The 116,089-nt window shown below is 41.1% G+C and overlaps 5 protein-coding genes across 13 annotated transcripts; 2 read left to right on the forward strand and 3 right to left on the reverse strand.

Annotated features, from left to right (window-relative positions):
- The first annotated feature begins 31,653 nt into the window (after positions 1 to 31,653).
- On the forward strand, positions 31,654 to 33,599 carry irak1bp1 (interleukin-1 receptor-associated kinase 1 binding protein 1). The gene is made up of 4 exons (XM_038727451.1): positions 31,654 to 31,974; positions 32,656 to 32,737; positions 32,839 to 32,969; positions 33,068 to 33,599. The coding sequence occupies exons 1-4, from the start codon at positions 31,700 to 31,702 to the stop codon at positions 33,327 to 33,329; spliced, it is 750 nt and encodes a 249-aa protein (XP_038583379.1). The 5' UTR covers positions 31,654 to 31,699; the 3' UTR covers positions 33,330 to 33,599.
- An 892-nt stretch (positions 33,600 to 34,491) lies between these two features.
- si:dkey-261l7.2 lies at positions 34,492 to 36,806 on the reverse strand. Of its 4 annotated transcripts, none has more exons than XM_038727456.1 (7): positions 36,566 to 36,806; positions 36,113 to 36,325; positions 35,791 to 35,880; positions 35,614 to 35,702; positions 35,307 to 35,467; positions 35,033 to 35,149; positions 34,492 to 34,937 (listed from the first exon to the last, which is right to left on the reverse strand). In XM_038727456.1, exons 2-7 carry the CDS (start codon positions 36,235 to 36,237, stop codon positions 34,848 to 34,850), a joined length of 672 nt encoding a protein of 223 aa, XP_038583384.1. In that variant the 5' UTR covers positions 36,238 to 36,325; positions 36,566 to 36,806; the 3' UTR covers positions 34,492 to 34,847. The 4 variants fall into 4 exon arrangements, with proteins under 4 accessions (XP_038583384.1, XP_038583382.1, XP_038583381.1 ...); XM_038727454.1 differs by having other exon boundaries at positions 34,492 to 34,958; positions 36,113 to 36,260; positions 36,566 to 36,798; XM_038727453.1 differs by having other exon boundaries at positions 34,492 to 34,958; positions 36,113 to 36,291; positions 36,566 to 36,797.
- A 330-nt stretch (positions 36,807 to 37,136) lies between these two features.
- Positions 37,137 to 71,104, reverse strand: LOC119909296 (pleckstrin homology domain interacting protein). Its single transcript, XM_038727457.1, has 40 exons — positions 70,944 to 71,104; positions 70,772 to 70,830; positions 70,657 to 70,686; positions 70,446 to 70,505; positions 67,154 to 67,304; positions 66,814 to 66,912; positions 66,335 to 66,495; positions 62,944 to 63,165; positions 62,247 to 62,347; positions 61,667 to 61,737; positions 61,165 to 61,265; positions 60,604 to 60,644; positions 59,970 to 60,068; positions 58,682 to 58,838; positions 58,064 to 58,198; positions 56,084 to 56,212; positions 55,653 to 55,878; positions 53,717 to 53,863; positions 52,127 to 52,310; positions 51,922 to 52,024; positions 51,570 to 51,707; positions 50,481 to 50,578; positions 50,145 to 50,352; positions 49,932 to 50,042; positions 49,482 to 49,589; positions 48,266 to 48,390; positions 47,628 to 47,710; positions 47,373 to 47,484; positions 46,048 to 46,109; positions 45,764 to 45,919; positions 44,876 to 44,996; positions 44,620 to 44,745; positions 44,414 to 44,489; positions 43,957 to 44,016; positions 43,653 to 43,805; positions 42,998 to 43,150; positions 42,527 to 42,738; positions 42,196 to 42,434; positions 41,533 to 41,679; positions 37,137 to 41,414 (listed from the first exon to the last, which is right to left on the reverse strand). The coding sequence occupies exons 1-40, from the start codon at positions 70,981 to 70,983 to the stop codon at positions 40,705 to 40,707; spliced, it is 5,514 nt and encodes a 1,837-aa protein (XP_038583385.1). The 5' UTR covers positions 70,984 to 71,104; the 3' UTR covers positions 37,137 to 40,704.
- A 3,463-nt stretch (positions 71,105 to 74,567) lies between these two features.
- hmgn3 (high mobility group nucleosomal binding domain 3) lies at positions 74,568 to 83,089 on the reverse strand. Of its 6 annotated transcripts, none has more exons than XM_038727464.1 (6): positions 82,893 to 83,066; positions 80,658 to 80,708; positions 80,340 to 80,369; positions 78,498 to 78,548; positions 77,676 to 77,771; positions 74,568 to 75,410 (listed from the first exon to the last, which is right to left on the reverse strand). In XM_038727464.1, exons 1-6 carry the CDS (start codon positions 82,905 to 82,907, stop codon positions 75,369 to 75,371), a joined length of 285 nt encoding a protein of 94 aa, XP_038583392.1. In that variant the 5' UTR covers positions 82,908 to 83,066; the 3' UTR covers positions 74,568 to 75,368. The 6 variants fall into 6 exon arrangements, with proteins under 6 accessions (XP_038583392.1, XP_038583391.1, XP_038583387.1 ...); XM_038727463.1 differs by having other exon boundaries at positions 77,676 to 77,774; positions 82,893 to 83,059; XM_038727459.1 differs by lacking the exon at positions 74,568 to 75,410 and adding an exon at positions 75,417 to 77,461 and having other exon boundaries at positions 82,893 to 83,082.
- Positions 83,090 to 88,893: 5,804 nt separating this feature from the next.
- enpp5 (ectonucleotide pyrophosphatase/phosphodiesterase 5) lies at positions 88,894 to 98,975 on the forward strand. Its single transcript, XM_038726711.1, has 4 exons — positions 88,894 to 89,153; positions 91,975 to 92,877; positions 93,751 to 93,927; positions 96,502 to 98,975. The coding sequence occupies exons 2-4, from the start codon at positions 91,998 to 92,000 to the stop codon at positions 96,903 to 96,905; spliced, it is 1,461 nt and encodes a 486-aa protein (XP_038582639.1). The 5' UTR covers positions 88,894 to 89,153; positions 91,975 to 91,997; the 3' UTR covers positions 96,906 to 98,975.
- Positions 98,976 to 116,089: the final 17,114 nt, after the last annotated feature.

Genomic DNA, 116,089 nt, shown 5'->3' on the forward strand with positions numbered 1-116,089 from the left:
TTACATTTAAAGAAAACAGGAAAAGAGAGCAGAATATAAATGAGAAAATGATAAGACACAAAAAGATGAGTAAGGAGCAAGAAAGGGAAGTATCCAAATTAGAAAAAAGACATCAGGGAAAGGCTTCATGTTCAAAGACTGAATTATAAGGAGCGCTGGGCAACAGTTCTGGATGTTGAATGTTCTGTTACATGTGCCAGACAAAACAGAGCTTTAACATGTTTAAGCCATCCGTCCTGCTGCTTATATTAAAATACTACAGCTATGACACAATAGTGGTTCAGCCTAGCTCTTCAAAGCTTTAACACATCCTATGTTTATTGGTTACCAAAGAAAGATTCAGTGCACAGAAGTTGTATTCAGAGAGTATTCAGATTGGATTAAATTTTTTAAAATTATTTTAATGTTGTTAATAGACTGTGACAGCAAGGCATTAGATAGGTAAGCAGTAGCCAAGCTAGTGGCTGTATGGCTATGTCTGTCAGTCATTCAGTCAGTCAGCCGGTCTACCAAACTGAAATATCGCAACAGCTATTAAATGGATTGCCATGAATGGTTCATGGTTACCAGAGGATACATCCTACTGACTTCTGTTTTCCTGGCCTTTCTTAGCCCCATGAGGTTGATATTTGTTGTTTTAATTTTAATGTATCAACAACTATTTCATAGCTACTGTAATTAGGTCAAAATTTGGTGCTAATTAGCAAGTGTTAGCATGCTAACACACTAAAATAAGATGGTGAACATGGAAAACATTATATCTGCTTAGCATCAACTTGGCATTGTCATTTTGAGAATGTTAGCATCCTGAGGTTAGCATTTAGCTCAAGCACCGCTGTGTATAGAGCCTCTGGCATGGATGTATACTGTTGTTGTTTCTTTGTAAATGAAACATTTTGCAAGTAGTTATCAATATTTGAAGGATTGGAATTCACTAAGTTGATGATAGTGAATGTGTGCTATTTCATTGAAGTTGAACTCATTACAGCTGTGCATAAGATTTTTTGGCATTTCTTTCAAATCCCATATCTTTATTTCTATCTTTTTTCCTTTTACATATAAACCAAATGGCTTCACCGATCCAAAACAGAACAATGGGATAGTTAGCAGGAGGAGAAACAGCAATAAATTAGTAAACCAAATAAATAAGAGGACTCATTCAAGCTAACATTGATAACTTATTGTATGTAATTTTTTGTTTGAAAAAAAACACATTTTGTCTGGATAAAGGGAGTACTGTATTTTATAAATTTTATATTTTCAAGTTTTTCATCTTTCGTAAATCTAGTGATGAAGCCACAAGACAATCATCTGTCTGGGTAGTTAAGCAAAAACTTGCTTTGGTATGTGGTCTTTCTGAAATAATATTCACATTTTGAGTCCCACCACAGTTACTCCCTCAGTTTAATATATCTTGTACTGTTGTAGCAGATTTGTGTTGCAGTCAGGCATTTCACCAAACAGTCAACTGTCTGTCACACTTTACCCTTTACCCTTCACCCCAGGACCTCCACGTCATCCACAAAGATTGCCCATAAACATTTTGACAGGCAGCATGTGAGCCCTCAGATGATGATACCATAAGATCCCATATTCTTACCTTTTTCCATTAATAGACACAAAGACACACTCCTGTACAACTACACACAATATGTGCGCACAGGTTTTTCTAACTTTAAGATGTCTCGTAATCATTTTTATTGGAAGTGAGAGAGGGGTGGAGAAAGAGAGTCAGATAGAGCCAGAGGGAGACAGACAGATGGAGACACAGAAGTGGGGATCTCGCTCCATCGCCACCACGTCTGAAGGAGCTGGTATCTCCAGATAAAATAATCTGGTTATTCTCAGCAACACCGGGAGGAGGCATGCCTTTTACATGGCTTGGTCCTGCCAGTATGTGATTGCGTGTGTGTGTGTGCGCGTGTGTGCGTGTGTGTGTGTGTGCGTGTGCGTGTGCGTGTGTGCGTGTGTGTGTGTGTGAATTACATCCACAGGGAAAAGATACAGTACATTATGACACGTTACTACTCTTATTGGAAACCTGGATGGAAGAAAACACAAGACTGAGCATGAGAGGTGCTGCCATTAAGTGCCAGTGTGCCCTGGAATTCTCACATACATATGGCCATCAACTCAAACTTATGAATGTTGTCATGCCCTGTACCTACATTGTCTCATGTTAATCTTACATGTCATTCAGGACTGTACAGTCTTACATGTCAGTCAGGACTGTACAGTTCTTTACTGTAGACCAGACCAGTATCATGTGGTGAACTGATACTAGCACTTTCTTGGATTGTTGGTTTAAAAAGGGTTTTGTGTAAAAGCATCACATGATTTATGATATTATCAAATACAATATGCTTAATGCCTTCTAATTTGTATGGCATAATCTAGAGAAAAAAACCTCTCTGATTCATATTGTTTTTCTTTTTTGGTTAACCTCCTGTGGGCCTGGGCAACTATCACTGCAACTCAAATGTTTGTGAAAAAAACTGTGTATCTGACTCACATCTACTTTATTTAATAAAGAAAAGTCTTGAATGTGTAGTATATTTGTGGGATATGAAAAGTGTTTTTTGGCTTTTACCTATCTTTCTACTGTACTTTCTTTTGCCCTCAGTAGCATAACCTTTAACTCTATTGATGTAGGACTAATAGCTGCTTCTGTCTACTGTGTACACTTGGGGTTAAACACAAAGCTGCTATTTCACAAAAAAGATTTGTAATCATATTTATAACACAGTTGGGTGGAAGTGGAGGAATTAATTTTCTGTGTTAAATTGTTTTTTACTACTATTTATACTTTTCAACATTATGTTCTAACAACATACCTCCATCCATCCATCATCAACTGCTTATCCTGCGTACAGGGTCGCGGGGGGGCTGGAGCCAATCCCAGCTGATATCGGGTGCAAGGTGGGGTACACCCTGGACAGGTCGCCAGTCCATCGTAGGGCCACACATAGACGAACAACCACTCACACTCACATTCACACCTAAGGGCAATTTTAGGGTAACCAATCAACCTAGCCTGCATGTTTTTGGACGGTGGGAGGAAGCCGGAGCACCCGGAGAGAACCAACGCTGACACGGGGAGAACATGCAAACTCCATACAGGGGCAACCGGGGTTTGAACCCACGACCTTCTTGCTGTGAGGCGACAGTGCTAACCACCGCAACATACCTAAATTAGTTAAACAAAGAAGCATGAAAGCTAGACAAAAAATAAGCGGTGTACATTTTAATGGTCTGGGTGGAAATGAATAGTGGAAATAGAATGTGAGGTTCGACAGTGGAAGAATACCGAAAAATGAATGGAAGGTTCATCCAGGTATTTTTTAATGGAGGTTGTCTATGCAGTCTAGATGAAAATAACATTACTTTGTTGCATCAGAAAACAAATCATCTGTTCAGAGCGCATTACCTGTTCATATCTGACTATTGTATTCATACTTGTTTACATCCCTAGTGTATACAACATGTACTCCATATTTGTTTGTACTGAAAGAAGGAACCCTTCTCTGTTTGTCTTCCAGAGGTTTTCCCCTTTTTTCCAACATGGTTTCTGTGTGTGTATGTGTGTGTGTGTAGATTTTCCTTACATGAATCAAAGGTCAAAAGACGTGTTGTATATGTATGAACTGTAAAGCCCTCTAAGGGAGATTTGTGATTTTGAGCAATGTAAATATAACTGACTTTTCCGGACAAAATTTTCAAGTCTCAGATAGAATGCATAGAAGATTGAGAATGTCTTGGAACTCCACTGACTGTCAGCTTTGCAAGTATTGTCCAGAAAGAATTAATAGCCAGAAATCACAGCACCAGATGGAAAAATCACAAAATCGCTGGTATTGAACACGTATCAGCTTGTGATGTATATAAAGGGTTATTTGTTGCTTTGGAGTATTAAAAATCACCCTTACTGCCTCTTTTAAAGTCTAAGAATTGTTTTTTCAAGGTTGATTAAGAATGTCCAGGGTTACAATGATCATAATGGTAAAAAAGGCATCCCAGTAATAGCCTAGATAATACTGCATATATCAATTCTCACTGAAAAATGTTAATACTAGCTTACTCCAACACACAAACACAGAGAGGACCTGTGGTGTGTCACCGCTGGCTGATACTTTTACCAACAGTGAAAATGGTGTTCATCTGGCCTCCACGACACTCATGATGTGACATTCCTTTCACGTCTGCTCAAATATCCTACCACTCACACATTTGCAGGGCTCCCTGACTGTATTTAATGACATTCAGATGATATAAAGACTCCATTTCAAGGTTTCTCTCTGCACGGGACCCAAATGAGACTTTGGCTGTGATTATTTCATGAAGACCAACTGGCAAAAAAAAACGGGCCTGTGACCTATTTTGGGTGCGGAGCCATAGCTTAAGTAACCACTGTCACTGACAGCATTCAATAGGTCTATATCCAACTGTTTTAGTGGCTCAATTTTCACTGCCCCATTGCAAACAGACTGTGGGGTTAAGGCCAGGAAAATAGTCATAGGTTGAAGTTGCATCCAACTGTTTTAGAGTGCAGAAAGTTTGATGACGAGGGTCAAACTCTTTAATATTCTACTTCTGTTGACATAATTTATAAATTCGTTACTGTTACTGTAAAACGTGGATGTACCAAAAAAGCGAAAAATGTTCTATACTATTATTCAGGCTACTCATATTTGTCTGTCTCTCACCTGACACCTTTGCATTTCAGTGCAAAAATAGATACAAACAACATCACTAATGGGACTGTTGTCAGTACTTTTACAGTATTTCCAAATTGCTGCTTAAAATGTTCTCTTGTAACCCTAACTGAGAGATGAGGCAATGCTGAGAAAATGACAAAAAAAGAAGGAAAATACTGTATGAGTGACAAAGAGATACATATTCGGGGGATTTGTGCTACTTTCATCTGGGAGCCAATCAGATTAGCCCCTAAAGGCCAGGACCCTTCGAGACTGTGGGAGGTGTGTGGTTTTTGCTCTCTCTTACTCTCTCTCTCTCTCTCTCTCTCTCTCTCTCTCTCTCTCTCTCTCTCTCCATTTGTCTGTGTATACGAGAAAGTGTGTATTCGTCTGCACATGTCTGTGGGTGAATGCGTGACTGGTTTTATCATCAGATTTCTCATAATGCTTCACTCTGAATGTGATGATGTCATAGCCATAACGCTCACCAACCAATCTACATCTGGCCAATCACAACTCACCACTAGCTATCACCATGATTGTCACAATCAAAATCCTTTCATGCGATCAGTATCGTCGCCGAGGTGGGGGAAGGATGAATTATGGAGCTGTAGCTTTACAAAAAGCAAAGCAAAAAGCAAAGCAAACTGCCGCCTCTGGTGCTGACACATGATCAATCACACCTATGGGAGTAAAAGTACTTTTAAACCCCAGTTTTGCAGAGGTCAGGATGGCGGTCAGTCAGTTAAAATACAGCAGAGGCATATTTTCAAGAAGGAGGGCGGTTTAGTAGCTAGATAACTGAGCATTATCATTAAATACCTTCCAAAGCCACGTCACGACTTGATAGTGTATGATTATGAAACTGATAGGTAGCACTGACCACCACAGCAGGCAGACTGCATCCATCAGGGGTCCTCTGCCATGAGCTTAAAACCACACTCCCTATAAGGCACTGTTGATTAAACAATTATGCCAGACATCAGTAATTAAACATAAATGGTCAGTAAATTTCAGAAGGATGGAAGAAATGAGGGAATGAAGAACAGGAATCTTCCAACATCCTGTTCACTGTTCTTTTAAGCTTTTGGCAATATTGTTCTTTGACAATCATGCCAATAAAGCAAAACTGAATTGAATTGAATTATATCTGCTGAGATGTATCAGTATGTAATAATATATGGAGAAGATTTTTACATTCTTTCCATTAGAGACTGTTTAGATATGTCATGAACCTTTAAACTATGTAAGTCTTATGGGTTAAGTGCTCTTGCATGGCTATTAAATAGTAACAAGTACATCTGCCAGATGTGTTGGTGTGTGTGTGTGTGTGTGTGTGTGTGTGTGTGTGTGTGTGTGTGTGTGTGAAACATACAGGTATCTTATTAGTACTTGACCAGAATCATGGCACATCAAATGCATATAAAACTGAAGGTGAATATTCGTTTTTTCCGACCTCCCGAGTTTGTCCTGGTTTTTCCATTATGAAGCTGATCAGAAGTGGCACACGCAAATATCACACACACTGTCTCTCGTTCCCCCTCTCTCTCATACACACACACACACACACAAACCACAAGCCCTCACAGACCTATAAGTGTCTGTCCTTGAACATTAAAACATACAGAGGCCCATGGGATGGGCAGAGGGAGAAACCGAAACATCGGCCAGCTCACATCCAAAAGACGACATGAGACTGGACATGAGGCCAAAAGGCTTCCATTAGCATTTTCCTCCATACATACATTATTGCACTCACATTGAGGCATAATAACCACTAACATGACATCCCGCAACCTCCACCTCCCAGGGGCATTCCTGCAGCAGTCATCACTTCCTCTTTGATTCATAGCTGAAAAGATTTTTCAGGTTTAACGGGGAACTCAGCCCATTCAAAAGCCAAAGTAGGTTACTGGTGACACAGTTTTTGCTAGTTCCTATTAAATGTCTCTAAAACAATTGGAATATTGTTTTATATACACTACACTGTGTGTGTAGGTTAAGCTATCGTACGTGCACACGTCACAAACGGGGCAGGTGCTGAGGTACTTTCCAGTATATGAGTGCTGGTTGGTGTGCTATCAGTCTCTCCATCTCAAGCAAAAAGCCTATTTCTACTCTATTTCTATACTTGTATTGCTTTAACTCACTTCAATGAGTGACAGAATAATATGCCCGTCTGTGCTCAAGGTGATGATGCATGCAGAGGAATGCGTTCAGAGATTATGTTTAATTCTTGGGAAACAGAGTACACAAAATAAACAGATCTGAAGTCGACACAACTACAAAGTGGAAATCATCACATTGGCTGAACCACATGAAACAATAACTATTAAGTCATTCTCCTGCCCTCTTAAAATCCATAATATGTTGAGTCTGTTAATTGTTTCCTCACTGGGTAGGGACATGCTGAAATGTGCTGACAATCAAAATAGCATTTGGTTTATTTTCTCTCCTCATGGTTACCCTGTATACATGAACATTAAACATGAAATGCAACTCATGGCACTGGCCTCGGTACCCTGCCAAGCGATGACTGTGTTTGTACATGTGCCTTTACCCTGTTGGGTTTCAGATTTATCTTGATTGTTTCCTTCCACGTCCTCTCTTCAAAATGTTTTCATGTTTCTCGAGGGTGAAACTTTATGTCGACTGTGGTCTCGGGGTTTGGTTATTTTAGAAAGCAAATGTGGAGGAAATATCCCAAACATTTTAACGGCCTTTCTTCAAAGGAAGTCAACTCTCGGTTGAATTTAATTAACAGACAGAATTGAGATTGGCCTTAAATAGCGTGGCTTTTTACTGTGCTTTTCAGAACTAAAACATAAAACCACATTTAGCAGTCATCAAGTCTACGAATCACCACCCCGGTTTATTTAAGTACAAAATTAGGCTAAAATGGGAGAAATCTTTATAAACATAGCGGGACATTTCTGGGACAAGCTTGACTTGACTGCAGGCATTCACACCCAAGATGCTGCCTGCAGTTATTAACAGTTTACATTACAAAGATAAATAAGGAAATTGGACAATTACATGTATGCTTGCTCTCATGTTGTGTTCTCTTAAATGCAATTAAAGTATAGTAAGTATTTGGGGTATTTGTGGCAGACAGTACAGAGGTGACAAAGGCCTCTGGCCGGTCTCCATGTGGAGATGGTCAGCGACATACAAGCAAACTAAAAAGACAGTAGATCCAGGTGATGAGTGTTGAAGTAAAAACAAACTAATTTAACTTATTCTGAAAAAAACTATACATCATTTGTTAAAAAAAAAACTGAAATTAAAATAAAAAGGTTGATAAAAGTATTTGATATGCCTGTCATCACTGTCATATGAAAATCTTGCATCTCCAGAACATTAACTTTTGTGAGCTGAAAAAGCAGCCCAATTTTAAGCTTTGTGACGATGCATTTTTCCGATAATCCAATGGGGTTAATGAAGGTTTATTTAGCTTTAGAATAATTTTCTCAACCAATATAGAAATCCTATTTGAAAAAATTTGAAATCCCCAAATTTGAAGACACATGGTTTCCACTGGCGTGGAAATCAAAGGGACTCTTTTTGTTTACAAATCTTACCATAATTACATTTGATCCATTATAATACACCAAATACTATATACAAGGCCAAGCTTTTACATCTCCCCTCTGCGCATCATGAGAATGAACGCCCCATCTCCCCAAACGCCCTACACAGGCCAGTCTGAGTACTGCACAGCTTTTCCCCAAGATACAACCTCTGCTGTAAGGAAGGAAGGAAGGAGGGGAAGGAAGGAGGAAGGAAAAAGGAAGTAAGGTGTGGTCCAGATGTGGAAGAATTGGGTGCCTAAGGGCAGGTAAAGTGACAGCACTTGTACGTGTGTGATATCTTCATGCTGGTCCCAGTGGGCTGCAGATTTTAACAGAGCATGGATCACAATTACTGTTCCTCAGAGGGAGAACAGCAGCAAGGGAACTGAAAGCTTTCTCTCTCTCATACACTCTGACACACACACACACACACACACACACACACACACACACACACACACCTACATCTGCTTTGTTCCTTTAGTCCAGCAGCTGAAATTCCCATCAGAACTTTACATCGTAAAGCCCCATCATCATCATCACTGCCTCTCTTTGGTTTTCTCCTTTGTTCTTCTGTCTTGCTCTCCATTCTTTCATCCAAAGTTCACACACTATTCTCTTACAATATTTATAAAACAGAATAGAATTGTGTTTACTTTCATTTTAAAAGAAAAAGAAATTCCCCCGCTACAAATATTAGTTCGTGACACTAACACAATGTTTTCAGCAGATTTAGACATTGTGTATGTGTGTGTGTGTGTGTGTGTGTGTGTGTATGTCAGCAGGCCTCAGTAGTGAAACCATCGGCTTGTTTGAAGTTTGTCCCCTCGGGCCGCCATCCAAGAACAAAGATGGTAAAAGTTTAATTCTTCAGCGCACATAGCTCACTAAAAAGACTTTAATCTACACAACAGTATACATGTGTGTCAGTGTACGTTATGGAAATATACACTTTACGACACTCACAATCTTTTCAGAGTGTCAAAGCCTCAGTAGACATGTTGCACATGGATGTTTAGGGTAATAGAGTGTCACAGAGGTGACAGCAGTGATGACCAAAGCAGGAGTTGGTGAAATGAGGACACACACGCGCATGAAATGAGCCACCTCGGAGGCAACGTCTTGCCAACTCATTACATTCACTTGGACAGTGGCCTTTAACACACAATACCAACTAGAGAGCAACACAGCCCCCCCACACTGCAACAACCCTCAAATAACCAGCAGAAGAGCCTTGTTTAAATTTCCAAATGCAACAAACACAAAGGCTGAAGTGAGAAAAGAATTGTGTTTACTTTCATTTTAAAAGAAAAAGAAATTCCCCCGCTACAAATATTAGTTCGTGACACTAACACAATGTTTTCAGCAGATTTAGACATTGTGTGTGTGTGTGTGTGTGTGTCTGCACATTCCAAATCCTGAAGTGGCGTGAGGGTCAGAGGTGAGTCGGATGCAGCCCCTCATCAGCTCTCCTGGGGGGGCTGGTCGACACACACAACTAGACACACACTTGTTGACCACTTACTCTATTTAAGAGACACGACTGAGTGCAAGGACAGAGCGGCGGTAGCAAAATTCCAAGGAGCAACACATAACTTAAATCTCATCCCCCGCAGTTTGACAGAGCGGCCTGTGTCAGCACCAGTCAGCAGTGTGTTCAGCAGTAAAAGATGGAGCAGTTTTACATTCAGATGCAGCACTGGTCTCGGTCTAGGCCGCACTGACCAGATCTCGGAAGAGCCGACTTGGTTCAAAGTACAATGTCATCTTGATTAAGACTTTTCAAATAAAAATTACTTCTTTTATATTTCTTGCCAGGAATTTCCTTAATATATAACTGCTCACCAAGTCACTGGCAAAAATCTGGGGTTGTGGTGACAAATCTTTTGCAGAACAAAAAAATAAGAAAAGGGTAAATATCAATTAATAACCACAAATGGAATAATGTGAAAATAACTTCTTTTAAACAAAAGCATTCATTACTTCCCAAATATTTACTGATAGGACAATAAAATGTTTGAATTAAGAAAAATACATGTATTAATGGAAATATAAATAAATATTTACAAATACATATTGAAACTGTAATGCCTTTTAATGTGTTTTAATGTTGCCTTTTAATGATTATAGCTATATGTTTTGTGAATGGTAGTTTTCTAATATTCCATATATACGGTTTACCCTATATGTCACAATATAAAAAAATCCAGATAACAAACTACAATTATTTACTTCACTAATAATAATAGCAATATTAATCTGTACATATACAGAATATTTAATAGAAAACAACGCAATACATTGTGCTTCATAAAAGATGAAAAAACGATAAAAAAGACGCAAGAAAAAAGGAAAATTGAAATGAAAGCATGCCGGATTTTATTTAGGAGACGAATCAAAAGCATTTGGTAGCAAACCTGCCTTTTCAAAACATATAGTGCAGTATATGTACTCTGAAAACAGGCTCAGGTAAAATAAATAACACAGAACCATGCTTCTTCACATCTCTGTGCTTGGTCATTGTATAAACATTTTACTTTAAATGCTGAGAGTGCAACGGAAGTGCATCTAACTCTCTCCATATCGTTTCATTTTCAGTCACAAAAAAAGATTATTAATTAAGTTTATTAAAAGATGTTTATCGCGTGTGTGTGTTTGACTGTGTTAGTGTGCCCTTTCACCTTAAAACAGCAGTTCCATATAGAAGCTGTGAAGTAACAGTCCCACCTGCGCATTTTTCACTTTAATTTATTCATCTAGTTTTTGCTCGCTTTCCCTCCTTTCATCCTGTACTTGGCTGAATACACACACACTGTGGTTCTCTCTGCCTCACACACTCATGCACACACACACACACATACATATAGCTGGCTCCCCTCTGCTCTGCTTTAAAGCTCTGCCTATCCAAACAGGAAAGTGGCCTCTGCCCCAGCAGCAGTTGAGGGCACAGCAGTGGAGATTTCATTAGTCACAGCTAACAGGCTAATTATCCGCTTCAGCACACCTGTAAAACTTAACTGTGTGTCAATCTCACACAATCACAGCCACTGCATAGGTGTGCGTGTGGGTGGGTGTGAACTGGTGGGTGTGTCACAAACCCGTCTGTTTCTGTGTTAATATGTGAACTGTGGGTCAGTCAGGCCTCTGCATGTGATCATTAAACGTCCAACAGTAGAATTAGCAATCAAAGTTGCATGTTATTTACTTATTTATTTTAAAGGTACAGGAAACTGTGCGCTTCATCAGCCTATAAATGCCATCAATTACTGTCAAATGATCCTATGTTTTTTTGTCACCTAACTTCTGATCATCTTTCTTTTGTGGCATGAAACTTGGAGCAGTGTTATGTCACACCAAGAGGTCCAATGATGGAACACCACTCTAAACTAGGCATCTCCTTTGATGTGTGAATGACAGTCAACAGTTTAATTAGCGTGAAGAGGAGAAGATGATAGAAAAGTGTTGAACATTGTAAGGAGACACTGTCCTCCCAATATCAACAACCGCATCAGTCATTTCAGCAAGTACCCCAAAACGACATATGTTTACGCTGAAGAGACAAAGCTGCCGAAAGTAATTATGGTGAGATGAAAGAGGAAGTCAGGTGGCATAGAGCGTTGGTGGCGGATGGATGGGTTAACACTGGACTTTAACCTGGGAGACAGCTGCTCCTTTCCTGTTTCCAACGAAAACCCAACTATTCTTAACTACATGTTTATTATTGTCACGTTAGCAAAGTAGCAACCCTATCTATGTGGGACTACATGTGGAAATGCAGGCCAACTGAATTAGGGATGATCAAGATGAATTTGACTTGACTTCTAGAGGGCAAGGACAAACAATGTATTTTCTTGTTTTGTAAGGACTGTTATGTGAGAAACATATAAAATTAGCTGGATTTTTCACCGTAAAAATTCTAAATAAATTATTCCAAGTGGCAAAGATAAAGGATACTAGTGTGTGGTACATATTTCAGCCAGATCAGGAGGTGAAGCAACAGCTCTACTGTAGGAATTTTGCAAAGTTCTGCAGTTTTTGGTTTTCAAATTTTAATTGTGAATTGGCAGTGAAACCGTGGGCTACCTACTTATCTATATATATTTTAATTTCTTGAGGGCTTAAGGGCATTTCTGTGGCTCATGAGGTGGAGCTGGTTGTGTAATCAGAGGGTTTCAAGCTTCCGTAAGGAAATAGGAAATAAAGTCTTGCTAGCAGCTCCTGTATGTACTCAACCAACTCCTCTCCACTGGTGTTTCCTGCAACAACAACAAAATATGCGATGCCCTGCAATGAATTGACGACCTGTCCAGGGTGTACCCCGCTTTTCACCCAATGTCAGCTGGGATTGGCACCCGGCCCCCCGTGACCCTGTACGCAGGATAAGCGGTTAACGATGAATGGATGGATGGAGGGTTTAAAAATGATGTTAAAGACAATTCTAAAATAAGTTTATTTTATGTACCAGGAAAGGTACTCTTCTCTGGATAAATGCCCCTTGCCCCTTGCGCCTGTTTCAGGGTTTAGGGTTTCTGTGTTTAAAAATAGCCTAAAATAGAGAGATGAAGGAGAGCTGGAGCTACTGATGTGTACAAGAGTCTTTGAGGTTGGGGGAATTTCTCACCATTTTACAGCAAGCGCCAAAAACCCGCATCCTGCCCCATGAATAGAGCTGGAGACACACACACACACACTCAGACACCGGTGCCCCCTGCCTGGCAGCCTCTTTGTAGCCGTGTTGTGATTGTATCAGATGTGGCGCGATAGAGGTTAGGAGTATGAGGGTGTTGGTAGGGGGATGTGTGAATTTGTAATGTGCTTATGCTGGGACCGCAAAGACAGGAGATAGGGGCACCAAAGCTGTGTTATACTCCCACACACTCACTCAAACATGCACACACTCACACACTGTAGGGAGTGGAACTCTAGCTCCCTGAACTCCTTTCATCCTACTGAAGGTGGAAGTCAGTGCAGGGTTTCCTGGAGTCCCAGCGAGATTCAGCACTCTCTATATCCTCTGCAAAACTACTGCCTGCTGACAGCGTCTGTGTGTGTGTGTGTGTGTGTCTTCACATGGTTCAAAGGCTCAGAGTGCACAATGTTGAGGTGAGTTATCAGTGTGCGATCTCTGAGACTATATGTAGAACACATCACAGTTTGAATTACTGCATTAGCCCATATAGCGCCTTTATTTAGGCAACTCTGCGGAAGCAAGGGTTTAACTTTTTCTGGATATTTTCGTTCCTCTGGAGTACAAAAGTGCTACTGCGGGGCCTTTTAAATTCACGTCGTTGAGTCTCCATGTGTGGCTGAGGTCCTAGAAGGTCACCAGAAGCTAAAGAAGGAGCAGCAAATGGTGTCATTTCCCTTAACGCCACGTTAGAGGTCAAAAGGGGAACCACACTGGACTGTTGGACTGGACAAAGACTACAAACCTACAGCACACTGAGCTGGCACATTAAAACCATGGTAGTTTGTCACACTAATTGTCCCTCATATTCATTTACAAAAGTTCTTATTTTTTCTCACCAGCATTTGTATTGATTGTGAAACATGTGTTGACATCTTGCTAATCTTTATGTAATAATCTAATTTAAAACACCAGGCAGAGCAAGTAACATTAAGGCTGAGTCATTACTGCTTGATTCCAACCCAGGCCGTTTGCTGCGTGTCATCCCGTCTCTCTCTCTCCTGTCTTCCCTGTCTCTGCAGCTGTCACTATCCAATAAAATATAATATTTTTAAAAATAACAAAAAAAATCTTTTAAAAATCGGTGACCTACAAGCAAAAAAAATGTGCAGATGTCATTGATTTCAGCAAGGAAAACAGCTCCCCGAAGCCTCCGAAATCATTCACCTTTATTCTGTGTTTCAAATTCATCCCTTACATTAAGATTTCCCTCTCTAGGCTGGTTAGGGAAGTGAATGAGCAAAAACTTTTAAAAAGAAAGCTTGTGACACTTTCTTTGTCTCCATCCTACAAAAAGTTGTCTTTTATCCCTTAAACCCACTCTGTCTCGTAAGCTTGACAGGCAGACTTGCTGACTGTGGTGATTTTGTGTGTGCAGTGGACCATGACACACCCATACCCACATATACTATACACACTTAACATATGGGTGTGCCTCTAAAGCCGGGAGCACGCTACAGGACTGATCTCCTGACTGCTCAAATTTCTGAACGTTCATTGCTGTTGTTTCCTGGAGATTATTCACTGATGATGTGGCACAGACAGAGGTGCTCACTTGCATTTGGTCAAGAGGCACCTCCATGCCAAACTGTCTCATTAAAGAAAACATGACATTGTTTTTCACCTAACTGCGCTCTAAGAAGCACACAAACAAAAAAAATCTAATTTCTCACTACCTCATAATTTGATTCAAGTTTGATTTAGGGCGTTAAGATGTGGTTACAGTACAATTCTTGCCAAGTATGGTCAGCATACTCTGCAAAGGAGAAAGCTATAAACTTTTTAAAGCCATATTTCAAGTCCACACTGGGTTTCCTTAAGGCATTTGCACACTGGCTTCAACATTCAGCCATGGCGGCACATCATATTTCAGTGTTTGTTCTCCATGCTGCTGCTGCTGGGCTACAATAGGATTTGTATAATCAGTACATACAGCTTTCTATTAGTTTTTTATTTTTAAGTCCTGAAATCACTTCCTGTCTTAGTGCCTTCCCACTAGCTTCAATTATTCAATGCAATCTTTCATTGAGGGTCATTTTCCTGTCATGAAAAAGTGAAACATCTTCTTGTTTTTTTTTACCTTCTACATTCTAAGACAAATGAGTATCTACTGTACTACAGCACTAGCTATTAAACCCTGTGATTTTAACAGTTTGACAATGAATAATTTGTTCAAGACACCAGAGCCCATAACTTTGTAAATGTTAGTTTCTCTCTTCTACTTTTTAGCTTTAAAATCTACTGTCCGAAAAACATCTGTCTATTCCCACAGCTTGCCCTTCGACTAACCTTATTAGTTGAGTAACTAACCAACAAAATTACCAACAATATTACATACTTTTTAAAAACCATTTACCATAGCTGCAGTCTAATGGAATGAACAGTTTGAAACACTGTTGAGTGAGGTTCATTTTTGTGATTACAGTTCTCGATGTGATTTTGAACAGGCGTCGTGATTATCTTTTTTACTGATGCCACCAACTCCTGGAGTGGGGCACACACAATGGCCACATGGGATGCTGACAGGCACACACACACACACACACACACCAAGATCAGATCGGATTTCCTGCTGCTCAGTGTGGTCATGGCGGTGTGAGGGTACCTCCTGGCACAACGCTTTAGCTGGACAGCATGGTGGGGAAGAGGTTTACACACTTGCACCACCACACACACACACACACACACACACACACACACACACACACACACACACACACACACAGCCAGGTCTGGCTCCTGTCCCCCTCTGCTTCTCCATATAATATATCAAAGAATCTCTGGGTGTCTATGGAACTCAGAAAATCCGCCCTCACTTCCTCAACCAACATACTCTCTTTATCACTCTCTGGTGCTCTCTCTCTTTCTCTCTCTCACTCTCTCACACACACACATACACGTGCACACACCATGCATGGTGATGAAGGATGGTACCTCTCCTCTCTCCGGTCTCCAGCTGATGTACACACACCACTCCTGACAAAACACCTGGAATAACACCACAAACACATATATACGCTGGGACACACACACACACAGGCACACACGGTGGTCAGAGCGACTGCACCAATGCTGGGCCAAGATAACCAAAAAGCAAAACTCACTCAACTGAACTATTGTGTCAGAACCTGACTGTGGTACCACTATGCTAATAAATGAAAAAGATACCTGCACTCCGGTGTGTCTGTTACATCTTTGTCTCTTTCAAATTTCCATCAGGGTCCTTCTCATCGGACTATCACCAAATAACATACCACGTCAGCAACATTACTGTCACGGAAAATTCTATCTTAATTGTTTTTATGAGCTTACATTATTCATTTGACCTCATTTTCACTTCTTCCTCAACTTCACTGCTCTCTCTGCCAAATGGCAGACGTGAGGCTTCAGAGGGTAAGACCGAGCTGGAGGACACAGTGGAACAAATGGCCTGAACCGGGCCAGTGAGAAAGAGAGAAGGCGAGAGGCGTTGAGAAATAATACAGTTTATCTCTGTTCACTTCCTGGTTAGGAGGAGGAGGATGACGAGGAGCTGGAGGAATAAAAAGATAAGAGAACAAACAGTAGAGCCATTCATGGAGCATGTTCCTCAGGGGAATGTGGTGCTTTGTACAGAAAGGAACAGTGCGTGTGTGCATGTGTTTGAGAAAGAGAGCGAAGGAGAGGGACTTCAGGATAAACCAAAAATCAAAGAACAGGTACAGGAATTTTTAAAAAGCCTGTTTGATCTATATGTAGATACAAATACAGTATACAGTGTGCCGTGCGTGTGGTCCTCTCATCCTGTTTAGGAAGGAGAGAGAGACCCCTGTTTCCTTTGGCTCTGAACCCTCTGTTGTGACTACATTATAGACCCCTCCATCACCACCCCCAGCTCCATATGTCTCCCATAGTAAACCCTCTCTGCAGGCCCAACACCATATGAACAGAGTTCTAACCATAGGCTTTCAACAGTCGCCTCTCAAGCTTTTAATTAAACTCTTTAAGGTTTTAGACAACACATGACAAATATCTTGTTGCTTTGCTATCATTTTCAGGACGGATCATGTATGTAAACTTTAATGTTAGGGAAACTTTCTACACTGGCTATTGTGTTTTTCTTTCCTTATTTCACTTGCACCCAGATTTAGTTAAAACGTATTAATTACTCTAGGGAATTGCTTGTATTTAAAGATTTTTTTTAATGTTTTGGAAACTCTTTCTTGGTGAACAACAGGCACCAGACAACCAGGCGCAGTGACCTCCTGGAGTCTTGTCATCACAGTGAAGTTACAACCAGCACTTTAACTGGAGACTCTGCACAGAAGCACTGGGCGGATGGATACGTCGTTGATCTCTAGAAATAGTTACTGTAGACTACTAATTGTCATTTTTATGCTAAGCTAAGTGACTCTAGCTCCTTTCTTTAAGCACAGACATGAGTGAAATCTTCTGATCTAACTCTTAGAAAGTGAAAAATGTTATTTCCCAACATATTTAATTATTTTCTTAAAGGGAATAAAGTGCTTTTTAAATGCACAATAACATCTTTGTCTTACGTGATCATGTCAATCTAATAGGGTTTCCACACAGGCAGTAAGAGAAAGAGAGGAAACCTGGAGTGAATTTCTTCATGTTTACCCAAAATATACAGAGCCCAGTTCCCTCCATCCCAGCTGACTGCTGACAAATCCGCCAACCTCTTATCAAATTAAACCTCCATTAGCAGCATAAACACACAGGCTAACACACTCGCACAAACAACCCATTACCAGCACAAACAAGTGTCACAGGCTCATCAAATAATCCTCCGCACCAAACCAGACATGTCTCCAGGCCCAAGTAATTGGGTCTGTATGTCACGAACTGCCCCAGACAGCTTGTGCTCCTGACCTGTGCCGTCAACTGTCAGCGCCTGTCACGCTGCGTGTCCGGAAGCATGCGCAGATTTAGTCCCACAACGCCGCACCTGATGAGATGCGGCACCCTGCATGGAGTCCAGAGTCTAATTCTTTCCATGCGCGCTTGTTAACATGTAGGATTTTCTTTGCAGCCACCATAAAGCAGAGTTGTGCAGGTAACACAATCTCATGAAACTTCACTCTGTCTGGCAGCTGCTAGAGGGATTTACCTCATAATGTGGTAATGTAAACCCCAAAAGTAAGACATTGCCATAAAAAGGACAATTTCATCTGTCTTCCTTCCTCTTCCTGTGTGGCCCCCCGGGGGACGCCAGGTCGGTAGTGGAGGGTGAGAGATTGGGGAAAGCAGAGAGTAAATGGAACACTTAATATGCACTCCATCAGCATAAACCAATCATCAGACGAGTTTCAGGTAGACAGCAATGTTTGGATGAACATGACGAGATGCGTTTATGGGCCGTGTCTTAGGAACGGATGAAGGAGGAGTTTAGGGAAACCCAGCAGAGACGTCCAAGTAATAAAGGGCAGCCGAGACCCAAACTCAGGACATATTAACACATAAAAGAGGAAGGGGCAAAACTAATCCAGCGTTGGTTCCAGTACAGTCTATGCATCATTAAACAATGCGACTAATGCTCCCTCAACACATTTCACACAACCTGCATGCGTCTCTCAGCTGTATACAGTAGTTTGGCTCAATTACACAGACATGAAATGATACACTCAATCAAACTTAATAGGAATCAGGAATATCTGTTTCCCACACTTCCCTCTTATTAAACTGATACAAGCAAGGAGGGCCATGTCTTAGAGTCTTTGTATGTAATAACACTTTGGCAGAACTTCTTCTGACACATCATCAGGAGCATGAGTTACTTTGGAGCCCTGGAGAGACAGAGGTAACTCATGCAACTCCCTCACTCTTTTACTCAGCACTTGGTCTTGTTTGTAAAAAGTTTACAGTGGTTCGCTGAAACATGTTGGAGAGCCATATTGCTGCTGACGAAATAAATTCTGAAAGCAGACCCGCGTTTGGATTACATTCAGGATTTAAAGTGAAATTACATTACTTAACATTGCTTCTATAGCCAGGAGACTTTCCATGCTTACCACTGTAAAACGCATCCAATCACATCCATTATGAGTATGCTCCCTCGTAAAAAGTGGATCAAGAAGCTATTTTCATTGTTTATTTGTGTGCTCTGTAGTGAGGCAGTCTGTGGCTCTTAAACTGCCCTGAAAAGAGTCCAGACAGCAAATCTATAGTTCTGCCTCCTTTCTTCCTCCTACTTCTTCTTCTTCTTCTTCTTCCGCCTCCTCTCTGGAATTCTACTCTCTCTCTATTCTAATAAATCTGAAGGGGCCTTTTCCACTTTTACAGGAACAGCAACTCATTAAATGGTTGATTTCAGATGGCAGAGTGTGAATGTTTTGAGTTAACTTTATTGATCTGTGAGAGAAACTGACGTCCCCTCCGGCACATGGGCAGTAGATTTACACCTCCGCCATTTAAAGACACCTCTAAGCCCAGATGGCCACTGGCCCGCTCTCTCCTGCGCTGCCCTGGCAGAGACCCCATGGCTGTCTCTCCTGCACTCATATTCACATAAACACAGCAAAAATTGTCCCGGAAAAGGGTGTTTTATTCACTTACCTGCATGAATACACCTCTCTCCTCCAAGGACTGTAGTGATGCGTAACAGCCTGTGAGTTCATGACTGGTTTACTTCAGCCTCCTTGGAGCTTCAACTCTGGCTGTCTGTTGCCCATAAAGAGGTTGTGTGGCGGTCATACAGAAGAAATTCAAATAAATAAATGATTCAATTTTTAAATTATTATTTGAGGGTGAGACCAGGGTGGCTGGAAAGACAGCGAGTGTTGATCAACTTCACAGGACAAATTTTAACCCCTAAATACAAAACGAATTACATGCAACCTAGCTCACTGGACCAGCAGCATAAAGCCAAAGCATTTTATTCTTCTATGAAATGTTTTTGAAATATGGCAGCACCTGCCCTGAGCTCTCTGAGCATGAACAAACACTGAGAACTCAGGGGACTATGAAGGGCCTGAAAGACGTCACAGCTCAGCTTAATTAAGGAGTCTTTGGTGTTTCAGATCCTGCAACTTACATTTGGTCCTCCCTTTGCCCTATCAGCCAGGGAGAGCTTGGTCTGTCTCCTATGTATGACATCACTTCCAGAGTATGAGCCATTTCCCATAAACCTCCATGGTCCCCAGGGTTTCCAACCCATGAGATCAGGGAATAAGCAGGGTGATTATGAGGAAGCAAGTCCGCTTTTTTTTATCAGGTTCAATTTTTATCTTGTCCATTTGCTGTTTAACCGTGAGAGCTAAACATTCATTCATTTTGCATCCCTTCAAGGTTCATGTATTCATTCAAACCTCGTCTCTGTATGTCTATTAACGTGTTTAGATTCTCTCTTCCGTCTCTCTCTGTATTTGTCTCTCTCTCCCCCTCAGGGCAGAAAGCTGTGAGGCTGTAAGGTCCCTCTCTTCCCACAACTGCTCTCAATCGCCCTTGTGACTGCTCGACTGTCAATCACTTAAACATCAGGCCCACACTGAGCAGATCGAGCCTGCTGGCACACACACACACACACACACACACACACACACACACACACAAATAGGGTTTGTAGGGGGGGTGGAGAGATGAAGGGGGTCCTGTCAGCACCTGCTGGGCCTCACCAGAGAATCTGGGAAGACACAGATACACCCACACATACATACACACCGCAGGGCACTAGTAGTAAAGGTACCACTTTAATTTTAGTCGTATTTACTCAGCCTCCCCCCAAGTTGCCTCCAACCATGCCGTCCCACTGTGTCAGTATGAGCCGCTCTGGCCTTTAACCGAGGGAAGTACTGGGCAGCCAAGGACCACGAAGCAAAACACATGGATAGAAATTTAAAAAAGAGACACACAGGAGCATGCATGTACGACAAGTAAAGGGGAAGTCGGAGGTCATCCAGTTTGTCATACACACATGTACCGACACGCTGACATATCAACACACACCTAAGGTCAGGTATTTTCTATGAGCGAGGAAATCATGCAGAAATATACAGACTCAAGTCTCAGGGTCCCCTTCTTATGAACGCAAAACCTCTCAATTAATTTCATCTGTTTCTGTCCAAAACCACAGACACACAAATATAGCGCATGCACACAAACATACACACACAGTCCATTAGGCTCATGTGTTGGGCCCAAACCACGGCCCAGAGTGCTCTTTCATGGCTCCATCATTACATCAATAAGTCTTCACATTAATCTTAGCACAGCAGAGCACACAGGCTATTACCAGAGCAGCCCTGTACCACAGAGGCTCACTCCGAAGCAGACACGGGCAAAATAGTAGTCAACTATATTCTGGATACTTGATAAATACACAACGCGTGCTCGGTTTGTCTCGTTTTGCGAGGGATGTGTCCAGTTTTGAGGCTGGTTATACGGCGCGGGATAAATTACATATGCCTCAAGTCGTTCAAATGCTTGTAACCATATCTAGATCCATTTGGCCACATGTGCTCTGAAAAGCCCTCAAAAAGACTTCTTTTAGAGTGTTTTTTTTCTATTTAGACTTTTTTTTCCTTTTAGACTGCTGATTTAATACAGAGCCCAAAATAATTTTGGAGGAGCTGGTTTCAATAGTGACTAACGAGAATCTTTCGCCAAAACCTTTTCAAATCTGCGTAACATAAGATCATGCCCTTTTAATGAAGCTCTTGGGAGTAGTCTGGAAAAGAAAAAACTTTCAGAGATTAGCTTACTCCATCGCTTATTATGAAATCAGCCTTTGGTCTGCAGTTAAGAGCTCCTGTGAGAAAAGGGCTGTATGGTTAATAATCACTAAGATGAGCTAAGGCAACTATGCCGAGCCTGCCACCACAAACACAGCATCAATCACTTTAAAAGGACAAAAAAACAAGATTTTTATGCAGCCCGATGAATATCAAGCTCAGATAGAGAGAAAGGAAAGAAATTCAGTGGAAGGGAGAGAAGGGGTGTTTGCGTCTCGTCTGGACAGGAAATGGGGTACTTTAACCCTTGACTCAGGTCCACTATGCGGCTGTGAGAGTCTATGTGTGTTCATCCTCCTGGATATGCCTTAGAACAGATCCTTTAAGACACTGGTTTGATGGACAGATGGTCCTCGTTGTCATGGCAGCCCGTGCAGGTGCGTATGTGTGGAGTTTCCTGCCCTAAGGTTGCACGGGGGTGGTGTGGTGGGGGTGTTTATTATCCACTGTGCCAACGGGCAGCAGAGTAGGCTACCGCTGCTCCCAAGAGGTATGAGGAATGACGGAGGAGAAGGAAAAGAGGGGGAGAACCAGGGAAGGTAGGATGAATGGAGAAAGAGAAGGAGAGAGAGAGAGAGAGAGAGCACTGTAAAACTGGGGGAGCGTCCACTTTTATCACCCTGGATCTGTTCTTGGATGAAAAAAGCTGTGAAGTATGTTTTTCACTCGTCTCTCGTTCTCTGCCATAATAAGAGAATAAAAGAATATTGCTTCAGAAACCTCCGCTGTTCCCGGAACAGCCGCCTCAGCTCAGATGACCTCAGATATTGTTCCGTTGTATTCTTTTATTCTCCTTTCAACATTTCGGACCGCAAATGTGAGGCAGGAGAAGGAAAGAGGGGGTGCAGCGAGGAGGGAGTTGAGCGTTAGGGCCAAGGGTCACTGCTGGAGATTCTCCCCTGAAGGCAAGTCCGCTGCAAACGGGGCAATAATAAACGTTTGGCGTTTTGAGTTTCTGAACCCCACCACCCCGCCCCTTTGTCCCAAGTCCACCGGCTACAACTCCTGTACCAAACACATGCTTAAGCCCATAAAAGTAAGTATCAGATACTTAAAATTGCTGTGGACTTGCACACAAAGAATGTAAAATGTTGTCTGTATTTAAAATAAAGGCAATCAAATATTCTTGAAGGATTTATCTAGTATTTATCTTTTGGTTTAGCAGTGCCGTACAAACTAAGTACGAATAACTGCAATTTATTTTGGTTACCTGACTGGGGCACTATACTCTCTACTACTCTCTACTGAGAAAATGTCTTATTTGGGATCGTTTGAAGCTAAATGGTAAAATTTTGTGGAAAGTACTTTCTTTATTTGAGCAGCTTTTATCCTGCAAACAAAATTGATGTCAATAGATTTTATATCAATTGATTTGCAAAGTGACGTAAAAAAGTGTTTTGAATGTCGTACTTTCAAAAAACATCACATAAACACTACAACTAGAAATTAAATGAAATCAAAAGTCAAGCATAAAATAAAAAATTTGGAAAGAACAAAACATCCCAACTTTTCTGAAAACTAATGACAGAAGAAATCAAATTACCCTAAAACACAGACGCACACACACAGATATGTCCCTGCACACACACACACACACAGGGTTTGGCATAGTGGAAATATGTCTATACCACCCGTCTAATCCCAGGCCTCACAGTCTGGGTTGTTTGTTTTTGTGTTTACTCTGGAATGTCAGACATCCGAGGACACAGCGGAGAGGAAGGTCAAAACCACAGAGCCCCAAAGACTCAACAAACATTATTAAATTCTAATTTGTTATAAAAGGTTTGTGGAGAGCAGTGTAGTGAAACCATTAACGATTTCTCTGGTTATTTTCGTGTCCTTAAAGGTCTTTATGCACTTTAAATCTAAAGTACACATACACTCGACAACTACAACACGCACACAAAAACAGAGGGTCTGCGTATCACATTGGATCTCAAACATACAGTATGTCAGTAAAGACATTTAATAACAGGAAGTGATACAGTGCCATGTAGAGCTGAACATGAAACTAAGAAGTAACTGAGGAAGTGAAGCTTAAAAGGTAAATCACAGTTTTAGTAACACAGGGTTAGGGTGACAATGTGTGAATGAACCCTACAAAAGAAAAACGACAAATTCATTACATTTAATGACCTCAAACAGGATGACTTTATGGAGATGAATTGTAGCCTTTCAATAAAAATGTAATTAAGTTATTTTTAAAATGTATTTATACATGCTGGCTGATCTCTACAAACAAAAAGAAGATTGTGAAAACAGGCTCTCAAGAAAAAGAGCTCTGCTTTTTTGAAAGATTTGATGCAGAAACACATCATAGACATAGAGAGAGGAGAAAAGAGGGAACAAACAGGGACGGGGTGCTGAAAGGGTCGTTAAGCCTGTGATCTTGGCTCTCAAAAAGACAGGATTCCTGTAGTAACAACGCACTTTGTGGAGAATATGGCTGCGGCCTCCATGAGGGTAGCATGTGTTGCTGTGGTGTATATGTTTTTTCCTGCGAGTGAGTGTGTGTGTGTGTGTGTGTGTGTGTGTGTGTGTGTATGCTGTGCACTCATTAGTGAAAAGCCTCAGCGCAGACTAGCTCCAGTTACAGTAGTAAACGCTGCCTTTGAACTTTTAATAGAGCCCTGAAACCCAACCAGGCCTTAAAAAACACAGATCTGCAGGAAAAAGGAAAAAAAAAATGGGGAGAAAGAGGTGGAAATGGTCAAGAGTAAACCATGCAAAATGTGTGTAAATGCATAAACAGTAATGGTGAGATGAAGAGCTGCATTAAAGACGAGATCATTTAGGTAAATGAAATCACGAGACGCCACACTGCTACTGTAATACTCTGCGGTCACAAAATGTATGGATTGACCCGTGTCAACAAAGAGGCCATTAATACTAATGAAGCACAACATATATACAGGCACACCTGTTGACCCGGCTGACAGACACATATTATAGCTCTCTGAAGTGGGCAGAAACATACCAAAGCATTACTGGCATATCAAGTATCTCAAAATGCTCTCTCTTTAGTGCATATACACGTTACACGTTATCATCATTAGGGACAGCGCTTAGCCTAGGCACCTGTGTGTATGCCTGGACAAAGTAATTAAAGCATGCAGACCTTTCTGCGTGTGTTTAAGTGGGTGGGTATTTGTCTTGGTGGGTGTCTGTGTTGCAGAATCTTCTGGCTCACATTGTAATAAACAGATGTTGAGTCTTTATGAGGTCTTTACAACAGGTTCAGCAGTGCCCCAAGTGTTTGTATGTGCCATGGTGTGTGTGTGTGTGTGTGTGTGTGTGTGTGTTTGGGGCATACATGGAAACCTCTCATCAGCGAACCATAAAAGACACCACAAATGGAAATGAACAGGAAAGGTGCGGCATTTTTCCTAAATGCTGACCAAATTTGAATGATTTCAATAATTCTGTGTATAATGTTGCGAGTTGCCATAGTTGCAGCAAACAAGCTATACACATACACATACACAGAAACAATTTTTAAACCAATGGCAGGCAATTCTCTGGCAGCCGTGTTAAGCGTTTCATCTACACCACCATTCACCAAAGCCCATCCGTAAATCTTTTTCACTGCAAACATGTTGACTCTTTAGAGCAGGAAAAGCACAGGTGCTGCTAATAACATTAACTATAAGCTCTGTTTCTCTCCTAGTAAGTCATGCCAGTGAGCCAGCACGCACAATACCACAACCATGGAACTAGCACTCATAAACAGAATGCATGATCGCAATTAATGTAATTAATTACACCTGCGCTTACCATGTCAAAATATATGCTAATCTGTTCAGAAATGGGAATGGAGACTGGCTGTGGACAGGACAGTTTATTTGACTACGAGCTGTTTACAGAGATGGCCGCTGTGGAGCTGAGCGACAGCATGAGAAAATACCTCTGATAATATACTGACATGAAGAGAACTCAACAGTGAACTCGCCCCTCTGCTCGCCTCTCAGGCCCTATGCTCATCACTCCCTAAAAAACAAGAAAGATTATGTTTCCAATCCCATTTCCTAGTGCACACTTTCATGAACTATTTTTTAATATCCCATCCAAGAATGCCTCATCTTTGCTTTCATTTGAAGTAATTTTGCTCATATGGCCCTGAGTATCACCATGTAATAACTTGAGGGAGACATGCCATGCCATCTACATTTAGATAACTATCAAATCACCTACTCCTTTTTAGAGGATGCTCAGAAATGACACTCTCCCACTGTTATGTTACAAGACAGACATGCTCTCAGGTCTGACCGAGAGATTGAGAGAATTTGCATAATTTTAGAGAATGCTAAATAACACTGTGCTTCATTTTTGTTTTGTTTTTTAATGGAGCATTAAGCATGCTGGCATTTTCATTTTGACATCCAACTTGATTAACAATTAGGCCGGTACATTCACACACAACTGAACAGTACAACTGCTGTCTTCAACTGGTGACCTCTGAGTGGCTCCACAACAGCAAGGGTCGAAGCTGTAACATCAATTTAAAACATTGATACGGTTTATATATTATAAGCTGATTCCAATATTGTAAGTCTGAGTATTTTACATTTGACTAAGCCAACAAAATAATTAAAAGCTATGAAACACCATTTAGACCTCCTGTTAGAACTGTTGGATCATAATTTGGGTGTTGAGAGGATGCTCTTCAGAATTTCTAAACTTCTGGCTACAGCCATGACAACAGGTGAAACAACAGCCATGCTCCACAGCACCTGGGAAGGTTATCTCATTCACAACACCCTCCTGCATGTATGAGGACAAGCAAAAACAGCTAGGGGACGATCATCTTTGCACAACATGTCTTTTTATTCATACACACCCTATCTCGATGCAGGTCACATTGTGGAAATATTACGACCCTGTTTACACTCCTGCTATAATTACACAGCTGTTAAACTACAAAAGTCAATTAAGTAAAAAATAAACATTGCATAATGACAAACACAGGAATTGTCCATCTTGTTCATCTAACTAATGACCAAGAATTGGCAGCTCCAGTTGTGAGTCGACTATTAGCCCACAAGTTCAGGGCACCTCCTGCTGATGAAACAATGATCACCAGCTGAACCTATTGTTACACAGAGCTGAATACTGATGGCTTTATAACCAATAAAACTGTTCATCGGAAGAGTCTGGAGACGTAAACAATGAAATTCTCCATTTATTGTGTTTTCTCATTCTATCAGCATCTGTTTTTAACAGGGGGAGAGATTTGTGCGGGGAAATAAAAAATGAAATTTCACTTTTTTCTCTCTGACAATAAAGTCCTAGACAGATGACAGCTGTGGACACACAGAGTGCACACTGCATGTTTTATCGCCTTCACCCATAAATAAAAAACGCAGAGTGGGAGAAATACAGTCAAAATGTACAATTTATGGCAACGGGCACAGGAGGGAGTCTGGAGATTTCTTGGACAATATGAAAATAAAACTGCAATAAAACTGCACGGGCCTTGATTGTGGTCTATGGTGAGACGTGGAGGGCCTCCAGCACAGCTAACTTTATTACTTCATCTGAAAGAGCAAGAGAGAGTGAGAGAGACATCAACAGATTCAGAGACCATTACAGTCAAATCTTTTTCCCTAAGCGGCCACAGTCTCCATCAGACCCTTTTCACCTAACATCCAGGGACACAGCGGAGGGCAAAACCTCCTCAATTCAGTTTACCCAGCTTTTTATTTATGCAACCAACCTTTTTTCGGTTAACATAAATCTTTACAACATAATTTCATGGCAGCCATCATAAGTACCATTAAACTGATGGTAGTTACATAAACATTGGGTGGAAAAGAAGAATTAATGCTTTCAAAAGTAAAATGGATTCTTGTTTATGCAAGTGGTTGGTGTCCTTATGATGAACGCCAACTGAACAAATAATTTACCGCCATTTTCATTTACCACAACAGCACAGCACCCAACTATGTTGCTCTAAGTATTTCAGAAAGTGAGAGAGCCATCTTTCTGGTCAGAAGAGGGGGAGCAAGGACAGCAGAGCGAGAAGAGACACATTTTTTGAAGTGATTAGAGCAAAGCTAGGAGAGGAGAGAAAACGGGGGCCACTCAAGCAAAATGCCCCGGGACTCCCGTGAAGATTAAACAGTCAAGGGTCTCGTCTCTTCCTCATGCTCTCTCAAATGAAAATAGCCTATTGTAGGGTGCTGCATCTTTCTTGGCTGGAGCTGTGCATCAGATCTAGGGTTTCACAGAGCATACAGGGGGACCGGCGAAACCGGAGACAATAACAACAAATATGGCCTTGTATTTTTAGGTTGTGATTATAAAGCCCGTTTCACAGTTTAATACTCCAGGGAAACCAAACAAACTTGGTTGTTTAAAGAAACCAGCGTCCAGAATTGGATCAAATCTCGGCTTCTCCCAAATGTCCTTGAAAAATGAAAGAAGAGGGCACATAAGGGGACTAAAGTACATGGAGAGACTGCAGATTACATGGCCTCCAAACTGACAGATTAATGAGATAGACTATGCACAATGTCGTCTCTTTATACTAAGTAATATTTTATTCCAAAATTAAAGAAAACACTAAAAATAAAGTTTAAATTGAGTTTATTTTTATACACTTTATCTCTTTTGTATTATGATTCTCACTTTTTTCTTTCTGCTTTTTACTATCACCTCATTTCTTAGACCCTTAAAAAGTCTGGTCACTAATCATTAAACAGTGCTTTAAAACATTTAAACTAACGTGAGGACATTTTAGTAATGAAATATGACATTTACCTATTTATATTTGTGAGTTTTTACGTTCAAAATATGGTGCAGTGTAAGCCAAATTATTTAATAATTATTATTATTATTAGTCTCATTATTATTACCTCTTCCAACTACCAGAAGTACCAGTACAAAACAGGGCTGAGAGATATGGTAAAACAAATCATAATTTTCTATTATTTTAAAAGATATTACGATTGTGATATGATTCACGGTTAGTTGGAATGATCATTCTTGCATCACAGTTTTCATTTTCACTGAAAAAAAATATTAAAACCATGTGTCATTTGCTGGGGTCTGTACAAAACAAATGTGTTTTCTTACAATTGGAGAACAAGATTTGTAGGCCATGGCATCTCTGCAGCACTACAGTACTTCATTACAACACTGTTTTGACACACATTTTACCTTTATCAAAACAATATTGCAGCTTGTGCAACATTACACTTGGCCATGACGCAATTTCATTAATATTTTTGATTAATTGTGCAGCCTTAATACTAAATAATAAATATTTGACAGTTAGAATTATTCCAAAAAAAGTAACTTCAAATGTATCTATACCTTTGGACTGAATACTCTACACTGCATGTAAAGGCCTCTACATATCCTATGACTTCATGTGCAGACATATTTTTCCTATGTTGTTATTTTATACTTTGTTGCCATCTGCTGACCAAACAGAGATACTGACTAACCCAAGTACTACAGTACTTGTATTGAGGTGTGTACCATATTTTCTGTTGAAATGGCAGGAGGATGTTTATAACAAGTGCTGCTATACAAGAAACAATATTCTGCTAGCAGATAATACACCTAGAGGTAAAATCTTGATATATTCATTTTATAAGAAAGATATGCCTGTACAGTGCATTATGGGATGTGCATTTTGAATGGCCTCCTTTCTATCTTCTTTTAGGGCTTCTTGTGTACATGTGCAGAAAGGTATTAAGGCCTACTTGCTTTCAAGTGTACTTCTGTTATTAACAGAAATTAAGAGGTTTGTGCAGAGTCCAATACAGACATTTATTGGCTTAATTATGCAAAAGTAAACTATTTCCACCTTGCATCCTCTGAATACCCGCCAGAAAACTGCTATTTACGATGAAATCCAATCACACATCTATAATGTATATCCAACTGTTTGATATCACAGTTTATCTCCAAATGTATCACAAGCCGTGCTAATATGCTTAACATATAAACTTGACTCAAAACTATACAAACCAGATATTTTTACTAGCCAGAGCAGGTGTAATTTATAACATGGTTCCGTCCAAATTAAGAGCCCCCAGTAAGCCATACCCCAGGGTAAACATTTGAAACTGGTAACGTTAATGCAGGCAGCTGTTATTTATTAGTTATACTTGATGATTGGTTGGTTGACATCTGCTATAACCTTTACATTGTTGGTAGCTATATTGTTACCTTTGGCCAATAATAATGAAATTACATTATGAACAATGGAATCATATTTAAGAAGGTTCTTATAATAAATATGATCCACATTTTGTAGTAAAATTTAGCATACCTCCACTTAATTAAACTACTGGCACTGCTGTAGTCTTAGTGAGGGGATTACTTACTTAGCTGACTGAAAGAAAGGGGACATCTCTCCAGCTGGTCCTGTAGTAGTCATTCCTTCTCATCTGTTCTGGAGTAAACACATCTTCTCTGTCTTCATGGAAATCCTGGATGTAGAGTCTCAGTTTTCCGCATCTTGTGGGGAGGCTGATGCAATATTTATAATCCTGAACTGAAGAATTGCAGGAGACTTTTATCAGCCCACCGCCGGAGGCATGAAGTTGAGGATGCTGACTCCATGTGTCTTCCCTCATCCTGTATGTAAAGAAGCTAAAGCCTGAAGTTGAGGTAGCTGACTCTTCATGGCTGTCCTCACAGTTCCACCTGTGCCTGTTTGCACTTACCTGCTCTCTGTAGCTCTCGTCCCTGCTCCTCTTTGCGGAGGAGCAGAGGCCTGAGGTCGGGGGAGCGGACTCTTCCGACCTTTGAGAAATTGAGGGTAGACCTTTTTCAGGTTCTTCCACTTGCTGACCCAGGAAGCTCCTGATGCTTAATAGGTACCTGTGGGTGCCTGACCATCAGCTGCTGAGGAACAGCATCACAGGGAGACACCAGCGGGACCGGCAACAGGAGCACCAGCAGTAACAGGAGGATACACTTGTTGCTGTCCCTGCACAATGTTTTCTGGTGAGAACTGCTGGATGAGAGGGGAGCGAGGTCTGATGTTATCATCATCATCTTCAAAATCCTCCTCCTCCTCAAACATGGAGTCATATCCAGAATCTATGCTGTCAGACCAGTCCTCATCATCATCATCATCATCATCATCATCAGCGTCTTCATACCCCACCTCATTGATCACCATTGGTTCCTCAAATTTATCCTCACTGTCAGAGGGAAGTGGGGTAATGCTGTCACTTTCACCCACAATACCAATCTCAACCTCACCTTCCTCTTCCTCAGTCCTGTCCTGTAGAATGCCACATCAACGTATCTTGAACCTTGACCTACCTCTGACTTCTCGGCTATAGTTTTACTGTTATGCTTTATGAAGTCCTCTTACTACAAAAACTTGGGGATCTTAAGGTTAGGACACGCACCAATATGTTTTTAGGAGTTTCACCTATCTCAGACGGTTAGGAACTACTTTACTCATTGCTTAGCATCTGGCTTTGGCAAAATCAGCATTTTTTTTACCCTGATAGATCACTCACAACAAGTCGAAAGCCATGACTACATTGGCCCTGAGAGTTATAAAACGGAGCGAAATAGGAAATGAGGACACGAGAGGATTTGAAAATACAAAGAAAAGGAAGCGAAGCAAAGTGTCAAGTGATTCCAGTCAGACAATGAGGAAAGAGGAGAAGTATCTTGTTGGTATGGTAGCAGTGACACAAACGGATATTCAAGGATCCACATGAGGTTGGAAAGTTTGTAGGAGGAAAACTGGGAGATGTGCGATAGATCAGGATAACAAGGAGTGGGATGGTTATCATTGAATGTGTGTCAAAGCGAGAGAGAGATAAAGCCCTGGAGATTCATGAATTTGAAGTGGAAAAGTGTTCACTCCAGCAGGTGGCGTTAATGCAACGTGTCTGGACCGCCATCAAACTGTGAAGAAGGTGAAGAAGAAGAAGAAAGTGAAGAAGAAGAAGACTACAAATCCCGACGAGCAATACATTCATTGCCATAGTAGCGGGAAGTTGGTTTGTGTTTACCAATTAGGCTAGACTGTGTAAAACAATGGACGGCCAGAGTCGAGTCTTCGCTGCGATACTACCGGCTGCTGGTCGGGAATTAGCCGGTAATGAAAATGAGCAGGGACTCGAAGTGCGAGCAGTTACTCGTCCAGGACCCAGTAACCGGGTTAGGGAGGTCCAGGTGACGGGAACAGCGGAGGTTTGCTGCCCGGCGGACCGAGTGTCGGTGCGGGTCAGTGTGGGCAACAGCAAAGAGTCAGTCAACGAGGTCACCAACAGCGTGTCACGGCGACTTGAATACATTTTACAAACCGTCAGGTGAAAATATAACCTAGTTTAACACTATAACTGTATAGCTAACAATAACGCTAGGTTAGTATTCGCTGCGGTAACGTTAACTTCAACGTTAAATAGAAATGTTACAACTAAACTAGTGCTGTTAACTGAGGCATTGAAGTATTCTGGTAACAGCTAACGTTAGCTATCAACAAAATGACACTGAGTAGCTTGCAACTGTAGCTGTCAATAAAATACAGTAGTGTAGAAAGTAGGCTACGACATGTCCCTCAGAAATGTGGTGGAATGTAACTGGAAGTGTGAAGTAGCATACAATGGAAACTGCGCAGTTCTTATGGAAAGGTTCCTTGATACTTAACCAGCACTGGTCGTAGGACTATTGAGTAACTAGCCTACTCTATACAGTCATGGGTAACGTTAGCACTGAAGGGCCATAATTTATTCTAAGTAGGAGTTGTAGTTGCACTAGTAAAAGTGGTAATTGATGCACCAATAATTACAAATTGAAACCATATGGAAGGCAAATGGGCTGGCAGCCCTGTTAGCTTTCTAATTGGATGCTCACTACTTATTTTGTGTGAAATATATTTTAATTTAGATTTTAAAAAGGTCAATTTGCTAATTTCGCCTTGTTCTAAGTCTCTTGAAGTACACCATGATTGCAATGAATGAAATACTCTTTAATTTATTCATTCTGCTTAGACAACATGGTGTTAGTGACAACGACACCACAGTGAGGAGGTTTCTCCATAGAGAGGCAGACCAGTATCACATGGATGCAGAGGTGGAGTATTTGGAAAAACATGATGCTGTTACCCTTCACTAACTCTACAGCACATGTGTGTGTTGAGTTATACATGACAGTGTAACAAAATGTGCCCACAGGTCGTGGTCACTTTCTCAGACTTTGAGAAGATGGAGCGTGTATGTAGTGTCCTGCTGGAGAAGCTGGACAAGAGTGTTAATGTGGGAACACCGCAGTACTACCACAGTGCTGAATGCCTGAGTCAAGTGAGGTATACAAACATCTCAGCATCACTGTACCTGTCTAGACGTCTCCTTACTTTGATGAAATGCAGCAATTTTAACTTGTGTGTGCTCATCTGTGCTCTAGGCGGCGTGCATGTGTGTCAGCAGTTGAAAACGCTCAGCAGAAGGCCTGCGAAGTCAGTCAGCTCCTGGGGCAAACTCTGGGACACCCTCTATTGGTCAGAGAGGAGGAGACAAGGGAGTGGAAGAATGAAGATGAGGAGGATGGGGGCAGAGGCCAGGGCGCTGCACCCCTACCTCACCTTCCCTGTGCACCCACAGTCACCGCCTCCTCACGGGTGTCTGTGTCCTTCAGCCTCAGAGACAGAAGCAGGAAAAAACTCTGAAGACATTTGTCATTGACTAATGAAACCACAGACCGTTATGTCACATTTAAAATTATTTTATTGCTCAGTTGTAGTGGCTGAATGAATGTCCAGTTTTTTTCCTACCTCAGACAATACAGTATTATAAATGGGAAAACTACATAGATTTCAAAAGCAATTTTGCCAGATAAAATGTCTTTTATCTGTTTTACTGGCACATTAAATTAAAATACTGTATATTTGTACATCTCAAAGAAATAAAAGTTAGGACAACTACGAGCTATACTACAACATTCATAAGCGAGTCCCGTTGTTACTTCAAATCCACATAAGACACGCTCACATTGAGATCCAGCAATGAGGGAAAATGATCTTTGATCTACTCAAATTTTGGGCTATACAACTACCAGTGGTGGAATGTAACAACTGTATGTAACTAAGTACAATTTCTCAATTATTGTGCTTAAGTCAAATTGTGAGGTACATTTTGGAAGTAAATATTGTACTTCTTACTCCACTATATTTAGTTGATAACTTAAGTTACTAGTTACTTCGCAGATTCAGACTATCAATGGAAAATATAATTTATGATGTATTATAGGTGAAACCTGGCAGGATATAAAGTAGTTCAAATTAGCCCCACCTTTACCAGCTGTAAAATAATATACAATATTCTGTAATGCCATTCTGCAAAGAATACTATTGATCATTAAGTTTATTATTAAGTAATAAGTATATTATTTGATAGTAGTACTTGCATACTTTTGGGTCCCACACCTGACGCGCCTTCCAGTCTGCAGGTGCAGCTGCGCAGTCATGCCTCAGCTCTCGGCCACCGCTGAGGCAGACTGGAAGGCGCGTCAGGTGTGGGACCCAAATCTAAAATCAGTCCAAAGTTGACTTGTAAGCCATTTCTATAGAAGAAGTCACACACACATAAGTTCCGGTACAGAGCCCTTTCTACGGTGAACGGACACTTTAGGACAATAGCCTGTGTTTTGTATTAGTGTGATTCACCGCAGAATGTTAACATAGTTCAGACTAAAAACTTGATAAACAACATGGCGCTACAGTAGCTTCAAGGAAACTAAAGTCAAACGATGTACTTGTCACATCGTATTGGGCTACATTAGAAGCCTAATTATATCCCTTACCTCGTATTAAAATCCAAAGTCTTTTCTGCTACTATCTAAGTATGATTTCAAGAGCAGGACTTTTATTTGTTAGAGTATTTCACACTGTGGTACTGCTACTTTTACTTAAGCAAAGTATCTGAGTACTTTTTCCACCACTGATGACTAACAGGTCAACATGTCTGAAGAAAATATTGGCATTTTGTATCTACTCATTACAACTCGTGATTGACAGATTTCAGTAGATTTCTTTGACAAATGTAGAAACTTGAGACCAGATTTGTCTCTCAGACACATTTTGAAAAGTCAGAAACACCCACAGAGAAGCAATAGCCAAACTTCCTCCTGTGGTTTTAACATCGCATATCCCGTGTCGCCTATATGTTCACGCACAGCCAAGCGTCAGTCAGGCGTCCACTTTGTCGTCCTCGGGATAGATCTCTCTGAGCCAGGGCTGCATGACGAACCGCTCCCCATCAAAATGTGTGAAGTAATTCTCCAAGGTGGGAATGTCCGGCTAGAAGCATCCAACAGTGAGTCCCAACATGTACTGAATGTGTGTGTTGATGTGCTGTGATTCTCAGTACATACCCTCATCCCAGTGATGCGCTCAAGTTGCGTCTGAGGCAAGTATCCAACAAACAGAGAGGAGGGTCCAGGCCCGCTGAACAGTACTTTATAATGAGGGGTCTTCTCTGCTTTGGTGCCCTGCATGCATATACAGTCACAGAACTGGCTCATTTTTTTACATTCCCACACTGCCAACACTTGAGTTTGAGAAAGGGAACTTAAAGAGAGGGACAAACAAGTAGGCTTGAAGGACTTTCAAGAAGCAGTATAGGTGTGTAGAGCCATGGCTGCTAACCTCAAAATTGGAATACATTTTGTCGACCCACTCTGCAGGGGCTCGCATCTCAGGGTCCCAGCTCACCACCACCCCAACCATATGACCCTTCCTCTCCATCACCACCTCTCCAACCCGCAGAAACACATACGGAGGACGAGGGCTCCGCGCTGTCTTTGAGGCTGCAGGGACGAAGAAAGACGAGAAATTTCAGTTTATCCTAAGAACGTGGCAGTGTATATTGTGGGTTACTAAAATAAGCAAGCTCCAGATGATTGATCTCACACAAAAAAAAAACTTTCCATAGATATAGTAGATAGAAACAAACCTCCAAAGTATCCCTCGTCATTATCATAAAGCATGGACTCTACGGCAAGCGACTCTTGTGGCACTTCCTGTCCCAAGCCAACCAAAGACCTTGGGAAAGCAAAAAAGCAAAAACATTGGCAGTCTGTTGTTATAAGAAGTCATCACTCTTGGGATCGGGGAAACATCCCATACTCACTGGACTTTGGACATCTGCTGGCTTGCCCAGTCAATCCATGCAGTGCCATTGATGAAAGATTTCTTCCACTCTTTCCAAATTCGAAGCAACCTGAAACACCATGTCTGTTGATTAATTATAAACCAAAACACTAGGTTATTCCTATAATGATGTGCTAGTTTCACTATAATATTTCTATAGGGACTAGGATGCATATTACTTCATTTATTAAATTACAAATATTTTCCCCAACTCTTGGATTGTATCGCCTTCACACAAAGTGGAGATGCCCTACACTTATGCGTCTCTGAGAAAGAATAGCCCCTTTACGCACGGATCCTACCGTGTGGTCGCGTGGTAGCGCTGCACCGGCGTGGAGCCGCTCCACCGGGTGATGATATACTGCGCGGGCAGAGCGGAGAGCAGCAGCGCGAGCTGCAGCACCGCGGTGGCCGAGAGCTGAGGCATGACTGCGCAGCTGCACCTGCAGACTGGAAGGCGCGTCAGGTGTGGGACCCAAATCTAAATCAGTCCAAAGTTGACTTGTAAGCCATTTCTATAGAAGAAGTCACACACACATAAGTTCCGGCACAGAGCCCTTTCTACGGTGAACGGACACTTTAGGACAATAGCCTGTGTTTTGTATTAGTGTGATTCGCCGCAGAATGTTAATATAGTTCAGACTAAAAACTTGATAAACAACATGGTGCTACAGTAGCTTCAAGGAAACTAAAGTCAAACGATGTACTTGTCACATCGAATTGGGCTACATTAGAAGCCTAATTATATCCCTTACCTCGTATTAAAATCCAAAGTCTTTTCTGCTACTATCTGCCAAACATTGCGTCTGAGAATCTGTATGCGCCTGGAAACCAGAACAGAGTGCCACGGTTTCACTTCTGTTTTATTTACATATCCTTAACCACACGCGCGCACATGCCGCTACCACCTGTGTATTTAAATTTCTCATAGAAAATAATAAAAAAAAAAAAAAAAGACCAAACAGGTAGTCTGCCCAATCGCTGCAGCCCACGGAGAAACCGGCGAACCTTTAACTGCTCGCCACGTCAGAAAGAGCCGAGCCTGTTTGCCCCGGGCGGGGAAGTGGTTTTTCAACCAGTGACGCTTAGGCAATGCAAGTTGAGAGAGTTGTTAATTCATTCAGCATTACAGTAGGAAATGCTACAGCCTTAACTGATCTGTATCTGTCGTCTTATTTTTGTATTACTAGGTTACTGTATTTTAGGGATACTACTGACACTACTGCAACTTAAACTCTTTATGTGGTGAATAATATGAATTTAGGTTTCAAACAAAAAAACTAAAACAGTGAGGATGTTTACACAATCAACACCAGGAAGGAAAAGTGGATATGGAAACACAACTGTTTATTTACTTAAAATATTGGTATGAACTAACAGGACAGCAGTACTCCCCTACACATACATTCTAGCCATATGTTTCTTTTTTGCATTAATTCCTTTATATATAAAAAGTATCCAAACTAACAAAGACATCCTCTTCAAATCAGTTTACATGAAACACCCCTTTCCCCTTCCCGTTCAGTTTCTTTCTCATCCCACGCCCCCCCCTTAAAACGTCCCAACAAGGCTTCCTGGTGGCTCACATGCAGCCACTTCACACAAACACAGATACACACACTGTGACCTTTAACCTCTGATCAAACACCTTGTCAGAGGCCACAGACAGCACAACTCTGCCACACATTAGCACAGGCCTGTGGCAAATGTGTGTGTACATGAGTTCCAAAATGCAGTGCGGGCCATGTTAAGTAAGAGAGCTGATCTGAACTGCTGAGTCAGCATTTTGAACTTTTCCCCAATAAAAGAACGTGAACTTAAATCCTAAAACATAGTGAAATCCACACTGTAAAGAACTGTGGAAATTAATGAACACACCAATTCTTGCTTATGAAGTGGCGGCTTGATTTTAAGGCCCCTTTGAAATCATTAGAGGTTTTAAGGTAACCTGACCAGCAATACGATATCAGTTCTTTTACTTTGACAGGTTTGATAAATACAGGTAGTGTGGGTGATCTGATGGGGGGTGGGGGGTAGAATAAACAAGTTTGATGTCTCCTTTGATATAACATCTGCATTCCCACTTTGACTACTTTTCATTGGGAAATCAAACGGAAAGTAACGCACATCCCTGCCGATCCCCAGGCCAAGGGCAAGGTTAGCCAGTCCTGATTCCATGCTAAAATCCGGCAAACATTTGGGATTCCTAAGTATTGTGTTTTTAAGTTGGCTCAAGTAAACATTGTGTTTAAGAGTGAGCTCATATCTTAGGTTTGAAAAGCCTGGGTCTAAAATACTCTGATGATAACCTGTGCGTATACGTAAATACGACTATTTGTGATTGAGATAGAAAACAAATCCCTTACCTTTATGTGCCTATGAAGAGTTTCTTTGCCCATAAAATATATTGTTTTGTGGGCAAAAATCTTTATCTTCCTATCTTTAACAGGACCCCAACAATAACATTTATTTTCATGCCAACAGTCATTTATGAATGGAAGGTGTCAGTGTTTCAGGCTGTCTCAATCTGTGATAAAACTCTCCATATACACAATATAAACAAATATTTTGTGAAGTAAAATATAAGACAGACTGACTGAAAAAGAAGTTGTTGTATCCTCAAGTGCGGGGAGTAATATGACACCGTTCTAACGCCACAGATCTAGCCACTGAAATACTGTTCTGTATGGCAGGGACACAGACAGAAAACTCACTGTGGAGACAATAAAACTGCTTCGGAAAATAAACACATTCAAAAGCCATGTTCTAAAACTTCAGTGCCGATAGACAGAATTTGGCATTGACAAATCCATAACAAAAAAACAATGATAAACAGATGAAATATATGTTCGATAATATGTGACAGACCGATGAAATGAACCAGGTGTATATAGATGCTACCGTCCAGTTCTGCCCAGTCGAACCCACAACACAAAGTGGCTGATTTTGGCTTTCACCTGCTCTGTGCTGGGGCGAAAACAGATATATCAAAAGTGGAGGCCGGCATCTTTATAAAAACAGTCCATTTAGTTGTGTTTACAGAGAGAGAGAGTGACATAATGTGTTTGTCTCCAGTCAGATTATTCATTTTTCAGTATTTTCTCTCTCTCTTGTATGAGAGGTCCAGTCCAGTCCCCAAAGTCCAGTTCTCTGAACCCAGCGGCGAGCAGAACCAGGAAGTCCAAAAAAATATATTAGAAAGAGGAAAAAAGGCCCCAAAAGCAGAAACCAAGGATTCAATATGCCAGAGTAGCGAAGGCACACGATCAGAAAGATGAATACAAGACTTGTCTCTCTCGGCTTTCTGTCCAAATTGAGTCCGATCCAGTTTGATCTGGCTCGATCCTGTTTGCTCCAGGCATGAGAAAGTGCTAGAACATGCGAGACAGAATTGAGTGTGTGTGTTTGTGTGTGGTCACCATAGAAACATATCAACATTTAAAAAGTTCATTTTTATATGTTACCAATTTTAAAATACACAGGGTTACTCCCTACGACTGCATTGATAACTGGTCTGTGGTAAGTGCATCTCAAAGCTAGTCACCCAAAGCTCCACTGGCTGTACCTTAGGTATAAACTGACGATAGGTTGGTTATAGGATAATATATTGACATGAATAATGGTTTTACAACAACAGTAAAGTCTTTTTTCAACTGCTATAAATACATTTCTTTGAGAGGTTTCACAACGATCAAACTGTATGCCACTGTTTGTACGCTGAAAGTGAATGACGCACTCAGTTGTGTTATAAAAACACACACACTCCTTCAATTACACACGCTCGCAGAGTCAAAACTTAGTTCGTACACATACAGGCACATGTACTTTGCAGGGCAGAGGCCAAGCACACTTACATACATACACATGCACACACGCACACATACACACCATAGACATAAAGGCACAAGGTATTGCTAATGTTGAGTACGCATTGAAACATGATCTGTCTAGACACAGTAATGACCCCTTTCACCCAAACGTCCTTTTTCTCCTCCTCACAGTAAAAACAGCTTCTAGGGAAAAAAGATGCTTTTTCGTTCTTATTAACATGCAAAAACAAAAACACCCACACACACCAACAGTAAACAAAACCTACAGATCTACAGTACCAACAAAAGGTACACCATTTGGTATATTAGCGCAGACAGACACGCTCAGGTCAGCCAATATGTAAGACTTCCAAAACAGAGAGCCGATCATCATGTACAAATCTTAGAAAAAGCACAGAGGGGGTCGTATAAAAAAAGATCAGGAACAATGAAGGGGGGGGGGGGGGGGGGCAGGCCAGTGGTCTCTAATCTGTCGTAGGCCATCAAGTCAGAGACACTTGAGAAGTCCTCAAAAATAGTAAGAGTGAGTAAAGATACATCCAGCTCTCCTCATGATTTTTTCAAGTACTAAAACTACTGTTTTGCCCGGTCTGACGCCAACAGTGTTTAAGGTGGTGAAGAGTAGGTTCACCAGAAAAAAGGAGCGAGTCACAAGACCACCAGCATCGGAGTCCACGAGCTCCTGTGGGATCCAACATGGACCAATAACGTGAGAGGAGTTGGGACAAATGAACATGCGTTGTCAGAAAGCCATCGGTTGGCGTGGCGATGTGCTTACTGGGCCAAGAAGAAGGAGGAGTGGACAGGTAACTGCGCTGTTGTGTCTCTCCGTAGCCACAGCTTTGAATAGCAGCAGCTGGACTAGCAGCTCCCCAGACACACACACACACACACACACACACACACAAACACACGCACACAAATGCATACAACACCAAGCATGACTTTCCCAGCTCGGCCCCCCTACTCCTCCAACGCATTAGCTAAGAAATCTCAGCCAGATTTCTTCTCCGTCAAGGCAGTCAGCCTCCTCCTCACACCCTGTGTCTGCTCTGTTGTCACCGTTACCAGCCTATCAGGTTGGCTTTGGCCTTTTCTGTGAGCTTGCGGACACGTCCCTTAGAGGAGGTGCCAAAGGTGATTGATGAGTCCTCAAACAGCAGCTGCCTCTGCTCCTCCTCAGAGTCCTCCTCGACGTACCAGGCAGATCGCCGTCCCTGGTTACGTGTGCGCATCGACCCACCTGCCTCCTCCCCTGCCTCCTCCTTTGGAGATTCCTTCCGATTGGATCGCTGAGGAGTAGTCTGGGGAGGAGGCGTGAGCTCCTCATTGGCTCTCCTGCTGCTCCTCCTCAGTGGCGAGGGCTCAGGTGACTCCGCGGGAGGAGTGGCGTCATCGGTTCTCACCACCCGGGGCCGGCCTCGCCGTCTAGGCGTCGATGTCATGCCCGAATCCGACAGCACAGATGTTTCCTGCGTGGAAGACATCCCGCCTTCGTCCCCTGTCGATTGGTCAAGCTCATCGTTAGGGGTGGAGCTCCTGCGGTTGCCGCTCCTTCTCATGTCCTCCAGCTCCTGTTTGCTCTTCCTGCCTCTCTTCTTGCCAGGAGGGCGGCCTCGGGGTCTGGAAGGGCTCCCTGGAGTCGCAACTTCTGGAGGACTCACTGGTGGGTCCACTCTGGATTTCCGTCCCCTCTTCCCCACACCCAGGGTCACATGACTGCTGTGGCCATTCAGGTGGACTGTGCTCTGAGATGAAGGGCTGGCAGGAGAGCCTGGCAGGGAAGGACATTGATTTATAGGACAAAAGGAAGAAAGTACATATCAACTGCAGGCAGGTGACGTATTTTATGACTTGAATCATAAACCTATGCATTCTTTGTGATCTCTTACCAGGTGTGTGTCGTACAGGAGTCCTGAGTTTCCTCCGGGTGCTTCCTCCACTGCTACTTTCTGGGGCTGGAGAGGGTGCCACCTTTTCAGGAGCTGGTGGCGCTGATGCTGACACAGAGTTATGAGCCCTCAGTGAGCGAGTAGACTCTGTCGATGGCAAAGAGATATGTAATACAGGAAAGAAATTATGGAACATGTTACATGTGGTAATTTTTGATACTAGACTTTTGCTTGTCAAGAGTTAAATGAGAAAAATATCGATACCATGTATGTACGGTAAATATGAAGCCAGCAGCTGGTTAGCTTAGCATAAAGACTGGAAACAGAGGGTAACGGCTAGCCTGGCTCAGTCTGAAGGTAAAACAATCTGTCTACCAGCACCTCTGAAGATCACTAATTAACACATCTCATTTAATTCATACAAAAACTGAAGTGTAAATACACTTCTGGGTTTACAGGGAATTAGGTGCAGGACAATTTCTTGGCTGGGCACAATAACTCCCTGGAGTCTTGTTGTTACCACGTTGTTGCCAGGCAACTCAACTAACCAGCTCCTGGCGGAAGTTTTATATTTGGCATACAAACATAAGAGTGTCATCAATCGACTAATCCAGCTCCCAGCAAGAAAGGAAATACGCACATTTCCCACACAAGAGCGCTCACCTGCTGTGCTCTGTGTGTTGCTTGCGGTTTGTGAGGAGGACAAGGAGGGCGGCGTGTACGTGGAATGGCGTGCTGCACTTCGCGTACGCCCTGCTGCCGGTGTGTCTGCTTTCCCGTTCACCAGCTGAGGGGGCTGTTTGAGGGGGACGCTCTGTCTCAGGGAGGAGGGTCGCGAAGGAGGTGGTGACGGCTCCCTTTTTCCGGTCACCCTGGACGATACCCGTCTCTTCCTCTCTGGACTGGAGGCACGACAGGAAGAAAAAACGCAAAAGATCACACTCGATGCGAATTAAGAGACTCAAAACCCCCAATAACATGTCCTTCTTTCTACCTGGATGCAGTGCTGCTGGCTAGAGATTCGCTCCTCCTCCTCCTCCTCTTCATGGCGTGTCGTGTCTGTCTGTCCGTAGTGTGTCGCGTCTGTCTGTCCGTGCCCTGTCTGGTCAGTTTATCAGTCAGGCCGTGGATGGCCTTGTAGTCGGCCAGGATGGAGCTGACATGCTCCTCAAACAGTGCTGAGAGCCTCAGACTCATACTGTAGATCTGGAGACACAATAAAGGATACACTAATTCAACTGTCACACTAAGACATCAAGGGATACATGACTGGACAGCCCTAATTGATATGAGAATTTTAATTTACATACCTATCAAAGCATGAAAATCAAAGATCACTACAGGGTACATTAAGCTTAATGCCCCCTGATTTTACAGGCCCTGTGTGTGTGTGTGTGTGTGTGTGTGTGTGTGTGTGTGTGTGTGTGTGTGTGTGTGTGTGTGTGTGTGTGTGTGTGTGTCTTACCCGAGACTTCTTGCTGGGCGTGTAGGCTTTGGAATTGCTGAAAATGAGTCGGATATCTTTGCAGAGCTCAATGGGGGACTGGTACTTTCCTTCTGTTAGCGTGTTGAGGACGGTGCCAAAGTCCATCGGTGAGTCGACTATTTGCAGGTAGTCCTGGCAGAAGCAGAGGGAAATTGGGGCATTTAATTTACAGGGTTCAAAAGATGGGTACACGATTAGGAGTAGAGGAGAGATAGAGAGGGTAAAGAAGAAAGAGATTCGGAGGGATTTGGGGTTTCTCTTAGAGTGGATGAGGAAAAAAATGAACCTAAAGCAAAATAATTCCACTCTCCCTCTGTTAACAAGAGAACTGTAGCCCCCTGAAACTGTGAGTCTATTCACATTGTTTCTCGCTCACAGCTTACACATCCATTAGATTTGGCCTTGCTGAATGGCGAGGCCTGTTCTTCCGGCCAAATAATCCCTTCGCTTCAAATACCACTCCTTATGTAACTGCGGCCACAGACTGATTTTGTATCAAAAACATTTAAATGAAAATGCAAATGAATGTGCGCCTAATGGCAATTCACGATGACCTAAACTCAGATCACATCCAATTGAGTTCAGTTTGCACACAATAGTGAAGAAAGAAAGCAACGACTTATTGCATAGGTACCGGGTATTCCTGCAGGTCCACAGGTTCTCTGAAGGGCTCCGAGTCTTCACACTGAAAGATGAGATCCAGCAGCTCCTTACAGCGCCCCCTCCATGCATGGGGGTCGTATGAAGGAGGTCGCGTTCGAAGTTGCCGCCGCATGGGTCGACGGCTCTACACATAAAAATGAGATGAGCGAGTAAATAAAAATATCTGTACGGGCAACTTCTAATGTCAAAAGTGAGACCTTAGAGATTAGTATGCTTTGTTTTCACTTGTGTGGACAGCAGTCTTGTCCACACCATGCTGCAATCAGATATGTTACCTTGTGATTTCGTGTGGATGTACCAGGAGTATTAGTATCTTCGTCCTCCTCCTCATCATCCTAAATAGGAAAAGGGGAATTAAATAAAGGCAGCGTATATTTCCCTCCACCAAGCTCATCTACTATATGTAATAGTATATTTCATTGTTCAAACTGCGTTTCAAATGTAACTTAATAATGGCAGCATTTCTTTTAAATAGAATTACTACTCGTTAACCCAAATTTTGTTTGCTGTGATTTATGCAATACATTATCCAGTCCACAGCAAATTTTGGAATTATTAATATTAATAATAGTGAAAACAAGCCTTTTTGATAGAAATGAAAAACAATATCTTGGCTGGGTGAGAAATTATGTTATCAATGTCAGCCACTAATTTAGAGTGAAAAGCGAGCATGGTCAGGACTATTTTAAGACACACTGCAGTGTAAAAACATGTAGATGTGCACACACACACCTCATCTTCCGAGTCAGAGAAGGTGGCCTTCTTCATAGTTTTGTAGAGGGGCATGAGGTCTGTCATACTTTGGTCCCTGAAGACAAAAGAAGATTTTTTTTTATGGACTGATTTAAGACAAAAACTCAACTGGTTGACGCTGAGCAGTTGACGCTGAGCAGTTGACATTGTTTTCTTGAATAAGTTATGCTTTACAACATACTCACTTAATGAATTGCAGCATGAGGTCAGAGACAAACTTGGCGGTAGTGACAATGAACGACCCAGGCTCATTGAATGTTTGGGCATTGTGTTCAATATAACGTACCTCCCACATCAGAGAGGACAGTCGCCTGAAAAAGGAAATAGAAATGTGTTGAGTGGGCGTTTAATTCTCTCTCCCTCTCTCTCACACAACCACACACACACGCTCTGTATCTTCTGCCATCCCTTTTACTCAACCACAACCTTGATGTGAGGTACCTGTAGAAGCGGTTCACAAGCCTTTCGCGTATGGTGCTGAGGTCCGTGACGTAGGCCACTACTGTGCAGTATGTGGGGTAAGCTTGTAGGTCCACTGGAAAGGCAAATGGCGCTGCTACATCTGAGGGTGGCACGTTCGGTTGGCAGATGAATGATGGAAAGGTGAACACACAAGAAGACGGGATTATTAATAGAACACATCTGCTGTAACAGACGGGCAATGCTACACAACAAAATGGCAGGATGGTGTAAGGGTGTATGCTTAATCAAGAAATAAGTTTACATGATCAAGTGCAGTTAGTTGCTGGTAAGTTAAGGCAGGTGAGGATAACAAAAGTGGATATCTTGTCTGTCTGTTAGATGTCCTTCCAAATGAAATAACCTGCATGCGCTACTTGTCCCTTTTGTTTTTCCTACTTTGAATAGTCTTACCTAAATATAGTTGCATCTAAAAGACTTTATATAAATCCTGTCCTGCTATAACTGCAGCATGGAGCGTAGGAGTAACAGGGAGACATCTAGAAGGATTGCTCGTGCATGTTAAATCCCCAAACTGTCACTAGAGGGAGCGCTCAACTAGCTTTCATCCTACGGGAGAACTGCAGTTGTACAAAGCCAGTGCCTAATATGACATTACATCACTTAAGGGGAATTCAAGCAAGCTCCTCAGTATGTGGCCCAACGTTTTAGCAGCTTATTCTTTTTAACATATGATCCGTGGCCCTGCTGGGCTCACGCTGATGAGCTCAGAGTAGGTGACTCATGTTGTGTGGACTCATGCTGCTGCCGCCGCTTTACGGACCATGTGCCCTCTTGGCTCAGCCTTACATCCCTGCTTACAAGACATACGTGGACTGCTATTTTCACAGTGGCTTGGTGATGTCATACCGAGCGTGCAGAGCTGGTCGATGGCTTTGATGATGCGTTCGCACTCGTCGGCGCGTTTGCGGCAGCCCCATTCCCCGTCCAGTGGGACGTACAGCAGCTCCTTCTGTTCTTCTTCTGTCAGCGGGACGCTTGTGCCCAACTCGTCGGGGAACGTGGCTGCACAAAGCAAAAAGTCATCAAGATTGTAAAATGTTGAAATTGTTAGGTGTTATATTTGAATTTGTAAAGAAAGAAAGAGTTTGAATGTGTGCGCACTGTACTGTGGGCGTATTCGAGGGACTTACCATCTTCAGGGATGGGTTCCATATCCCAAGGACTCATCTTCTCCGTATCTCCATTATCCCAGCTGGATGGGAAACAGTGTTGATATGAATCATCCACATCATCACATGGTGGTCTTTGTGTTTGTAATTTTTTTGTATTTTGCAGATATGACATATATATGTCATATCTGTATGGCAGGCTGCAAGTTCCTCTCTCTCGCAGCCTAAAGTGGATGTCGTTCTCTAACAGGGTTTTTCAAATAACGTGTGTCCATGAGCACTCGGTGCTGGCAAGAAAAATGAACTCAAACAGACAATATGCTTATTAATGTTTCAATTACAATGTCACTGACAATGAAAGTCGAGCAATACACAAACACAAAGGGCAGTCTTAGTTGGCGTCATTGTAAATATCAAATTCAAACTGTCATCCAGGACTGTTTCATCAGCTCTCTTGAATGATCCCATCCACGAGGTATTTGTGCAGTTAATGAGTCCTGGGAGAGGAGGTGTCAGCGGCATAATCACAAGGTCTTTGTGGAATTGTTGTTACATTTAGAACATTTGAATCAAACTGCTTCACATTTCTTACTCTGTCAGTTTAGAAAGTCAGACCTCAAACTCATTCAGTCTCGGGACTCACAAAGACGCCAAGATCTCAAAAGAGTCACGTGAAATTTCTCAAAATCATAGGACTTTAATAATTACATTTTAGTTTTTTCCCTTTAGTGTAACAAATGAATCCTGCACCATTGTGCATAAAACAAGAATCACAATTTCCTCACTAAAATACTACAATTTCTGTCACATTTCTTTTGTAACCTCTCTGTACCTATGAGTGCTTGTTGAGTATGCTCCATATATAGTGTCATACTGTATAAGCCTCATGTTATGCTGGTTGTCTGGTAGGGTAGTAGAAAAGTTCTGGTAGTTATCATAACATTCATAGTTTCGTCATGTTGCATTTTGTTGTGCCGTTTCAAGGGGCTGAACACATTTCTGGCAGTGACCTGCGGTGCTGCAACTATGACAAGATGTCATTTGCAAGATAAGTAATTTTGTCACCTTGGAACCTGAAAATAGACAATATGACACTTCACTCTACTTCATTTGAGGTTTCCTTGATTATGTTTAAAGTTGATCTCATCTGTGTTATTTCTGTTCGCCTGTGCACAGTTCAAGTTGAGTCATGGAGTCTTGTCATTTGTTGATGCAATTTAGGGAAAAATTTAGGAACCATTGGTTTGATGCGATGGATCTTGCAAATCCAAATACAACCAATTAAATAAAAATGCCTATTTTAATTGTGCAGCCCTAAATAGAGTAAATCCCAGCAGTGACCGTACCAGACATTGTAGCACTGAAACAGGCTGTCAGGATACTGAGGCTGGTAGGGCTCCTGGCTCTCAATGGTCCCAAACCACCAGGCATCGTCAATCACTGACCGAAACCTGTCACCTAAACACACACATGGCAGTTAGTTTAGATCTTTCCAAGAAAAGAACAGCTGGTTTCATAAACTGAACTCGAAAAATATATGTGACACATATTTGGTATTTGTTTCAAATTTGAGTCAGATTACAAAGGCAACATTGGCTGACCTATACTCCACTGTCTCTTCCTGGCATTGTCAAACTGCTGCCGCAATATCAGGAAGTCGATTACATCAGGCATGTCGTGGTATCTGCAACATGACAAATATGTACACAAAGTCAAAGACTGCATCAAAGCAAATATAGGAAAATATAAAACAGCCTTATTAACAGAGTAAAATACATCATACACATAAAATGTGTAGTAGCAGTTTACCATTCCCATAACAGTCTTTACTGACTATAATGTCAGTCAAGATTACTGGGTTAAATGTTTTATGAGAACTGTCTTGTCTTGTGTCAAGATGACAATTCATTTAAGAAAACAAATGCTGTATTTAAACTTAGAAGAAGAGGGAGGCACATAGACTACTTAGGAGAGTAGTTTCACACTGTCAGCACTGAAGATCTACATATTGTTGGAAAATTAGGGTGAATGATGGAAAGCCCAATTAAGTATAGGGTATGACACATTGTAAAGTAGCATGTATACCATATACAAATAGCAGGAGTGCCGTGATGCATCAGGAAAAAGTAATAGCATTTCTTCTTTAAAATTGATTGTCAAACACCTGAGCTTGACAATTTGTTATCAAAAAGCTGCAGACCCTCTGAGGATCTTCTGAAGACAAAAGGGGGGTGCTTACTTCATGGAGAAGGACCCTCCGGTCAGTTTCCCGGTGTCAGGGTCCAGGAAGGAAAGCTTCAGACAGCACAGTGTGGGCAGGCCGACTTCATACTTGATGCCAACTATCTTCATCAATTCCTGCTCCTGAACACCACAAATAAAATAAAAAAAGACCAAATAATGTAATTTAATACAACTTGTTTATTTTTAGGAAAGGTCATTCTCACACCCCGGAGCCATGTTAGGTTAAACATAGTATAATTTTCCATTGATATATTTTCTTTTAAGTTCTGTGTATTATGCAGGCAGAAAGAGTGCGAGCAATGCCACAGTAAGTTCCAAACTGGAAAGAGTAATGCTTTAGTGTTACCAGGCCTGTTTGTTCAAATTACCAAAAAATAAAAGGTATAGAAGAGAACCCTGCATTTCACATGCTACAGGCAAAACATTCAGAAAGAAGCACACTGTGCCTGCAATACATTATGGGCTTCTGTCTGGACAGAAATAGCTATTTCTGCCAGCACGCACGGAAAAGAAATGAAAAATATACCAAGTAAAAATGCTATCCAATGGGCTGTTACTTGTAAGTTTTGACAACTTTTTCTTTCAGTCTTGTTGAGATAGTTTTATATACAGGGATGGAACTTTGTTCTCTGCAGACATTTTTCTTTTTAGGACAGAAAATGCATTAAAGTAAAGATGAAAGTGAAACCAGACAAGTGTCTGTGATAAACAAGAAATACCAGTAGGAGGTTTGCTAGCTAAAGACTGTGTGTGTGTCACACAGTGTGCTGAATTACATCGTGACTTGCAAACTACACTGTAATTCATAGGACTTGGTGTGTATTCCCTGGAAGATTGTGTGTCATTTTTTATCTCTGCTACTCTAGCCTTTTTAAGCCATTGCTTTGGAAACTTCCTAAAAGAGAAATCAGTGAAATTATAATAATAATAACAACAACACTACCATGTCAGTCAAGATGTTAGATCGCAAAACAGTATCTGGCATTGGAACTTCACTACATATCTATCAGAGAAGTTATTAATGAAGTGTTATTAACTGTACAAATATAATTCCTCTATGTGAAGACTGTATAGATTTTTTTTGTTAAGAGGCTTCTACTCCGTAGACACACAAATAATGACACAATATAAATCGCTAGATACATGGGATCTAAAGAGCACTGTCTCTCTTCAGAGAGTCTTAAATCCATCTTTGTCAAACTGTTCCTTACCCGTAGCTCCATCTTGTGCCAGGGTTGCTTCTTAGGATTGATGCTGAAAATCTTTTTTTGCTTGGCCATCTCCACATAGGCTTCATGGCCCTGTCTGAAATAGTATAGCTGCGTGCACACACATACATCAATTAAAATATACCTCAGAATGCACAGAAGTGAGTCTTGAATATTATTCTGGCACATCATGTATATTTTTCTGGTATATAATGTACTTAAAAATATAAAACTTGTGGCAACACACTTAAAAAACTCTTTTAGCTTATAGAGTTGGCAATGTCAGTCACGGTACCCCTTATATTCTTGTGTGTAATAGGCATCACAGCCTCATGGGGCCGCTAAATTTAGTGCAAGACTTTTAGTCTTGTTGCTATGTAAAACATGAGCCAGTGTTTTGATATGAGCAGACATGTGGTGCACATGTGGTGAGGACACTGTAACAGCGTGTACCTCGTCTCCCATCTGGGGTATGTAAGGACATCTGCGGGGGACCGTGTCTGTGATCCAGGCAGAGGGAAGCCACTCCTCCAGAGTTAGCCCTTCCTCTTGTAACTCTGTCCTCTGATTACACACAACAAAATAAACACGCAATATGAGGTCGTTACTTCACATTTAAGGTTTTGGAAAATAGGATTTTGTCAAAGGCAGCTACTGATGACAAACCTTCCTCTTCTCCTTTGGCTTCTTCTTCTTTGGTAATGCGCCATCTTTGTCTGCTTTCTCTTTCTTCCTTTCTTTCTTGCCTTCTCTCTTCTTCTCTCCGTCTTCCTCAGAGCCGCTGCTTTTCTTTTTCACTTTCACGCTCTTCTTTGGCGGTTCAAGGTTGATCCCTGCGTCTGCTGTCCAGTCAGAGTAATCGCTGGAGTAGTCACTGCAAGAGAAAAGATTAAATACAAAGATGTATCTTGCTTGTGTTTTGACTTGCATATAGCATGTGCTCGTATCTGTAGGAGATAGTTGATATGATAAATGTTTGTCATATATTTTTATATATCTTACCTTGAACTACTGTGGTCATCTGGCCATGGCTCCTTTTCCTCCTCATCCTTCTCCTCCTCTGAGGAATGTCCGTTGATTTGCCGTACCTCCACCTCTCCCTGGAAACACACATACATACATTTTATGTCAGCACTCTAATGGACACAATGACGAATGACAGAATCAGTGAAAAGAAAAGACATCAGATATCTACTATGGTTCTCAAAGTGGGTTCAGGGTTCCCCCAGGGGTCCTTGAGTGGGTTCAAGGGGGTCCCCAGCAAAAAATGAAATCATTTATTTTCACTATAATTCCATCCAGAAGAAACAAAGTGACAGAATGTCTGACTATTATGGTCACTGGTTTCATACACTTTCTGTAATAAAACATCAAAAAGTCCTGTCAAATGGAGGTCTGTGATCTAATTTGTGTCAGTTTAGGGGTCCTTGATGTGAAAAAGTTTGAGAACCACTGGTCTATCGTTGTCACATTTGTGAGCTAAGCAGTGGTGTGCTTGTATCAGCTAGCTTGATTTACTTCTGCTGTGGTCGTAAACAAGAGATATGGGGTACTGAGCAGAGCTACATCCCCTTTAAGCCTTCAATGCTCAACAAACAGACTATTTGTAATTGTTATACTTTTGTTCTGAGAGTGGACATTAGACTGCTACACTGATTTAAGCAGTGCATTGTGCCTGGATTATGTTTATGACAGGGTGTTCTTTTGGAAAATGAACACAGAGTGAAAATACATAGAGTCCAGTCTATGAACACATGTATTAGTCAGACCAGAATTGTTCTACACAAGTTTCTGGGGCAAAATAGCTAAATATTGGGCAGTTAAAGGTTAACATGCTAGTAAAGTCTTCTGGTGAAAATCAGCTGATCTAATATCAGGTCAAGAAGACAAACCAGTACAAAAGCAGTAATAACAAATTACATGAGCCAACAAAATAGGAAAAATAAGAAAAGAAGTTAAGAAAAAGAAACTGTGAAATTGTAAGATTATACTGCCTGGCTGAAAATCATTAGATCGTTGGGTTTAGCACTTAGCTCCCCCACAAAGTTTAAAACTAAACTGAAAACAAACTAGTAACAGTGTTGTCTCTACCTCTGAGGTGCTTTCATCGTCATCAGCAGCCTCTGCGCTCTGGCGGCTCGTCTCCTCCATGGCAGCACGAGTCTGATAGCCGTGGTTGCCCTGGCTCCTCCTCCCCTCGTCAACTACACACTCTGATGTCGGATGAACCTGCAGCAGCAGAGGACGAAGGACAGAAACGAGACAAAGTCACTCGATATGAGTACCGATAAATTTAATAATAATTAAACAAGAAATCTCTAATTAAAACTAAACTGTAATCCTGCGCCTAAGAGATGTTAAGTCAAAAATAACAAGGTTATGGGAGAAAAATAATTATACTCCTGTAGAACAATAATATGTGTGTGTGTGTTAACTCACTTACCCTGCTCTCCTTAGGGAGAGAGTGGATGGTACGTCTCCTCCTTTCTGACTGATAAATATTGATCTCCTCCTCCCCTTTAGCCTCACGCCAGTTTACCTGTCTCCTACACAATAAACACAGAGTGACGACGAGGTGTTAATACCATCACATCCAAAAGCGGGATCCTCTATTTGTTATCACTTTTCTGTGTGTGTTTGTGTGTTACCTGACAGACGCGTCCTCCAGCTCAGGGACCAGCACCCTGCGGCTCCAGGCCACCAGGTCTCCCTCTGTGGCCATCTGGCTGCGTGGGGCGTTGCTGTGCATCTGGCGGACACCCTCGATCTGCCCGCTGCGACGCAGACCCACATTGGGCGGGGAGTGCACCTCTGTGGGAGAACCCACCGATCCTGAGGGACCGAGACGTCAAAGAGAGAAAAAAATTGTGCTTTCAATTTGTCAATAGCATTTAAGTGATACGCGTGTTTTGGTGGGGAAATTGTCCTACTGCTTCTGACACCAAACTCATTCATGCGTTTCTAGTAGATCGTTCACTCAGGTGCTGCATTTACTAATGTTTCAGTGGATCTTAAGAGTGATAGCAGATGACTCAAATCATCTCCAAAGTGTGTCAATAAAAATCTATAGCTCTAAAATAAATGCGAAAAGGCTGCAACCCCCTCCCCCATCACTCCTGTGCACGAGCACTAACGCCACCTGTTGCTGATTGGCTGGAACAATGTTGTGTGGCAAAGTCCACACACTTTCTTTGTATTTCATTTACAGAGCCAGGGCTACGTAAGAAAACCGTACTGTTTTCAGAACACACTAGGGCTTGGCAATAAAACAATAATGATAATTATCGCAATATAATTTTTCTCAATAACAATATAACAACTGTTCAATAAATCTTCAATAAATATTTGATTTAATTGAATCACATACAAATTAGCGCTTAACATTTCTATTAAGATATTTATTTTGTTGAGGAAAATAGACTGAAGAAAGATTTTATCATAATTGTTTTAAATGTTCTGCCTCAGATTTGTTAAGTGATCGACTGTTTGGCAAGTGTTTGTCATGTTCTGACCATTAAGAATAGTTTAAAACCACAATTTACTATCTTCAGCTTTCATTCAGGGGTAAAAATCTGCCTTTAAAGTTAAAAGGAATAATGATTTGACATTTCGTGACAATTATCGATATCAAATTATATGAATTTTTTTATCCTGATTAACATTTTTGATCGTATCGCCCCCTGCCCTAGAATATACATAAAACAGAGAGCTCGCAAACCGTGAGGAATTATTAGCTTAATTTAACAAAACATGTACTGGATTACAATCACTTACTATCCCTTTAATCTTCCTTGATTAAGAAGTCAATTGTTTATCTATAAAATGGCAGATAGCAGCTTTTTCCAAATCCCCAAGTCTTCAAATTGCTTTGCTTGAAACAACTGAAACAGTTATTTTGTTGACAAGCGAATAGTTGATGTTAGTTGAAGGAGAAAAAAAAGACTTAAACCATTAAATCGGTTAACAAAGCGGTATCTACTAATTGCTTCAAAAGTAGTAGATTGAGGAACAGATACAAAGAGAGACTAGAGAAAAAACAATGATTGCAACTTGCAGGGAGTCAGTTACTGAAGTATTTCATTAGTTAAACTTAGCAGAATTTACAAAGAATACTTCAGAATTTTTCTTTTACTTTTTAGGTGAGTGAAAACAAAACCTAATTGGCATGGCATGTGAACCACAATGAAAAGCCGCCCAAACTATAATAGTATGACCCTCCTGTCATGACGTGGTCTTACCTCTGCTGGCCCTGGTGCTTGCAGCAGTAGAAGCAGAGGCGTCATTCGCTCCCAGTCTTTGGTCCTGTTCCTGCTGCAGCCTCTGAATCATTGTATCCAGCGGACTGGAGCCGTCCACCGCCTGCTCACTCACCACTTGGTTCAGGCCTGACACAGACAGGAATGGAGTAAGTGATAGAGAAACAGAACGTTTCGGGGGGGAAAAAAACACATCAAATTTAACAACAATTACGGTCATGAATAAGGCCACTACTGTCTTTATGGCATTTGTTTCTATTTCTATTAGACGAAGGTCAGCTAACAATTCCTATACTCTGCGTGTCACAATGCTCTACCAAAAAGCCAATGACCTTTAAAAGCTGAGAGCAGAGCAAGGTTTGGTTAACACTTTTACTGTGAGAGCATGTAGAGTCATATTGTCTCACAAGGAACTCCTCTCCTCCCCCTTGCCTCTATGGAGGGAAATTAGGTTGCATTCAGACTGCAGGCCAAAGTGACCCAAATCTTTTTGCTCATATGTGACTCAGATCTGATTTTTTTCTAACAGTGTGAACAGCCCAGGTCACATGGAATCTGGTCTTTTCCACTTTGGATTTGGGCCACTTTCATGTGGTCCAAATCAGATACAGGTCAAATTGTCCGGGCAGAAACAATAGAATGAGAGAGAGTTGTAGAGCTTATAACTGTAATGCAATGAAAAGGAAAGTTGTTAACATCTGTCATAAATCGGTATATGCTAATCTCTGTACTTTCATGTTTACTTCTGTACGATAGTGAGCATGCTGCATGTGACGTATAATTATTTTGTGCATCTAGTCACTTTCAGGCCATGGCCAGTTCACACTGGAGTGTGATATGGGCCACTCAAAAAAAAAAATCAGCTCTGGGCATGAATCAGAATTAAGCATTAAGGTCTGCAGTGTGAACATAGCCTTAATTTCACAAACGTGTATTACAAAATTAAAATAACGTGCAGAATTTTGGGTACTCATTCATGCAAGTTCCAATCCACACAGCAATGCCAAGCGATTTGAACACAAGTAAAACAGTTTTACAAATGCACACATCACAACCTGAATAGTAATATTTTACATGACTTTCAACTCCACAGATCTGATCATTTTCACTTTTGAAAAGCTTCCTGTTTATACAGATGTCTAAGAATGGTTTGTGACATTCTTTTGTATTTATTTACAGATTGTTAAATGTGTGAGCATGGATCGCCTGATACGCACGGATCAGGTTATATTTGCATGTGGAGTTTTGAGACTCTTAACAGTATCCAGCTCCAGGCATCCCACAAATGCATGCTGCGTTTAAGTGCTGGTGGAAAACTGGGACATCTGGGCTTTCAGCGAATTCAGGTGTCATTTCAAAGTGGGAATAACATTTTCCTAAACAGACAGAATAGCTCGTCATCCCTCGATTATAACACATACATTTAACAACTACAGACTCTAAACTGTACGTGTGTTCAAACTGCTTGCCATTGGTGGAACACTAATTTGTCAGATAATATAACACACATTTGTGAACATTTCGAGTCTAATTTCTCACCATATGCCTCTTTCACCTATTTCTACAGGGCACTACTGATGCATTTCATAAACTACTGATTGTTTATAACCCGGCCAAGATTTTAAACTGCATTATTAATTCTGCTTTTGATTGCCGATGCAGGTGTAGTTTCAGTAAAAGTCTCTCATTAAGCACATTTGAGGACATACGCAATTCTTGTCAGGCTATGAGAGCGGCATGCTCGACAAATGTGTCTTTGATCAGCAGACAGATGGGTTACAAGTTAGACAGAGGACCTCGGGTAAAGCTCTGATCTGACCTGGACAAGACAACAAGAGCAGAGCAGAACTTCAACTGAGTTCATGCTCTCAGACCATGCGGAGGAGAGATACTTCTGGACTGATTTCAGCCTCTGTACCTGAGGAAGTGACCCCCATCTGCGGGATAAGCTGCTCATCCCTGCAGCCCTCCCTGCCAGGCACCAGCCGCTGGTATCTAGGAGGGTGGGGGTTCCCGTCCACATCCACAAGAAAAGGAGGGGGCATCAGATGTGGCGCCTGCTGAGTCTGCTCGTCCAGCACATAATTGTTGGCATCTCGGATCAGTGGCCGGTAGTCGGTGTGAAAAAACATCTGGTCCGCTATCTGAAACGTAATGAGGTCCATACACAGACGCATTAGATTTAAAATGTTTGCACATAAGTGTGTTTTCAATGAGGATTGAGGATGCAAGAATGATCAGAACCACTGATCAGGGAAGGTGACATTTGTTATTACTGATAACATCAATTACATGAGTTGTTATTGTCAGGTTTATGTATGCGTATAAATATTAAAGGGGTTGCTTTACCTTGTCATACTTGCTGCTGGAGCCAAAGCCAAAGATGAGCAGGTGTCCATGGGAGTCGGTGGCTGCAAAATGCTGCCCATCTGGACTACATTTGCAGTCAAACAACGCCCCGTGCCCTTGGCCTTCGATCTATCCACACAGAGAGAAAGCGACGGGGAGGTTGGGAAAAAGCTGTACACTGTAAATCATAGTACTACACTGCCAGGGGGGATTCCAGGCAACGGTAACAGTTGTATGGCATGGACACAGTCAACTCAAAATGTTTAGTACACAAGATCAACTGCAGTATACACCACATGAATGTGTTGATCTAGGGCTGAACGATTAATCGTTTCCAAATCAAAATCGGCATCATCTTACACTGAAGTGTTTCAGCAGCGGAGCGTTTAGCCTACACGTTGTTAACGTGTTGTTAATTTGTCATTTTGTCTGCTTCAACTATAGATAACAGCTCTATGAGCCTGTTCTGTTCCACTCTGTGCAGGCTAACATTACATTTCCACATGGAGCATTTCAGAATAAGATCGTTTTGCCTGTTTGATTTTGCTGGCTTGTTCAGTTGTCCTAGATTTTTGTGGTTCTGCTATGATTAAGTAGGCTATGTAGAAGTCAAATTGTTACTTTTTTTGTCTGTTTTAACTGTTTATTGTTGTTGTACGATCGGGAGTCTGCAAAGGGTGTTAATGAAAATCGACCAGATTCTCAATGCCGTTGTGTGTCTGACTTCCTGCCTGGTTCACCTTCCACCGGCTTCCGTTACAAGATTTTACATAAATAGCACATGAAAATCACACATTTATGATTCAGCAAATAGCCACATTCTAAAAATTGTCCTGTTTGTTTTTCCAGGTAAACCATCAGGCAGGCAGCGATTCTTATTTCCAGCAGCAATAGTAGAATAACTAGAGTTTGATAGACAGCAACAGCAGAGATATCTACTATCTGCAAAAACAGAGCACCACTTGCAGAAACTGAAACTTTATCAACAGAAAACTGTTCTGTTAGCTGACTGTTGCCTTTAGTTCATTCTGTGGGGGTTTCCTTCACTCTCACAAGAGCTCCATTCAATCACAAGATGAAAACATTTTGCCTTTGAGTTTTTGCCTCCTTGTCCCTCATTCAGTAAAAAAGCCTTGTCGTCTGCCAAAGCACTAAACTCACATAGCACAGAGCCTAACCCCAGACGAACCTGAAGCTCTGAATGTGTAGTTAAGTGGTTTAGAAAACAGCCTAGTCAGAGATCAATTCTACTACTGGTCACGGTGTGCTAACTTTAGCAACTGTAAGGCAGATACTGATCTGTAACGGACATTTTGGAGTTCTTTGTAGGGGTGTGCTACTCTTCTAACATTTTTTATTTACCATTATCCCGTCATCGTTAGTTGTGTCCACAGGGGCCACTATTTAGCAACAGTTACATAGTCTCGCTTTCAGTTTCAAACTAAAATCTGGGCCGTTTCACGATAACAGACTTGAAACTATTCACTGTCTATGACCAACACCAAGATCTGGCCGACTGACGACACCACTGAGTGACTCACTTGTTCTGGGACTGTGATTAATGCTGTCCTTGGTTACCATAGAGATGCACACAGGAAATGCAACAGTGGCTTTAATGATTAACACAGTAGGTGAATATGAAAAGTGGCAAATGCACATCAGTGTGGTGTCATGATTTCATGCTACCACTGACTCGTGGCCACAGCCACACATACTGCAGGGGGAGAGCAATGGCGAGTGAGGGGGAAGAAATGGGAGACAAAGAGTGACACTGAAGAAAGGAAAGAGAAATCATGCATAGTGGGATACAAGCAAAGACTAAAGGAATAAGAAGAACAATTTAAAATGTGAATTTTTGCTGATTCACTGCGTGAAAAAACTGTGTCACACGTGAGGGGGGACAAATATGAGCGTCTGGTCAGTGAGCAAGAGGCAATGAGACAAAGGGACAGAGAAACACACGGTGCTCCGAAGTCTCACCATGTTGAAATAGGAGCGGATCTTGACTCCTCTGGCCAGGTCCCACACAACGCAATTCCCATCATGCCCCGCCGAGAAAAGGATTCTTGGATCAAAGGGGTGTGGCTCCAGAACAAACACCTCATCCTCGTGACCCTGTCATTAAACACCATGAACATGTAGATTAAGACACTCCAAAAAATGAACAAAAAGACAGAAGAAAAAAGAAATCATCAGTGTCTGTTTCTTTCTTCTTCCATGTGTATTTGCATGTTTTAACAAATTAGCAATACTTTGTGTCACTTAGGGTACATTACTCTTCCTGTGAGTGTGTTGAAGGGCAACACTGCCTACTATCAAATGTAGTAGGCATGTCCTTGAATGCATCACTAGAGGGAGTCTCTGCAAATCCCAGCTAACAATTGTATTACCATGCGAGAATTAAGATAACTTTGATTTTTGTTTTTTAAAAAGGTGGACATATCAATGATGCTGATGATGCTGCTGCTGCTGAAATGTTCAGGATGACAGATTTTGTGTTTCAAAGTAAGAAAACAATCTTAAAATCTATAAAGGTCTACAAAACACAAAGTACTCTAAATGGCATTTGTAGTATGAATGTGTTTCATCACTACACACCATCAGGACGTGGACGAGGTTGCCGGTGGTGGAGTTCCACACCTTCAGTGTCAGATTGTTGGCCGCTGTGATCACCGTGCCGTCATGGCGATCCCATGCTACCATTGTAACCTTCAGCTTGGTCACCTTGTCTTCCAGCGGAGGAGGGTTGTACTTCCTGAAAAGGAAGATGTTGGATGTCATGTTTGGTTTACTTTACAGTAATCAGTGACAAAAACACATCAAACAACAGACGTATTATGAAATGGTCAGAATGTCATGAAAAATAAATGCACCCTCTTTCTGAATAATTGATCAAAGAATGATCAGTGTATCACCTGGGCATTCCTGCTCGATTTCCATTCCTAGATTAATTGAATCTATTATCCTCAGTCCTTATGCACCATTAATGTGGAGCTAGATGATCTTGACAGCTTGACCTTATCCCTTTACAGTTTAAGATTGTTATTCACATCTGCTGTTACTGTTTACATATTTTAACTGTGAAAAACAGCAAATTAAAATATGTCAGCAATTTATATTTATATATATATATATATATACACACACACACACACACACACACACACACACACACACACATATACACACACACACACACACACACAGTATGTATCAGTCTAGTTATATTGTGAAGTGTTAAGTTGTGTTTTTTTCAGTTTTTATTATAATATCTAATCTTCAGTTATCACAATTAAAATTACATTTTGTTTTGATAACCAGGTTATCTTAATATCTGTATTTATTCTCATTGCTGTCTCATGTTTGTTGTGTTCATTCAGGCAATAAAGACTCTAATAGCCTGTCATTGTCATCTCCATTCATTCACTGTCTGTGACGCCTGCAATAAATCTATATTCTGACTGGGAGCAGTCCGGCGATCAATCACTTTGTCACACTTCATGCCACAGGTGTGAACGTGTTTTTTCCCCTGTAACTTAATTATGTATGTGCTGTACATTATGCAGTAGGTCACCATACTCTAAATAAATAAATGCAAAATGTAAATTTTGTGGGTAAAGCATTTTGCTGCCGGTACAAAGGGCATTAAATCTCTTTTGACTATTCCTAAATAAATCCTTTTACTTCAACACAGTGCGCATTTTCAATAGGGAATGTTGACACGCTATCAGGTCTGGGACTTTTGTACACAACATGATTGATTCTTGTAAAATTTAGACTGCCGTTATAACCGTAAGATCATCCCAACCCACGGCTCTGAGCTCTAAGCATAGCAGCGCTGGTGGAGAAGTCAGACTTTGACAGCAACACAAACACACACACATACCCTGGTAATTTGGTCTGCATGTCCAGCAGAATGCTCCTCCAGCCCTGAGGCTGCAGCTGCCAGATTCGTGCTGTACCATCCCTGCTACCGCTTACAAACCTGCAACACACAAACACACACAGACCTTTGAACACAGATTCATGCCGCAGCTACACTGTAAATGTAGCGCTCGATTTCTATTTCAGCTTTTTGCAATACACTGAATGCTTTTATCAGGATACACTAATTGTATGCACTCCCCCTCCGCCCCTTCCCTATCTCCTCTACCCCTCCTTTTTGCATAGACACTCTACCTCCCTCACTGCTGAGATTACAGCAACCCAAGGGAATTACAGCTGAACTTGTTTTTCTGCAAACTCCACGTAGACACACACAATTTAAAACTCAGAGAGTGCATGATATGTGCAAGTGTATGCGTGTGGCTATGCGTGTGTGCTAGAGGAAGTGTATTAGAGTATGTATCGGATAGCAAGTAAAGTTGGTGTTTCTGCTGACACCATCAAATCATATTATAACACCCAGAGGTTCCACAAAAACAAACAGCGGTGCACACACAAAAATTAAATACACCTATTATGTAGCTCACACACACACACACAGACACACAGACACACACCAACTGTGCAAAACCTACCTGTCACTGCAATGTGAAAATTGGATGCTGTCAACTTTGTCCTAGGTGAGAAAAACACAGGAGAAAAGTCAAAACAACGCAAGGAGTAGCAAGCTTTCCCTCTGCTAGCCTTCCAAATCATCAATTTATTGCGATAATTGTGAAAACCAAAAATCTCCATGACAACTGAAAAAATCTGCTGAGGATGTCCATGAGATGCAAAGCTTTGGAAAAATCAAGTAAAGTGGACCTTGATTTAAGGTTAAAAATTTTTAGTTTTTGGTCAAACTACTGTTCCAAAAGTCAAGAATGACCTTTTACGCTCAACATATTTCAGAAACAACCTGCTGACTGGTGCAAATCATTAAATATTTTATGTATATATTTTTATTGTATGTAATCGCTTTTTTTTTTTTTTTCTAAAAATAGAAAACAGATCATGAACAAGCCAAACAGATAAATCAAGTCTTAAATTCAACTTGTTGATCCATAAGTCGAAACAATATAACAATATAACGGTACCATTTTAAGCATCTTACTGTGTCATACAGAGAGTTACTTTAAAGCACCATGTTGACTCACTGTATGGGACTCAAGCTCGGAGATCTTCTCTGGTTGGCCTGACCCGAAGTAGTACACCCTGATGATGTGATCCGTGCTTCCTGTGGCCAGGAACATACCACCTGGATACACACACAGACACATACAGCGTCAGAGTAACACAATTCATACATTCCAGTACTTAAAAAAAACATAAATAATGTAAAATAACATACTTAAAATACAGACTTTAAAGATCAAACTGTGGTGAACCCAAATGGTCAAAAGTGTACAAACTCTGCAAAAGAAACTTTAAAGTAAATGATCAAATGTTCGAGGTCAATAACATCTCAAAATAGAAATAAACCCTCAACGACTGTGAAGCACACTTATTCCACATTTCCTGAGAAGCAGCAGGCCCACTTGAGTGCGGCTGTCAGTTGTGCTAGATTTTCAGTTAATCTGAGGCTGATTGTGCACATTGTTTCAGCTCTGTTGCTGTTTCTCCCGTGGTCTCGAACCATGTGTGAAAATCAAAGCCCACCTGCGCTAAAGGAGGAGCAGATCATCTGGACGCCAGGCCTGGAACGCTCTGTGAATTTACTGGGCCTCTGACTGGACAGACAAACACAGACAGACATTTCAAATGAAACACGCTGAACTAGTTTGCATGTTTTCAATGGAACAGCTTTGACAGGTGGGAGTGGTAGCTGAATTCAGCTTCCTTTACACACTGTGTTACTTGTACATACCTATTTTTTAAATAGGTTCAGCACACGCAGTATAAAACAGTAAAAATCAACTTCTGAAGCACTGAAGAAAATGTCAATCCTATCCACCGACCAAATGAAAGTTAAAACTGACAGTGGCCATAAAAAAAAGTGATAACTCATCCCAAATCTGTGTGTAGTTTACATCAGTACCATCTTAAAGGATGTTCTGCATGAGGCAAGACAATTTAAGAACAGCAAGCACAATAAAAACTCGGTAAACTATGATTTTCACCATGTAACAAACACAAATATGCATAATAAGTATAATGTCAATATGTCAAGGTAAAAGGTATGAACGGCACTCGCAGGTGAGACCGCGCCTACTGTGTGAACGCCGTCTGTGTTTCTCACCCAAACTTTAGAGTGCGTGCATCCCACTGCCAGAAGCAGATGGTGCCGTCAGCTCCGGTGGAGGACAGGTAGCGCTTTGAGCCGCAACAGAGAGGAGAAAACTGCAACGCAACCAATTAGAGGTCAATTAGAGCAATCAAAAGACGTTGCTATAGCAAAAAACACAAGGACAATTAACATAAGCTTGCATAAGTTTAAAAAGCATCCATAACATTATAGGGAGAGGTGAGAGATTTGCATACAAGCTTAAAATACAGATACACAGATAAATATGTAAACAAAATAAATAAGTAAGAGCTCAAAAACAAATTTGAGACAGGTAACAGAGGCCTTCTCAAACACTGTGTATGCTCAAACACTGCACGCTATAAATCCTGAAACTTTCCAGGATAAGGCTGGCAATGTTCTGTATTCTTATTGTCGACAAATTCCATGAAAAGACCAAAACCTGCAGTGAACTGATCCTTCCAAGAAAGTATTGCCTGTGTAGCCAAAGCATGATATATCTTACTCCTCTGTGAAACAGACCTCCATTTCTGTCTTTAAACTATTCAAAACCCATGAATGAGACATACCGTTGATCTGGAATTACGTTCCAATGAACATATGCACTGTAGTTTATTTTGAGTAAATCCCACTTTACCCATAGTGCCACAAATACTTACAAACTGGCCAAACACCCTGACCATGCCTGTACCTGCAATGAGGTGATAGAGGCTGCATGTCCTTCCAGGACGGCCAAAGGGGCACAGGTCTGTAAGCACCACACTCTGATAGTCTTGTCACAGGACCCGGCAGCGATCATGGTGTTCTCATAGCTGACGGCCATGTCGGAAATCTCAGCGGCGTGGCCGCGCAGCGTCGCCAGCAGACGCCCGTCATCTGTTCCCCAAATCTTCACAAGGCAGTCGTCTGAGCCCTGGAAAAGAAAGGCAGTGCCGCCAATATGGCTATCAAACGTGAGTGAAGACTCGTGTTTTGTATAGTTTGAGATGTGGCGTGTGCACTTCTACTAAGACAAATGAAACTTGTCAAGTTCAAAAAGATTTTAAAATATATCTGGCCACGCTGCTGCCTTAGACTGTCAGCACAAACAGAAGAGGGAACGTGGCTCTTCGATGCAAAAAATAGAAGTGACTAAAAGTGTGTCAAAAAGTGCCAATGAACATTTCAAGACACTAGATCATTACAAGTGCTGTCAGTACATTTACGTGCATGCTACTAACTTGATTATTACCAGTAAAGGAAATACACGAGTACTGCAGCTGTCATGGGAACACATTCACAGAATTATCTTAGGCCATCTAAGTCACAGTATGGACAAAATTAGACTGGTCAGTGGTGGAAAATTAAATACACTTACTTTCATGAATGCAAAAACATTAGGTACATTTACTACTGACAATTGCTTGCCTAATCTTCAGTACATCTGTACATTAAACAAATTGTGTACATTTAAGTTATTGGAGAAATCTGGTTCCTGCAACCATGTTAATGTTTGCTCTAATTATTACCTTCATATGGTTATTGACAATAATGGGCTAAAAATGTGCAAGTTAGCATACTGAACATCCTTCGGCATGACTTTTAACCACAAGGAACAGGACAAAACAGACACACTGACTGACTCACTACCTAGACAGTTCAGAACTAAGATTTTTCACACCACTGTGAGATAGACCGGCCTGCTCTGTGAGTACTCCTCACTGCAGCAGAAATAAAGTACAACTGCACCAAAGAAGATTAGAGTAATCTCAAACTGTAGAGAAACTGCACTGAGTATTGGCTGAGCCTTCACTAAGACGTCACAAGACATCTCATTTTGACAAAAAGGGTTTTTTAGCAAAGAGGGGAAACCCTCTTTGAAGCATATCTACTGTGCTTGTGTTAAATTAAGTAAAAAAAACAACGCAAGCCGATAAAGGAACACAAAATGTGATGCAAAATGGGGTAGCCTAGAGGCAGCTTCCTACACAGTCTTCAATCTGGACTGAAAATACACGATCCTCAATCAAGACATAGAAACAGCCTACAGGGACACGAAAGAGACTTCCTGGCTGCGATCCAGCTTGTAAGGAGTTAAAGTGTTTGTGATGCAACATGGTGCCAGACCCATCTGTGCTTTGATTACGATCTCAAAATAAATTTAAAAAACAACAGGTAACAAGTTTCAAGATGCAGAAAACGCAGTGTGACATGATCTAATATCTTTATTTAAAAAGAATGAGCTGGTTTCTGTGATTTGCACACTCTGGAAATAAAGAAGTGACTCGTGGAAAAGGAATAAATACACCAGAGCCACATCAGTAAATGAGGAGGGTTAAGGATAAAAACAAGGTACTATAAGTACATTTACAAAATGGGATTGCACAATTTTCTTAACCTGATCATTACATTTGCATATCAGACAGACTGAGTGGATTCCAGTCGGTTAGTTACAGAACATGCAGTAACATCCATCCTGTTATATCTGCTAAGTAGTTTATAAGACAGACCACACTATCAGTATCAGCATAGATTTTAGAGGAAATGTGAGATGGAAACACCAACCCCCTCTTTTGAATAAATCATAATCACTCGCTCTATCACCAGCAGAACAGTGTCTGACTGGAGCTGCTATTTTATGTGGACTGATCAAAACAGCAAGCGCTCCCATGGCGATTTAGAAAAAAGCTCAAGGACAAATCACGGCTGTGGCAAGATGGACAAAAAACTGATATGCCCGAATGAGAGCCGGGCCTGAACAGTGCGCCGTTTGGAAAAGCCAGAGACTTGACACAAACTTTCCTTGTTGCTATAGATGTGAAGTTATGTTAGCTGCCGTCACAGGGACAAACAATGCGTGCTAGCGAGTCTAATTTGTCCTTCCCAATGGACATGGTAATGAGCCTGCAGCCATTTCTAAAGCTATATTACGCAAATCAATATGGCTGTTTGCCAATCACTTGTTTAACCAACATACATGCGCTTGCTCATTGATCACAAATGATCACAGTGAATGTTTAGGCTAAATAAAATAATCCATAATCAATCCATCTGCCTGCCACTGCAGTGAAGTCTGAGTAAAAGACGAAGAGATCCAAAAATAAGAAAATATATAAATAAAAATGATCTTGTGATGAAAGGAGACCAAAAGAGAGAGACAAGGAGAAAAAACAAGCGGAGAGGGAAAAAAGGGAGAAGGAGAGAGTGAGGGAGACTAAGAACGAATTTTAATTCTGGCACTTAGCCAGCGCCTCAGAGGAAACATTTTCTCCAGTTATGATGAGAAATGGCAAGAAGAGGGGGAGAGAGAAAGGAACAAAGGAGGGGCAGCTCTGGATGAGGGACAGGGGAGAGGAAAAGGAAGAGGGAGTGTGAGAGAGAAAGAGAGAGCAAGTGCTCTGGTTGTAAGAACGGTGGAAAGAGAGATAACAGGAAAAGAGAGACGGAGAGTCAATCTAGCCCTCCCCCCTCCCTCTCAGCAGCCAGCCATTTTTAGAGATTTAAGAAGTGAAAGCTGAAAATGGTGTATAGCAGCAGGCAGTGTTTGACTCAAGGATTCAAACAGAAGGACGGCAACATTAAATCAACATTATTGTTCGTTCAATATTTAACACTTTACCCGTGCTGTATCTCTAACCCAACCACATGGAAAAGGAAGTTTGAAAAACACATGTACCGTATACAAGTGGCATTCAGAGGTCAAAGGTCAACTTCCTCCTTATGAGAGACCATGGGAATCCCTTGTTTCCCTTCTTTAAAAAATATAATTATTTTCCTAAAGTCATGTGAATTTGCTCCCCTGCAGAATTCAGCTCTAGTTGTGATTCATTCAGTAAAAGCGTCGCACCGCATTAAGGTAAACAGTAATTACCTCCTAGCAGAGCTGTTCCAACAGGGAATACAGACGCTTGGTCATCTTGGTAAGCAAAAAGACAACTTGTAACAATCAGGCACATACACAGCACACAAGAGGTGGCCCTAAACAAATACACAGTGACACACAACAGTGTCACTGAAATCACTTTGAGTAGGCTCCTTAAACACCAGCACACACTCACACACACACACACACACACACAAGCACGCAAAGACTGCAGCCTTACCGTGAAGATGCGTCGTCCCGTCCTGTCGAAGGTGACGCAGTACACGGACGACAGGTGTCCCAGGATCCTCTTGTGCATCTTCATGTGCTGGTACACAGCTGTGGGCACCAGCTGCCGGAGACGGTAGGAGCCGTTGAGTCGACGGCCGAAGCTCGTCTCGACTGGATAGCAAGAAAAAGGTAAACCGGTGAGGACATTGTTACATGGGAAGAAATCAGCAACAAATCAGTGAAAAGCCACACATTTAATAAATTATATACATATATATTTTATAAATTATTTTTATGAACATGAAAATGGGCCACTACTTCGATTCTGAAGCAAATTAATAAAGTAATGTAAATACTTTGGCAAGCAAAGATACAGTGTAGTATGTGAGAATCATCTGACTCCCAAAGTGAATATCAACAGCACGAACAGAGACCAAAAAATGGTTGAATGTTAATTTTTATTTAGCAAAATTAAAGTGTTTTCTTTACCAATATTTGGTGGGCTCCCGTAGATAATAGGTGGCTCCGGTGGTCGACCACAGTGTAGCGCAGCCAGTGCTGAGCCCTTCCACACAACATGCTTGCAACCTGGAGGAAGATGCATAAAGAAATATAATACAGTTTGTCATATGTATCGTCTGTGTGAGCTGTTCCGCATTCATGTGGTTATATTTGCATAAGCGCATGAAATAATGTATTTACATGAGGTCTGTTAGTCTAAACACACCTGCAGGGATGAAATAAAGTAGTTGCGTGATTGGATGTGTTTGCACATGTGTACATTAAAGTAGCTCATTTTGCACACTGACCACCACCATTGTCCACTCACTCTTGCTGGTGCGGAGGAGATTCTGCCTGCCGGCCCCCAATAGGCTGGTAAGTCCAGGCACGCTGGCAGGGACCTCCCTCTCCAGCAGCGGACAAACTCTGGAGCAGACCTGCAGCAGGTGGTCTGCACTTATGTGCCGGTATAGCTTCACCTGATCACAAACACACACGCACTTAGCTCAGCTTGCATTCAGACTTGTAAATGACAAAATACCAGTCAGAGCGAAGCAGGGTAGTATACTGAAAAAAGAAGCAGAAAGAAATGTGTTCAAGTGACTTTGTTGGCAAAAGCTGATGTGTCGAGACATCAAACCTGAACAAGCTTTACATTTTTGTTGCTCAGCCTGCACTGACTCTGACACAAGTGAAAAGGTAAAGAAAACCTCCCTGTATGGATTAACATGGTACCGCATTATTGCAGTGAAAATTAACATTTTCAATACTTAATTAAATTAAAGGGAATAATTAAGTATTTACAAGCGACTGTACAGAAAAAGGTTAATTCTTTAGCTTGAGCCCATTTCGTTTCAAACTCTTAAGCACACACACACAAAAAACTTTTTTCAGCAGCATTAGGAGAAGTGAAAAACAAGGTCACTGCCCCAAATGACTGTGGGTTTGCTGAGAATTTCAAAAATAAAAAGGTGCCCTTTTAAAAACGATATCAACAACTATTCCCTGAGGGTTTCAATGGAAATAAACTAGTAAGGCAAAGGAAAAAAATAAAATAAAATGATGACCTTCTTTTTGAGTAACATTCACACTTCACTCACCTTGTGAAAAATCATCATTTCAAATGCATTTGTCAGCACCCTGACAAGCTGATTAATTATTAAATCTTTCTATCACAATTTTTTTTTAAAGGATAAAAATGGCAAAATGAACATTAAAATGATTGTCTTCTAAGTGGAAATGGATACAGTTCCCTTGCAGTATAGTAGGCTAAAAGCAGCAGAGAAGGGGGGGTGTGGCATGCAACATTAACACGAAGCAGAATGAAAGCCACACTGTTGTAAACACAGTGTGGCTGATTCAACCGACACATGGAGACAATCCTGCGTGGTCTACCTCTGAAGAAACACACACGCCTGAATGAGAGAGATCAAATATGCAGCATGTGGCCCTGTGTTTATTTCAGGATGCAGGATTTTTTTTAAATGTATTTCTTAATTCTAAATCAGACAAATCAGCTTTGTTTTCCAATGCCTCTGATTTAAATATCTGAACGGGGTCAAATAAGCCTGAAATTCAACAATAATCCACTCACATTCCTTTTCTTTTCTCCATTCCTTTATCTGAGCACTGACATTAACATGTATTGTCCCTGTGACACACACACACACACACACACACACACACAATTAATGACCCCTTAATTGCTTTCAACATCCTTGCTGGTTCAGAGACGTGATCAGTATTTCTAAGCACATATCAGCGCACAATCCCCTCTCAGGTACACACAGAGCCATGATGAACACACACACACACACACACACACACACACACACCCCAACAGACTGATGTGTGATAATAATTTGCTCCATTTGACTTGGTTCTTAAGGCTAATAGATAACACTGCCCCAGTCACAGCAGCACCACCACAAAGCACATGGCCCCATACACCTGACTGCAAGTGACCCTCTGTGCAGTGATCACCTTACATAACAATATACTGTTCGAACATGAGTAAATATTTTTCATAGTCATAATCCCTATCCATTACAGTTCTAACAACTACACAGCCATTGTTGAAATCCACTCATCATTTAAAGGTAAAAATTGTAATTAGCAAATTGGTGTAAATGTGGTTATAATGATAACAGGCTGCTATTTTTGTTCGAATATAGGTTTATATTTTTTGAATATTGGCTTCCTGCTCGATCGTATAGCCTATTCAAAGTTAAAATAACTATGCATCTAATTAATACGCCTTAATTAATTAACCACAATTAATAGCGTTAATTATCACAATATCACTGAAGTCTGCGTTGATTCCTCATTGTTGCCCAACCCCCTTTTCTTCTTCTCCTGTGGCAGCCCCAGACATCAACCCACACAACAACCGCCGACAAACACATCCGACCGTGAACCAGCGCTCCTGCCTCTGAACACTCTGTTTCCATTTGGTGTAATAATTAAAAACCCTCCGCAGTATTTTTCAATCGAGGAAAATTATGCACAATGCAACGGGAGGCAGGCTGAACGGCCGGGGATGGGAGGAGGAGGAGGAGGAGGAGGAGGAAGAACGGAGAGCCGAGTGAGCCAAGCAGGAAGAGAGAGAGAAAACACACACACACACACAGGCGGGCAGAGCGACTGTCAGTAATTTCTTAAATGTATAAATTTACCTCCAGGCGACTCTACACTTCACGCGATCTGATATGTTCATCTGTGTGTGTATGAGGGGAGGAAAAAATCCACCACAATGTAGGCACTTGCGGATTAAATAGGCCACATGTTACTATTTTTATATTAATGTTAAAATAAAAACGCGTAAAATAGCATCAATAGAAAAAAAAAGTGGGGACGCACACTTTCAGCACACTGGAAAATAAATAAAATATGTACAGCGATGATTAATTCTCTCCACGCCCCCATGCGTAAACGGCTCTTCCAAGCGAGCCCTGTTTGTTTACATGACAATTAGCACGCCAATTAATAGAGCGATTAGAAGATATCAGCTCAACGTTACCTCGCATCTTCACATAAACTCATCTCCCTCTTCTGCTCCATCCGAGCTAGCACCACAATCCCCTACTCTCAAAAAAAAAAACGCTCTCCAAAATGACTCCACAACAACCCAGCAGAAACCTCCTGTCAAATAGGAGCCGTGACTCCAGATTTACTGAACACACTGTTTAGATTCTCCTCAAAATGTCCCGTTTTCTAACTCTTGCCCCCTGTGTGTTTTTCAACCCGTGCGCACACAGATCATGCTTCTTTGCAGGACAAGAGCGCCTCCATCTCTCTCTGGCTCGTGGCGCAGGGAGTCCCTCCTCCGGATCCTGGCGCTCCTACACCACAACACTCATGACGTATCAACATTTCACACACATTTTTCCCAACAACTATTAAAACCTTTTGGACATGCATGGCACCAAACTCGCACACCGCGGTGCACAGGAGGCTGGGACCCGGTCCCTTGGTGCCCCACAACGGCCCCAACTTGCAGCCAGCTCGCCCTGCAGAGTTCTTTAGAGTTTTTTCTTTGCCACCTGATTTAAAAATTGCGGGAAATTCAATTTTTATTTTGCTCTCTAAAAACTTTTTCCTCAGTTATAGGGCTCCCTTACCAAATTTTCGTATGTCCCGGGGTGTTCCTGTCCCGTCCAGTCCAGCCTTATGGGTAGCAGCTGAGATGGAAAAATAGTGTCGACTGTTATCATCCATTTCATAAATGTATCGAGCGATGTTTTAAAATAGTAAATGATAAATCAGAGTAAAAGCAACATCACAAAGTACAGTGCCGAGAGAAGCATCTCTCTCGTATTGCTGACTGCTTACCTCCTTCTCCTCCACCTCCCTTATCAGGGTCTGAAAATAGGATAAAAATACAAAATTACACCCCATGACAATCTCGGACATATTATAAATTATCCTAAAATGCAAAAACACCAACCTCGGCTGCTTTTTGACACGGTCCAGCTTCTAGAAATCGGGCTATTAGGAAGTACAGTTCTGGTATGGTTGGAGGGGGAGAAGAGGACGGGAGCTGCGTTAGAAGAGGGCACCGAGGAAATTGGGGGGATATTACAACAACCATGACATATTTTCCGATCTCCTTTACTCACCAGAAGTCAACTGCGCGATGTGTGTACTGTCTGAAGCCATTTTGGTGTTGTTTGCCAGGGCAGCGCCACAGCCTGTGTAGTGGGTCTAGGTGGCTGCCCTGTAGCTGTCACTGTTTATCCACCAGGAAGAGGCTGCCTCCATTCAGCTCTGCTCACACAAAGTCCCGGCTGCGTCGAGTAGTCTTCCGCGAAGCGACAGTTAGTGCGCGATGCACGTTTTTACCCCGCAAAACACCGTCTTTCCCGACCAAAGATCCCACCGCCGAGGTAGCCACAGCTTCACAAGCCCTCGGGGTGAATTTTAGTGGCGGTTGGTCGGTTGTGGAGGCATGTTTGTTTAAATCCCCCTCCCCCTCAAAAGAAAAAGCGCAAGCCCTCTGCGGAAGAATAAAGGTGGTGTGGTTCAAACACGCCACTGTAGAGGGGAGGTAGAAATGGCAGCCTGCTGTAGGAGAGGACACATTGCTGCAGAATGGCTGTTACTTCGTAGCTAAATTACATTTATCACGTTTAAGTAATTACAGGCTTATATGTCCATAGTTCAAAGTTTGTTGCGGATTAATACAACGTATTTCCTGTTATATATTTTATTTGTATTTGTAGGTGCGGATGTAGAATATGGCTCCCGTGTTTCAGAGGGCTTTACAGCCATCTAAGCGTTTCAGCTAGGTTTTATTAAAAACTGTAGATAGCTATGTTATTTGTGTGTTGTCGTTGGCCTCGCTTGTAATTACTCTGTCGTTATTGAGTAACAAGATGGCTAGCTAACACACCCACTCTCTGGGAGCCGTTTGGTGGGGAAGTCGTCCATTTCTCTTCCTAATACTGGCAGGCAGTAAAATGGGGGAAGGGTTGGAGAAGAAGGGGAATGCAGCCTAATGAATGAAACCTCGTGAGTTTAGGAATTTAATAGCAATGAGACATTTAATGCAAGGTAGATCATCAAGGAAGGTTATCAAGAACATACTGCATGACAGAACACTTCCTCTGTGGTTCACTAGAAAGTTTTGAAAAAGGGAACAACACTAAGGTGTAATTTTCTCTAATTAAATTAGCTTTGTGTAAGGGTGTATTTTATATCTTTAAATACAGGTGTTGTACAGCAGTTGGCCAGCAAAAATCAAGCCCCCAGTCTCTTACTGACCTTATGAACTTCATTTTAGATAAGATAAGATGTTCCATTAATGATCCCCTGTAGGGGAAACTATTTTTTTTAATATGAATCTTTATTTTATTTTAAGTAGGACATCAATGAAAGCAGAAGTGATTAATTACTACTAATTATTAATATTGACACAGTTTCCCCACATTCTGTTGGAAAATGACTCAAGACTACTTTCTTAATTGCAAAACAGACCACCTCCCAAGTAACTCCAAGGCTCTGGTTTGTTAATCATGTGAACCCACTACCTAAAATTCGCTGTGAGAAATATTTTGTTTCTGTTCATCTCAGTAAAAACCCTGTGCATGTGTTTGTATGGCATAATCTACCTAAATAAGGAATTATTTCTAGCACTTTATCATTGTATGTGACTTTCTTTTGATTGAATAGCGTTGTTTCAGAATTCATAGACAGTGGTATAGAAAACGCTCTCCTATTTTTATACTGTAGCACATGTCTCACTTACATCCCTGGCAGAGACACTAAGGAACAGACGCGTTTATGGCTGGGAAGGAAGATTCTGATGATATAAAAACTTGAACAGATGACTGACTAATTCTCTGCCTCTGTTATTTATTGTAGGCACGAATTATACAGAGAATGTGAGCACCCAGGGGCTACACCACCTACCCTTTTTTGTGTACAAAGTGTTCTGTCAGATAGGTAAATGTATTCTCGACTCCAGGAGGAAGCAGTAGGCTTTTTCTGCCCTTTCATTATGTGTCTGTTTACTCTCCACTGAGAGAGTCGGGTCAACTGTGTCGAATTTGCTAATGTCATGTCAGGCTGAGTTTGTCATTTACTCCCATGGGTTTGGATGGGGTGTAATCATACGAAGTACTTGACTGACACACACTTTTACAAAATTGCCATCAAATCCAGGCTCCATGATAATAAGGGGATGCTTGTTTATGACTATTGTTTTTGTATGCTCGTCTCTAGTGTTGCTTGGAATTCAGAGTGAAAGTTCATCCGCTGTACATTAGTCCTGCGTCCATTAGGGAGTTGGTGCCACCTCAGATGTGTCAACCACCTTAAGGATGGTCTCTTTAACCGTCCTGCAATCTGTAAGACACACTTCACAGGCTTTATGGATTGGAAGACCATTGTGACGTGGAGTGAGGCCAGGTTTGAATCTTTAGGCCTTGTCAGTCACTTCCATGTAACCTTTCACCCTGACCCCTCAAGTGTTGTTATTGTGCTGGCTGACACGGCCACAAGGAGGCAACCTCACTCTGTGGCACTTATTTGTGCACGGGGCCACAGAGGAGTCAAAGGTTATGAATAGTGAGAGAAAAGTGATCAGTTACACATTTCATCTGTAACATAAATACGAAATTCTCTGATTAGTAGTGACCACACAAAAACTCCACTGGCCTGTGCTGAGCTTGCTTGAAATGGCACAGTCTATCAGTAAATAGCCACCAGTGTGTTTGTTTATGATAGACCCAAAGATTCTATAACTTCTACAAATGCATTTTCTATTATTTTGAAACCAAATAAATCCACACCTTTTACCAATCGTCCTCCTAAGGATTTTGCCATGACTTGTGATAATGTAATACACAAGAGTTGATTTTATTTTATTTCAGTCTTTCCCTCTGTAACATGTGAATACAGGAAGCTGACATCTTCTGTATATCTTTAATTGATATTGCTGTGGTGTACACATGAATTGCAGAGACTTTAACCATCACTTGGGTACTTGTACATCTTTACTCTAGATTCCATTTTTTTCCATTTGGTGTATGTATTAAAAAATCATATCATCCTAGAGGAGGATTTTGCACTTAGAAAAACAAGAATAATTTTTATATAATCACCACTGTTACACACATTCCAACTGCTTTTACATCTGAGTGAAAGAGGCATCATATTGTTGACCGAGGCCCCTGATAATACATTTTAATTGGCCTCTCCAGTATCTGTGGTATTCAGACATCATCACTCCACACCTCCACATGTTAAAAAAAGCAAACTGGTCCACATCATTGGTCCAGGAGCGTGAATGACGGCTTGTACCCCAATGAGGAGGCCGTATGGTTTAATCAGTCCCACCACTCGGGCAAATGCTGACCTTTCACTTCCTGACACAGCAGTTGTATTTAACACGGCCACGTGCCCCTGGCGACCTCACACATACACACACAGATATACCGGCACACAGCAATGGCTTTGTGTTGGTTTAAAAAGTAACTCTAAACATGAAAAAGAGCTCTCGAACACAAGCGGCATGCATGCATGTGTTGTCTCATAAAGCTTTACAGAGATTACCTGAGTTTTCCATGCAAAAACCAGCATAGGTGAGGGCATACACTTACAGTATGCTAGTGGTTGTAACAAAAAGATGGCATTGCTGTCCAACTAGAGAAAATAAACAATGCAATGCACTATTTACACATCTCTGCACACAGTAGTCTTCATACAGCAATAACAGAAGAGACACAGAAAAACAGAGAAAGTCCCACGTGACATCAACTTTTTCTTTTATTTCAAAATATTCTCCCAACAGGATGAAACTCAGAGAAGTCCAGAGGGTCCAAAGCCAATAGAGCTGTCTAGAACAGAAGCACCACTCATTATTGCTATGTCACTCTGCTGCAGGACAAGGCGTTCGGGGGGGGGGGGGGGGGGGGGACAAACAAAGTGAACTAAGTTAAACAGAGAGGCCCACAAACACATTCACTCCAGCACAGACATACAAAAGGAGCTATGTGAAACACATTGGTAATGATTCTAAACTTGACTGATTGTGATGACTTTTAAAAAGCTGCAGATGTTCTCCATGGCGACTGTGAACCTGGTTTCTTGTAGCTCTGCTCAAACTGCTGTTACACATCCACAAATCCTCACTTTAACCATCAGGGGGGAAAAATTCAAGAGTGCCAATATGAATGATCATCTTTTGTAGAAACTACAGATATAGACAGAGCTGCTTTACAGCTCATAACAGTCGAGTTTACAGCCCCCTTCAGGCAAGATGAAGAACATCTGCAGCAGCCTGATAAAAACGCTTCATTCTGTCTTTCGGTTTCTGAGGCGTGTAGTGATACAGAATGGAGGAGGGAGGAGAATCGAGCAAAAACATACGGCAGGTGGAGGAGCTGAAAGGAGTGTGAACGTATGGGATGGGGCTGCTGGTTGTCCGTCTCTACTATCACAAGTCTAAAAAAAATTCAGCATGGTACAAAAATCGTCAGTAAAAAAAGATGCTTTGCTGCCATGGAGTCAGAAGGGACGAGTCGGTGGACGCATCCGTGTCCTTACGCCTTCTCCTCAGTCGCCTCCTCCGCTGCTTCAGTTACCTGGAGGTGAGAAGAGGGGGAAGAGTTATACAAAGATGCAGGTGTTATCCATCAATATCCTCAAAGAGCAACCCACAACTTTTGTTTTGGTCTGCCACGGCTCAGCAGGCAAGTCTTCAGTGGGCTTAGTAACTAAATCAGCCATATCCAGCTGAGAGATGAAAGGCGGTCTCCTTTACTGAAACATCAACATGAGAATATTTTTGCATCGGCCTGTGCTTAGTATCTCATAAGTAACTAACTTGGTAAACCTGCACCATGGAACAAGACTCAAGTAACAAAAAACAGCAGCTGACAACAAATTAGATCTTGTTTAATGCATACAAAAATGGCTTGCCCACCCCTGTTTCCAGTCTTTATGCTAAGTTAGCTCCTGACTCTAGCTTCACATGTAGCGGACAGCCATGAAAGTCGTATCGATCTTCTCATCTAACTCTCAGCAAGAAAGCGAATGAGCACATTTTGCCCAAATGTTTTAATTTATTTAAAGTATGACTCAGAATTGCTTTGGCCTATTTTCTTTCTTAAATCTATTAAGAGAAGAGTTTAGGTTAAAATGTAATATTTACAGATGAGCTGCTGTGTTTTTTAGACTTTGAAAACGTGGGGCTTCTACCAAGAGGCAGGTTACCTGAGTTATCATAATTATTTTGCTGAGGAAACCGTTTCATATCCGGAATATAGACGTCTGCTTACGGTGGCAGACAGTTTCGCTTTTAAGATTTGTAACTCTGAAATTTAAGAAAATGTGTCAGTAGAAAGCAGTTCCCATGATAACTCTTTACACTGAGCTCTGTGGAAGTGCAAGTGAGAAGAGCCAGGATGAGGAGGATGGAATAGCATTTTGCCATCTTAGCATTTGTGTCTGGCTAAGTACGTTATCTTGTAAAGTTTACCTAAAGCAGCGCTTAACTAAACAGAATAAATATGATACAGCAGAAATATTACTGAAGTTGTCTCATGCCTTGGCTGCAGTGATCTGCACAGTTGATTTCTCGCCTCAAAAAGTGAATATAGTAATGAAATAGCATACAAAAATTGTAAAAATAAAATAAAAGACTTGCAGCCTGTCATTGGACATTCTGAAGTGACACAATACATTATTTTGGGGTGGTTGAGTATGTGCAGTAAGCTCACATTGCATACTCTTGCTAATCTAGTAAACATCCAGGCATTTTTCACATACACAAAATCCACATACTATGCAGTTGGAATACACAACATACTCAATTTGACGTCATACTTAATATGAATAGTACATTAGTACGCAATTCCGAACACAGCCTGTGTGTTACAAACTGCAGGAGCCCAATCCCAACGCAGAGCAAAGGTGAGGCGGGGGTGTTCATGTTCGAGAGGTAAAATGTGTCCACTCAATACAACTTGATGATTGGTCCAGTTTCAAGCTCCTAGCTCAAATGATTATTGGTGAATGTTTCTCTGCTAAAAATCATGTTCGTGTTCACATTATTGAAATATTTTGCAAAGCTCTCTAAAATTCTGCAACTCAAAATACTGATATTTTTACCTCAATAGCTACTTTTTTTGTTGTTGCTCTTTTACTAAATTGCTCTGAAAAGCTCCTCACTGAAAACTCTAGTATCTGCAGGAATCAACACTGACTCAACAAGGGAACCAAATCCGGATGGCGTGACCTCACTGGAGTGAACATCTGTGTATGAACACAGAACCAATCACCTCTGTGTAGGAAGCGAACCCTCCTGCTCGTGAGTAAGAAAGCTGTCCTTGGCCCACTTCACTGCACACAGAAACCAAAATGCCCGACATCCCCACTTCTTCACACTTCACTCATTCTCTCTCTCAAACATGCCACAGCACCCCAAAGCACACTGGGTAAATGTTTGCTAAATTAGCATACAATTTCTGTATACTTAATATGTTAGAGTCTAAACACACACTCCAAAGATTGATTAGCAACACTCGACCGTACCCTTAACTCTGACTGTCTCACTCTGCCCTCTCACTGACATCAAGGAGGGAGCCGTACTTCTGATGGAAGACACACTGACAGACGGACGAGACACATAGATCTGTGTGTGTGTGTGTGTGTGTGTGTGTGTGTGTGTGTATGTGTGTGTCAGCATGCACATGTGTGAGTGGGAAGAGATGTGTATTTGTGTGTTCACGTTTATACACAAATTGACAAAATAAGGAGAATGAAAATCATTATTTCCTTGTCTGTCTCTGAATGTGCATTTTCTTCTTTCATCAAGTTTTTCTTTTTTCAAATTTCCCTTCTCATACCTCATTGGTCTTGGTCTCTCCATTCTGGGCAGGGCCGTCGTCCTTCCTCCCCTTAGCGCCACCTTTCTTTGCCTTCGCCCCCTTATCATCTGCCACCTTCTGAACGGAAGAAAGAAGAACACACAACTGCATAAAAATTACATGACAGCCAATTTCAGGGCTGTCGGTTAGCTCACTCAGTAGAGCACACACACCATATACCAGGGTCCTTAACGCAGCGACCCAGGTTTGAATCTGACGCATGGCTCTTTTGCTGCATGCTCTCCCGCATTTCCTGTTTTTCTTCAGCTGTACTATTTTTTTTGCTAAGTTTCACCAAATATAATCTTTTAAAAAAGAGCGTATCCAGTGAAACTGATCTCAAACTGGATTTTAACAGTCTGAAACATACTTTCCCCCCCTCTTCTATCTCCTTCTGCAAAATAACACCATTTGCCATATGACTCTCATAATAGAAAGGGAAGACATACATGTTGATCATGCTGCAGGTCACCCACAGTTCGTCAAACTTATAATAAATCAGAAAGAATGGTTTTGCTGCAAAATTATGCTTTTATTTTACCTTCAATATTTCAAATAGATTCAAATTAATTCTGGATTTTTGGCCAAATACTAAACCCTGAATACTGTAGGTGCAAAGTATGTTTGCATGTAAAGAGGTCTGTGTGTGTGTGTTTTTTGTGTTTTCCACATCCAGCGGCCTTGGCCATGCACAAACTAGTAGTGAGGGGCAACAGAGTGCCTGAGACTGTTGCAAATTTGTGGGGATAGAAATAAATGATTCTAGGCGTAGTTGCGTGTATGTGTGTGTGTGTACTTTACCTTGACGATGGCCTTCTTGGGCTTGGCCTCAGCCTTGGGTGGAGCAGGCTTCTGCAAATTAGGCAGATGTCACTTAGGACTGGCCAACACAGTGCATCGTTTTTGGAGAAATATTAGTTCATCTTTAGTTCCCCCTCCTCACTACACTTACAGAGCCATTTCTGTACTGTTTAATTTACTAATGCTTTAGCCACAAGAGCTGCTTTGAAAATTCATTAGGACTAATACAGAACATATGGAGGCTTGGAATGTCTGCACTAGCTCTCACTGTAAATATTAATATTCATCTAGTACTGAGCAATGGGCTCTGACAATATTCCTGTGCTAAGTCGTTTTAAATATCTGCCTCTTCTCAAAGGGAACTGACCTCAGACCACGGCACAATGACTATATCAGATGGGAGTTAAAACTGTGGCCACTCAGTCTAGAGCAGGTTTGCTTTCCAGACTGCTGACTGTGGACCACATTACCCTGAAGCCACGAGCTACAGAAACACTGCTGTGACAAATTTAAATCATGTGATTCTTACTCAGAATATCTCTGTTTTGCTTTAGAAAACACTAACATGAGGCGATAAATGAAAGACTAAAGAAATTCTCTAAATTCTTACACTGGGGGAAGTGTTGGATGTAGGAAAGACTTTGGAAAAGAAAGAACTATACTTTTTGCCAAGCAGTCTAAATTGTAGCCTATAAACAACATGGCAGTGCTGGTTTACTGCTTAAAAAAAGACATCTTATTAAATAAACTGACCACCAAATGAAATATCAACTCAGAAAACTTGCAAAGATTAACTGTTGAAAAGTGTCACATCAAAAGCTTAAAGGAACAGGTTAACATTTTGAATTTTGGGATCTATGGTTAGCTTAGCTTAGCATCAAAACTGGAAACAGGGGGAAACAGCTAGCACAGTGACTTCCTAGAGTCTCCACAGGTCACCTGACCAAAAAATAGTCCAGCACATAACACCCCACCCCCTGTAAAACGTTGTTGTTCTTTTTTAACCATTGCACAATAATACCTGTTTCCAGTCTTTTTAAGCTCAGCTAACTGGCTGCTAGCTGATGGCGTCATATCTAGCCTACAGACATAAGTGTGGCATCGATCTTCTCATCAAAGTCTCAAAGCAAGTAAGAGAATAAGCATATTTCTTCAAATGTAAAAGTTGTCCTTTAAAGTGCACATGCAAATGTACAAACACATGCAGAGACTCAATGCAGACGGGTTCAACATGCAAAGTACAACACAGATAAAAACACATGGCCTGTACGGTAGAACTGCATGATCACATCAAAATTATACATTTGCTAGGTAATATTAGCATGATTATTATCTGTATGTATATCTGTAAGTACTTTTACTGGGATTCGGGGAACAGTTTGAGCATTCTGAATGCAAATTGGACATTTTCCATGAATACTGTAGTTTTGGTTAAGCATGTATAACAAGTATAGCAGGGGACCCAAGTAAGAAAAATGCTTTATTGTTACTGATGATTTTCTACACTCATTTACTGTTGGAATATTCAAATGAAATATGCAACCTTTTAATCATGCAGCCCTACACATTAACAAGGTGTTTTAACAGACCAGACTGAGAATGGATAAAGACAACAGAGAAAAAAACATGCACACCAAGCCAGGCGCAATCCTCAAGGATCATGTTTATGGAATTTGTAAATTGCCTTGATCAAATCCATAAACTGGGCGAGGACTTCACTCTGAGCCTTGGTGATTTCACATTTACTATCCCACAAGACTGAGGCGGGATGACGGGAAGGCAGCGAGAGGAAGAAGAGGACAGTGACAGAGGTGAAGACAGGGAGGGGAGAACGAAACTTACCGCTGACAATCTCTCTGACCTTCTGGTGGGCTACCGGAGCAAAGGATGATCAATGAGAGAGAGAGAGAGAGAGAGAGTGAGAGAGAGAGAGACAGTGACAGAGAGAGAGACAGGCAGATATCAGTTGTACCTTTGCGGGCTGATCTTGAGCTGATCTGCTTGGTGACTGCTACAAGTGTCCTAATCATTAACCTTTCTTGTGTCTATTGTGTCACTCACACAAACTCTCTCTCAGTACAAAAAAAATAAAAATACACAGCACGCAAACACACATCTGCAATCCCACACACAGCACACAAACACAACTGAAATAATTACCTCTTGCTTTGTGACTTTGGAGGTCTCCTTGCCCTCGGGACCCTCTGGAGACTGTAGGGAATGCAGCAAAGAATGGAGAGACTGTCAGCAGAGTAAGTGAAGGTGCACATGCAAAGGGCAGCCCCCCACCAACCCACTGATATGACATATAAGCCCTCTAAAGTTGAGAATTTTTGCTATTCAGAATATTGTTTCCTGGGTGTTTTCATCAGCCATCATCAATACGTTTTAATTCCTAATTTATAAAAATTTACATTAGATTTGGTTCAAAGAGTTTACTCTGTTCAGTTGTGCATATGTATCTTATCCTTTCTGTGGAGTAACATAGGCAGCCAGGACAGGTAATAATTATAATAATATTAATAATAAAAAATATAGCTTTGGAAAAAGGTATTAAGGTTATACACTGACATAAAAAGTGTTTGAGGTTCCCTTTTCTATAGATCAACTCCTTGTCTCTTGAACAGAAATGCCACTTAGGCTACTAATAATACAATAAAATGTGTATGTTAAACAGTTGGTCAATTAATCAGTTTTCAACAGAAAATTAATCTGCAACTGTTTTGATAATCAAATCAAAAAGTTTAAATAATTTTATCAAAATCAAAAAATTCTTCACAGAACTTCACAGGCTCCACTTTCTCTGTTGAGAATATGTGCGGTTTTCTTTTTCTTTTATGACAGTAAATTGTATATCTTAGAGCAATGGACTATTGGTGGAACAAAATGAAGACATCAGCTTGGGCTTTAGGATACAGTGATGGGATATTTTTGCATTTTCATCATGAAAATAACTGGCAGATTTATTGATGATCAGCCCTGTGCCAAACACTAAACTTACACTTTTTATAACACAAAACTTAGTTACAAAGTCCTGTGCTTTTAATAAAATCATACAAATTAACAAAACAATTATCAGCATAACAGACAACACAATAAGTTCTTTCTTATGCTTCTGGTAGCATACTGATTTACTAACATATGGTCAGGTGGCCTATTAGAATATTTTATTCATATATTAAGAATTTTAAAACAGTAATAACAAATAATAAATAATTAAATTGTAATTATTGTATTTTATGGATCGATTTATAATTTTGTATTTTGCTTAATAATATAACCAATAGATAATGATGTAATAAAAATCATCATTTTAATGCGAAATTGTTTAGAGATACCCCCGCACCAACTGCAATTTTATGTTATGCGATGATGACATATGATCTCTCTGGTGATTACCATTTTAATGGAGGCAGCCTGTTTACATGCCAAGCTCCCCCCTGGAATAATGGAATATAAACATGGATTCATTTACACGCGGTTATGACTGATGACACACCCTGAGGGCTGTCAGGCTACATTTGGATGATCATATGATGAACATGTTCTTCGGGCTGCAGGCAGGTAAGGGTAGTGTACAGGAGAGCCCACCCCCATCATGAAAGAAAAAATGTTGGTTTAGCCTGCAGGTTGGCAAGCGCATCATTTGCATATGGGCGACCTCCGCCCCTAGAGGCCTCCCATTCTCTGTCCTCAAAGGCGAAATCTGCGCAGACAATGGCTTTTTTGGATGGTAGAAAAGCCCATTTCCATGTATGCACTGATACAATGCACCAGAGCTCGTCGTGCAATGCTGTTTAGATAATGTCACGGCCTTTTTTTAACACGGCGGCAATTGTCTCTGATCCCTTCTGTCTTTTTTTTTCTCTCTCTCCATCTGGATATGGGTTTGTTCACTCGGCTTGGCGGCTACCGTTCACCCTCATCGGGGAACCAAATTGAGACAGGGAGGTGGGGATCTATTTTTCACTGTTAGATTACACATTATTCGATATGTCTCATACATGCGCGAAACGCGCCTAGAGGAATTATCATCACGCACGTCTCCTACGGGATTTACGCATCCATCCATCCGGCGGGTCCGTCTGACATTCACCAGTGCGCACAGTGGACAGGGAAGTGGCAAATAACACGACCACAAGAACGGCCATTGAGATGGCCACAGGGATATTAATAGTGTAAATAGAAAAGATATCATTGTAGAAATATCTAATCTACACGCAAAGACGCGTTAAATACCCATGAAAGGTTGCGTTTGAAAAGACGCTTCCTCAAACTTTGGAATCACCTCACCTGCCTCGACGTCGACACAGTAATCGCGCACCGCTATTTTCCTCAAATGCAAGAGCAGAAAAACTACAGTGAAGTGAGCCTGATGGCACAAACGACACTCACCTTTCTCTTCGGCATTTTACCAGTGAATTATTCTCCACCAAGCACGGAAAAATTAAGGTCAGCCCCGGAGGTCCAAGAGAGACGAATTTGAACTACCTCGAAATACAGGATCAATATCTAAGCACCTTCGATAATATGTTGATTATATGCACTCCCCAAAACTCTATACCTTCCACAGCCATTGGATAGAGGGGTCAGAATCCTCTCCTGTGCTGACTCCCGATTGGCTCTTCCCGTCCCTATGTAAATGAGACAGTCGCGGCTATTGGCCGAGATGCATCAGAGGGTGTGTGTGATTGGCTACGCGCTCTTTGTGCGCAGATCCCACCAGACTGCGATGGCTGAGAGGGAAAGTGGAGACAGGCCAATGAAAGCGGGGCCGACTCTCGGCGGATCTGGGTAATGTAGGATGAGAAAGAGAGACAATGTTGTAAATAAAACACAAAGGACCAGAAAAACTGGCACAATGGCACAATGTCGGCCATAGACGGGCTCCAGAAAAGCTGGTGTGCATTGTGTCTTGTAGGGTTTCCTCTGCTATAAAGAACTAGAAATAGCCCATCACTGCAGAGGCACCAGTCCCTAGGAACATGAGACAGTAAAACAATACAATGAATAAGGTCACTATAAATTCAATATTGCAGACAAATTAGACATGTGATTTGTTTCATCACTTTATTTCATGGGAGAATAAAATAACAGAATGTCAGACAGGGTTTACAAATAGGTTTAAGGCTAAATTGTGCCCAAATACATTTCACGTGCAGTGGTACTTTATTTGAGTTGGTCACTATACTAGTCAGAATAAAATGAACCTAATAACTCGAAAGAAAACCTTTAAAGAGCTAAAACTCTTATACCAGGACACAATATTGTGTTAATATGTATAATGTGTTTGTGTACATATTATAAGTCTATTATAAGTCTCCGTCACATTATAAACACTTACCACAAGATTCCTTGTCTCATCCAGAACCACCACTAAACAGGAATGTTCAGTGTGTTAAAGTACATGCATTAATAAGCACGTTAGAAATATATATTTTCAAAACAGAGGAATGGGTTCCGCCCTTGACACTGAACCCTCGTGAGCAAATACTAGGATACGGATTCAGTGGTCTGTATGATACTCATACAGATACCTCATCTCTGGGCATCTGCTGAAACTATGTGACAAAGACAAAGAAACTGCATTTAATGCAGATCGCTCACATTGTGGCCGAAGCTTCATCCACTAATCCGGATGTATCGGATCTGTGCATTGCTGGTAAATACTGTAAATCACCCACTTTTTTGAAAACTTAATGGGCAACCCTGATAAGGTATAAACCCAGAAGGCAACCCAGTGAGGCTGATGGACCTGAGTGCATGTGGCTACCAAGCCTGCCGTCAGATTGGTTCACAGGGGTGTAAGAGATGGACGACTGCATCAGCACTTTTTGCTCAGAGTTCTTTGTTTATTAGTTTGTTTTTTAAATTAGGATACGTCTCTGTCCTCATGGGGCACTTTCATGCCTAAGTTTCCCCCCAAAATTACAGCACACTATTCAAATAAACTTTAATGCACCTTGAAGGGCCAGTTGGGGCTTTTAACATGCAGTTAAACTACTGGGTGACCAATATGGGTTTTTCAGTGGCGGATGCCGATGCCGATATATAGAGAGCCAGGTGACCTATATATAATGCCGATATCAAAACAAAGAAAAGTCATTTTAAGTCATTTCAAGTATTGGCCGATTAGCTCAGCCTGGTTGTTCGGCTTACCAATTAATCAGTCTATCACTAGTTCATAGTACGTCAGGTATCAAAGTGTTTGTCTGCATGAAGAGTCCATGTGGTCAGACATTTTGGCTGGTACGTGGATGGGCCACACGGACTCTCATGGACATGGGCAGATGATAAAATACAATCTCAAAGACCCCCACAGACATGCGAAAGGTGTAAATTGGACTTTATTAAGCCCAAGTGCCCCTACGATCAGCCAAAGAGGCATCAAGTTTTGATCTGGTAAGCCTAGGTGCCCGCCGGTTGGCCCAGATTAGCCTCAAGTCCCAAAAGTGCCTTCCTGGGCCCTTTTTGGTGCTGACACAGGTGCTTGTTTTTTTGATTTTGTCCCTGCACCTTAGATGTTTTGCTTCAGTTGCCCCACATAGCAGATTTCACAGGATACAAAATCTCTCTGTGAAAACAGACTGAGTGCAATTGTGCTTTCAGAGTCTCCAGTTTAAATCAGGACCCTCATGAAGGCCATAGAATATTCCATGCACCAATTTGTGCCTTGACTCCAATTTGTCTATAGAGTTTAAATGTAGGGCTCCAACTAACAATTATTTTTATTATTGATTAAACTGGCAAGGTGATGTCTTTAAATTGTTTGTCCAGAAAATGGTTAAATTTACTATCATGTCATATGTTATAAAGAAATACAACAATTCCCATTTAAGAAGCTGGTGCCAGAGAATGCTGAGTCAGAGAATGAATCTTGAAAAATAATTATTCAATCATTATCTAAATAGTTAGCAGATAATGTTCAGTCAATTGACTAATCAATCGATCAGCTAATTGTTTCAGCGGTCCATTGAGTCTTTAACAGGCAATTTATTTGTATTTATGAAGGTTTTACAGTTTAGAATATCTGAATATTTGTTGTGAAATTATTTTTTTAATTTAAATGTTTGTCATTTGCTCAGTTTACAATAACAATCAGTCCATCCAGCGGTATGGACATTCTATCAACCTACCTTGCAACAATAATTATCTAGAATCTCTTCTATTAATGGCCTTCATCATATTCTACAATGTTTAAGTGTATACCTTGCAGCAAATATCACTCCATTTTAAACATACAACGCCAAAAAACATTTTACAAATAAATCAACAAAAGCAGCTTCAACATTCTTGTGTAACATCACAATAGACAGAGAGACAGCTACACCATCTCACAAAAGACAGAGCTTTCCTGCCCAAACAAACAAAACCCTTCATGTCTACATAGGTGTGACACAACAGTTTAGAAGTCGACCCCAGAACACACAGGAGCAGGTAGCTTGATGACTGCTCCACTGTTCCCAACATAGATTCACACTGTCAGCTAAATGGAAGGCAAAACACAATGAGGCACATGTACACCACATACATACATAACATAAAAGAAAGACACAAAAGGAATCCACACTGAAAAGAAAAAATCCCAAAATTGTTACGCTTGAAACTTTTTATTCACATTACAAACATTTCTTTCACACAACTGATGATGAGTTTACCAGTACTTTTCTGTGTGTACATTTTCTCTTGTTTGTACCCTTTTGTCTCCTGTTATGTTCGTCGCATGTGGTGCTTAGTTTGATTGACTTCACACAATACATTATGGTTTCACTTTTAAAAATGAAAGCATTAATGACTGAATGAGGTAATTAAAAAAAAACATATGCACCAAATAATTTTATTGTTTATGAAACTGAATATTCTATGAATATACTCAAACAGGTCTACATGTTAGGGGCTCTGTGAGGCTGGAGGCCTACTTAGGCTAACATCGGCATGCTAACATGCTCACAATGGCAGTGCTACATGCTACATGCTGATGTTTAAAATATGTTTACCATGTTCAGCATCTTAGTTTAGCATGTTAGCATGCTAACATTTTCTAATTAGCACTGGGGGAATATACAAATCATCCTGGGGGGAATATTCATTGAGACATTTCACTTAAAACTACAAATGTCAACCTGCTGGTGGTGCTAGTCAGGGGATCAGCAAAGTTGGTATGAATCATCCACTGGGGACTAAGAATATCTGCTTAAAATTTCATGGTAATTCGTCCATTGTTTGTTGTGATATTTTAGTCTGGACCAAAGTGGTGGACCAACCAGCAGACATGCTGACAGACCGACTTTGCCACCCAAAGAGCTATGCTGCTAGCATGGCTGAAAACGATTGGAGCCGTGCACTGTTTCGCATTTTGTGTATTTAAGCATGTATGATGGTGTGTGATGTAAAAGTCCTATGAATAATTATCCTACTTAAACTAATTATAGTGTCCAGAACCAGCCTCATCCCATAACCACGCGTTTATAGGCTATAGTGTTGCATAGAATTCCTGCTATTAAACGCAAAAACATGTTTGTCATCATATTGTAGTGACACACATTTCACTTAAAATTGTCCAAATGCCTGAAACACTTCAGATAATTGTTGGATCAAAACTTTTTACAGTGAAATAATGAGTTAGGTCCTTTCTCTGGGGCCCTAAGTAGCAGGTTTCTTTAAAAAAATCTTAGGTTAAATGTTCTTTAGTAAACCTTATTTACACCTTTATAACCAGTCACTTAAACTACTACAGTGGCTTTCTGTTTGGCCACTTGAAACGTGCTGTTTAGTAACTAGAATAAATGCAGAATTTCCCAGTGTTATGACTCAAACTAGAGAATATAATCCCAATCCTCCAGTCTCCAGCGGCCGAATGTGAGGGTTAGAATAGATTTTAAGATTGTCATTATTGTGTTCAAAGCACATAATGGCCTTGCTCCATACTATCAGACATGCCTGGTATCTGCACCGCGTTCCTTAGGAAATGCAGCTTTTAGCATTTATGCTCTAAATGTGGTCTAAAAAGCTAATCACAAATCAAACTCCAGATACTTGTTTTTAATCGCATGCATATATATATTGAATGTTTATGTAATTTGACTATACTCATGCAGGTGCTCACTGGCAAAATCCCACTGATATATACAAAAGGTTGACAATGTAAAGTAACAGCTTCCGTAGGCTAATCCCTGGAAAAGATTCTTCAAGTCTATCAAACACCTCCTGATTGATGGAACAACATTAAAATATATTCCTTATTTAATGTTGATGTTATGATGGTGGTGCAGAGCCCTGTCTAATATATATCTCCAAATTTTACTATAGATGTTGGGTTGGGTTGAGCTCCGGTGACTGTAAACCTCTACAGAATGGTCATTTTGATGCTCATCAAGCCATTCAGTGACCCCTCGTGCCCTGTATGGAGGCATCTGCATTTGTTATGTTTCTTAACATTTATTCAGATGTCTTATTTATTTATTCACATGTCTGTATGATAAATGCTTTAGAAATAAACCCAATGTCATATTAGACTTCTGTTTAAGCCCTCTACTGTAAATAAGCAGCACATAGAGACCTACAGAAATACAGTAAATGACAAAACAATCCCATCACAAGGTCCATTTATCAGCTGTTCTTGGAGCATTTGATCACCTCACATGATCATGAGCCGATGGAGTTGCCCTGTTGTCCCAGAATTATGGATGCTCAGCATCCCACTATTCTGCTCACTTTAAGGACTCATCTGTGTTGGCTTCTTTTTTGACCTTGGAAACAGTTTCAAAACAATCTCACTTCTAGGAACATTTATTAGCTGTTCTGAAGCTTTCCATCAATCATAAATCAAAAGCATGAAAATGGACATTGCAAGGAGAGAATTAAATCGATGCAGTATTGAGCATTAGTGAGATGATCTCTGTAGAGACGGAGGAGCAGTAGGTCAGAAACAGCTTCACAATGCAGCGTCAACACTGAGATGCCATCTTTCTTTTAGACAGACTGTGAAGCCCGACTCTGGCTACTTTTAGACAGTACTTGCCTGACACCCTGTGGACAGAGTTTGTTATTATTGTTGCAGGGCGGATATTGCATTGTACTTCAAGGAGTATCATAATGTAAAAAAAATTGCTGACGGATTTAGGGCAACAATGTCTTTTGAATGTCACTATTTTTGGCAGAGGATCTTTTGAGTGCAGATTTTTCTGCCTTTACGCCCTTTTACTGTAACACCCTGCACACTGACCAGGGAAAACCAACGTTTTATTTATTAAATGTGTCTCCTTAAAGCAAAATGATTGTAACCTGGCTGATACCAAGATGTCTATTTATAACAACCCCCCCCCCCCACACACACACACACACACACACACACACATACACACACGCACGCACGCACACACACTTCCTCAGTCTAGATTACGTCATTAGGACCTGCGTACTTGTCGATCGCGGTGAATTTGTGGGGATGAGCAGCTCTACATGAAGCGAAGTATGCACTTGCAGGAAACACCGGTCTGCCCTTTGTCTTCAGATGATCTGCTTTGGTTTCACATCTGTCAATAAAACCGACAGAAAGGGAAAAAACCCTGCAGGACTTCCGTCGGGTATAAACGAGTCCGGCTGTTAATATCGGTGTGCAGCGGTAGGCGAGCCAGTGCAGGATCAGATAACGAGGTAAGCTTGTTGACAGCAGAGTGTTTCGCGTTTTGTATTTGTGCGTTTTTCTGCCTTGTTGTCGCTTCATCTAATCCACTAATGTGAAGTAGCCTCGCTGCTGTGTGAGGTTGTCTTTATTGTTGCAAGCTGCGTGTTTTAGCTGTTAGCTCTGCCGCACCACCGCTAAAACACAGACGCTATTTCCAATTTATGTGACTGACTGTGAGTAGGAAGGCTGTCATTAATTCATTTGTAGTTTAGTCTTATAGTTGCATTGCAGTCGTTTAATCCTCAGCATGCAACATTTCCAATGACATCATTGCTGCCCTGACCTGTTAGGCCTAATGTTTTCAGTGCTAATGTTAAGGGCAGCTCCTGTCTCACACCATGTTATGTAAAGCCAGATACATCACAACAAGACTGGTCATTGCTTGGAGCATCTTAGTATCATGAAAGAGCTTTTAAAGCTGTATTACATTGATATTATATTGCATTTTCTGACTTCATCTGGGCTATTCATTAATCTGTCTTTCATTAGTCAATCACTTTTCTGAGAAATGTATTCATAATTAACCTATAAAATGTAAGAAAAATTCCCAGGGCCCAAGGTGACATCTTAAATTATTTGTTGAGTCTAAAACCCAAGGGTATTCAATTTACAATATAATAAAAGCACATTTTCATATTCATCAATTTTTGCGGAATAAATGGCTAAAATGAGTAACTGATTAAAGAGTTGTGACTAAATAAATATTGTAACAATAAATCGTCAGCCCTAATGACATTAATTGAGTAATGTTGTGTAATGTGATAAAACAATAATTATCACATTATTGGTTCAGAGTCATTTGGACGCAAATGCAATAATAATAATAATTTTTATTTATAGGCGCCTTTCAAAACACTCAAGGTCACCTTACAAGACAGAATGAAACAACAGTATAGCAATAAATCAATAAAATTAACAAAGACCAAAAGTACTGAATCAAATTCCTCGTTTGTGTACTGTTGCATTTTCCAGATTTTGAGAATGGAGAGGCTTGGTCCAATGAAAATTAACAAAAGATTTAATGACAAAATTGGTGAATAAATGATGGCATTACAAAAACAAAAAAAAACACTGCACTGGACTGAAGATGCTTCTCCTTCAAGATTTACAGCTTACAGTCCTGATTTTTACAAAATAGTATGCTTATCTCCTCTAGGTATGTAGGTGGGTCCTTTTTCCCCTCATATAGCTTAGGACCATAGTCACTGGTCGTTTGGTAGGTTTTTTCGTCACCCACTTAGGAAGGGTGTACCATTATTGTTCTGAGTTACTTTTGATCAGACAAAAGAGCGCCAATCTCAGACGTGAAACCCCCCTTCTATCTACAGGAACAAACAGTCTTTGCTCTAAACTAATCATACAGAACAACTGTCTCCACAACGGTCAACACCTTTATGGAACAGCTAAAACAAAAGAATCCTTCTGGCACTAGTCAAAGAGGTGTCAGTTTTCTTCACATTACAAAGAGGAGGCCAACAATGATTTAATCAACATTCTGATGCAATCGTCTGGCCTAAAATCCAGCAGTTTACATTTTAAGAAAGACAGAAGAACTGAAATACATTTGGTAAATACAACTTTCTAAACTCTACAAATCCCCTCCTTTCACACCATTTATTGGTGTGTAAGTACACATACCTGGCAATAAAGCTGATTCTTAAGTACAGTGCTTAAAATTGGGGTACATAAACAATTAGAAAGTAAAGATTGCTGTGACCAGAAGAACAGTGATCACGTTGGATAAGCTAGTTTAAAAAGATGTGTTTTCAGGCAGGATTTAAAAATGGAAAGCAAGTCAATGTTACGGATGTCTGGTGGAAGGGATTTCTAGAGACGAGGGACAGAGTGGCTGAAGGCTCTAAACGCCCTAGTGGTCAAACGGGCAGGAGGTGCAGTGAGGTGAATGGAAAAAGACCGAAGAGTATGGGTGGGTGTATTTTTATGAATGAGGTCAGTGAGGTACAGAGGAGCGAGACTGTGAATGGCCTTGAAGGCCAGGAGCAGAATCTTGAAAACAATGCGGTATTTAACTGGGAGCCAATGAAGCTGCTGAAGGACAGGAGTGATATGATTAATAGAAGGGGTTCAGGTGATCCTACGAGCAGCAGAGTTCTGAACCAGTTGAAGTTCATGTATGAATATGAGAGTAGAACAAAAGAGACAAGAATTGCAATAATCACTGTGGGATGTAGCCAGGGTGTGAACGAGAACGGCTCTACTAGTAAAAACAATTTGCAAACATCTCAGTTTTGCACAACTTGTATATGTAAAAGGAAGTTCACTAAATGGCCCAATGTCTGTGGATACTTGAACAAAGTAGGTTGACCCCAGAACGTTACACACGCTGTTTTTGCTAAACATCTAAATTCAGAACCATAGGCATTCATATGGAGGTGAAGTTGGCCACTGTTGTGTGGAGGCCTAGATAGCAGGACCGCAGAGGTTTACCCAAACTCTCACCACAAAGTTGGACGTTGAGCCAAATGAATTGTCAGTTAATCAATTAGTCGGTCCACTGCAAAATCATCTAACTGAACTAGCTTAGAAATGAACTAGATTAATCAATTATGAAAATAAATTAGTTGCAGTTGGAGACACTATTGTCTAAAGTATCATTGTATGCTGTAGCTTCCTTTAACTGGAACTGGGAGGTGTTGGCCAAACCACCAAAACAGAATTACACACTCATATGTGAGCAGGGTGTTCATATGCTTTTTTCTTCTAGATAAGAGAGGTTAATTGCTCAACCTCACTGAGCTCTTACTAAGCAGTTCTTCTGTGTGTTTGTAGGTTGTCTCGTCACACACCACACTATGCTGGGCTGCTTTCTGCGTGGAGGCTGCAGTCCTCTGGTCTGCTTGTGGGCCCTTCTGCTGCCTCTGGTCTCCCTCAATCGTTTAAACCAACACAGTCGCAGAGGCCACAGTGTGAGGGACCGGCCAAAGCTGCTGCTCGTATCCTTCGACGGCTTCCGCTGGGATTACATTGATCGGGTCCCGACGCCGAACTTCCACACCCTCATAAACGAGGGGGTGACGGTGGAGCACGTGGAGAGCGCTTACATCACCAAAACCTTCCCCAACCACTACAGCTTGGTGACGGGGCTGTATGCCGAGACGCATGGCATCGTGGCCAACGAGATGTACGACCCCGCTCTGAATCGGTCCTTCTCCATGGAGACAGACAGTATTTATGATTCACGGTGGTGGGACGAGGCGGTGCCTCTCTGGGTGACCATCCAGAAAGCTGGAGGGCGGAGCGGGGCAGCGATGTGGCCAGGCTCTGATGTGAAAATCAATGGCACGTTCCCCAATGAATACCTCCTGTACAATGCCTCAGTCCCCTTTGAAACTAGAGTGGAGCGGGTTATTGATTGGTTCTCTGCACCCAAAGAAGAAGCAGTGGATTTTGGAGTTCTCTACTGGGAGGAGCCAGATGAGAGCGGGCACAATCTGGGACCTCAGAGTTCCCTCATGGACGACGTCATTGCCGGGATTGATGAGAAGCTCGGCTTCCTCATGAACGAGCTAAAGAAGGCAGCGCTGTTTGAAGAAGTGAACCTGATAGTGACCAGTGACCATGGAATGACTCAGCTTTCCACTGAAAAGATCATAGAATTGGATGTGTACGTGAGCAGAGACCTGTACACCTGGGTGGACAAGAGTCCTGTCGTGGGAATACTGCCCAAAGAAGGTATCATTTTAAAACATGTCACATTCAGTGCTGTAAATAAACTTGATTAAAGTTATGGAGCGGCGGTTCAATCCCCGGCTCCTCCAGGGTGCATGTTGAAGTGTCCTTGGGCAAGATACTGAACCCTGAATTGTTCCACCATCGTATGAATGTTAGTTTCTGTTTGAGTACTTGGGTTCAGTGAATGAATGTTGAATGCAGATGTACTGTAAAAAAAGTCGAAAAGACTAGAAAGGTGTTATACAAATACGGAGCATTTACATTTAAAGGAACAGTCTGACATTTAGCAAAATATGCTAATTCGCATAGAAGAATACCACTGTCATGTCTGTCCGATAAATATGAAGCTGCAACTCGGAGCCAGTTAGCATGGCGTAGCATAAAGAGTGGAAACAGGGAGAAACAGCTAGACTCCGAGACTCTAAAGCTCACTTATTAACATTTTATACAAGTAAGTTTAAAGACGACAATCTGTCGTTTCATTGGGGGTTTTGAACTGGACTGGACATGTGCAGTGACATTCTAGCTAAGCTGGCTGATGTGGACAGACATGAGAGTGGTACTATTCTTCTTATCTGACTTTCGCTAATAAGCCTGTTACCCAAAATGTCGAATGATTCCTTCCTTTACATAATGTTCTTGAAGAGGAATATGTTTGTGGTCAGTACGAGAAATTCTAAAATAAGCACAGAATCGCCTTTTCTGTTTAAAAATGCTAAGGTAACCAATTTTGGTGATTTGTATTTTCTTTACTATATACATAAATATTGACGGAATTACTAAAATGTTGAATTTCTTATTTGCTCCTTGTGCTGAAATGCAATTTTTGTATCTGTGGATAAATTCTTCCATTGCTGGTCATCTGTCTTGCAGGGAAGCTTGACGAGGTGTATAGTAAGCTGGTGGATGCAAACCCGAACATGGTGGTGTACAAGAAGGAAGACATTCCCGAGCACTTCCATTATCAACACAACATCAGGATCATGCCCATCCTCATAGAAGCCAAGGAGGGCTGGACCATCATGCAGAACAGGACCGGGCCCTTCATGTGTACGTATTCAAACGTCATAAAGCTGTGTTGAGACAATATCGTGGTTTGTGGCTGTACACGTTAAACAGGTTCCAGTTGTTTCAAACAGCAGGTTCTGCATGCTCTATTAATAGATTCACAGGAGATTTTTTCAGTCATTGAACCAAAGCTAGCTCCTGATATTCCAGCTGTAATTAACAAAGAACGGCAGATGTGTTTTCCCTTGGAAACCGCAGGAGTGTATGTGTGTGTGTTTCTGGGTTTGGAGGTTTGTCTTTACCCAAACACCTCCACTTCCAATTAGAAACTCAAACTATGTATCACAGAGTTTTTCATTGCAGCCGCAGACTACATCAGCTCGTCCTACTGCTTAATCTTTCCTCTCTTGTTGAAGGCTTGTTAATCAGTAAAATGACCTGGTGGAGTCTGCGGCTGGAAGGAAAACCTGCTGACCTGCCTCAGTGACAACGTGGTGGGAGAATGCTTAGCTAGATGTGTGAAGTACGATGCTGTCCTGCATATGATAGCAGTGACATCTTCAGCTTCTCAGTGCTGGAGACGCTGAGGTATATTAATCACAGCAATGTTCACTTATTAATGATTATAATCGGCTTATGTGTACTGGACCTGCACTTCCTGGTGGCTAAAGATTAATGGTCACATTACATTTCTGCCCTATGAGTTTTCACTTTCTCCTCTGCTTACTTAAATTCAAGACTGTACGACAGATGAATTTAGGCTCAGTTTGGAAATGGAGAAGTTACTATTCTAGCGCACTTTCTATGTGCATCTTTGGGGTCTAATTAAATAAACATAATGCACATTTCCTCATTTGCAAAGCCAATTTTAAAAAAATATTTTAAACCCTACATTATTTACATCCTTGTTACTTGCTAGCTGTCCCCTTCCTCCCTGCCTTTGTTGGAGTATTGCTAAGTTTCTTTGCATGTAATGCCTGGGCCACACCGCCTACCTCCACCTTTGCGCAGGCATGGGGCAGTATTTATGATACATGTATTTAAAATACGTATTTCAAATATAAAATTAAAAAAATTGAGCATTAGTTTTGTAATGTGTATTTGATAGGGTCAATGAAAATAGCTTCATATATTGTAATCAAAATATTTTAATGTTTTGTATTTTGTAGTTTAGAAATACTGTATAATACTTAGTGAGAAGTTTACGTGATTACATCATGAAAACGCTGCCTCTCATTGTCGCCTACTGAGTAATTTGCCCATACTTGTCGAGATTGGAACAGAAAATGAATCCAGAAGGTCAAGGTAAAAAACGCATAGGTCACCAGCTTTCCATCAATTTTTAGCATAAGTTGCTACAATTCTTAACAGATCCTGTAATGTTTTTGTCTGTTTTAGTAGACTAGGCTTAATCATTTACCAATTCACCTAAGCAGTCCTCACAGTTAACGTTAGCTTTCTATTTTTTGTTGGTGTTTCAGAGTTGTTGTTGTACAACATTACCTTACATTATATGACACACAAGATGGTGTATCTTGTTAAATGCACTGACCTGTGCTATATTGTTAACAGTGTTGTGCTGCAATGCCATTAAACAGCAGGTTGTCAACCCATCAAGCACTTGTGGGTTTCAAAGTAGGTCTTTGAAACACCAAGTAACGTAATTAGGATAAAATTATGAGTCATTAGTTAAACATTAAACTAAATCTAACCTTTATCTGGGTGGTTGCAGGGATATTTGAATATTTGATCTGTTAACTGGTTGATCAGATTTATTATAAGCTATTGCTCTCAAACATCACTGAACAACAGATGATTTTCACTGTTTCACTGATCTGTTTTTGCTGAGAACTACGGGTCAAGCAAAAAAAATAGGTGACATGCTGAAGCTCTAGATGATGTGTTGCTCAGCGGGCTGTGTGGCTGCTCTAACCTGATAACACGGGAAATGAAATGAAAAGCAAGAGGTTATGCAACGCACACTTGCTGCTCACGTTGGCGGTGTGGCCCAGGCGTTACCTGCACGGGCGATTAGTGGAATATGAAATCATTGGAAGGACTGCATATTGCGATGCCTCTGTTCTTGCGCATGCATGTGGACAATCAAAAACATCAACGTGAAAACATTGATCCACGGCATTATGTGGTGGTGATGGTTTAAAAAAAAAACAACCTCCACAGGGCATTCTGAGATACTGTACCTGACTGGATGGTAGTTAAACCTACTGATGCTGCCTGTGATGGCAGATAAACTGTTACTCACAACACAATAAGAGAATCCTGTCAGTTGTCAGGAATATTATAGTATTCATATGTTTTGAGAGCAGCAGTTAGTCTGGCTAAGCTTTCATCAAAGATCTTTGTGCTTATGTGTTTTGATTTCATATTCAGTTTTGCTTGGGCTCTGCTGTAATATGATTTAGCAGTAGCCCGTCAGTTAGAAAATCATCTGAGTGAGCAGCAGTGCCAGATTACATAAATTTCTAAACAGAAACTTCAGCCTGTGATTCATGGGATGTGGAATCTGGAGAGTTATAGATAAACAATGCAAGAATAATTAACATCCAAGCAATGTAACTCTTAATGCAAATATATTTCTCTGTCTTTTCTCTCCAGTGGGAAACCACGGCTATGACAACACCCTACGTAGCATGCAGCCTGTGTTTGTGGCCCGTGGGCCGGCCTTTCGCCAGAAATACGTCAAGACCTCCATGCGCTCTGTTGACCTATACCCTCTCATGTGCCACATCCTGTCCATCCGCCCTCTACCAAACAACGGCTCCCTCTTAAATGTTCAGGACCTGCTGTCTGTAGAGCCAACTCCACCCATGCCCAGTATCCCTACAAGGGTCGACGGGTACTCCTACGCCCCTGTCATGGGTTCCTTCCTCGGTGTGGTGATGGTGCTGGGCTTTCTGGTGGTCTACATCAGACAAGTCACGCTCAAACAGCTGCCCTCACTAAAACACAGAAGCAGGGAGATGTCACAGCCCTTACTGCAAGAGGACTTGCACCTGTAGCTGAAGAAACAGAAATGAGGGCAGGCATAAAAGAAGAGGAGGTATTGCTCCCCAAGCTAGTCTGCTCTGTCCAGAAGCATCCCCTAAACGCCTCCCTTGTATGACATAATGCCATTGTGATGCTCTTTTTATTAGTTGGAGATCAAGGGAATAGAATCTAACCTCCTAATCACGTGTAGAGGTACATCTTTCCTGCTTGAGTGTAAGGAAAATGTCTAGGGTTTGCTTCTGGCACAGGCTTAATAAACCTTTACATGGGCTTTATAGTGGCTTTGCTTTGATTGTGAATTTTACCTAATATCATCTCGCCATTTTCATTGTCATAAGTAAAAAGTTTAAGCTTAAGAGTGAAATATTAACCTGTGATTCTGGCAAGTATGAATGTTTTGATGGCCACAACCACGACTTGGATAACATTAAAGTGTCAGTATGCTCGAAAAAGAACTTTGTTTGCCTGAAGGTAAAAGTGTTTATAGTTTATGGCCACAGTTGTGAAAAGCCGGCCATCATAGGGAGGGGCAAGAAGCAATAATCGTTGATATGGGCATGACTGCGCACACTTTCAGACAATCTTTCCTCGATGGCATTCATAGTGCTGCGCTCATTTGCACATAGGAGAACAGAAGTAATGGAGTGTGAAGAGTAATAAAAGATAGCTTCAGGGAGAAGTTCAAACCCTGCTTACTTTCTCTTCTCTACACACCTAGCCTGTTGTGTCGTGAAGTGGAGGTGATGTTGGATTGTTATAGATATGGAAAATTAAAGAAGTTTTTAGACTCGGCCAACCCAATTCCAAAGCCTCTAAGGAGTGGAGGGGGGAGTTAATATGCTATTCAGTGATCCAAAAAGCCCATTGCTTGAAGCATACTGACACTTTATTACCTGACAGTAACACCGATGGACGGCAGTAAATTTTGTTTATTAAGCCTTGGCACTCGGCCATGTCAGGTTTTTCCACCAATTGTTCTACTTGTGGTCTAAGCACTGAATAAGAAGTTACTTTAAAATAAAAATGCTGATTAATCAGAAAAGTATTCAAACCTCAACTCTTTTCAAGAGATTTACTAGGGTCAGTACTATATTTGAATGTTACTTTGAAGCAGATGTTCCACTGAAGACTCACTCAATGTGCCAGGCTGCTGCTCATTTGTGTAGGTCATTCCATGAGCCAATCACATCACGACCTAGCTCTTTAATAGTCAGTTACCATTTGCCTTTTAACTTAATGGAGAAAAACTCTCTAAGGTGTGAATTGTTTGTGTCAGTTTTTTTTGTAGAGTTTGTGTTTGGAGGGCATTTTCCTAAATAGATGACTGTGTACTGCCCTTCTGTTCATATGTTGTCATAACCATGACCATTTGTTGGTGAAATGTGAACTGCGTTTGCTATTGGTCAGTATTTTGTCATAGGGATTTCTGTTGTTGCTTGGTTGAGAAGACTATTTCAGCATGACTTGCAAGAACTGTTCCCCTGATTTGCACTACAGAATAGAAATGAAACAGAAAGAAGGGGCAGTAGTTGGATGCTTTTTAGGTCATGTTATTATTTGCACTTCTTGTTCGTAGTTACTATTTAAAATGATAAAAAGTTAGGGGCCTCTTGTCAAAAAGCTTTTTAATTAGCATAATCATAGAAAATCAAGTAGAATCCAAATCTGCCAATAAATAATTCAAATATATTTTCGGCATCTTTTAGGAATTTTCTCCTTATGCTTTTAGATGCATTGACTAAAACCTGTGCCCCAAAAATGACAGACATCACTGTGATATATACTTTTTACAAATTCATAAATTGAATGCATTTATATGGAAATTGTTAATTTTCTGATAATTGTCTTGTTATATGAAAGAAGTGTTGTCTGATAATTTCCCCATACCTGTTGACAGAGACAAATTTAAAAACTTCATTTGGGATTGTTAGAAAATAAGAAATATTAGATCAGGTTTATCTCAGTTGATTATTTACTTGGATTTAAAGTATGGATATTTAATATAATTTACAAATTAACTATCTTTGCCATGTTGATGCAATTAGAGTCTTCTGAAATTAAAAGGACTTATGTGAAACTGAGCAATTTGTATTTTCTTTTATTTTGCCTGTGTATGTGCTTGTGTTGCCAGGGCCTTTACGCGTTTCCTTAGTCCAGCCTATTGACAGTATCTCACAAAAGTGAGAACCCCTCACATGTTTGTAAATATTTGAAAGACATTGAGTGCACGTACTCAGCGTCATATCCAGAGGTTGTCTTTGGGAAATAAACAAATGAGTGCTGCCAGCGTTGCTGCAGAAGTTGAAGGGATGGGGGGTCAGCCCGTCAGTGCACACACCATAGGGCGCACACTGCATCAAATTGTTCTGCATGGCTGTCGTCCCAGAAGGAAGCCTCTTCAAAAGATGATGCAAAGAAAGCCTGCAAACGGTTTGCTAAGCAGACTAAGGACAAGGATTACCTGAACCATGTCCTGTCGTCTGATGAGACAAAGATAAACTTATTTGGTTCAGATGGTGTCAAGTGTGTGTGGCAGCAACCAGGTGAGGAGTACAAAGAGGTGTGTCTTGCCTACAGTCAAGCATGGTGGTGGGAGTGTCATAGTTAGGGGTTGCATGAGTGCTGCCGGCACTGGGGAGCTACAGTTCATTGAGGGAACCATGAATGCCAACTGTGACATACTGAAGCAGAGTATGATCCTTTGGAGACTGGGCCGCAGGGCAGGATTCCAACATGATAACGATCCCAAACACATCTCCAAGATGACCACTGTCTTGCTAAAGAAGCTGAGGGTAAAGGCGATGGACTGGCGAAGCATGTCTCCAGACCTAAACCCTATTGAGCATCTGTGGGGCATCCTCAAACGGAAGGTGGAGGAGCACATGGTCTCTAACATCCACCAGAGGAGTGACAGAGGACTCCAGAGACAAACTGAAGCTCTGGTGAACTGCATGCCCATGACAGTTAACGCAGTGCTGGAAAATAAGGGTGGCCACACAAAATATTGACACATTGGGCCAAATTTGGACCTTTTCACTTCAGAGTGTACTCACTTTAAGACGTTAATTTCTGTGTGATGTGTTATTTTGAGGGGACAGCAAAATTTACACCGTTCTACAAGCGGTACACTCACTTTTTTTACATTGTAGCAAAGTGTCATTTCTTCAGTGTTGTCACATGAAAAGATAAAGTCAACTGTTTACAAAATATGAGGGGTGAACTCACTTTGGTGAGATACTGTATGTCCTCACTTTTCTCACATGGTACCTACAAGAGATTCTATTCAAGGCTAAAAATGTAAAAAAAAACAACAAAAAACCCCCCCACAAGATAAAAAAAACAATGAATTAATGAGCATAAATAAGGATTACAAGTTTTTAGCATTTGGGGACTATATGGAAATGATTGGGGTGGAGAAATGGGCACGCTTTGTAAATATTTTCTTTGGACTCCCCTATTAACTTAGGAGGAAAATGCAACACTACCCTCCCCACAATATTGCCAAGAAATACATTTATTCATTTAGCTGACGCTTTTATCCAAAGTAACTTACAACTGCCAAGTGTATGTCTGAGGTCCCATGCCTCTGGAGCAATGAGGTGTTAAGTGTCTTGCTCAGGGAGACAATGGTGGATGTGTCACAGTGGGGAATTGAACCCGGGTCTCTCACACCAAAGATTATACGGCAATCGATCTTGATGAGGAAAAAATCATAATGACCACATTAGGGGTGAAATAAGCCTACACTGTAGACCCAGATAAGTTCAGAATACTCAATATTTGTGGAAACTGATTACCTCAAACTTTTATAGTAGTGCTAATAACTTAATAAACCTTAACTTAAATATAATACATTTATATTATTATTTAATTATTTAATTTCTGCATACTAAATGACATTGATTCACTGATGCTTATTAAAATTAAATTCTTATTCTTTACTCAATAAATGTAATTGTGCACAACTTATACTCTGAGGGAAATCTATAAAAAAAAAAAAAAAGGTATTGCGCTAGACTCAAATACTAAAGGAAACTCACTCAACAAAATTACTCCTAGTCAACTTGAAATTTACAAAATGCCCATTTTCAGACAGTCCTGAAAGATACAAATACAACTCCATTATTACAATTCAAGTTCCTTTTATTAGCATCAAAACCTGAAACATCTTCTGTCATTTCTACATTTAACAGACACAAAATAAGGCACATCTTGCATAAAGCTGAGTTTTAAGTAATAATAACTTGAATCTTGAGCTAAATAAAATTTCCTTTTACTACTTTACTGTGAAAAAAGCGACTATGCATAATTTTATTCCATGAGCAGCACTTTTACTTGGGTAATATAAAGAGTGGCTTTAAATGTGTTGTTTTATGGAATCATAAGCAAAGAAAGATAGCAAATAAAGATTGTTTAAAATAAGAAGTTCCACACTATTCAAATTAAGTCAGGTAGACGAGGTAATGGAACAATATCAAGGTTTCACCTGGTCAAATTTAAGACCATTATGACTGAAATTTAAAACTTATATCACAACTTAAAAAAACGTTTATTTTTTCACAAAATTACTCACAGAGCAAATCAGTGTATTCAAATTAGGGTAGAGTGATGTCTACAAAATTGCCAATGGACAGTGTCAATGAAACACCGGAATGGACGATGACCCAGGGGGAAAAAAAGTCTGTGTCAGAGGAAGAGAATATTTTGGCAGCAAAAGTACGGTGTCAGGTAATAAATGCTTCAGTGTCTCCAGACCAACAAAAGTCTGTTCCCAAATGGCTGGAAAGTGAAGCAGGTTAACAAACATCTCCTGTCAGACTGGAAGCTAACAGAATGTCTTTCAGCTCAATTTATTGAAAGCAACGAGCAGCTGTATTTTATTCCAGCCTACCTGTCCAGCTGAGAGAGAAGAGGTGTTCAGCTCCATCCTGAACACAGACTGAACATCCATGGTGTACCATATATGATCCAGTGGAGTCGCCCCAGTGCTGGCGAGAGAGAATGCAGGTTTGAGGCTTGGTCCGGGAGTCCTCGTACTCCTCCGCCAGGGCGAACAGGTCAGTGAACCTGTAGTAGGAGGAAGTGATATGAGCCGCCGCAGTGATGTGTGTGTGAGTGTGTGCGTGCCTCATTTTGTGGACTTTGTCACAGCTGGTCTGAATGTGCTGCAGAGCCTGAAGGATCTGGGTCTGAGTGAAGACTAGCAGAGACAGACAAAATCAATCAGCTATCAGTTATCAATACCTCCTGAAGCGATCAATAAGCCTGTGTGTACTGACAGTTGTTCTTGGTGTTGCTCAGGCACAGCCTCAGGTTGTCCATGAGCTCCAGGATCTGTTCCAGGTTGAGCTGAGCTAGTTTACAGCCGGAACTGTGAACACTGAGGACGGAGACACAACCGCTGTTCAACAGGTACCCAGGGACCGTCCTCACCTCTGTCCTGTTCTCATCCGTTTGTCCTCACCTGTCCCTGTCTGCGCTCACCTGTCCGTCTGTCTGTCTGTCTTCACCTTTGTCTCTTGCGGGGCTGGTTGTTGTTCTTGATCAGCTGGGCCTTGATTTGTTCTCCCAGCGTGTTATCGTGACTGGATGTCCAGTGTCTCAGGACGCTGGTGGTGAACTGGTCCTTGGGCTGACAGGGACAACTCAGGACCATCTACACCATCTCCTCACTGGGCCTGGGACACAGAGACGTTAACGGGGAGCCAGGAGTCTGTGCGATAACATTGTTATATATTGAGATGACATATGACTTGCAATAAACAAACATATATTGAAGTGTGCATTTTAATTGCCTAGTTGTTTTAAAATCATTTATAGGATTAGAATTTAATATTTTAAATACAGCTAAATGCTGTATGTTTCTACAGCAGCAACATTAATGTTTACATCATAATACTGAGTGACGTACAGAAAGAATAAAAGCTCAGTGTGTATCATTCCTCCTCCCCACTGCTGTTATTTACTGCCTGCAGGTAACATTACCCGCCGCCGACACCAATGCCGCGGCCAGTGGCATACTGGATGGCTCATTATGGCTCTGGGCAGGTGAGCTGTGCTTGGTGGTACCATATGGGCCAGTGAGGCGTTGACTCATCCTGCTCATAGAATCCGGGTTACAGTATGTACCCCCTGTTCTCAGATCTGGACTACAATGTCCCAGAGAGGCTAAAGTTTCTTTAAAACATGGTTTTAGATTTGGGAAAAATGTTTTCTGTTTGTGAAAATGAAAAAAGGTGATAGTTCAATGTTTTTTCACACCAAGTGACCTGGCCTTAAAGCCTTTCGACAACTCTGCCTCTGATTGGTTAGTACTCCACTGATTAGGCTGGTTAAGGTTGGGGTTATGACGGGGTTAGCGTTAGCCAATCAGAGTCTGAGTAGGGGGCAGGATATGAGGCAAAATGTGTTTTCTTCAAATGATATTTGTTGGATGAATGGTTGGGAAAACATATAGTATATGTTATGATTTTTTATTTAAGTATTCCGGTTTTTAGCCTTTTCCTATATGCCATAAGCCTGTATCTGTTTGTCTTGTGTTACCCCTGTAGACATAGTAAACTCTGTGATTATCTTGCATTTTGAGTCTCTGAGTCTGTCAAAGTCCAGAGCCTTCATAATGCAAATAAATAAGAACATATTAAACACATAGTTAAACACTTAGATGCATTGATTACTGTAATGGAATGTAACTGAGTACATTTTGTACTTGTTGTGGAGTATATTCACAGTGTGGTAGTACTTTTACTTAAGTAAAAGATCTGAATAATTATTTCACCTCTGATTATGTTTATGATGTGTTAATACATAATATATACAATATATATACTATGTACTAATTATAGACTTCATCTACAGGCATCAACAGAGAGATTGCAGAACCTCCACTCTCAGTTACATCCAAATAAAACCCAATATTAACACATTAATGCATTGATTCGGCTCATTCACAGTTTGATTTAATATGGTTTCACTCTGTAACAAACATACGTAGCACTAAAAATGCTGTTTATTTACTGTATTTATTATAAGGTTAGCATTATTGCTAACAACCTTATGCCAATAATGCCTCAACAATGGAGAATTTTTCCGGTTGTGTCCATTCTGCCGACATTGCCTGAATGCATAACAAGTAGCAGGAAATGGCTAGGCTGATTTGCGCGAGCAAAATCGCCCTTTATAGTATTTTCACAAATTGAATAAAGGTTTCAATAATCCAATAATGTGTTATAAAAAAAACCTCAGCCTGTGTGGAATAATTTAGTTCAGGTTTGAGAGCTCTAGGTATAGTGGTTGTGGATCAAGCCCTGGTCTAATGTGGTCTTCATGCGAAAAAAGCTGTGAAATCGACCTTTAAAGCATTTTCACAAATTAAATAAAGGTTTCACAAATCTGAAATTATGTTTGAAACTTTAGCCTCTCTTGGATAATCTAGTCCAGATTTGAGCGCTCTAGGTATAGTGGTTGTGGATCTGGACCTGGTCTAATATGGTCTGCATGTGGAGAAACAGCAGTGAAATCACCCTTTTGTCATTTTCACAAATTGAATAAAGTTTTTTCAAATCTAAAAAAGTGTTTCAGACAGCGTTAAGGCTTTGCCTAAAATGCATAACAGCTTTCACAGCAGTAAGAGGTGCAAAAAACGGAGATTCGGTCAGCAACGCAAGTTAACTTTCACCTAGTTTCCCTTAACTTTCCCCTTAACTGCCGAATCGGAAGCTAACTTCCTCTCAAGTGTACTTGAGACGCTGAGTTTCCTTGAGCTTCAAAGACATTTTGGTAAGAGGTATCCTGAAATAGTGTTGATGCATGGCTGAATGTTTCATTTTATCAGCGGTGAACCTAATAAACCCCTCAGCCATTCAATTGCAGACACAAGTTGCCTCATCTGAAGTGGCTGTAATATGTATTTGTAAAGGAATATTTTTACATAGTGGTAATGAACGTTGGTGAGGAATGTTCAGTTTTTATTTAAACTATTTATTATTATTTGTACATTTTGGCTGATGTAGTTTGTTGTCTGGTGAACTGTGTTGTGTTATAAACAGCTGAGTCTCTTATTTGCCTCACTGATATAAATGGGATAGACAAAATGTTGGAAACACCATATGATCCAGAATGATCATACAGTTGCAACAAAAACTCATTTTTCAAAAATCATTTTTATGAAGGGAGGATTTACTGCAGAAATGTTGATTTAGACTGCATTAAATTTAGCTAGATGTACCAAATAAAATGGTAACTAAGTCTTAAAGACTAAATACATTTATCACAATAATAAACTCCATGCCCCTATCACGTTTGTGAGAAGTGTTTACATGGCCTTTATTTTGTAAACTAATCAAAAGTTGGTGTTCATATATTGTGTGCCCATTAAAGGGCTGTAGAGAGTGCTGCTGAAGGAATTTCATCATGCCCATAATCACCTGACTTGCAAAGGCAGCTCTAATATTGGTGAGTCAAATAAATGATAAAATATTGTATTTTTTTTAGACAATCAGCATTTGATGACGTTGTTGTTGACTGGGCTAATGGGAATTCTTTATATTGTTTGTTATATTTGCTCTCGCAGGATCAAACAGAGTATTGAGTGGCACTACAGCTATCCGAGGGGTGTTATGAATTTGCATATTTCTGCATCAATTGCTGGCTTCCTAATCAGACATACTGAGGATATAAAAAATACTACATTGTTAGAACTGAAGCCAGCAACATTTCACAGTGGATGACATTTTAACATGAAGAAGAAGATATTTTAGCCCTGACTTGAGACGTTGGGGGGATATTGTACTGTTTTAGAAAAGTGCATTAGTCCAGCTGTGACTGTGAGATTTTATAATGAATATGTATATTTAGCAATAAATTCTCATAGATTTCTTTCAGAAATGATTGGCAGTGATCAAAAGCCGAAAAAAACTGTAGATCTATTACAGCATTAAGTGTAAACATTTTTCACTGTAGGCTCTGTTAGGCTGTTATAAACGTATGATGATATGGTTGAATGAGTCCTTTATGGTTCTTAAACTATTTAGTAGTATTTAGTGAAATTCTGTCTGAACCTTGTTCAGACCAAAAACGGCACTGTTGAGAAAAAACACAAGGTTCTGTGTTGGTGTGGGAATGTTGCTTCAGGTAGAAGCTAAATGATGAAATATTATACAATTAGACTAGTATAAAATATATTTGATTGGCTAACTCAGTTCTTAGCCAGCAAAACCTAGGTTAGTTAAAGAAATTTGCAGGATGACCCTGCATTTTCTTTTCTTATCAATGCATGGATCCATGTCCATTTCTCAGGTAAAAACTATATTCTTTTTGCCATATAGCCAGCCATCCTGCTTAAAACAAATAATTGATGCATTATGTTTTTCTGTCAAGGCCCAAGTTGGAAACCAGTTATGTATTTGCAGGTGTTTGCTGAGTTCATCGCCTTACAAATGTTGCACCTATGCAACCAATTTGACTGCGAGCTTGAGAGATACACACCACAACTGATTGCCCTGTACAGGCAGAAGGCCAAGAGAGCAGAGGCCCTGCAGAGATCTCCAGGATTTTTCCACACACTACAGGACCTGACAGCGGCTCTGTCACCTGATGCAGGTCTCCGAACCACGTTTTGTCAAGAAAACACGTGAAACATGAAATGAGCGATCCTGAAAACGAAACAGCTGTTGTTTGTTGTTATAAAGATAGCAATTATAAAGACAAAGAATATGGGTGAAAGGATAGATTAGCACACACAGGTATCAGGGATTGTCTGAGCTACAGGCCCCATCCACACTAATTTTAATTTAAACGAATACGATCTCCGTCTACACCAGAGTTTTAGCTGCGTTTTGGAGTTGATCTCCGTCTACATTAAAATGACTGAAAACACACATCTATTGGCTGTTCAGGTACACTGGGCATGCGGGGTGAGTAAAAAGGTGCAGCTCCCCGACACCCAGTTAACTCTTGACTGTGAGGTTACAACTCACAGCCCAAAAAGGAGAACAACAAGCGCACGTGTGTACATTTTTAGCTGAGGTCTGCGGCTCACTTTGGCTAGCCTTCAACTCAACAAACAATCATGATTTCAGTTAAATGCTAAAGTCGCTGTTACTGTTACCTTGTCTGTGGTCCGCTGGCAGAACACCGGGTGCTTTCTGATCAGATGCTGTCCTGCTATTGCCGAGGCCACAAAAGTTGCGTTTTATGGTGGACGGTAACATTACAGAGTTGTTGTTTTCTTTAGCTTGAAATAATCCCATACTTTGGACAAATTCTTCTTTGTCCCTTGCTGTTTTCTTTCTCTTCCTCCACTTTGCATACAATGCCATCATAATGATGTTGTGTTCACAGCGTAAGCGCGAAGTGCCACAGTAATAAATGTCTGTGCCAAACAATGTGCTGTATAGTTATATGGATTAAACAAAGCATTGATGCAAAGAATTTGCATTTTATTAATCGATGAATCGGCCCTACAGTCAATACAGATTGGGCCCTCTGTACTATAATAGTGAAATTTCATTATGATATTGTGATGACCAGGAGGATAGAGCCATCTACTTTCAATTGTCATTTCTCATTTGCATTTATTTAAGTTTTCCGGTACATGATCTCTTTAAAAGCCATTTACAAGCTTATTTTAAAATTCTCGGGCTGCCCTGAACACATAACCCAAGACAAAAAAATCCTCAATTGCATTGCAATTTTATGTGCCGAGCATGACTTTTTATTTTTCTGTCCGTCCAAGAGACCAAATCTATCCATGATCGGTCTCCATACGGTCTACTGACAGAGACATAGAGAGAGATGTACTATAGGCCTTCTCCACAAGCAGCTCACCTGCGGTTGTTACCACAGAATTGTGGGTGAAAAAGTTTTTTGGACAGTAGAACATACGACTGACAATGAAAGTTGAAAGCGGACAGATAGTAGCCTGTATGTGTCTGTCACTGTATGATACAACAAGAAAGAAACTGAAAGAGGTGGTGCAACCTGGTGTGTGCAGTGTTGTGTGGGACAGAACTGTAGGTGCTTGTGCGAATCTCCACATCCCAAAATTGAAAACTGAATACAAACCCAATGAAGGAATAGTCGAATATTTGGGTCCAGCCTTACTGCACTGGCTTCCAAATCTGTGATGTTGAAGGTTATAGTTAGGTTCTATTTCTCACCCATTGTTTGAGTCACTGTGTTTGTTTAAATTTGACTTGTCTTTTAGTAGTTGCAGCTGCTTGTTACTGCTATCAATATTATTATTATTTTAGAATTACATTGGTAGAACTGTTACACTTTATGGCTTGATGTGCTGTAAAAATATTTGTATAATAATTGTTTTGATTGTCAGTCTAGGAACAACACGAGGTACACATGAGATGCCATCCAACCCTCTGTGGCCTCCCAGTGAACCTGCTAGCAGATGACTGATAACCTCATAACCTGCAATGTAAGTACTCAGTGTACTTACAGAAATGTCAGTATCAACGGCAAGTAATATGAAATGTAATGTAATTAAATGTACTTCGGAAAACCAACTCGAATACCTCTTCCAGCAACTGACAGGTTTAAAGAGATGAAAGGATAGGTTTGTGTTTTTTCAATGCTAAACTATGATGTGTACAGTGAAAGTTATTGTTGGCCCTTCATAGGCATGGCCAAATTGTTAGAAATTAGGGGCAAATCCACTCTTCTCCTTCCATGAAAAAATGTTTCCCCAAACAGTTGAAACCTCCCAAGCCCAGGTCTTGGGAGGTTTCAACTGTTTCAAATGAACTTTAGAATTTTGTTCTCATTCTCTTACAATTGAGTCAGATTAAGAAAGCGTTATAGAGTCAGTATAGACAGAAGGAATCACAACAGCCACCAGTAACTCTTAACATTTAAACATTATATCAAATTGTGCTGTGTGTGTGTGTGTGTGTGTGTGTGTGTGTGTGTGTGGGGGGGGGGGGGCGTGAGGTGCTAGTTTTCTTTTATAATTAGCTTCATAATTGGATTGTTTGTATTTTGCAGTGTAAAGATGAACCAGACATTGCTCACACTCATCACTGTGGTCACTGACACTGAGTGCAACCTCTGACATAAATAAAAGCGTCAGCCAAATGTAAATATTAATGTAACTCATGTCCAAACTCCTGAAAGCACTTCTGAACTGGCCGTTCAGGACAGCTGTGAAGAGGTCCACAAGGTCAGATAAGCACTCACAGACATGCTGACGGGTGACATCACTGTGGCTGATGATATCACTTCCTCCTCCTGCAGGTTCAGCGACCTGTTAGTCTGGGCGGAGGAGTACGAGGATTCCCAGACCAAGCCTCCCAAATCCCGCCCTCCTTGCCACTCTTCCGGAAAGGAGCAGCTCCCCCCACCAACAACGAGGAGGAGAGCGCCACCAGCAGCGCCTCGGTACATAACCCCACCTCCACCTGCCCCTGTGTGTGAGGAAAACCTGAATCTGCGTCTCGTACTTGAAAACTACAACGGAAAATTTGATATTTAATGTGGCTCATTTGTGAAACCAGGAAGCAGCTTTGTGTCTTCACCAAGCAGGAACCTCCGGGTTTGAAAAGTGAAGCCTCAAACCTGCATTGTCTGTAACAGCCAGCACTGGGGTGACTCCACTGGATTGTATATAAGTCTATGAGAAAGTGGGGCTACTTCTCTTCTCTCTCTCTTCTCTACTTCTCGTCCATTTAGTAAATTATGATCCCATTTATATGAAAATAGACATTTTCAGGTTCAGAATCTTAATTAGGGGTTGTACCAGAACAGGTTTACATGGTTTAATTTTCAAAAAACACTTTATTTTTTTCATACTGCACATTGCTGCAGCTCCTCTTTTCACCCTATGTGTTCTACGCTCCACTCTTGAGCTAAAGAGTGATGCATCTTACTTGCGCACATGCCCAGTTCCCAGGTAAGGACTACTAGCCAATCAGAAGCAGAGAAGGGCGGGTTGTAAGAAACAAGGTGGTGTGATCCAAATCAAAGCTGCTTCAGACTGCGACTGTAACAGATAGTATAAGTTACTCACAAGTCTACAACCACACATCATTGTTCCACATCTTACCATTAGGACTAAACATTGAACTGTTGCCGGTGTTCTGACTATCTATGCTGCCTTGAAGAAAAATGCTACCATACCGCAAATCGATAGACTCGGCCCTGCTCCGTTTTCCATTGTAGATAGTACCCAGAGATAGTACGTAGCTTGTCGTTCATAGCGACGCCACACACAACTGCCTCGACGTAATGTTCAATGTGATACACCAGTGATCCACACGGCTTTCTCTTTTTTAAGTTAAAACGTTTCAACATTCTTCAGAATGTAAACAGATAAGCGGTATGAAAATCTTTCCTCTGCCGTTGTTGCTGCAGTGGTCTGTATGATGACGGGAGCAGAGCGCTCTGTGAGCGTCCGGCTGGCCAGCCTCACGCACTCCTCCCGCGGGTTGGCATAGGCTTCCCCCGCAGCCACTTTCACATAGCACATTTTTGTTCCGCCATCACTTCTCGCAAAACTGTCAATATTCGAAATCTACACAGCTGATTTCTCACCTCATAACTTCTCAGAAGTGGATTTTGTGATGAAATTCCATTCGAAAACTGTAAAATATAAAACTTTCTGTTGCTGGCCTCTGTCTGGTGCAGCAATGAAAATGCAGTGAATAGTGAATATTCTCTCTGACCAATCAGCAGTCTGTCATGTTTTCACGTTACATTTTAGTATCCCTCAGCTTGCTTGGAACCTCGACGGAGGATTAGCTCAGACTAGCTTGGTTTGAGGGCGTGCCTGACCCCGCTAGCCGCTTGGCAAGCTTTATGACGCATTTTCATTGTGACGTCACAAGTAAAGGAAGTGAAGGGCTGGACTACAAACGAGCTGTTTTCAAGCAGTTCAGAGCAGAGCTTTCTGTGGGAGATGCGAACTCCCTTTGGGCTGGACTTTGGGCTTTTTCACTTTGCAAACCTGTTACATGCACAAAAAAAAGAGATATAACTCAATATAGGAGAGGGGAAAAGCCAAAAAGCATAATACCACCTCTTTAAAGGAGCTGCTCTGATAACAGCACCCCAGCAAACAATTTCACGGTTAAAAGACGTCTAACCAGAGCCCAGACATCTAGGCTAAAACAGGGCTGAATTTGGGCTGTCAGTGAAAGTTTGGTAGACATCTAACCATAGCCCAAAACTAGTCTAGTCATCAATTAGATTTGATTGAGTATTTATTACTGACCCATTTATCTCTATGGAAAATATAAAAATACTTGAACAGGACACATGTTTTAGCCATGTTGCATTAGCACAACCAAATAGAGAAAGTTGCTTTTATTCTTTTGTAAGAGCTATGTGCTGTGAATGTAAGTGTTCTGTTCTGAATATTTCTATTTCTAATAGTCTTTGCTGGAGAATTTGCAATAAATATTTAGTGTCAAAAAAAAAAGTCAAAAACTCATATTTTCATATCATAATGATCTAGTGAGTAAAATATGTGTGGCTTTCATTACAAATTATAATAAAGTTGTACATGTTTTATGTTCACCCCCTCTGAATTCAGATAATATAGAGTTTGTAATTTAAGAGCACGAGGAAACCCGTGGGTATCATGGAGTAACGTTATGTTACACTTGCATGCATAACACTGCACAATGCAACCGGTTCCAACAAGTTAATAATGAAGACATGTCAAACAAAGACACAGATAATTACAAGACCAAAGTAAATGTCTTTTCGCCTCCAGTGTTTGTAGTAAACTCTCGCCCGTTGCTCGCTGAAAGGCCGAAATCCTAACGTATCCCTCATTTAAAAATGGCGGATGTCTTTATCGCGAGATCAGGCCGTCCCGATGTCTAACTTTCAAGTCTCGCGTTGCCAGTAGTCATGTGTCAGTAGGGCTACAGCTGCCATCTAGCGGTTGAAAATAGTAATTGCATTTTGTTTTAAATTAAAATGAAAGTTAATGCAGGGAACGTTACAGCGAAAATAAAGATAATTTAAATGTTTCAAACGTTTACTTGCATTTGATGAAATGATATAACGCACCTCAACAGCTGCATGGGTGAAAACTATATGTAACCTATTTGGTCTGAAACAGGGCTACAGCCAAGCCGTTGATATTAATAATAATAATAATAATAATAATCCTTATTTGTAGAGCACTTTTCAAAAACAAGTTACAAAGTGCTTTAACAAGTGTAAAGAATAATACAAAAAAAGATAAGAGCATGAAAATTTAATATAAAATTAGTAAAATACAATAAAATAAAAGGGATAAGATAAAGTCAAATAAGATCGGGAAAAGCTCTCCTATAAAAGTATGTTTTAAGAAGGGACTTAAAAGAGTTTACTGACTCAGCCGACCTGATTTCCTCGGGCAGGCTGTTCCAGAGCCTCGGGGCCCTGACAGCAAACGCTCTGTCCCCTTTAGTTTTCAGTCGAGACTCTGGAACAGACAACAGACCTCTGCCCGAGGATCTCAAGGTACATGCTGGTGCGTATGGGACTAAAAGGTCAGAAATATAACAAGGCGAGAGGCCATGAAGAGCTTTAAAAGTGATCAATAGAATTTTAAAGTCAATTCTAAAACATACTGGGAGCCAGTGTAATGAAGCTAAAATAGGAGTAATGTGGTCATATTTCTTTGTTCTGGTTAAAAGCCTGGCAGCTGAGTTCTGGACAGTCTGGAGTCGATCAATAGATTTTTGGGTTAAACAGGTGAAAAGGCTGTTGCAATAATCCAGGCGTGATGAGATGAAGGCGTGTAAAATGGTCTCGGTGTCCTTAAAAGTTAACATAGATCGAATTTTAGCTATATTTCTAAGTTGATAAAAACATGATTGAACAAGCTTTGTGGTGTGCTGCTCGAAATTTAAATTACTATCAAACCAAACACCAAGGTTCTTTGCCACAGGCTTAATGTGATTTACTAGGGAACCAGCAGATGGCAGTATTTGATTTGCCATCTGCTGGGACCCGATGACCAGGATTTCTGTTTTGTCTGAGTTCAGCTGGAGGAAATTATTTGACATCCATTTTTTAACTTCACAAAGGCAGTTGTTAAGTGAACTCAGCATTCCAGGGTCTGTGGATCTGACGGGCAAGTATATTTGTGTGTCATCAGCATAAATATGAAAAGAAATGCCATGTTTATGGATAATATGTCCAAGGGGAAGCAGATACAAGGAAAACAAAATGGGTCCTAAGACCGACCCCTGAGGCACACCATATTTAACTGGACAGAACGAAGAGACATAGTTGTTTACAGACACGCAAAACTTCCTATTTGACAGGTAGGATGAAAACCATTCTAGAGCAGTACCAGAGATCCCCACCCAGTGCCTCAGTCTGTCTAACATGATGTTGTGATCAATGGTGTCAAAAGCAGCGCTAAGGTCCAGGAGTACAAGGACTGAGCACATACCTTCATCAGCAGACATTAAAAGGTCATTGGTGACTTTAAGCAGGGCAGTCTCAGTGCTGTGGTACTTCCTAAAACCAGACTGAAACTTTTCAAATATTTTGTTATTTTCCAGCACAGTGAGCAGCTGTTTGGACACAATTCTTTCTAGAATCTTTGCAATAAAAGGCAGTTTTGAAATTGGTCTAAAATTTTGTGGGAGGGAGGGATCTAAACCAGGTTTCTTTAAAAGTGGGTTCACGCAAGCCGTTTTAAAATAATCAGGGACACAACCAGTAGATAGGGAGCTGTTGAAAACAGAGATCAAATGGGGCCCAACAGAATCTATTACTTTTAGTAAAAATTTTGTAGGTATTATATCAAGTGGGCTGGAGGACACTCTCATTTGTGATACTGTTTTTAAAAGCTCAGACAAGTCGATGGGATAAAACTGGTTAAAACTCTGTTGTTGCTGGTGAGGAACCTCTGAGTAAGAGGCCACGGGGGTAATAGAGGCTCTGATTGACACCACCTTATTGGTAAAATAAGATAAAAACAATTCACAGTCATCATTACTTCCAGCTGAGGCACAAGGAGGGGTTGGGTTTACCAGCTGATCCACAGTCTTAAACAGAATCCTGGGATTGTGTTTATGTGTAATAATGAGTTCAGAAAAATAGTGTGTTCTCGCATCCTTAACCATTTATTGTAGTTAATTAATAAATCCTTCAGACTGAGGTAATGGACTTGGAGATTGGATTTTTTCCATCTGCGCTCTGCTTTCCTGCATTCCCTTTTTAGGCTGCGAATGCTGTCATTTATCCAGGGTTGTTTACTAGCTTTAGACGTAGGCCTAACCTTTAGAGGAGCAGTAATATTTAGTGACGACAAGCAGATATGATTGAAGTGATCAACCAGATTGTTGGTGTTGGAATCAGACAGGTGTTGGCTTTGGCTCTGAAAGAATGCGCAAAACTTTGAAACACTTTGTTCATTAGCAGCTAAAAACAATACATCTGTGGTCAGATATGGTCATGTCCACTAATTCCACAGAGGAAATGCTGACACCCAGGGTAAAAACCAAGTCCAGTGTATGACCACGGTTATGTGTTTGCCCTTTGACATGTTGTTTGAAGTTAAAAGAAGTGGCCATATTTAAAAAGTCAGTTGCATTAACATTGGTGGGGTCATCAACATGAATATTAAAATCGCCACAAAGAACAATTCTGTCATAATTTAAAACCAGAGTAGATAAAAATTCAGGAAGTTCTGATAAAAATCCTCCAGGCGGTTTTGGGGGGCGATAAATTATAAAAGATATGATAGGTTGCAGCCCTCCAACTTTAAGAGTGAGAACTTCAAAGGAGCTAAATTCATCACAGCATACTTGATGACATTTAAAATTTTTCCTATACACGCTCACTAGCCCACCACCAAGACCACTGACCCTCGGTTGACTAAAACAATCATATTGAGGCGGACACAGTTCAGCTAGCTGCCTATAGTCATTCATTTGCAACCAGGATTCAGTTAAAAACATAAAATCTAGATTTGCAGACAAGATAAAATCATTTAAGATAAAAGTCTTACTTGAAAGTGATCTCACATTGAAGAGAGCCATTTTAAATGAGTTTGTTCTGGGTGCTGGAGTTGGTGCAGTTGTCCTAATCCTTAAGAGATTACTAATATTTCTGTGTGGGATGTGCACATTTCGGTTTACTGGTCTATGCGTGATGATGACAGGAATAGAAGTCTTTGGAACAGCGCTGGGAGCAGACGGCTTTACATGCCAGCAGGTGGAGACAGTTGTTTGTAGCAGTGAGGAAGAGATCTGTTCAGTGAGCGGTGGTGTGTCCAGGTGTGCTGCATGAATGATGAGTCATTCACGTAAGTCATGTGTGGACCGCACCACATGCTGTATGTGCGCAGCTAACATTTCTGAGCCCCGTTTGTTTGGGTGAAGTCCGTCTGTCTTAAAAAGAGACATTCTTTGCCAGAAAATATTAAAATTATCCACATAAAACACACGATGAGCCCTGCAGGCCGCCGATCAGGTCCGGCGGCAGACCGGCGGCCCAGTGCAGGAGATGTAGCCGGTGGCGGAGATGCAACAGTGTCGGCAGGCACTGTTCGCCGAAAGAGATCCGTATCAGGGAGACTCGAAGCCGCAGGTGCATCCGCTGGAAGGACCGGAGTGTCGTTAGACAAGGCTGCATAGCGGTTGGAGAGGCCGATGTGCGGAGGAGAGGCAGCCCCATCCGAGCCTCTCTTGCAGCCACGGACCACCACTTCAGCCCAGGTTGACTGATGCTTCGGAGTCGAGCAGGATGAAAGCCTGGGAAGACTAGAGGGGTCCCAAAACACGGTGTCCTGGATGTTGGCGGTTGCGCTAAGAGAAACAATCTGTTTGGCTTGTACTGAAGCTACATCCATAAAGCCAGTCAGCAGGGAATCTTTCTCTTTGAGTTCCTCTGAAAGTCGTCGGATGTCTTCCATTAGGTCAACAATCTTTTTGTTCTCTTTCTTAAGGAGTGTGCAGTCCTCATGGGGCAGAGTTATCTCGGCTAGCATAGTCACCGGAGCTTTGTTGCGGTCAGTAGCGTTGATCGCGTTTTTACGGTCATCTAGCTTAAAATCCATGTCGGATGACTAAAATCCTTAACCCACGTAAAACTTAAATAAAGTTAAGTTAAATAAAAGGATATAAAAAATGTAACGAAAAAAGTGGATTAAAACTGGATAAGAGTCCGGTTCAAGACGGAGCTTCCGACAGGTGGCTACAGACGCCAACGCATGCGCAGAGTGCAGATTACG

Source organism: Micropterus salmoides, unplaced genomic scaffold (genome assembly GCF_014851395.1).
Source record: "Micropterus salmoides isolate LMB-PRFRI ecotype aquatic unplaced genomic scaffold, ASM1485139v1 Ms_hic_scaffold_18, whole genome shotgun sequence".
Classification (NCBI taxonomy): Eukaryota; Metazoa; Chordata; class Actinopteri; order Centrarchiformes; family Centrarchidae; genus Micropterus; species Micropterus salmoides.

Coding starts and splice junctions, on each gene's coding strand:
- si:dkey-261l7.2 (XM_038727454.1), bottom strand. CDS start 36,237: ATGCCTCAGCTCTCGGCCACCGCGGTGCTGCAGCTCGCGCTGCTGCTC. Junction 35,881..36,112: donor CGCTACCACGCGACCACACG/GTAGGATCCGTG, acceptor ATGGTGTTTCAG/GTTGCTTCGAATTTGGAAAG. Junction 35,703..35,790: donor CAGCAGATGTCCAAAGTCCA/GTGAGTATGGGA, acceptor TGCTTTCCCAAG/GTCTTTGGTTGGCTTGGGAC.
- LOC119909296 (XM_038727457.1), bottom strand. CDS start 70,983: ATGGCTTCAGACAGTACACACATCGCGCAGTTGACTTCTG. Junction 61,266..61,666: donor CTGCTCCTCCTTTAGCGCAG/GTGGGCTTTGAT, acceptor GTGTGTATCCAG/GTGGTATGTTCCTGGCCACA. Junction 50,353..50,480: donor GATGACCACAGTAGTTCAAG/GTAAGATATATA, acceptor TTTCTCTTGCAG/TGACTACTCCAGCGATTACT.
- hmgn3 (XM_038727458.1), bottom strand. Junction 77,775..78,497: donor CCAAGAAGGCCATCGTCAAG/GTAAAGTACACA, acceptor TCTTCCGTTCAG/AAGGTGGCAGATGATAAGGG. Junction 77,462..77,675: donor GAGAGACCAAGACCAATGAG/GTATGAGAAGGG, acceptor ACACACACACAG/ATCTATGTGTCTCGTCCGTC.
- enpp5 (XM_038726711.1), top strand. CDS start 91,998: ATGCTGGGCTGCTTTCTGCGTGGAGGCTGCAGTCCTCTGGTCTGCTTG. Junction 92,878..93,750: donor GGGAATACTGCCCAAAGAAG/GTATCATTTTAA, acceptor TCTGTCTTGCAG/GGAAGCTTGACGAGGTGTAT. Junction 93,928..96,501: donor CAGGACCGGGCCCTTCATGT/GTACGTATTCAA, acceptor TTTTCTCTCCAG/TGGGAAACCACGGCTATGAC.
- irak1bp1 (XM_038727451.1), top strand. CDS start 31,700: ATGGACGGCCAGAGTCGAGTCTTCGCTGCGATACTACCGGCTGCTGGT. Junction 31,975..32,655: donor TACATTTTACAAACCGTCAG/GTGAAAATATAA, acceptor CATTCTGCTTAG/ACAACATGGTGTTAGTGACA. Junction 32,970..33,067: donor GAATGCCTGAGTCAAGTGAG/GTATACAAACAT, acceptor TCTGTGCTCTAG/GCGGCGTGCATGTGTGTCAG.